The sequence below is a fragment of the Cupressus sempervirens genome, chromosome 4 (assembly GCF_028749045.1).
Source record: "Cupressus sempervirens isolate cs-2001-9-10 chromosome 4, ASM2874904v1, whole genome shotgun sequence".
Classification (NCBI taxonomy): Eukaryota; Viridiplantae; Streptophyta; class Pinopsida; order Cupressales; family Cupressaceae; genus Cupressus; species Cupressus sempervirens.
This window is the reverse complement of record NC_143121.1, coordinates 621,611,464-621,741,502: the sequence shown is the minus strand read 5'-3', so window position 1 is coordinate 621,741,502 and position 130,039 is coordinate 621,611,464. Positions and strand designations below refer to the sequence as shown.

The 130,039-nt window shown below is 33.8% G+C and overlaps 1 protein-coding gene across 2 annotated transcripts; it reads left to right on the top strand.

Moving 5' to 3' along the window:
- The first annotated feature begins 15,958 nt into the window (after positions 1-15,958).
- On the top strand, positions 15,959-128,502 carry LOC149562755 (protein DETOXIFICATION 42-like). Of its 2 annotated transcripts, XM_089826170.1 has the most exons (15): positions 15,959-16,108; positions 53,428-53,546; positions 84,950-85,243; positions 85,421-85,542; positions 89,970-90,185; positions 90,340-90,536; positions 95,362-95,497; positions 118,435-118,531; positions 118,721-118,821; positions 122,129-122,292; positions 122,834-122,905; positions 127,291-127,407; positions 127,497-127,592; positions 127,672-127,793; positions 127,954-128,502. In XM_089826170.1, the coding sequence occupies exons 3-15, from the start codon at positions 85,149-85,151 to the stop codon at positions 128,003-128,005; spliced, it is 1,587 nt and encodes a 528-aa protein (XP_089682296.1). In that variant the 5' UTR covers positions 15,959-16,108; positions 53,428-53,546; positions 84,950-85,148; the 3' UTR covers positions 128,006-128,502. The 2 variants fall into 2 exon arrangements, with proteins under 2 accessions (XP_089682296.1, XP_089682294.1); XM_089826168.1 differs by lacking the exons at positions 15,959-16,108; positions 53,428-53,546 and adding an exon at positions 83,645-84,816.
- Positions 128,503-130,039: the final 1,537 nt, after the last annotated feature.

The following is a 130,039-nucleotide window of genomic DNA, read 5'->3' as shown; positions in this document are numbered from 1 at the left end:
TTACTGATTGCACAGTTGACATCATCTAGTGTCAAGATAAAGGAGGAGGGTCAATGTATGACCCTATTATGTTCCTTCTTAGATTCATGAGACCATCTTGTCATGGCTCTTGGAAGTACTTTATTCACTTTCAGAATGGATGATGTGGTGTCTTCACTATTATCTGAGGAGACAAGGAGAAAGTCCTTAGATTTGGCTAAGGAAGCTCTTGTTGTTCATGGTAGATCCAACAACAGAGCGAAGCAAAATGACAAGAAGTCTAGGAAGGGTAGATCCAAATCCCATGGAAAATCAAAGACTCTTAAAAAGTCCAAGGCAAAATGTTGGAACTATGCTAGGACTAGGCACTTCCATAAAGATTGTAAAGAGCCAAAGAAGAAGAAGAAAGCCTTAGATTCAAGTTTAGAAACATCTCAAGAAGATGGCGATGCTTTAATTGCAGCCTTGGAAGCACATGCATCTGATGATGTGTGGTTGATAGATGTGGGTGCTTCTTTCCACATGACCTCTCATCAAAGATGGTTCTCAAAGTATGAAGTTTTTGATGGTGGAAAGGTGTACTTGGGTGATGATTCTCACCTAAAGATAGTTGGATGAGGATGGTTCACTATCAGATTCCCTAATGGATGAGTAAATGGGATCAACGAGGTAATGCACATCCCGAGTTTGGTAGGAAACCTATTATCTGTAAGTATGTTGAATGATGTAGGTGTGCAAGTTAGTTTTTCTAAAGATGGATGTAAGATGATGAGAGGAGCTATGGTGCTTTCTAAGGGTACTAGGAGAGGTACTCTGTTTCAGCTTGATGCATGCATTTCTCAGTGCAATAGTTCTTCTGATTCAAAGAAGAGAGTAGCTATCACTTCATCCCCACCATCTGAACGAGCAATAAAGAAGATTTTGATTATTGGTTCTAATGGCAGTGCAGCATGTGTACCTAAGGGTGCAAACACATTGGAAGGAAAGCTTCCTATAGAAAAGACAATGTTGTGGCATATGAGATTTGGCCACATTGGAGAGAAGGGTCTTAGAACCCTGAAGAACAAGAACATGATTGAGGGGTTAAATAATTTTAATCTCAAATTTGACTTCTGCAAACACTATGTCTATGGTAAACAAAATTGTGTTCAATTTTACTCTACTTCTCACAAATCTTCTGATGTTTTGGATCTTATTCATTCTAATGCATTTGGTCCTGTAAAAGTTCCTTCAATCTCCAAGTCTGTATTTTTTGTATCTTTTATAAATGATTATAGTAGAAGGACATGGATTTATTTCCTAAAAAGTAAGACACAATTCTTTAGTCAGTTCAAGGAATTTAAAGCCCTTGTAGAGAATCAGACTAGTAAGAAGATTGAGTGTATGAGAACTAACAATGGTGGTGATTTTTGCTCAGTAGAGTTTGAATAGTTATGTAAAGAACAAGGTATTAAGAGGCATAAGGAAACTCCTTATACCCCACAACAAAACAGAGTTGTAGAAAGAATGAATAGTACATTGATGGAGAAGGCTACGAGTATGCTTAGTGGAGTTGTTCTTGAACAAAGGTTTTGGGCTAAAGTTGTGGCCACTACTTGCTATCTGGTTAATAGGTCTCCTACATCAGCCCTTGTTGGCAAGACACCCATGGAGGTGTGGTCTGGTAAGAAACCTTCAATTAGACATCTTCGTGTTTTTGGTTGTGAAGCTTATGCATACTTTCCAAAGGAGAAAAGATCTAAGTTGGAAAACAAAGTTTTCAAATGTATTTTCATCGGATACAGTGGTGTGAAAGGATTCAAGCTTTGGGATTCTATGACTAGTAAGGTGTTGTATAGCAAAAATGTTATATTTAGAGAGCTAACATCTTCTCTTGTTGTGCTACAACTAGATGAAAAAGATAAGAAATAAGATATTGTCTAGTTCCCTCCTACCCCTAAGAAGATTGAACAGAAAGAGCATGTTGGGTCTAATGATGAGGAGAGCTCTAGTAGCTCTGCTAGTTTAGAAGAAGAGGAAGAACAACCTCAACCTCAGCCCTTTAGGAGATCCATGAGAGTAAGAAAGCAACTAGAAAGGTTTGGCTATTCTATGTTAGATTCCATTTGTGCCTTTGCTTTGATTACTAACACTGATGAGCCTAGATCTATGAAAGAGGCTTTGGATATGGAAGACGTAGGTTCCTCGATTGAGGCCATGGATGATGAGATGGATTCATTGGATTAAAAGAAACTTGGGACCTTGTACCTTTCCCTAAAGGACAAAAACTTGTTGGTAGCAAATAGGTGTTCAAGAAGAAATTATGTGCAGATGGCAGTGTTGAAAGGTACAAAGCTAGATTGGTTGCGAAGGAGTACTCACAGGTAGAGGGAATAGATTATAGTAAAATATTGTATCCTATTGCAAAGTTGACATCCATTAGATTTATGTTATCTCTTGTTGCATCATATGATTTAGAGATAGAAAAAATGGATGTGAAGATAACTTTCCTTCATGGTGATTTAGAGGAAGAGATTTATATGTCATAGCCTGAGCACTACATTGTTAAAGGTAAAGAATCTTTGGTTTGTAGATTAAAGAAGTCTCTGTATGGTTTAAAACAATCTCCTAGGATGTGGTACCTTAAGTTTGATGCCTTTGTGTTGTCAATTGGATTTGTAAAATCAAAATTAGATCATTATGTTTATTTCAAAGTTTAAAATGATCGTCTTCTTATTGTTACATTATATGTTGATGATATGTTGTTGTTTGGGAAGGGTAAGGGTATGATTTCTAATTTTAAATCTCAGTTGTCAGCACAATTTGAGATGAAATATCTTGGGGCAGTAAGGTACATCTTGGGTATGGAAATTAGTAGAGATAGGTCTAACAAAAAACTTTGGTTGAGTCAGAGTAAGTATATGAAGTCTGTGTTGGAAAGGTTCAACATGGTAGATTGTAGACCATTGTGTATTCTTGTTTCTATGGGAACAAAGTTATCTGTAGATGATTGTCCAAAATCTCCTAGTGAGGTGGAGGACATGAGTAGAGTACCTTGTGCTAGTGTAGTTGGCATTCTTATGTATGTTATGGTCTGTACTAGACTAGACATTTCCCAAGTAGTGGGAGTTTTGAGCCTATTTATGGCTAATCCTAGATGGGTACATTGGGATGCAATTAAGCGAGTATTTAGATATTTGATGGGTACATCAGATTACTCCATTTGTTATCATGGTAACTCTTCTCGAGCTTCGCATTCAGTTTGTATTTGTGGGTTTTTGGATTCAAATTGGGCAGGTGATATTGACAGTAGGAGATCCACCAGTGCTTATGTGTTCACTATGTTTGGTGGTGCCATCAATTGGATGAGTAAGTGATAACTTGTGGTTGCTTTGTGCACTACAAAAGATGAGTACATTGTTGCTACTCATGTTTGTAAGGAATCCATTTGGTTTAGGAGAATGTGTTCTAATATTCACATTGATGCAAGATAGATTACTATTTGTTGCGATAGTCAAAGTGCTATTTTCCTTGCAAAGAAACCAACTTTCCATGCCAGAACGAAGCACATTGATGTGCAGTTTCACTTTGTGAGAGATATGGTGGAAGATGGAAAGGTAAATTTGGAGAAGGTAGATACTATAAAGAATGTTGTAGATGCATTGATGAAACTAGTAGGCACAGAGAATTTCATATGGTGTTTGGAGTCTATGGGCCTTTCAGCCTATAGCGATTAGTTCATGTTATGTTCTTGTTGCTCTTACAAGGTGTTTGACAAGTGGGAGAATGTTAGGAATAAGGTGTCTCAACCTTGGATAATTCCTATTCTTTTTTTCTTTTTTTTGTAAATGTATTTTTTGCAAATAATGTAATTAAGTTTGAGTGTAAATGTCTAGTTGGCATGTTGATGTGTCACTCCACTTGCATGTGTCGGCATCTTGAATTGTGTGTAAGGAAATCATGACTTGAAATGATTATGACGAATTGTTATGACAGATTCCTATGATGGATTCCTATGATGTGTAAGAGCTATCTTTGGAAAAGAATGGAAAGCACATTATATAAGCACCTTTACAGCTGTAGATAAGATAGTGTAATGTGGAAAGTGAGTAGTGCATTGTTGGTTCCTATTGGATAAGTCTTCCATGTCCTAAAAGAGCTTGCACTATAAGTGTGTTGTAATCTTTGAGTTGAAGATAATACATTGTGTAGGTTTTGGAGGGGTGGGGTTGTTTTACCGAAAGGTTTTTTCCAATCGACATATCTTTGTGTTTATTTGTTATTATTTATCTAACTATTTTCTATTATCTAATTTCTATATTATTGTTTACATAATATTAAATCTAAAATTGTAAGGATTTAATAGGAATTTGCACAATACTTTCCTTAAGAGATTAGTGTAGGAAGTTGTTTCCGCACCTAAGTTTCCTTACAAGGTCCACATAAGGGACTATTACAAAATGGATCTAGCCCTCGCATATAAATTTTTTGGATTGCACATATCCAAAAATTTCTAGAATAAAGGTACTCCTAACATCCTAGACCCACTATAAAACAAAGATAAGATATTTCATAGGCTTGTGTTGAATGCCATGGTTAATAGAGATGAGAATGATGATCTTCAATACCGTGCCCAACATATAATAAAGTTGACAAAGGATTGGTTTTATAAAAATTTCGCACTGGATTCCTTGCCAAGGGTACCATCTCTGAAGATGCCAACACAACACGAGAAAGGAAAAGGAGTTAAGGTTACGACTCCAACTTGGATGACAACTTATCCTCAGAGGCTTGACATTGTGTACTGACAAGATGAAGATGTGGCCTATTTCTAGAGGAAAGTGAAGATTAAGAGAAAGAAAAGGAAAGCTATAACTATGGAGGAGGAAGAGCAATCACCAAATCCTCAAGCACAAGAAGAGGCCACCCCAGAACAAATAGTTCCCAAGAGAAAATAAATGATGAAAGTGATAACCTAAAAAAAGGGGGAAGGTTGAAGAAGAAGAATAGAAATACCAATGCCTCACCCTCTATCCCCAAAACTATCCTAGAAGTCCCAAAGGAAGAGGAAGAGGATCCAGTTGACTACATTCATCTGAATAGAAGAACTTGATATGTAAAGGCAACAAAAGATGAAAAGATAAGAAGCCAAACCCAGACTCCTCTTACTAATTAGGAACAACCAATCTAGATAAATAATCTATGAATTAGGAGAAAGAGGGATGGACAAAGGACACAACCAGGGATGATTCCAATATGTTTGATATTGAAATTTTTGATTTTATGCCCATAGGGACATATTTAGAGGAACACTAAATAAGGGACATGTCACACGAGGAGCCAAAAGGTGATGACTTGAATAATATTGCTTCATCCCAAGAATAATAGATGGTCATTCCCCCTCAACCTCTTGGAAGGCCTGAGTTACTGCCTCCAAAGTAGGATATGGAAATGATACCTCCACCAATTTTTGAATATCAAAATTAAGGGTAAGATAAGGGAGATGTGAATATAAAGAAAGTAGAGCATGAAGTGCAACATGGGAAACCTCCTTTAGTGATGGTACCACCTCCATATCCTCCAAAGAAAATAGACACCACATGAGTGGAAGAATAATAGAGGGTGGAGAAGATTCCAGAGAGGAGCATAGAGAGAGGGAAAATACTAACCTTTGTGACCACCTTGTCACCTCAATAACTAGGATCTTGATAGGGTACAACTTCAAAGTGGTTTTCTTGAGAAGTCTAATCTAGAAAGAGGACTTATATCACTAATAGGGTTGAAGGAGCATCGACCAATAGTCAAGATCTCCAAGCACCAACTCTACCTTAGGAGGGGTCTCACCACTTAGCCTTTGTGACAAGGGACAAGAAAGGCATTTAGTCACATAGATTGCTATCCCTCCATCAAAAATAGATGCTTCAATCAAAACTCCTAAATATTATCACATGCAAGATATCGTACTGGAAAAGAGTACTAAGGATGGTGGGAAAGTATTGACCACCTTGAATCTATGACAAGTATTTTATCAATTAGACAAGGGTGAGGGGAAAATCCAAATTTTGATGAAACAAAATGAAGCATTATGGGAGTTCATCAAAGAGGTAGCATGTCCCATTGACCCTACTAACTTTGAGATCACTCTAAAGGATAACCTCGAGAAATAAGCTCTAGCCCAACCATAGAGAGATTCATTTTTGGATGGTTGTTATAGACAGAGGCATATTTTTTAGGCTAAGGGGGTAGATATTATTGAATCTTATATGCATTTGTTACAGGGCATACATGATAATATGAGAAAGTTAGGGGATGTAATAAACCAAGATTTTGGATTGTTTGATGAAGTCTTGACATGGTCAAATGATCTAGTGGCACTTTAGAAAATAAGAAGGAAAAGGCACAGCTATTTTATTACCATTTTCACAGGTGAAGAATTGGACAAATTTGACAACTAAATCAAGAAGATACAAGAAGGAAACAAGATCTTGCTTTTCATGTTTGAGGACATCCAAGATATAAAGGAGAAATCCCATGCTAAGATATTGGAAGTTGTTAAGTACTATAGCAAGGCAAGCTTGGTGATTTTTTATGATGACTCCAAGTCAAACTGATGCTATGCAGAGGCAATAGTAAAATAATATTGGGCTTCTTTTGAATAAGTATCCTCCAAAAATGATATAAGGAGAATTTTCAAAGCTGAGGAGACACTTGGTTTGGATTTTCATAAAGGCATAAGGGATAAATATGAAGCATTAGATTTTTTGGATCCTCTAGAATTCATCATTGTGATAGAGAAATTTAAGGCAACAAATCCAAACATTGTTTTGGTAGGACAACAAGAAAACCCAGACACTGGAAATTGAAGATTTTGACTTGGGGAAAGTTTTTCTAGTTTTGGTCTAGGTACCTTTGCATGTGCACACCTTTGCACGTGCACACCTTCAAAGTTTTAAAGTGTTGGAATTTTTTAAGTGTACCCATTTTCACCTCTACAACTCCACACATCCGAATGTCTGCAACTCCACAAGTGCGATGATTCTTAGCAATTTTTAGCTACAATGCTAGTTAACTACCAAATTAGAATTCTCATGCTCTAATTTTGTGTTTTTTGAATTGGTCAACAATTAACTAGTGGGGAGACATGGAGAAGGTTTCTCAGATCATAGTTCTAGAAAGCTCTAAAGCTCTAGTCTCTTGTTAGAGATGTCTCCCCTCCTATCTTATTCTTCTATTTACAATTTTGAGTCATGTAAAGGTCCATGCACCATTAAATAATATAAAATGAAATTACAAGCCTACTTAACACCATGTTAGAAGTCAATTTGTACATAAATAACTTTATTTTAATAGTTTAGGCATATTTTTGCATAGGAAAAACCCTAGCTCTGAAAATCACATGATGGAGAGGGTTCCCTATAAATAAAATGATGTAACATGTATTAAGGGATGATATTCTATGTGATAAAATTATGCTATTTGTTGGGACTCAAAACTGCAAGCACATTTTGAGTGTCATTCTAATTTTTTTGCTAAAATAAGCTCCTATTAGTGCTTTTCATGGTTATGTGTCAGGTCACCCTTTTGAGCCATAGGACATGTTTCAAGTGTTTATTTCTTTTCATTTAGTATATCAATGCACCTCAAGTTGTTAGTTTGAAGTTTCAAATCATGTGGTGAGGTGTTGCTTTAAGCACTTGTCAAAATGTGCAAAATTGCCCAAGTATCAAACAATGTTCAAGAGGCTAGTTTGCATTTAAATATCTTGTACTTGGTAAATCTTCATGACTCATCACTTTGGGAGTGCTTAGTATGCATATGAGAGAATGTATGTTCCAGATTTTGAGTCATTTTGATATGTTTTGATAGGATTTTGAATTCTTCAAAGTTGGTTGTTTATTGTTGTCATGATGATGCACATTGTTCAAAAATTTGGGAAGCCTTGTTTAACAAGGAATATTTCATGAACCGTTAAGTAATTTGAAAAAATGGTCATAACATTGCATTATAGTTATAAATGACACCCTATGTCTACAATTTTAGGGTCTGATGAATCCGTTTGATGAGTTTCCCAAGTTGATTCCATTTGCAAAAACTTAAAACTACCCAGTTGCCTTATATTATAACGGTTTTTAAGTAGCCCTTTTTGACCAATCACAACTTTGACCCAATCTAACCTAATGAAGAGATTATTTTCGTATTGTATTCTAGGGACTATGGAGATATTATGTTTTAGATTTGAGCCTTTGATGAATCTGTATGACTACTTTTCAAATGCGATTCAAAATGTGATTTCTTAAGTTTTGATGGTAGTCAAATGTGCAGATTGATTAGGAGGCATGTTTGGGATGTCATAATTTTGAAATGATGATAGATGTAGCCAAACCAATTTCACCCCTGGATTCTATACTAAAAATACTCCATGAGTGCCAATCCACAAGTTTTGACCAATCCATTTGCACACTTTCCTAAGTCCATTCCGTTTTCAAAAATCTCTATTTTATCAATGTATCAAGTTATGTAATTCCCAGAGGTCAACTTTGCACACTTGCCAATCAAACCCAGTTTATCGTCATAAGTTCAAATCACAAACCCATGCTCTCCATGTGAAAGTGAGTAAATGCCCCAAATTTCACTTCCTTAAGTGATCATTTACCTGTTCTGGAAGCTAAATCCAATTACCTTTTGTTGTATTCTAACGTGTCATTTGTAGGATAAATTAAGAAGGGAAACTTTGACGATCGATATCTTTTGACCCCGATGTTGTCATTAGATAAGATTTTTCAAGATGAAGATATGTGGACCAAAGAGCATTAATGCAAGATTTCAAGGCCCGGTTGCTTGATTTAGTCAGTTATTTAAAGCAATTCTCAAAAAGGGGTAAAAATGAATGCTTAAAGTTTAATCGGTGATTAAACTTGTTTGCAAACAGTGAAGTGAACATGATGGATCAATTTGAGGGCTCAGGTTTTTAAGTTTGAATTTTTTTTAGCCGGACCCATTTTGGGGGCCGATTGATTGCATCATATTGGCAAGATGCCATGGAATTTGAGGGTGTCTTTAAGTGTATTAATCATGTTGTTCATTGAAGTATTATGAATTAAAGGTGATATTAATAATGGTGGCTTATATAAAGCAGAAAGGATGATAAATGAAGAGACATGACACTTGCAAGAGGAAGGTGTGTAATCTCATTTTCGGGTTGACATAAACTTGAGAAGGCATTGCCTTTGTACTACAACCACTCTAAATTGTAAAGACCAAATGGTTGTGCTTTCAAGGCAAGGATTGTAATTTATTTTAAGAATGTGAGGTCTTATATGTCAAAAAGGGGTAAATTACAAATTTGAGAGAGCAACATAAAACATGTGATCCATGACTATAAAGAACTTCACTTAGTTATATGTCGATGCTAAACAGATGAGAACTTATATTTGGGGCAGATTTAAATGTCAAGCAAAAGCGCAAAAAATAAATGGATCATACATTATTCTCAGCATAGCTTTACCAAATTTAAAGAGTTTGTTGGAGATGATGTGTTGACTTCAAATATGCACGCTTGGTCCAATACGAGTTGAAAAAATGTTGTGTGTAGGGAAGCGGATTGATCATATATGAGTGTTGAATGAACTCAGTTGTCAGTTTGCAGGTGCACAGAGAGAAACAATTTAAGATGAATTGAAAGTGTCACAGTTGTGATAGTAGAACTTCCTGTTGGCTCATGTTGAAGGGCACCATTTCTTTAGAGAATGTGTAATGAAATACATAGAGGGACTAGAAGAGTGGGTCGTGAGCAGGTAGTAAGGAAAATGATATTGCATTTATCTCACATTCGTAGCTCTGTGGGTTGCCACAGTATTTTAATATGTCAAATGTCAAAAAGCATTTTCTTTATGACATAAAGATGACCGATTGCAGAATAGGGCCCGCAGGGGTAATAGAGTGGAAGTTTGACTTGTCATTGACTGATTATGTATCTTGACCCATTGTACGGACAATTCAGTGGTGAAAAAATGATGTGGCAACCAACCCCAGCTAATACAAAATGACACATGGTACAATCCCCAACGTAGGACAAGTTGGGCGACCATGTGATAGGCAAGGTGGCAATGCCAATGAATCGCAGAGCAACATGTGGCACCCAGAGACAGAGATAGTGACATCTATGAATGACACATGACAAAATCTTGTGATCCGGCAAGCATATGGTGACATCATCATGATGAAGCAAGATCGTGACAAGTTGGGTGACCAAGATAGGTGGCAAGCATTCGCTTCATCACAATAGAAGGTCGTTAGAGATGCCCGTGGCTAAACAACAGAAAATATGCACCAAATGTGACAGTTTCTGAAATTAATTAATTAATTTATAAATCATAGAACTACTGCTATGTGATTTTTAAATTAATTAATAAATTTGAGAAACTGTCACATATGGTGCATATTTTTTGCCAGATAGACGTCGTCGTCAGAGATGAGAAGTTGCAAAATGACAACACATATAGTGGCAGGACCTGATGGAGTGATCGGATTGAAGCATACAGGGGTCAACATCTCATTTCATTGTGAAATGTGTGTCATAGTACAGTGATGAAGTGAGATGACAACAAATGTCACGATAGGTCGAGTGTCTAGCGAATAGGTTGGTGATGTGGTGCCTAGATGATAAGCAAGGTGGCAATGTCGATGAATCACGGAGCAACATGTGGCATCTAGAGACAGAGACGGTGACATCAATGAATGACACATGGCAAAATCTTGTGATCCCACAAGCATATGGTGACATCATCATGGTGAAGCGAGATTGTGACATGTGGGGGGGTGCTTAATGGAGTCAGATGATGTGGTGAGATGACAAGGATCTGAGAGAGAATCAGACGATGCCAAATGGTGATGTCGTGGTGGGCTACAGGGATCTGAGAGAGATTCAAAAGATGCCACATGGTGATGATGTGGCGGGCTACTCAGAGATGATAATTGGGCAGTGACAAGGCACTAACAAAGATTAAGTGGACCAATCAGGTGTTGCCATGAAGCAGTCAAATAGTTTGACCATGTGCCAAGATTGGAGGAAATTCTTCAAAAAAAAAACAATTTGAGGATTAAAGTCCTAAGTTTGAGGGCACATTCAAGGAGATTTTTTTAAATGAATTTTAAAATTAAGGGGCCTTGCACAGTTTTTTTAACCATGACATTTTATTATAAAATTCGTACTTTATAATCAAATCAAATTTTTGAAGAAAAGGTCTACACATTTAGATTTATACAAAGCCTGGTTTTCAAAATAGGCTTTTTGACCTTATCCTTCACCAAAACTATGAGTATCATATATTGTTGGAGAGCTCTCAAAGCGAACTTTCCAATTTTGTAGTCCAAACACGTGAATGTGTCCATGATAAAAAGTTATTCAATGTTTTATCTAAGTAGGTCTTTTTCAACTGTCTTTCCTTCGTGGTTGTTTGTTGCTCCATCATGACAGTTAGAGATCTTTTCTTGGAAATTTGTGATCTGGGTAGGGGCCAAACTTGGTGAAGTTTCTTCCAATTATGTTATTTTGTCATCTCTTTCATTTGGTGGAACTTTTAGTACTGGTTTTAGTAACAAATCTTATCTTTTCTCCAAGAGGATTTTTTATCATTTTGATGAGATATTTTCCAATTTGTTGCAACAATGATGAAGATCAGATTTGGTTTTTAGTTGAGGAAAGAGGAGAGAAGCTTTGCGTTCAAGGAAGATGAAGAATGAATATGAAAAGTGGCATAATCATATCAGATCCAACCTAACTTCATTCTTCTACATATTGTTTTATTTTTCCATTTTGTAGGGTGGGTTCCAATCAATGGAGCAAGGCTCTAGCTATGATTCCACCTTTTCTTCAACATTTTCTCTCTATTTGAATAATAATAATGAAGTTACAATGATAGCTTTGATCTATTTTGTATGTTTTATCGGTTATTTCATGATCTTGAATGTATTTGTCTCAACGAAATGAATACAAAATAACAAATAGACATAGTTTCATTCTGATTCTTGTATCTTGTCTCTGATGTTTGCAATCTTTTGTGATATATGGATAGAGAACATAGATCTCATTTGTAACTTGTTTAGGGTTGTATGTCTTAGAATATTTTGCTATTGTTTCAAAGAATCAAGTAAATGCTTGATGTATCTTGACAAGGTTGGAGATTTCATGGAAGGATTCTAATAAGCATGAGATTCATTGTGAAGAATGATTTTTTATTTAAAAAGTTAGTAGATAGATCACAAATATCTGGATGCATACTGTAGTTTGTGTGATACCCAACGGATTAGATATTGATCTCAGTTGGAGAATGCATATTTTTTATTTCATATTTGCGTTCTTGTTGAATTCAATCAAATATCAAAATCATTTTCCCTTTTATGTTGAAGAGTTGAAAGGATAACCCCCACTTAGTTTGTGAATGCATAGGTCATGTTATTAGCTATTGCATACCATTGTCATTGCATGTTTGAAGAAGATTCAAGGGTTAATCTTCTTTATCTAGATTTAGATATGTATTTTTGCACTAGTCATATGGATGAATCTAAGGTCTACTCACCTAGGTTTTACAAAGCCTGGAGTGTAGAAGGAGTATAGCCTTATAGTTGGCCCAAGTTCTAATCAGAGTGCATCCATCATAGGATTTAGCTACCCTTAGATGCATTTTGTTTCTAGCTTCCTGGTAGTAAAAAATCACTAATAGCTTCAACATTTTTTGAATATAAGAATTAGTATAATTAAATTATCATGAGAGAGAGAGAGAGAGAGGACCTCCCCCAAAAGGTAGAAAAATGTTGCCAATTTTTTTTTTACTCATGAATACAAATCACATGTAATTATACTAGAATTTTGTATTTTCATGTAAAAACATAATGTTAATGTGGTTGGTGAATTATTTTCCATCACTATTAAATCAGGAGTCAACTTCCTCTCCCTTACTTCCACATACTTCATTCATCTGCATACTTCTCCCTTACTTTTCAATAATGTATTCATCTATACCTCTCCTTCCCTCATTACATATTTAGTTGTCTCTATCTATCTACGTATCTCTATATATCATCTCTCTCTCTCTCCCCTTCACTCTTGACTTATCAACAGAGAGGAAGAGAGGGAAAAAGATGAGGCCCCAAAAGGGAGGGAGGGAGAGACTTGGAAAGAGGTGAGAGAGTGTGGGAAGGTAAATATCAATAGAGAGGGACATAGAATAGGAGAAAGAGAGGGAAGAGGTTAACAATATATGTGATAATGAGGCCTAGAGGGTGACATATAAAGGTGCGTAGAGAGAGTGGAAAAACTAAATTAAAGAGGAACTGAAGAAGAGGTTGATACATAGAAGAAGAGGAGTGTAAAGGGAGAGAAAATATAGAGCATGGAGGAAGAGAGGGAGGGGGTAGGTATAAAGAGAAACGGTTGGAGGGAGATATATGTAGATAAATAAAGAGAGGTAGGAAATGAGGGAGACATGTTATGGGTATAAGAAGAGATAGAAGGAAGGGAAATAAAGGTAGGAAGGGAGTGAAGGGAGGTATGTGGAGATTAAGAGTGAGACGTAAAGAGAAAGCAGAGAGTAAAGGGTTAGATAGAGAGGTATAAAAATACATATAGATCTTGGTCTAAAGAGGAGAGAGTGAGATAGATGGAGGTAGAGGGAGGGGAGAGAGGTAGAGACATGGAGCTTAAGAGAGAGTGGGGAGGGGGTCTAGGTAATTAATTTTAATAGTAATGAGAGATATAAAGCTTGGGGGAGAGAGAAGCGATGTAGAGATGGGAAAAAGAAGCACGATATAAAAGTAGATAGGTCTAGAGCTTGAAATGGAAAAGAGTGTGACATAAAGAGATAGCAAGAAAATTCTAATAAGAGTTAGTTGGTTATAAAATTTGAGTAAGTTTGAGAAATTATAATCTATCACCTAAAATCTAGAATCTACATTATGACTTCTAGCTATCTAAAACCATTCTCAGTGTCTTGCCAATATACATATAAAATCTAAAAATTAGCATTCAAAATCTTAAACACAAAACACATACTTATTATTCTTATTAAGTATAACATGTACAAATTTATTCACATAAAATATTTAAGTTTTTTTTAATTCATATAACATGTACATGTTTCAAGGCTTGTACTTAGGCTCGGATGACAAGCCTAAGGCTTGAGAGGTTCATTTGTATCATTTTGACATAATTTTATCTTCTATTACTATTGGTCAACTTTCTTATCATCAAGTTTATACATTATATGTCCTTCATGTTTCCTAACCATATAATTTTTTAAATATTTGAACTTTGTTAACATATGTATTTTTAATTTCTTTTTCTAATATTTTCATAGTTATCAAAGACATATGTGATGCATGTTTAAAACAACTTTTAACATACTTTTTCAAATTTGAAATAAGTTATCCAATATTATTTTACTCTCTATTCTTTTCACATTGAAAAAATGTGTTTTCTTTTTCAAGCTATGTAACACTCACATTTGATGATCTGATTCTCAAGATTCATCCAATTTGAAAAAGTAGTAAAAAGTAACATTATAAAAAATTACAAAAAGAATACAACTTCTAGAATTTAGGCTAAATGTATTTCTATTAATGGGATTTTCAAAATACTCAATGCAAGTATTGGGGAATGCACATCAGACATCGCATTAAGTTTCGTTGAAAAAATAGAAAAATAATTATGCATGCTAAGCATTTGACCATCTTAATTTTATTCTCTTTTTTTTTTTTTGAAAAAAAGTAGTAGTTTAGAAATTACATTTACAATATTGTAATTCTTGTTCTTTTGACAACTTAAATTTGTAGTGCTTGAGTCTCAAATTAGTCCTTCAAATTTGAGTTTAGTTGATGTCATAAAAAAATGACCATGATTGGACCAAATGTCACTTGATATGTTGTAGACATGTTTACTGTAAGACACACTTGAAAGAAATTGTTTGAGAAGTTATTCAAAAATAATTTGATCTATTTTAGTCAACCCCTAGACTAAATTCAATTCAATAGTAATGAACAAATATCAAAGACAAGTAAGAATGTAGTATGCCTAAGATCATAATGCAAGCTGACAATGTAAATAAGATGATTTATAATGATTTCACTTATAAGATTTCTTGAACTTGTATATTGCATATGACTAAGGAGTCTTCTTAAATAATAGACAACATAACAAGCAACACTAAGTTGGTTCACTATAATTAGTAAACAAATAAAAGCTATTCACTTATATAGAAATGAGAAATAGATTCTAAATTTATAACTCTAAATCAAAATAATAACTTGAAATTTTCAAAATAAAAACCATTTCTAAAAATTAAATGATAGATAGAATTTAATATGAGTCAATTTAATCAAAAGTATTGTGCATGTAAATTTCCTTTTATTTATTGAATAAAGAGAATGCAATCCAAGAATCTTCAAAAAGAAAGGAAAATGACATGCATATCCCAGTTTCATTTTCATGATTAAAAATAAGTGGACAACCATACAAAGATAATTTAAGCTAGCAATGTCACCCTTCCACCAATAAACAATTGGCCTACCACCTTAACCCACTACTCCACTTTGATGGTTCATGTATTGTAAGGAATTCCACTATCAGCCGCCACTAAAGGAGCATGATAGAATAATGTCAAGAGATAAGAATGTCTTTCTAAGCCCACAATGATTATTCTATTCTATTGCTCAACTTGACTAAATACCATTGAGTTAATGTGCTCAAAAGAAGAAGGTTTATCTTCATAGAAAAATGTGTGAGTGGAAGAGGATTCAAACTTTTAGTGACTATGCCATAGAATAATATGTTAATACTCTTTTTCTCTTTTGTTAGAATTAAAAAGAAGAAGAATGAAAGTGGGCATGTCAATTTGTGGAGAATACATGAAAGATTTTGATCACATTAAAGTCTCATCAATCTTGAGATACGTTGTCTTTTATGGAGTAGAAGCATGTAAATAAACGCCCTCATTTTCTATTGGGTGTGTGCTACATAAGTGCTATTATTATTATATATGATGGCATTCTTCACTCTTTTTATGCTTAATAGAGGAATTGGTGCAGGAGGAGGAGAAGTAATTGTTTACAGATGGTGAAGGAAGTGAGGATTCATGAAGATTTTGGGGGTGATTTGGTATGTACCTAATGCATTTCTATTTGTCCTCATAGTTTGTTTGGTTAAATGATTAAGTTATTTGTGTGATTGTATACTGATGTTCAATTTAGATTTTTAATTTTGATAAAACAATGGGAATTTGATATAACGTTTATAAGACAAAGAAAAATGTGGTTTGTAATTTCTTTTTAATACGAAAAATTTAAAATGATCATAAGGAGTACAACTTACAATTTCTTTTCAATGTTAAAATTTTTACTATAGTCATGATTTGTCTACTTTGTATCAAATAATTTGAAAACATTCACCTCATAATGAATAAATGTTTGGCTCTTTTTTTTTAATAGAAAAGTAAAATATAAGTATAGAATTTTATGCACAAGTGTTTGAGACACTCACTCTATATGAGCTGAGACAAAAATCTCTTCAACTTCCCAATATGAGGAGTGACTATCTCAACCCTTTAACTAAAAGTTTAACCCTAGTATGAACAAGACTCAACTAAGTATGTTAAAACAAATTGGTTAGATAACTTGCACTTTTTGCACTAACATATCTTACATTTCAAGTTGATAGTTTATGTGATACTAGAACAAGTTTTCATGAGAAGAGCAATTATACTCCTATTTTTAGGTAGTCAAGATGGGTTAGATTATCAAGATTTATAACTATGATATAGTTACATTCACACAAAATAAAATGTAGAATATTAATGTATACATATATGAGATCGTCAACTTTCAAAAGATGACAAAACACCACAACTATAAGATTTAAAGAATCCCATCACAAAACCTTTTTATATCTCACAAAACGTGTTTTCTTATGTTATTAATTATTTTAACATGATAATATTTGTGCATTCTAAAACAATAATAAACTAATCACTTACTACATGAAAATCTTCCTATTGATAACTATTTTTATTATTATTTATGATGGATTGCTTATATTTTTGAGTTGTGTAGAAAATATTAACATAGGTCTAATATGGAAAAAATAAAAATGACACGTGTTTCTTTTTAATGCTATTATTTATTGGCTAAATATTGCAAATACAATATACAAATGTGTCATTTACTTATAATGACCCAATAACACCCATCTATAAAGATTTTTCCTCAAGTGTATGACCTCTACATAAAATGTGTGAGATTAATAACACACATATTTATGATAAAGATGTGTGCTCACTTTTTATTTGAGGATTAAAGTAGTTTGAAACATAAGAGATAATATAACCTAAAATTAGGCATTTTCTATGGTGTTGATTATATATTAGAAAAAATTAATAAATAATTCATCCATATAGGTATAAACCAAGGCTTAATTGTACCACTAGTTGTTGATTGATCATTGTCCAACTATTGGTGCTCTAGTTTATCATATATCTTTAAGTATAATTGTATAGAGAGATATCGTATATACTTATTCTATTTGTACTAAAAAATATATTTAAAAATGCTTATTACTTGTACTTGCCAATATAGTATGGCTAATGAAAATAGATATTTTATTATAATAGTTAGAAATTTTGTTCAAATAAGGATGAACATGTATGTGTAAATAGTCATTATAAGAAAATTAGAAAAACTAAAAATTCTAATGGATATTAGTAAGAGGATGGGATAAAAATAAAGAAGATATTTTTTCGATCTTTACAAAATATCTATCATTTCAATTATGATGAACTTAGGTAAATGAGTTGAATTTAGCTACACTCTTAAATTTGATATTGGAATGCATGTATACGTAGAATCTAGAAAGGAGAGTAATTTGAGCTGGATGGAGATATAGTATTTAGAATATGAGATAGATTTAGGATGAATATGTTATGAGACAAATTTGGAATCATATGAAGGTTCAAATCAAACTATGAATTATAAGACAAATCTTAAATTAAAAGATGACAACTTTGACTTTCTTGGTGGTCCAAACATTAGACAAATTAAATTTGTTATGCTTATATATAGAACTTATCTTGATGTTCTTGTACCTACAAATATAAACATGTTGATGTTGAAAGGTGTCATTAGAACTTGTTATGACAATTCAAAGTCCTTGAGACTCCCTCAATTGTAATCAAGTCCCATTATATGCTATTTCGGAAGTGTTGTAAACACATAAGCAATGCATTTAGTAAACATTTGAACATAACAATGATGTAATAAAGTGTATTAATGACTAGAATATTATACCAAGTTTAAGAATTAGGGATTTGATATTCCTAATGCAAGAAATTTGTGTCATGATAATGCAAAGACATAGTTATCTCAAAAGACTTTAGTTATTTGTTGCATTTCAATGCATGAAAGAGACTTATGGTTTAAATGATTCTAGATGATTAAATATATGCGTAAATAATCTAAAAATGATGTATTGAATTAAACAAGTTTAGACACACAATTTAAACATTTAAATATATGAATTGGCGACTACTAATAATATACTAAATCAATCTAAAATCATGTTAATATTTAAATTTAAACTAAAATAATCAGAATTACTTAAATAATTTGAATTTTTAAAGTATTTAAAAAACCTAAAATCAAATATATGCATATAATAAAAATGTGTTGTCAACAAATGAGTAGAACCTCTTGCTCTTCATTTTCAAGGTATTTTAAAAAAATTCTAAAAGTAGAATTATATATATTTTTAAATCACATCAAATTTATCACTTTTAAAGGGTAGAATTTATTATTATTTTTAAATCACATCAGTTGTGGCCACACTATAGGTATCTTTGTCAAAATCATAAAGATTGTTTGGAAAGAGAAGTGCCAAAAATTAAAGCAAGATTGATATATGAGAAAATATATTGTCAACAAATGAGTAGAATCCATTGCCCTTCGTTTTCAAGGTATTTAAAAAAACATCTAAAAGCATAATTATATATTTTTTAAATCACATCAAAATTATCACTTTTAAAGGGTAGAAATATATTTTTTAAATCACATCAGTCATGGCCACACTATAGGTATCTTTGTCAAAATCATAAAGATTGTTTCAAGAGAGAACTATCAAAAATTAAAGCAAGATTGGTATATGAGAGTTGTCAATAACTAATATATCTCTCATGCCTACATAATTGTTGTCATATTTCACTGTTACCCATTACATCACTAAGACTCTGTACATGGTCAAAAAAAGTTACATTATAATGATTATAAGTTAAGAATACTTTGGACCAATACAAGTTTAGGTATATATTAACTAATGTATTCAAGTGGCAAAAGTAAGTTTGTGTAATTTGAATTTAATGATTTTGAATGAATTCGTTTAAAAAGGAGATGACAATATTTAGAGATGGTTTAGATAGGCCTATAAAAAAGGCTTCATAAGTATTATTGATTGTTAAGTTATTGGATAACCTAGTTTATTTGAAAAGTCTAGATGTACTAGAACAAGAAAAGTAAAGTGTATACATATCTCACCTTACTTTATATAAAACTAAATATATATATTAAAAAAAATTGATTGCTACGTTATTGGATAACCTAGTTTATTGGGAAGTCTAGATGTACTAGCACGAGCAAAGTAAAGTGCATACATATCTCACTTTACTTTATAGAAAACTAAATATATAAATAAAAATGGATATTGTATTCATAAGGTAGATGGATTACTTAAAAATAAGTTTTTCTTTTAATGATTTTAAAGTTAGGGAAAAAATGTTCACAAAGACATCAAACTTAACTAATTATATAATAGATTGAATAGTATTAAATAATGATACAATAGGTTGAAATTTTAATTATGTTTTATGTAAGATCATTGAGAAATTTAAATATTTACATATGGATTGGTATTGTAGTCTTAATTGCTGACATTCTATTAAATTATGTATTTATATTTTAATTATATATTTTTGAAATGATAAATGAATATATTTAAAATAATTTTCTAAAGTAAAAATTACAAAATTACTAAAAAAATAATATCTTCTCCAATTTATTATATTAATAAGTATTTATTGAGAGTTGTTTGACCAAAAAATTATGAAAGATTTTTTTTCAAACGTTTCATTTTTTTAACAAAGTTGAATGATTACAATAAAAAGAAGATATTTTATGGAGCTACAGTACTTGTCTTTTGCAAAAAGGGGAGAAGAGAATTTTGGTATGGTTAAAACATAGTAATCAAACAAGAAAAAACATTGAGGACAATAACTATAAGATTATTGTATGTCAACTTATTCTTTGGAGTGGTTGATTGTTGTTTTTAGGATAAGATAAATTGGAGCGAGTATGAGAGTAAGGAGGGTTCACAAGTTTCAGGAATAGGGATAACTTTAAGGAACCCCCCCTTCCCAAAATTTATAAAATTGTGGTGAATCACATGTCATTTGGGTGAAAAAAAATTTAATAGTGTTGGTGAATTATGCGTCAATGGATGGATATTTGGTGGCGAATTTTTTAATAGTTTAGACAATTTTTATAAAATAATGGCGATTATAATTTTTGTTTTTAATAGAATTATTAATATTGATGGCGAATTATGTTTTGAAATATGGATATTGGTTGGCGAATATTTTAATAACCGATACCTTTTTTATAAAAAAAAATGGCGAAATTATTTTCCAAATAATTGAATTAATTTATTTGTTATGGCGAATGGTTTTCAGAAAGTTATAGTTGGTATGGCTATTTTCAAAAGATGGGAAATAAGTAGCCTAACCTAACATACCAACTTACATAAATTATTGGCAAGTGGCAAGTGGCAAGTGGCAAGTGGCAAGTGGCAAGTGATGGTTTAAAGACGTAGTTGTTTGACCGTACATTATGGAAACATAATCTTTGCCACTACCACTGTAATTATGTTAAATGTATTATTTGAGAACTCAGACCATCTAATGATCCAAGATCAATGGCTGAGGTTTAATTTTGGCCAACATTTCTTGAAGGAAGAAGAATTGTCGAGGTAGTCACCGGAATGTTGACACGTATCAAGGTAAGTTGTCTGCAGAGTACAGTGTACTCTGTCACCAAATTTATTAGGCTCCCCAATTTGTTGAATGGACTCCTATGTAGGTTGAGATTGTACATGCTCCTTTGATGATGTACCTTCCTTACTTTGACCAACATTGTTGCGTCTACCCCCGCCAATGTATGAAGATATATTTTTGCATTTCGTTGGCCTCTCTCGAACATCTCCACCTTCATTAGTCCTACTCCTCTTCCTATTTAAATTTGACTATGACATCTCCATCAAATTAAGGCTGCAATAAAATACTATGGACTCGTAGTCGTAGTCGTTCTGGTTCTCTACTGATCGCAATACTATGAAGAAGGCTCCTTCTTTCGGCATGTTTCAATAATGAAACTCATATATCTTAAATAGACAACTACAAATAAACCATTTTCATTTTGGTGAATGGGCCGACCGTTACATATGATAAGAACTAATATTTGGCGAACCCCGTGTAATTTCAAGTAATCGAGTGGGCGAATAGGGCAAGAATTTAGGACCCCATTGTGTGTGATGCATGGTGAATTGGGTCCTAGGACAAATAAAAATTTCACATAGAAAAATGGGAATTTGGCAAATGATGATCGTCGAAAGAGACACTCAATTAATTCCATGGCGAATAAGAGTAAACATTAAAGAGAAATATGGGTGAAGAACCTGACTACCAAACTGAAATTACGTAATAATAGTGGCGAACGTTCCAACCACTATATGAGTATTTTATAAAATCTGGGTGAACCAGTCAACTAGTGTACAGTGTTTCTTTTCGCTAATTTCTATAGCCCGATCGGGACATATTCGCCAATTGGCGAATAATCGCCACTAAAAAAATCCCTGTTCAGGAAATTATTTTCAAATCAATTTGTTATGGGCATCTTTTATTCTATTTAGATCTTATATAAAACATTGATATTTTTATGATTAATAATTAATGAAAGGGTTGAGATTGTGTTTGTGGTGCTACAATCACGCTTATGGATACTCAATGTTATAAATTCGTGGTAACTTCATATTTACTCCATTTTCATGAAACACTCCATCTACCATTTTATTTGGCATTCCCATGTCACTACCCATCATGGTGTTGGAATCTTCTTAAACATATGTAGGAACTAAAATAAAGAAGATGTGATCACAAAGCTTGTTAAGAAAGTCATTCTACAAAAGTTGATGGCGTTGCTTCACATGGACAATGAGCCAAGAATGAAAAGATGTGTTAATCATATCATTAAAATTCTCTTGCCTCTGGAAAACTATGATTCTTGTGCCCAATTCATTATTAACTTGTAATTAATCCAACCCCTTCTAATTACTAGTCTTATGGGTCTTCTATGATCTCTATGTTCTTTACTAGCATTGTAGGCTTGATCTGCAAGGTTTTTTATGTAGGTCTTATAATGAATAATATATAAATATGGGTTTACAAAGTGATGTTCATTGTATTTGCATTTTTTTATTGAGCTCAACATAGCATGAGCATATGTAACAAAAATTACGAGTAATACATTCTATGAAACTATTACAATTGTCAATCATAGGATCTAGTGTAAATGTTTTCGGTATCCCTACTCTATAGAACATACAATAAGATGGTCTCTTATGAGCACACAACTTATCAAACATAACAATGATATAGAGAAGCTAGAGGAGTGGTATCCACACAATGAATAATTTCATTCCTCACTTAACATACGATGACTTAAAAATTACACACTAATCCTTGATTCCAAAGCTAAAAGTGTTAAATAGTCAAAGTTGACTTATTTTTTCAAGCTTAATTTCGTTCTTAGTGTGTGATGTTTAAGAGTGGCCACTTAAAAATATGTTGTTATACCTTTTTTTATGCAACAACTCAAACATTTGGAAGAAAATCTACAAGGAGACGTGACCTCTGCTAAGGACAACATTAGTAAAAAAATCTCAAGAGGAAGTCTTAAAGAAAATAATAGACAAGTATATAAAGTGTTCTATTGCTCACCCAAAATTAAAAGGAAAAAAGAAAGAGCCCAAGTGAAAACATCTTAGAGAAAGGCTTGACATTTACAAATTTTGTTTACTTTGGCCCAACCCAACCAATATTATAAGGGATCACATGATAAAGCTAGAGGATTAGATCACACAATTAGCACAAACTTACAATCCTCTACAAGTCACGGGCATGTAAATTAGAGAAATAATAGATATTATCAAAAGCCAACTCCTACAAATACACATCTATATGGAGAAAATCAAAGGATGAATCAAGTATCTACAGGAGACAATAAACATTCTCTTGACAAGTATTGTAGGAGAAGCCAAAGTAGCAAACAAACACATATATATCTCTAATAGTCTATTAAAGGAAGAGACAACATTGAACTATACTCAAGAGAAACTCTTGAACATATAATAATAAAAGATATTGGGAGAAAATACTAAGTCAACTCAAGGTGACTTAAGGATGCCTCCTCCCCAACTAAACATCATGTCTTCATGACTTAATATAATTTTTAAATTTCTCACATAATGACTCTAACAACTCTATCATGTCCCAGTCAATTATCTTTAAAATGTGTGGGTTTTTTAAATACTGATGGGACATCTTTATTAGCAACCCCTAGTTCTTTGTTGGGTTCCACCATGCATGTTGGTGTTGGATTATATTGTGTACAAGGTAGGATGATTTTTGCTATATATCAATCTTGACTATATCCCTCTACCTCACCTATGTTTGTGGGCAATTCATGAGAATTTTTTGTTGTCCTTAATACTACTAGTAAAAAGGTTTGTTTTGGTGAGGTGCTTATTGGGAACTCTCCTTAGAGACCCTCTCTTATCTCAGAGCTCTTGGGTTCGAGTCTAATCAAACTTAATAAATAATAATAATTAATCAAAACACATAATAATAATTACTCTTGGCTTTGGTCTCTTAGTGATTAAAAAAAGTTAAAGATATATAATTTTTAATATTATTTGATTAATATATCTATAATGAATTTATAAAATTCTAAAAATTATCATATAGACATAATTTTATGAAATTTTTATTTAAATTATTTACTAAAAAGGTCATGTTATGAGAGAGAGAGAGAGAGAGAGAGAGAGAGAGAGAGAGAGAGAGAGAGAGAGAGAGGAATGTCTATAGATAGATATGGAGGGGAGAGAGGAAGATAAAGATAAAGATGAATATAGAGTGAGAGGATGGTAGGGAAAAAATAGAGAGGTAGAGATAGATCATGAGGTAAAGATAGAAATAGATCTAGGGAGATACAAAGGGAGACACAGAGATGAGGATACAAAAAGAGATAAAGATGGTGAGGTATAATGATAGGAAGATATCTATTTATGGAGAGGGGTTGAGAGAGATACTAACAAAGGGACATATGCTTAGTTGGCCCTCAATATCTATTTAATGTACCAATTGCACACTAAGATGTGATTGCTAGTAGTTAAAGAGTTATTAACTAAGACTTGCACTCCATATTCTAAGGGGTTAAAATAATTTTACTTAGAATATGGTTAACAAGTAAGCTAAAATAATACATAGAAGTCAGTAAATATTTGTATAAATTTTAATAATATTAAATTTTATAATAAATAATTTGTTAAACAATTATATTAGAAAATTTTATATTAACAATTTAAAATCTATTGATTGACAACACAAAAAACATTTATATTAAATTACATAAAAAATTTAAATATCTATCAATATTAGAAAATAAATTTAAAGTACAAATATAATATGTATAAAAAAATTGAAAAAAAAAATTGGCAAAACATTATATTTATATTAATAATAACTAGTTCAAAAAAGCTCCCAAAGAAAAGAACCAGAAAAGAAACACTCCAGTCATTGCCTGATACAAAAAAGGATGCAGAAGAAGAAATACTACATCAAGAGAGAATATTTATCAACACTAATGAATCTTGTCCTAGAAATTCCCAAATCAAGAATAAAGTGATTACAAAGAGCCCAAAACTCATATGAATACAATTCATTGTTTGGTGCCAAAGACAAGACCAAGAGCCCAGCCAAAAAATTGTAATAAAGATTATTGTAACCTATTTTTGCCCCCCGCCAAAAATTTGAATTCAAATAATTGAGCCCACGCAACGGTCTTTAACCATATTTTAAATTATTTTAATGCCATGGAGATACAAAAAATAAACGAGTAAAAACCTTATTGTATCCCATATATTCCCTAAGTTTATTTCCACTGGCCCACAACTTTTTGCACCGTCAGATCTTTCGTGATCTACGGTGGGTGCTTTCCCACATCCTCAAAATGCACTACCTTTACATAATGTGGGGAAGCCCCTTTGTGACGTGTGGCAGGTGAGGCAAATGTTCTTGTGTGGGCCGCAGAAAGGAAGAAATGTTAGTCCAGCTGGCATTTTGATTGGTGCTCGCTTTCCTACATTCTGTCTTTTGTTAGACTTCCTAACAATGCAGGAAAGTACCCTAGTGACACATGTCCTAACGATGTCACAGAGGATATTCACGTAGGTTCAAAGGGTACGAGTTATGTGCACCATCTGATGCAATGAGATTGAGGGTTGGCGCTTCCCTTCATTATGAATATGCAAGGAGATTAAGGAATGTGGGCAAGTGCCTTTTTGTTGCATGTCCTTGTGGGGTCAGGTTATTATGAAGCCACAGGGTGATGCCAAGGTGGTGCCAGGTCATGCTGAAGTGTATGCTGAATGGTTCATGGGGTAAAAATTTTAAGGGATAGGCGTAATATAAGGAGGATCTTTCACGATTGTTGATCTTACGGAGATCAATGACCGGTGCTTTCCCGCAATATGAAGATGTGAGGCAATTAAACAATGTGGGGAAGCACTTGAAGGACACATGTCCCAGCGGGCCCGGCTAAGGAAATTAACAGAAAGGTAGCACAGTTAAGGCTGGCAGTTATGTGACCTCCATGGTAAGGGTTTTGAGGAGGTGGTGCGGTTAGTTGGTTTGGTGGTCAAACTTGGGAAGGCCTTGCAGGGTGGCAAAATGAAATGAGACTATTGGCCCATGTGGCCCATTTTGGTTGTAAGACTCAGTTGACCTGCTGACTTTGCTGACTAATGAGCCAGAAATGAAGGAAATTGAGTTTTCTTGCACAATTTGATCCTCATGATCAATTCCAACTACTCTCGAATGAATACTGAACCTAGTAAACAGCAGGAGAACACTCCACCACCCCAGTTTATCCATATTCTTGGTCAGAATGGTTTAATGGTACCATTTCTGTCAGGGCCCTATTTCAACAAAATATCAGATTTCATTGTATCTGAATCTTTCTCCAGATCAAATTTTCTCCAAATCTTTATCAAGACTTAATGGCAATGGTTGTGGAGTAACTTCAGTTAGAGAACATCTCAGTTATGCCTAAGCTATAAAGGCAATTTTTGTAGATTTTGTCTTCATTGGTCGACCCTTCTCTGTTTTCTCTGATATTGCTCTGCAATTTCATTGTAAATCCCCTTTGCCTCTAAATTGTATGACATTCTTATCTCCTTTAGCCATTAATGTGAAGTGCAAGAACTATTTGCCTCTCATTGGTGTATTGTAGATATCTGCAATCTTGCATGACTGTATCTCTTTTGGCCTATGAATGGTATATAAGTGAATCCTCTCTTTCCTTGTGTTGTTCATTTGGGTTTCTGATCTGCATGTGATTGTTAGATTAAAGCAATTCTGGACGTGTATATCTTTTGGTGTCATGATGGTTCAATAGTGCATGTATGGGCAGAGATTGGTTTGAACACTCTATTTTTGGTGCATCACTCCCCTTAGGTTAGAATAGGTAGATTTGCTTTTATGCATTCCTTCTCCCTTTTCCTCTCCAAGAGTAGTTAGGTGCACCCTGATAGTAAAGGAAGTCGGCCTTCTCTAGAGACTCAACCTCACAATTCAAGTCCCATAGCTTGGAGGTTTTTTCCATGTTTCACAAGGTTGTCCTTAGGTAAAAACTTTGGACAAGGGTGTAAACTTTTGTGACAACAATTACCATCACTGATCTACATCCACAACTCCATTTGAGACCATGATATTAGAAAGCCATCTGATGTAACTCCAATCCAAGACCCTTACCTACATACAATATCTCAAAAGAACAAGTGAGATCCATAAGAGAAAAAATATGTGAAATCATAGAGAAGTCGTGATGTACTATCAAATAAAATATGAGAATTCGTGATGTACTATCAAATAAAATATGAGAAGGAATTAACCTTATTCTAAACATATTCTTTTGTCATAATATTAACCAAGTTGGGGGCTAACATTTAATAAATATTTATACAATATTACTTTATTAATTCACTAATAATCTTTTGAGTATGGTTTTTCATTTGATTTTACTTAGAATATGGTTAACAAGTAAGCTAAAATAATACATAGAAGTTAGTAAATATTTGTATACATTTTAATTATAGTAAATTTTATAATAAATAATATGTTAAACAATTATATTAGGAAAATTTATATAAACAATTTAAAATCTATTGATTGACAACACAAAAAACATTTATATTAAATTACATAAAAATTTTAAATATCTATCAATATTAGAAAATAAATTTAAAGTACAAATATAATATGTATAAAAAAAATTTAAAAAAATTTGCGAAACATTATATTTATATTAATAATAACTAGTTCAAAAAAGCTCCCAAAGAAAAGAACCAAAAAAGAAAACCTCCAGTCATTGCATAATACAAAAAAGGATGCAGAAGAAGAAATATTGCATCAAGAGAGAGTATCTATCAACACTAATGAATCTTGTCCTAGAAATTCCCAAATCAAGAATAAAGTGAGTACAAAGAGCCCAAAACTCATATGAATACAATTCATTGTTTGGTGCTAGAGACAAGACCAAGAGCCCAACCAAAAAATTGTAATAAAGATTACCATCACTAATCTACATCCAAAACTCCATTTGAGACCATGATATTAGAAAGCCATATGATGTAAGTCCAATCCAAGACCCCTACCTACATACAATATCTCAAAAGAACAAGTGAGATCCATAAGAGAAAAAAATATGTGAAATAAAATATAAGAAGGAATTAACCTTATTCTAAACATATTCTTTTGTCATAATATTAACCAAGTTGGAGCTAACATTTAATAAATATTTATACAATATTACTTTATTAATTCACTAATAATCATTTGAGTATGGTTTTTCATTTGATTTTACTTAGAATATGGTTAACAAGTAAGCTAAAATAATACATAGTAAATATTTGTTTACATTTTAATTATAGTAAATTTTATAATAAATAATATGTTAAACAATTATATTAGGAAAATTTATATAAACAATTTAAAATCTATTGATTGATAACAAAAAAAAAAAAATATTAAATTACACAACAATTTTAAATATCTATCAATATTAGAAAATAAATTTAAAGTACAAATATAATATGTATAAAAAAAAATTTTAAAAAATTGGTGAAACATTATATTTATATTAATAATAACTGGTTCAAAAAAGCTCCCGGAGAAAAGAACCAGAAAAGAAAAACTCCAGTCATTGCATGATACAAAAAAGGATGCAGAAGAAGAAATACTGCATCAAGAGAGAGTATCTATCAACACTAATGAATCTTGTCCTAGAAATTCCCAAATCGAGAATAAAGTGCCCAAAACTCATATGAATACAATTCATTGTTTGGTGCCAGAGACAAGACCAAGAGCCCAGCCAAAAAATTGTAATAAAGATTACCATCACTGATCTGCATCCAAAACTCCATTTGAGACATGATATTAGAAAGCCATCTGATGTAAGTCCAATCCAAGACCCTTACCTACATACAATATCTCAAAAGAACAAGTGAGATCCATGAGAGAAAAAATATGCAAAATCATAGAGAAGTCGTGATTTACTATCATATAAAATATGAGAAGGAATTAACCTTATTCTAAACATATTCTTTTTTCATAATATTAACCAAGTTGGAGTTAATATTTATACAATATTACTTTATTAATTCACTAATAATCTTTTGAGTATGGTTTTTCATTTGATGGGTAAAAAAATAAAAGGGTATACTTAAATAGACCTTAGCAAAATCAAGAAGACATTTTAAACCCTAGCAAATTTGTCACTAACCAATGAAAAAATGTAAATTAGTGAGTAGAAATTCATTTTAAAAATAAAACTTTTCAAACTTTAGAATTTGAAATTTTTTTCTATCACAAATTAATTAATAGACAAGAGATAAGAGATAACACCATTATAGAAGGTTGAAGTATGATTTACATTTGCTCCTAACAAATATTTAATAAGTTTACAAGAGAAAAATGTCTACCTTACTTTTTAAAATATTTAATTTTAATTAAGATATAATGTGTTGTTGGCATTCAATTTGTCATATTTAATGTTTAAGAACTTGATTCTTAAACCTTAAGCCTTATCATACATTATCTTATTCGACCCTCAAATGGTTGAGAACTTGAGGCTTAACTTTTTGCAATCATTCATATGGCATTGGAAACTTGATCATATGCATAGATCTTTCATTCATAAAAACATTCCTTGTGATCTTTTCATCTTACTTTAAATTTACTTTTTATCTTTTTTAAATCTTTTTTTTTCATAAATTAAATATCATTCATTCTTATAGATCAAATGGTTTCAATTGAGCAATAATGATTTGGTGTCAAAGATAAGTCCTTGACTATTTATTCACAATGAAGGATCAAATGAAGTGTAATACATTATACCATAGATTTAGGACCTCAATCACAATCCATCAACAAATACTTCCAATTTAGTAGACACACATCTTGCATATTTGTGTGGTATTATGCAACATTTTTTTTTATATCAATAATGAAATAGAAAATATTTTCCTCTCAAACATGAGTGCACATATTTTATAATTATAAACTACATCATAATAAACTATACCACAAAATCATATCCAACAATAGAACATACTTTTTGTAGGTGATTGATGGTAGTGTGGTGGTTACCAACATTCTTTTTGTAAAGGCCGACCCCCTTGTTTTGGTCGCTTTATATTTCAAAAACAATAGAACATACTATAAGTTCAAATGAAATCAAGACAACTAACAGTCAATGATCAATCTCTCATTTCAATTGTAAATTATATTATATAAAAAAATATCTTTAACAACCACCTAGAAAACCAAACTAAAATATTCAACCTTCCAATATAATAGCATTCACAATCTTTATTCAAACCCATTTATTATTTATTATTCTAAATGAATTTATTACAAACCTTTAATCAATTTCAAATTATTCATTCGCCATATATTTTAATGACTGTTACTTGTTTTGAAATTTGACATCATCCATTCATTAATTTTTTAAAGATATACCTTTCATTGCTAGATCTTAGTCATATATTCCCAACAACCTATTTTCATTGTCTTCCATTTCATGATGCGTCAATTAAGATCTTAGTAATGTACCCAATGCATTACTTTTCTTTTAATTTTTTCTCTTAATTTTTTTGGTTAAAATGATTAAGTAATTTGTGTGATTGCATATTGAAGTTATGTTTGATTATATATGTTAGTTTTGATAAAGTAATGGGAATCAATATATTAGAGATTTTTTTTTAAAAAAAGAAATATTTCCTTTCCAATATTGAGATTTTTACTTTAGTCACGATTTGTTTAGTTTGTATTAAGTAATTTTAAAACACATGTAAAGTCCTGCTCAGGAACCCGAGAGAAATAAACGTAACATGTTACAATATTTACTGAACTTTTTTTAAGTTTAAACAATATCAAAGTAACAATGTGGAAGCAATATACACAAACACATCAAATACACATAATCAATTACAAATACATGTTCCATTCCTTAAGGGTTCCTTCACGCTGAGTCACATTAAAAAGTTTATATTAATTAGTTTAAATCTCAAGTACAATGTTCACAATCATAAAGGAGTGACAAGTACATCATCTCATAAGAAAATGTACAAAAATAATTGATACAATGAAATACATCTAATGAATATCATTCACTACACATGTCGCAGGGTATGTAAGAATAGATACAAGTACACCAAGATACTTAACATATATACATCAACTGAATAGAAGTCTCCAAGATAGGAATAACAGTGATAATGGTACAACTTCCACAATGAACATCTAACAATTGTGAATCTGAGGGGGACCCAAATGGTAAGAAGACAGTACCTCTCAACTATGTGGTCACCTAGTCAGGCTTCCACTCCCATCGCACAGGGAAGATAATGAATGATTCACATATAGATAATCAAACTATAAAACAATCCTAGACAAGGAATCCTAATAGCCAAAACTACCTCAAGGGTATACAACTACTAAAGAAGAAAAGATAATCAAAATCTAAATACACTCAACCAATCCAACACCTCTTAACAATTCAAAAAATTGGATACTGAGTACAAAATAAGTATCAAAACCAAAGAGATAAATTTAATAAAAGATACACACTTCAAGTCAAAAGCCACATGTCAAAAGTACAATACCCAATGAAACACCAACTACCATCAGTGAAAGTAAATCATCAACAATAAATACATATGACAAATAAAACACCACTAGAGGCAATACTAGGGAAATCCATCACTTGGTCAAACTACTTGAGTTACCCTGGGCTGGTCTCTCACAAGACCCCAAGCCCTCAAGCGTTGAGTTACCCTAGACTATTCACTCTAGACCCCAGACCCTCAATGTGACACACACAAAACCAAAATACCCTCTCATGAAGAAAAGGAAAACTAGTCATCCCTCTCACTAGGTGTCTTCCCATTCCCATCCTTAGCTTATACAAGTGCTCAAGGTATGGGTGAGGCAAACATCTCTAATTTATCTTTTTACTGTATCTCAAGGAAAGGGCTAGGAAAGATGTATTAGTTAATATGTTATCACTTGTTACACAACTCACAATAGGTCACCCTGGTACTGACCACATTTGGCCCCAACCCCTATTGCAATCTACTCCCAAAGACATGCACCTAGTTGACCTCTCTTAAGCATAAAAATCACAATTGTATCCCATACCACAACACCCATAAAGATCAAACTTGGTTCCTTAATATGCAACATGAAAATAAGTTGGTTCTCCCAATCCAAGTAATATAAATGCTCAACCAAGTAAATATCATAAATGTAAATTTTCAATATGAATCACAAGGCACAACATGGCATCTAGTCATATAAGCATAATAAAAGAAAACACAAAAGCCTCTAGTATACGTCCTAGTTGGCCAACTAAACAACTCATAGGAAAAACCATCATGAAAAAGAAAACCTATGAGTTCAAGTAAAACACCAAGAAAAAAAAGCAAAGATATTTAAACCATATGATTAAAAATCATATGTTTCGAAAATCTAGTTTGGCCGATATAACATATTTTAAGCATCGTATAAGACATGTTTTCAAGATCACATAGTCCCCCTAGGACTAAATATCTTGATTACATTTTCAAACACATGCCCCAGTTATAAATCTAATAATGTTCATATATATATATATATATATATATATATATATATATATATATATATATATATATATATATATATATATATATATATATTTAAAACACATGATTAAAAATCATTTGTTCTAGAAATCTAGTTTGGCCAATAAAACATATTTTAAGCATCATATATAAGACATGTTTTCAAGATCACATAGTCCCCCTAGGACTAAATATCTTGATTCTATTTTCAGACACATTGGACCCTAGTTATAAATCTAATAATGTTCTTACACACACACACGCACACACACACACACACACACACATATATATATATATATATATATATATATATATATATATATATATATATATATATATATATATTCAAAATCATATTAGAATTTTAATAATAACTAAATATGATTATCTCAAGTATAAAACATCCCAATTAAAAGGAAACATGCCAAATTTTAATATAAACTAAGCCAAAGTTAGACAACCATGATATAACTATAGTATAAACTAATTATAATTACTAACTAACTATATACTAAAACATATCTAATAATTTAAAACATTTAATAACTATATTAAAAATACTACATATTAAAAACTTAATATTTATAAAATATTTTAATTAAATTTACAAACAAATATATATACATACATACATAATGAACTCCAAGTGGGGTTCACTCGGCTCTCGTGGCCTTCCCCTAAAGGGAATGCGACTGCCTTGCAACTGCGCGTTGCTTGGCAATGCCAAGGAAAGGTAAGGGGGGGCATGGGGTCATGTCTCGACCTCCCAAAAAAATTGTATTATATTTTTTTTAAATAATTTTTTTATGGTATGTAAAATGTGAAAAAACACTTATTCTTATTATTATTTTTACTAGATTTATACCAGCACTCAGATAGATGAACTTTTTCCAACCATCATTTTTTTTTAAAAACCTAACTTGAGAAGAAAATTAAACAAATTGTAGAGTCAATCTAAGTAAAATTTCCACCAAACCCTAGCCCATCTAATTTATTTTTATCACTAAATCTTTTCTTCAATAGAAAATCAAATAGGGGTCTGATTTCATTTGAACAGATTCGAGCTGATAAAATAGAATGACAGTCAAGTTTCAAGCATCCGGAAGGCATGAAGCATACATATCTTTTCAAATAAAATACGCTACTACGGGTTTCAAATCTTGCCTTATGTTGATGCTAACAATCTGGAAACCTAGTTAAACCCTTGCTAAATTGAAACACTTCAAAGCTTCTAAAATTCCTTTTGCTAAAAATCTCAAAAAATTTCTCCCCAAAATCTGTGTCAAATAATGGCTTGAAAACCCTCTAATATAGAGCCCTAACTCCCTTTAGGGTTTCTATCTATAAAGCCCTAAAATATAAATATTTTATTTAATAAATCTTTTTATGCACATTTAACTCACATTTTAATTAAATATATTGTTTATTTTGTTTTTCTACTTTATTATTTAATGTGAGCACGTTAAAGCATTTATTTCTTATTTTAACCAATAAAAATAATTAGACTTCATTATTTAAATGCAACTCTAAGTTTAATCAATATTAATTAAATATTCGCATTAAAACAATATGTAATAGTTAAATTCTTTTTTTTTTTTTTTTTTCTAAACTAGAACTTTAAATATAATCTTTTCAATTAGCCATTTATTCAAACAATTCTAACGAATTAAATATCATCCTATTTTAACTATTTTTATCTTTTAGTCAAATAACATTTAATTATTTAGATATTGATGATTAATCCAAAAATTATAATTATGCATTCTACCAAATAAATCACAAAGTCGAACCACATGAAATGCATAAGGTAAACCAACCAAAGTGAAAATCAAACAACATACACACACACAAAGACTCATGGGTTTAAAGAGGGGTGGACAGTTAGATATGAGTCTTCCTTGCAAGACAAGTGTTTAAGCTATGGCTAGGATTGGACCAGATCATTATCTTCTCATTCTTACCATTGATTTTTTTTTGTAATAAGGCACGCTTATCTTGGCATTTCAAGGAATTTGATGCCCAGTACTTGCAACCTGCATAAAAGATGATCATGTGTGTGTGTGTGTGTGTGTGTAGAAAACTAAGTAGGCAATGGCAGGGAGTGGCACATCATGTATATCCCGACTAGCAGGTGACTATGACTTCTTCCCTTAACCATATCAAACACATCAAACAAAAGAGTAAAGTAGACACGCACACCATACACATGCAAGTATGGGGTAAGTACTATAATGAATCACAAATACAAATCATCACATATTTAAACATAATAATTCATTGTCAATATTATAAAATGGTAATCATTTAAAGATACATCTTAAAATATCATCATGAAAGAAATTGCATTTACTAACTAAGATTAATTAAGGTATCATTAACACACATCATAATCATCAAATATAACTCATGAAATATAATCAACTAAGTAATCATCACTAATATGTACATAACCCAAGTCATGAAATAATACCATGTATCTGTAAATCAAATATCCTTGAAACTATCACATGCATTAAATGGGCCTTAAAGCATTTGGCAATCAAAATAGAAAAGAAAACTACAAGTGGGCATTACAACATGCACCTCATAATAAGTAATTATGTGAGCATTATATTAAATATTTAAAATACAATATACTTGTGTAGGACTGTATGGACAAATGTTTGAGACACTTGACATTTAGTCTAAATGAGGTGAGATAAAAGTCTCTCTGACTTCTCATAGGGTGAGGAGAGGCTATCTCAAACCTATAGTTAAGCTTAAACCTAGTGTAAATAGGACTTGACTAAATATGTTCAAAATAAACTAGTTACATAAAACTCTTTTTTACACTAACATATATTATACTTCAAGTTGATAGTTTATTTGATGCTAACAAGTTTTCATGAAAATGTATAGTTATATCCATATCTCTCGGTAGTTTTTTATTAAGTAAAACAAGTTTTAACGGGTGCCTAAAACCAAATAGTAAAAAAAATAAAACAGACTTAAAGTCCAGAGCATGAAGCAGAACAACAAAAAGTAACAGGTCATAGAAGGCCACTAGAACCATTCATAAGGAAAGACAGCCTCATAAGGAGCAGGCAAGCCTAGAAAACCAAAAAACCAAAGGAAAAATAGAAAAGCCAAGAGAACCAATCAGAGCACCATATCTTTAACCAACTCTGCAGCCTTCAGCTCTAGCTTTTTGATGATCTCTTCCACATCAGTCATCAGTTGAATGTCATCTGGAGAGTCCTCCACATCCCTCTTCCTCTTGTTCAATTTTATTTTATTTCTCGAGCTCTCAACCAAGGGGTTGACATCCTCTTTCATTACCATGTTTTCCTCATTATCTATGTCATCTTTCACTCCTATGCTAACCTCCATCATAGTGTGCAACTATTTGATATTATCATTTAGGCCTTTGATAATATTAAGGCTCTAGTTAGCAAAGTTGTAGAGAGATATCTCCATCCTATCCATTCTTTTTTCATCTCAGTTACCCTAGTATCTAGATTGCTAATTTTTTCAGTCTCATCTTCCCCTTCATTTTCAGACCCCGCAACCTATTCTTCATCTCTTCCATTTCATGGAAAATCCACTTTATAGACTAGAAGTTATCCACCATGTTGTTGCAGACATTGCTGAGGAGATTCATCCCCACCTCCCTAGCACTGTTGTTGAGAATCACCATTGTTGAATCAATAAGTTCCTCCAAATGAGTTCTACCATCATTTCCCTCTAAGACCTTGGGCTGGATAGTTTCTCTCACAATGCCCATTTTCGCAATCTGAGTTTTAAAGTTCCTCCAGATCATTTTCATGCCCTTAGAGCTGAAAGTACAGGTAATTTCTCTGTGCCATAATCCTCATTTCTCTCCTCTTGGGCATTGAGAGGGGTCTCCTATCCCTTGCCAAAATCCTTAGCAATGTCCATATCAATTCCCCTTCTCCTCTTGGTAGGGCTTTCCACCTTCCTACGAACCAGGACCTTGCTAGTTCCCTCCTCTTTCACATTATTCTCCTCCTTTGTATCCATCCCCTCATCCTCTTCATTATAGTCCTCAACAGAATTAACCTTGAACTTTATACTTTTACCCATCGAGCCTTTTCCCAATCTTTTTTTTGTTTTTTGTCCAAATCCTTTATAATCTTGGTCACCTCCTCTTCACCATCTAAATGAAGCCCAACACTTTCCTCAATGTCAGAAGGGAAATAGGAGCTTTTCGTTTCCTCTGAGGACTCCACTTTATGGGCTATGGATCTGCCATGGATTGAGTCATAAAGTGCTCATAAATCAATAACAACATGTCATCATGGAAATTTGGATTAGCATACAATTTCTTCTTATATCCCATGATATTCTTATTAAGAGAGAAGAGGTAGTAGGGGATGGAGATTTTAGTGCCATACCTGAAGTGGTTAAGGATGACAAAGTGATGGATACAGACTCTATCATACCTAGTGTCTAGTGTAATGTAAGAGATAATTGCCCTAAGAACGAACCTCCATAGTTTTTTAATTGAAGCTAGTTCATAGTACGCTCCTGTCTTCACCAATTTTTTCATCTCCTTGGCATTCTTGGCAAAGTATTTAACAACATTGAGGGAAACTTTCTTATCCTTAAAGAATTTGATGCACTCATAAGGGGATTTAGTGACCTCCACAATAACACCTTAATTAGCTTGGAAATCAATATTGTCAATCTTAACTTTCCCTTCTTTCCAAGACATGATCATAAGTTCAGTAACCTTAGGATTCTAACCATGCAATTTCTCAATGAAATTTGAAATGCTACCTTCCCTCAGCTTCTCCCAAACCTTTGACCTCCTTTTCCATTTTGTCACTTCATCCTTCAGCTCTTTGCGATGCCTTTCACCCACCATATTGTTGCTTAGAGTAGAACAAATTCTCTACAAACTCTAAGAGCGAAGAACAAAACTCTGATAAATCTCACTGAAACAAAACTTTCCTTTGCCTTTGGCAATGAAATAGTAATTAAGATTACCAATCACCCAAAAAGCGTGCCAAAAAGCCTCCCAATTAAGATTACTCATGTTCGGCCCGTACTTAGCTTTCATTAATATAAATGTGAAACTGATAGCATTACCTTTCATAATTAATCTTAATACTTCCCATCCTCCCTTGGATTCTCTCAATCTTAATCATGCTTTTAGCTGCCACCAGAATCTCATCACCATTAATCCACCTGTATGATGTGTCCCTTTTGACAGCCTTATTAGCCATCCAGTCAGTGACTAAATTTGCCTCTCTATATTCATGTGACATGTAGACCCTCTTGAAAGTAAGTAGGTTTTGTTTGGTTTCATTCACCAAATCCTTAATAGATCAGGATGGAGGATGTTCATCTCTAAGGCATTTTATGATGTTATTAGAGTCCCCCTCAAGCCAAAGGTATTTAACACCAATATATTTTTCCATATTAGTAGTTTGAAGGGCAGCACACGCCTCACCAAAGTGATTAGTTTGGTGCCCCAGAGGGAAGGTAATTGCTAGGCCATAACCATAGCTATTTCTAATCACCCCACCACTACCCGCTTCTCTCAGATTACCTTATGCTACCCCATCAAAATTTTCTTTGTGTCAACCCACTGGGGGAAAAGATCATTGGCATTACATTCTACTTTTATGTGTCATTACTACTTCTGGTGTCTCCTACAAATGGGTTAGATTCTTTGCAAAAAAGGTAGTTTTCCAAAAGGGCATTTAGAATTTTACCTGACACTATCTTGATAGGAAGGTTGGCATCTCTAAAAATTTGATTATTGTGTTCTTTCCATATTCCCCAACCAAAGTGGGGCAGAGCCTATTTACTCATGGCTTGAAGACCAGAACCCTTCCAAGAATTGTCCCATTGCCTAAAGAATTCAGTAGTTGAGGTAGGGGCACACCAGTCCAAACCAAAACCTTGACCAAAAATAGACCGCACCTCTCTTGTGAAAGAGAAATGAATAAACAAGTGGCCTACAGACTTTGCCTATTTTTTTCATAGAGCACATCTATTAGGAATGTAGAAACCCCTTTTGCTAAGATTGTTAATAGTTAGAACCTTGTTCTAGAGGAAAAGCCAAAAGAAGATGTTGATTTTAGGAATAAGGCTAGAGTACCAAACCTTCTACCACACAGATTTGGAATCCTGCTTCATCTGAGCTTGGTACCCAAAAGCCACCGAGTAAATGTCACTAGAAGTATTCCCCTACACTAACTGGTCCTTGTCATCATTCAAAATCACTGAGTGTAGGATAGTCATAAGAGGTTTAAGATCCCCAGAGATTAAAGAAAGGTCTCTCCATTCTTGGCCTAATCTGTGGTCACTGACTTTTCTACCAAACTTCTAAATGCAAGTATTAGCCCATCAGTCTAAAGCAGTAAAATTGAGATTTATATCTCTCGATAGTTAAGATGGGTTAAGTGATCAAGATTTATTACTATGATATAGCTATGTCCACGCAAAATAAAATGTAGAATATTAATGTGTACATGAACATGGGATAGCTCACCAACATTGAAAAGATGACAAAACGCCACATATTATAAGATTTAACCAATCCCACCACATGATTTTTTTTTCTATTTCAAAAGAATGTCTTCCAATATGATTAATTATTTTATTGAAACATAATTTGTGTACCTTCTAAAAAATAATACACTGATCACATGCTACATGAAAATCCTCCTTAGATTGATAACTATTTTTGTTATTATTTATGATGAATTTATTATATTTTTGAGTTGCTTGTGGATGTCATATGAGAAAATAAATGATTGGCATGGTTGCCTTTTTAATGCTATAAATCCTTGGCAGAATATTTCAGATGCAATAGACAAATGTACCACTTATCTCTAATGGTCCAATAATATCCCTCAATCAAGGATTTTCCTGAAGTGTGGGACTAAATACACATATTTATAATAAAGATGTGTGCTTGTACTCATTATTTAAGGATTAAAATAGCTTAAAACATGAGAGATGAGATACGATTATACCACTTTCTATTTAAAAATTATAATAATTTAAAATATGAGATACAATTAAGTACCAATAATTTCTAGTTATTGTCCAACTATTGGTACTCTATGAATTAGAGAAAATGGTCAAATAAGGTGCATGCACATAGTGATTATAAGAAGATTGGAATTTTTTTTTTGTAAAACTAAAGAAGGGATTCATTGATCTTTGAAAAATATCTAGGATAAAAAAACTTCTTTTTACAACCTCAATAATAATGAACTTAGATAAATGAGTTGAATCTAGATGTACTCTTAAATTTGAATTATAAATCAATATAAGATTATTTAAATAAATGTGTTACTAGAATATAGAAAGGATTCTAACTTGAGATTGATGAATATTTAATACTTTGAATATTAGATAGATTTAGGATGACTATGTTGCAAGCAATATTATCTATGAAATTTGGAATTAAATGAAGGATCAAATCAAGGTTATAAAAGTAACCATAAATTATGGAAAACTTAACCTTAAATGAGAACTATGATTTTATTGGGTGGTCCTAACCCTAGATAAATCAAATTTAACATGTCTATATATAGATGTTGTCTACATCTTCTTATACCTACAAAAAAAAAATATGGTGATGTTGAGAAGCATCATTGACACTTGGTATGATAATTGAAAGTCCTTGAGACTCTTTCTCAGTTGCAATCAAGCTTCAAAATATACCATTTTGAAATTATTGTAGATAAATTAGGCAATGGATTTAGTAGACATTTGAACAACTAACAATGACATAGTACAAGTTAAACACAATAATGTAATGAATGAAGTGTGATGATGACTAGAATAGTATACCAAGTGTAAGAGTTAGAGTTTTGATATTTCTAGTACAAGAAACAAATGTCATGGTGATGATGAAAATACATAATTATTTCAAAAGTTTTAATGATATTGTGTATTTCAATGAACAAGGGGTTGTAGTCCAAGTGATTCTAGATGATTTGGTATGTGGACGAAATGATCTAAACATAGTGTATTAAATTATATAAATTATAGGCACACAGTTTAAACTTTAAAACATATGAATTGGTAAGTAATAGTAATAACAAACTGAATCAACTTGAAATAATGCCATAATTTAAAATTAAACTATAAAAAAAATTCCACAGATAATATTACTCTAAAAATTATACTTTACAAATTAATATTACTCTAAAAATTATACTTTACAAATTAATATTACTCTAAAAATTATACTTTACAAATTAATTTTACCTTTTTCTGAGGGAAAAAATCTATTTCTTTACGTATGAGAAAATCTAATTCCAACAAAATTTTCTACTAAGAGTATACTTCAAATATCTAAAATTAACAAAATTTTATACTAAAATCAGCAAAATAATATATATACTAAAAAAGAGATATTTTGCATAAGATTGGGATAATAAGTTTTACACCATGGTGGAAAGATTGGAGGTGGTAACTGAATAACAATTTCAATGGTAAAGGCCTCGTCAAGGCTATCAATGGCTTTCACACTACTTGCCTATGGTAGAGGTTTTTAACCACCATTGGTATTTTTAGTGTTCTCATTCTACATGGAGATTGTGGTTTACTACTATTTTGTCTAGCATTATAGAACTTAAAATTACACATCTTATTTGGTGTATTCTTTTTCAAGTCTTACCAATTGGTTCTCATTTTCACCATTTGGGCATCCCAGATCATCGTTATCTATTTTTTCACCAACCTCAGTCCTTTCTTCATCTCTTTTTGTTTTGTTGACGAGCTTAGAATTATTGGGTTTCAACACATGATTTTTGGAAGATTGGCTCATAATGGGGGTTCGGGCCCAAAGTGGTCAGTCCAGGATAACCCATTATGGAATTGTAATCTAGTGATAATAAATTCTGACATGGGTTAAAAATATTAATCAAGATAATTTGGATACATTTCCTATGTCCACGAGAGATCATGTGTGGACCATGCATCTATGGAGAAGGCCAATTGTTGATGTTGTTTCTTGTGTGGCATGGAGTTATCCAAGATTGACTTTCTTTTCCTCATGAAAGGAAGATTAATTTGTTGGAAATTTGGATAAGGTAGACATTTGATGGTGTCATTTATGGAAACATATCTTTAGTATGAAGAAGACAAATCTTGAAGATTAAGTTATGACATTCATACTTAGAAATTTTTCAAAGTGTCATACAGAAAAGATATAGTTTTGGTTGGAGAGCTTCACAAAAGTCATATTGTCATGTGTGCACTTAAGGAAAGGTAGTATAGGCTATGATGATGACATATGCCAGAGCGCAATTCAATACGAACATTACAGATAGAGTTATGAGTGAATTACCAATTACAAAAATATATAGGCAAAACTGAGCATAGCAGAGAAATGGGTATTTTGGGTTAAGAAATTATTTTGTTTACAAAATAATTACTTCACTAATTGGATATGAAATCCTAGATGTTAACCCTAAGTCAGAAAAAGATATTAATGCATTTTGTAAAGTGTAATAAAGCATGAAGGCTGATAGGGCAATGATATTGCAATTGTAATGGTATAAATGAAAGATTGGAAATGTGAAGTCAATGTGAATAAGTGAGTGATATAGATGTGATGTGTGATATGTGAATTTTGATGTATTATCGGAGGAGTGTGAACTGTGATAAAGTTTTTTATAGAGCAACAAAGGCAATATTAGATATTGAAGATGTTAGCATCAATGTAAAAGAGGTATTTGTATCTATCTCTCTATAATAAAGAACTTCATTATATATTGCATGTTTGGGAAGTGGGATCATCTTGCATACATTTTGTATTTGTATACATTAAATCCTAATAGAGTTGAGGCTTCTAACAAGGCCTATTCCCTCTAACAAGGTCTAAGACACTATATAGGTGTAATATACTCCTAACAGAGTCAATATCTTTAACCAGATACTTTTGATTAGTGGATCATTTTGAGGGTACCATCCCCACAAAGTTTTCCCTTGGCCATGGATTCCCTAGTTAACAAAATATGGTTTTATGAGTTCTCTTATTGCATGGTTATTTTTATTGTTTAGCATAATTAGTTTACTTTCATATGCAAGTTATAAGGTTATTAATTATATCCATTTTTGGGCTAAGGGTTGTAAAATACTAATTCACTCCACCCTCTCAGTATTTCTTATTTCTAACAATTGGTATCAAAGCTTAGTTACTCAAAAGAGGCTTAATAGCTTGAGTAAGATCTTTATGGATATGGAACAATTACAAAAGAACCTAAAAGAAGCTCTTGAGTAGATTGATATTCTCACTGAAGAAAGAGATAACTTGAAAGAGAGATGTGAATATGCAAAAGACAACATTGGGTAGCTAAAAAACAAGATTGATCGTCTCAAATCCAGGAAAGAGCCTAAAGATCAAATTAAGGATGGTGATGAAGCTTCAAGATTAAAGAAAGAAAATGAGATCCTAAAGCATGAACTAAAGATTACTAATCTAAAATTGAGCTTGAAGAAAGATGATAGCAAAATTGAGTCAGATCCAAAATTTGAGAATGTGGATCTAAGATCCAATTGTACAAAATTTACATCAGAACTTGAATCAACCAAGTTACAGTATGCAGAACTTGAAAAGTGCAATGCTATTGTGAAAGGAGAGCTAACTTGGACTAAGAAATAATTAGAGAAGTTATATTCTAGTGGTGAAAAGATTGATGAACAAATATATTTTCAAAGACCTTATGATAAAAGTGGTCTTAGATATTTTATTGGAGAAAAGTCAGCTAAGAAATCTGAAGTTAGAAAGGAACCTAGTCATGTAATTCATCAGCCTATGCAAGGGAAAGAATATCTGAACAAGTTTGAGTCAAATGCACCCAAGGAGATTGAACGAGTTGATCAAACCAAACAAACTGATGAACCTAAGAAAATTGAGACACCTAAAGAAGTGAGACAACAATTCAAAGGTAGATGTTATGCATGTAATGAAATTGGTCATATGAAAAGGGAATGCACATGAAAGCCATTTTAACATGTTACTGAATTTTATTGTTATAATTGTCATGGTTTTGGTCATAGAGTAGTTAATTGTAAGAAACCTAAGTTTGATAATAGTAATAGCAATAGTAGAATGTTTAGAGGTACTAACCCTTAAGGGTTTACAAGCCTTTAGATCTCATTTTTGGGTTGACTTGGTCAAAATAAAAAACCACATCCCAAATTATGAAATTTCATATTTGTCCCAAAAGGTTATCAGAATCTAGAGTTTATTTGGTGGTTGTTAAGGTAAGTTGGGATAAAGATCCCAATTACTCAATTAGGAGGGCTAATCGTTTTAGGTCTTCTATTAGGCTCGATTGCATAAAATAGAGTTGTGGGTCTTTTCCTATGCTTTTAAGTGGGTCAAACCGAATAGTGTGATTCATGGAAAGGATAGAGGGAAATCACTCACATATTGCATGATTTGTTGAGAAGATTATAAGTTTCAAGCAAATGGAGTTTCCCAAGTATATCTTAGGGGAGAAGGGTTTGGAGTAAGGGTTTGGAACCCAAGTGAATGTCAGATTACTCTAATTGGAGAAAGGACTCTAAGGAAAACCAAAAGGGCTAAGAGCCTTAATTGCTAATCTCAAAGGTTTGCATGCCCCGTTGGAAAACCAAAAGGAAAAATTGATCAATAATGTGGACAATGAATTCAACACCTCATCTAGCCTAAGTTCTAGATCGAGAAATAGAACAAGAGGTAGTCCGAGGAAGAAAAAATGAGAATGTGACTAAGGATAAGCCTAGTTAAAATTGATTTCACCGATTCTTTTCAAAGGAAAGTGAAATCCTTTTGATGCATTTGATTTAGGGTGGTGTTGATCAATCTGGTTTTGTTTTCTTGTGTTAATTTGATCTAGTTTTTGTCGTAGTTGTTCGTTTTGTTTATCAACTATTTTTTTTGGTCTTTTGGTTGTGTTACCTTTCCTTTAGGTAACTGTTGTATCAACATAAATGGTTGGATATACATTTTTAAACAGATTCCAAAGGGTCCTAGGGCCCTTCAAAATATGTTTAAATATCATTAATCAAAAACAAAAGAAGGTCAAACACAGGCAAAAAATAAAAAATAAAAATGAAACTTAAAAAATAAGGAAAGGTAAAACTAAGGAAGTAATATATATGCATGTACATACATACATACATACATACATATATATACACGTGCACATATATCTATGTATTTGTGTGTTCCTTTCTTCTAGTTTTCTTCTCTCTTCCTTTTATTTATTTTTGTTTAGCATTACTTGCAATTTTTTCACTTTCTTAGTTTTACTCTTCTTTTGCATTTTTTTGTTTCTTTAAATATTTGTTTGTTTTGTGTTTTTGTTTTGTCTTCCTTGTTCTTACCCTCTTTATTTTTCATATTCTTGTGCCTATTTTTTCATTCTATTTTATTTTTTATTTTCTTGTTTGTTTCTTACTATTTGACCTTTTTTAACTTTGAATTCCTCTTCTAGTTCATTATTGTATTCGTTAGCAATTTTTATGTTTCTTATTTTTTTTCAATTTCTTTCTTTTATATTCATTTTGTATCATGCATACTTTGAATCACATATCACCTCTCCTCCTCTTTACTCTTTTTAAGTCGAGGTCTAATATGCAATATGTCATCTTATGTCTCCTAGCTTTCTACCATCCTAATGACGAATCATAGAGTGTGATCCTAAACAACGATATACACAAACTATTACACAATCTAATTCAAAATTCAACATCGACTCATAAATCATAATTGGCATATTCTAAAGATTAAAAAATAAAATTAAAGAAGAATTCTTGGCATTATTATGGGCTAATCAATTGATCAATTAAACTAAATAAAAGAGTTTCACCGAGACTATTACCTAAATTTAGAACTATAACATAAAAAAGCTTTAAATGAATATGTACTTTAAAAAAAATATTTTTAAAAAAATTAATTTGATCATAATAGAGATTTAATACCTAGAATCTAAAACCATCTCTAGAACAAATAGACTATGAAGAATTTGCTTTATGAAATTTAAAATCAGATAAAAAGGCTTGTATAAGACTACAAGGATTAACCTAGACGTTGTTAGGTGGCCCTAATCCTAACAAGTTAATTTTTCTATACCTAAAAAATCATTGTCTACTTATGACTTATATCAACAAAGAAATCTTTAGGATTTACAATATATGGAGAGACTCTCTTTCAAAGGGTTTGTCCAATAGAGCACAAAGTCAATTAGATGCCAAAGAATTAGTCACTTTGAATATTTTACCAAAGTTGGTAGAATCTATTGCATTCATACTTAACCAGTTTCTCCTGCTTCTAGATCTTCATTTTATCAGCTTTATTTGGTGTTGAGGGTGGCAACTAACTTTAAAGGCCACCACAAATACTTATCAAAGGTAGAGATTTATTTTTGGGTTTCAAAATTGACCCCAAGATAGCATAATCATCTTGAAAAGGATTACATTTCATTATTCACTATCATTATTATTATTATTATTCTGAAGATGATAATTACATGCAAACTTGTGTCCTATTCCATCTTATATTCGAAGCAATAAACCACATAAGTTGAAGTCCATGTCGTAAGAACCACAAGGCAAAATAGAACAAAATATAAGAGAGATGATATAACGTGAGGTGCAGATTATGTAATTTTTAGATTATTACATATATGAGTTGAATTATCTACAATTTAATAGGGTTGTCTCTCTACATGGAGAGATTTCAACATGGAATTCAAATGATCCAGTCACTTAATCATGCCCTCTTTCACATAAAAACAAGTGTAACTTGGCAATTATTATGTAGTATATATTTGACAATAATATTTCGTTTGATAATTAAATTGTTACTCTATTTAAAAATTTTCATATTATTTTATTAATAAATTTTGAATATTCTAAATTTTTAAGTTTAAAATTTTAAAATTTAAGTATAATATGATGATTTTTCTTAGATTTCATATATATGAATAAGTTTTATATGTAAATATAATCTAGGAGATAATAGATTGTTTTTTTTCATAAATTGTGTTTATTTTTAATTATTATTTCAAAAATTAATAATAAAAACTTATTAAATAATAGCATTTATAATTGCTATTATTATGATGTGAAAATTAAGTTGGGTTATTATTGACAAGAAAAGGATATACCTTGTTCTTTATTTTTATTTTATGTTCAATTTTAATTGTGTTGTAAGTATTGTTGGACTAATCATCAACTCTTCCTTTCAGGATTTCTGACATCATTTTTAAGAGTCTCTTGTGTCTTCTATAAGGGTTTGTTTGGTTGCAGGAGTAGGAATTATGAATAGGACTTTCTAATTAGAGATTTGTTAATCTAGAATTTGTTATTCTTGGTTTGTTTGGTTCGCTTGAAATTTCATGGAGAATATGTTTATCCCATGTTTGGTTGTACATTAGGAAGTATGTTTATCTTGTGCAAGTACATTGGACCCTAGCATTCAGAATACAAACCTTTGTTTGAATCAACCCTTTCCATGTTGAAGCGACCAATGCACTAGAGTGTATTCCACAGAAGAAAACTATTGCGCAGGGTTAGGAGAAAGTAGTGCATCATTCAATTAGGGTAGTAATCTCCTCAATGATCAAAATGGTCCATAATTGCAATTAAAATAGGCCCTCCATGTTCAATCTGATACTATTTCAATCTGCAAAAATACACAAACACCTTGCAGTCATTGTCCTCATGCACATCCATCTACACGATACCTAGATCATGGCACATCCATCTCAACCTTAGGCATTGCAAGATAGAAAAAGTTGGCATCCTCTTAATTGGATTGCCCCTATATTATTCTCAAATGACACCTGCATTAAATTAAAAAAAATTGCCCATTCTTTGTGCCAAAACAACATGATCCAAAAAACATTCAAGCAATCTATGCCAAGATTTAGCAAGTACATCATGCCCCTACATGCAAAATGTAAACCTCCATGTGAATTGACCTCTCAAACTAACTCGAGCAAAATTTGACAATCTATGGTTCATGCAAGCAAGTAATGATAAAAAAACTCACCAAAATTAAAACTGAGTGCCAATATCCTTTGCACGGACCCAAAAAGAATATCAATTGTTAAAAAGTAAAATTGGAATAGCAACTACAATTCCAATTCCACCTATTTAGGTGGAATATCAAATTCTCATTTTGGGGCCAAAATGGGAATACAGATTCCTACTCCCAATATTTGAAATTTAAGGAATTTACATATCTATTCTAGTTCAGTTCTCGCAGCCAAAGGAGCCCTAAGTCTCATGGTTGTCTCAAGCATTAACATATCAATTTTTGGGTACAATGACAACCACCACTCTAACATATACATTATATTGGTGTTCAATTTGTCATATATTATTTTTAATTTGATTCTTAAAACTTAAAATTTATTAGCCATTGTCCCATCGTAGTCACAAATGGCCAAGATTAACCTCTTCATAATCATTCATATGACATGGGTCAGTTGACCATAAGTATTGATCTAACACTTAGATAAAACTTTAATGTACATTTTCATCATACTTCAATATTACTTTTTGCCTTTTATTGAAGCAACCATAACTTAATCACCATTTAATATCTTGTGCACGAAATGCTTTGAACAGAGCACTAATGATTTTGTGTTTAAAAAAATGAGTCCTTATTCATTTATTCATAGTAAAGGATCAAATGCAATAGATCACATTAGGTCAAAGCATTAGAACCTTAATCACATTGCATTAAAAAAAGTTAAAGTTCAATTTATTATATAGAAATCTTGCATATTTATGTGTTATTCCTTGCCATCCCCTTATCCATAGTAGGGATTAGCTATTATCAAGGAACGTGTATAAAGGATTTTCTTGTCTACATAAAGTCTTTAAAGTTACTCTTCTACATCAATGGGTTTTAAAGACATCTAATAACATAGATATGCATGATTTGTAATTAGTGATATCAAATATCAAAATTAAGCCATAAAGACTAAATTACATTAGGATTATTAGCCCACACGATCATATCCAACAACAAAATAGACTCTCTAAACATATCTATAGAAATTAAGATAATAATCATTTATTAATAAATATCTTATGTCAATTGCTAATTACATAATATAAATGATCATCTTTAATCAACCACCTAAAAATTAAAACCCAAACTAAATTATTGAACTTTCAAATATAAAACATTTCACAATATCAACTCTTTATTCAAACATATATATTGTTTATTATTTATTATTTTATATGAATTCGATAAAAACTTCAATCAATTTCAAATTTTGTATTTATCCTACATTTTAATGACTTTTACTTGTCTTGAAATTTGACATCACTCATTCCTAAAAATCAAAGAAAATCAAATAAACACTTAGTGAAATAATCATATAGATTATTCTTAATTTGATTGGTGAAATAATAATGATTTTTATTTAAATACTAGTTTATTGATAAATTGTATAACATTTTTAAATTTCATCAAACTATAATAATTAAAATTAAAAACTATTCATGTAAATATGATTATAAGAAACAATAAGTTGAAATTTTTATAATTGATGTATTTATCTGTTAATCGTATTTTAAAGAATAATTGTATAAAATGTGTTAAAAATCAGTAATTCTATAGTAACATATAATAGCTTTATAGAGAACTCATTACAAAAGAGCAGATATAAAAAAATTGGAGATTTCTAAAACAAGATATATAGAGAGAGAGACATTAAAGAAGAATGACAATCTCTATAAGTGAAATAAATGCCTATGAACACAAACAATGAAACTAAAGCCCAAATCTCTTGTTTGGACTTGAAATATATGTAATTTGTTAAGCCCTACAAAGATCTACATCAAAGATAACTCTTAGATAATGATAAATACTATAAGAAAGCATTCAACCTTGTGCAAAATATCCTGGTGAAATGTTGGTCACATCTAAATTCCTTGGAGGACTTCAAAGTGTCATATGACTTTCAAGAGGCTAACATTGATATTGATAAATATGAAAATGTAGCAATTTGATAAATGCTTTAAGAAAGCATTTGACCGAAAGATTGAAAATATTGTAGTGAAATGTGAGTCACTTTTAAATTCCTTAGAGGATTTCAAGGTCTCATATATTTTTCAAGAGGCTAACATTTATGTTGAAAATATGAAAATGTGGCAATTCAAAAATGTCATACATGTACTTCATTAAAAACTTGGAATAAGTGTGTAATTTTGTGGAATCAAAAGCCATAGTATTATTGCATGCCTAAACATGAAAGGTATAAATTATGATCATATATAAGGCATTTGATTTGGCTTGTTTGAGGTCAAAAGTAATTGGTACAAAAGAGATGTTATATGGACGATTACAATCATGCTAAGTAAAGATATTAATGTATCTCCTATTATTTCATATGTCATTTCTAGTGGGAGACAAATATAAGATATATAGTGTACCTGTTAGAGGGAAGAAGAAGAAGAAATGTGTGTTTATAGGTCAATTATAGACTTTAGGCTAAGGAGAATCTTCCAAATATGGTCAAAAAGAAATCCTTCATGATAATTACATGGTGCTAGGTAGTGCTGCATTTTTTTAAAACTCTCAAATACAAAATAAAAATCCAATATTTCTTTAATCATTGCTTCCATTTTACTTGATTTTGGTGAGTTTAAGGAAGCCATTGGGACTATGATAAACAAATTAGTTTTCCTACACTAGAGGGGATACTTTAATATGATTCTAGATGCAACCATTCTTGGCCTAAGTCTTATGTTCAATTTAGAACATAGTTAGTGATTCATATATTATATTTTGGTCTATGTGCACCCTTTATGATCCCTAAAATTGACAATATTGAGAAAGAATACAAGCATAAGGCTAGATGGGGTGTAGAGTTCCTCAAGGTCATTATTTGTGTGTAAAAGGCTTTGAAGGTGGGTTCATCTTTTGCCTTTAGATTCAACAAATTGGGCTCTAGTATAAATAAGGAGGATATAATTATGGTTTTGAACATATAAATTTATAAATTTATAAAGATTAAATCTTTGATTATGTTTTCTCTAGTATGCTCTACAAAATAATAATCTATAAATTACTATTATAATATATATTATTCAAATACATTTAATCTTCAGAAGATTTCATCATAAGTTTTCTCATTGATATAAAAACAATTAGATACCTTTTGAGGATTGGTTAACTTGATCATATTTATTTATCAAAATAATTTCAAAGAAGATGATATCTTCTCAACTTTATTTGTAATTAAAGGTGTCGATGTGTGTGTGTGTGTGTGTGTGTATATATATATATATATATATGAGTAAGGGTCAGAGTTGAAACTAATTATATATATATATATATATATATATATATATATATATATATATATATATGAGTAAGGGTCAGAGTTGAAACTAATTATTATTATTTGTTTGAATTTTTTTTTTCATTGTTCAAATCTCACAACTTACCATTTTGCTATAGGTTGTTGCCAACATACATGTTTTTGTGATGAGTAATAGGCCACAACCAAGATTTAATTATTATTATTTGAGTAGACTCAAACCCAAGATCTCTCAAATAAGAGACTCACAATTTCCCATTGTGTTACAGACTCTTGCCTCACCATACAAATTATTTATTAAAATAAAAAAGAGATATTAAATTAAAATTGTTTAGGCTAACTTTTTTAAAGGTTAAAATGTACTCTTATTTTTAACTTCAAGTAATAAGGTATATCCTATCTACACATTTAATAGAACCTTCGAGTAAGTGTACAAGATAAAAGAGTATATCTTATATTTTACTTTCTTGTTTTATATTACTTCTAATTGTGTTGTAAATGCAATGTGGTGATGTTCAATTTGTTATATTTTATATTGATTCAATTCTTAAACACTTAAATTTATTAGCCATTACCTTATCCTCATATCAAACATCTAAGAGTAACCTCTTTAAACTCATTGATTAGACTTAGACTTTGCTACAAGCATACTTGGTGATTTTCTCGTCCTAATTGAAAACCATATTTGGATTTTTTGATTGAGTCACTTTAATAATTCAACCACTATCAATTAGTTGGCACATCAATTACTTTGAATTGAAAATAACATTTGGTATTTGACGATAGTCCCAAGGTCATTTTCTTCATAGTGAAGGATCAAATCGAGAGGAATCATTAGATCATTGAAACATATTAAATCAAAGCATTATAATCCCAATCCCATTGCATCAACAAATACTATAAATTATTCTATTATATATGCATCATAAATACTTGTGTAGTATTTCTTTCTTCTCAATGTTTATCAATAATAGAGTCTAATTATTATCATGAAAGTTAGAAAGGATTTTCTTATCTATGAAAGATCCTTAAGATTATTATTCAACACTATAAAGTTTAGAAGACGTATAAAAGCAAAAATGTATATATTTTATATTTTAATAACATGAAAGTCAAAATTGTCACCCAGATTTGTACTACATTACAATAGGTAAACTTTCTAATTTCATTTTTTCCCTTTACTTTTCACTTGTACTTGTTTTGAAATTTCGACATCATCCATTTATTTTTCAAAGCATGTTTTCTTCAAATGCTCTTTTCATTAATTCTTAATTTGAATATCCATCTTATGTGCCTTTCATTACCAATCTTTTTTATTGAATAAAGCGAAAAGAATAATATACATAAATGTCAATCAATTGTTCCAATAGTCATATGAACAGAAAGATCAACAACTAACCGACTTCAAAGAGCTACAACCAAACAAAAAATATTACTCAACCTATTTTCATTGGCTTCCATTAACTGATACATCAATGAAGAATTAATCCATGGTGGAGTTGTGAAGGCTTCAAACTTCACAATATTCTCTCCTTTGAAAAATGTGTGAACGTTGTTGTTGGCACTTTAGCCACCATTACGTTTGAAATGACGAAAAAATGCAATGGATAACTTTCCTTGCTTTGCCTTTTATTGCATGATTTTACTATGTTTTATCCTCCGTATGTTCTTTTTATTTATTTATTGAAGAAAGCTCCGTATATTCTTCTTGCATTGGATTACAGCATAAAACACTCAAAAAGGCATTGCCTAACCATAATTTTAACATAGAACAAGCTTGATAATCCTCCTTAAGTATAAATGTTAATTTTTTTAGCTTTGCGAAGATTTGTGCTCATATTTATTTTGTCTTGAATTAATAGTCTTGGAGTTCACAATGTTTGTTGATTTTTTTAATTACATTTTAGTTTGAAATATTAAAAAACGTAGAAATGTTATTACATGTTAATAGATTTAAAGAACATCATAATTTTTATGAGTGTTCTTAATAGTTCAAAAGTAAGTTTTCTCACAATTTCATAAGATATAATATGAATTCAATTATACTATTTATATCACACCATTGTACTGGAGAATAATATAATAGGAAGTACGGTACCAACACTTCTTTTTTATTGAAGAAGATTTGAACTCACTAGCATGTGCCTACAACATGAGCTTAACCATTAGACCAAATGTCTTTTGATGCTATAAATGCTTAAGATTACTTGAAAAATATATTTCCATTTGATGGCGTAAACTTCCAAAATGATCCAATAAAAACATAATTCATAATATATTGATGATAAACTAACAATTGGATATATATGTGTGTGTGTGTGTGTGGTCATTTTATTTGTAAAAAGGGTGATATGTAAATTAATATTTAGGAGAGAAATCAAAGATTATATTACCTTTGTCTAATTGAATAAGTGACTTGTTTGAACAAACTATTTTTTGTTGTTGTGTTGGATTATGATAAGTGCGACATATATATAAAAAGGTGGAATATAAATAAATATTTATAAGAGTTGTATATTATTTTTTTGAATTGAAGAAGTTGCTCATTTGTGCTAACGTTTTTTTGTTTAGGATCATGATAAGTGCAATTGAGAAGAAGTTAATGTAGCACAAGTTTGGTGAATCAAACTAAAGGCTCAACCATCAAAGTGGAAATACAAAAGTTTCATATAGTTCTTTTTTTAAGGGAGGTAAGCACTTCTTTTGTGGACACAAACTTTGTTAATTTCAAGTGTGAGTCTATAGAGGTTATTCATTTCTAAATATGATGTCGAGGAAGAGCTAAATATTCTTGCATAGGTTATACCAATTTTTTTTGTTTTGTATCCAAATTTTGTGTTTTGTATGGGTTACCAATTGAGGATATTGTTTCTCTTTTCACACATGCATCATAAAAAATTCCTAATAGATGAACGAGTGTATATTTTAAAGGTATGAAAAAAATGACAAATTCAACTATCTAAATTTGGCATTGCTAAAAGCTACTTCTATGACTAGTATGAGATTAGATTTATGATGCATATATGCAATTGAAAGGAATATAATTTTTATAGTAATAATTGTTTAACCTATAGGTAGAAAGAATGTTTTTGGATTTATATGTGTGGTATTGTCCAACTAGGGAGATCAAAATCTTCATTTTATTTAGCTTGTTGAATACTTTTTGATGCACAAGGTGCTAACATATGGTGATGGGATCTCTTTTGATGAGAATTATAAACTTTATCCCAGGAAATATTAAATCCTACAAATTTGAGGTCCAATATTGTATCGTAAGGTTATTAAGTATTCACATTAAAATGAGGTCAAAACTTAAACCCAAACTTCAGAAAATGTGATGGTGGTTGGATATATTAGATCTAAAGTTGAATCAATAGATGCAAAAAATCATATTCATCTAAATAGATTGAAGGTGAACAATAAACATCTAGATAGGCTAGCATCAAACTTATTGATGATAAGTTTGTTATAATCCATCTTCTTCTAAGTAATGACACAAATAAATAATATTAGATCGAGTAAACACAAGTATATGTGTTAGATGATAGGGAACATGAGACCAATCATTTCTATATGGTACCAATTATTGAAATTTTATTTCAAATTCAAGGATATATTTGTTCTTGGGAAAAATTAAACCTTAAAAAGTGGAAATAGGTTTACTTTTCATATAAATATTGAGTTTTCTAAAATGTTGTTATATAATGTCATGGTTAGAACAAAGAAAAGATATGAAAAATGCATAAATAATAGTATTGTATATTCACTATTGTGAAGTATTAGTTTAATTAATACATGGAGGCTATATTGGGAAGTATCGTATTGAGATTAGGAAATGAGAGGACATTTACACCCAATTTCCGAAAAGGTTCTTTAGAGGTCAAGTAGATGAATCTAAGAAATGTAACAACTTTTATTTGTGAAAATAAGACTAGTTTGCATATTAGACATTGTTGTGTGTATCTATATAGAAGGTTATCAACTAAGTCTTCTACAATACTGTGGATATGGTGTGCTTGTCATGTGGCCAAAGTTTTGCTAATTTAAAAAACATATTGTAGCAATTGTCAGATCTTGACTCAAGGTCACAATGGATCTTCACCTAAGTAATATTTTACAACTACACAAATGTGTATGTAATTCCTATAATTGCATAAAATGTGTCTAGTCACAAAAAAATGAGTGTTATCAAACATTAGGTTGTAAATGCCCTTATGCATTCCAAATAAACCTTGGTAGGAACTATTTGTGGATTCAATGTTTGAGTTGTTGCGCATGTAGGAAGGTAAGTAAATCAATATTTATAGGTAGTGGTTTTATTTTTATTAGTGAGCAAAAACTTTTTAAGCTACTAAGCACTCCAAAATTCAAACCCGTGAGATCAATGACTTGGCATAGACACAAAGCCTATGATCACAATAGCCCAATGAGGTTTAAACCTTGGTAGCAACCTCATTCATGAAGTGTTTTGATGTTGCTTTAAATGGTTCACCCCAATTAATGATAAATCGTTGAATATGACATACTTATTTCCTTTTTAGAAGATGAATAATACATTGAATATATCAATTGTTTCCAAGGATATCTTATAGTTGCAAGGGTTGTTAGAAATAATATTTTTAGATCAAATCATTAACTTCTTTAGACACTTTTATTGAATTATATAGAAGACATTAAGCACATATCTCAAAGTATAATTATGTGTCACCTATAGAAAAATAAGAAAAACATAATCTATCAATTAAAATATTAGAAAATTACTCAAATATTTGGTAGGAGATAAATCTATGGAGTGGGACTCTTAAGTCGGTATAAATTAAATTTGCATACAACTTTGTGGACATATATACTAAGAAGATGTCATTTCAAATGCTATATGAAACCTCTCCAAAATCAATCATAAAGGTGAAAGATGAAAGACTTGTGAGTGTAAAAGATGGGGACTTCACATTAACTATAAAGAAGGTTTATGCTCAAGTCAAGGATTTCTCCAGCAATAGTTTTTTTTTTCTAGTTTTTTTTTTTTTTTTTTTATAAAGAAAATGTGTAGATGCATGCTAAAAAGGAAGAATTAATTGAAGGGAAAATTGATCATGAGACATTAGATGAACAAGTGATTCCTTATAGGAAACTATAGTAAGATAAAGACCAAAAAAATCGATGTTTTTTATATCTTGAATGATTTTTTAAAATGGGTGAATTGTGTAAAGCTCTAAATACCCCCTTAATGTTCCTTATTTATTTTATATGACACATCATTTGAGTTAAATGGCATACAACTTGAGGAGATGCTATATTAGAGGAAACATATTTCAAAAAGATATTATAATTAGGTATTATATGTATGCCAAGTCTTAAGTGTACTTGGATCATTTAATATTTGTAAACGTAATAAGCAATTTATAAACTTACAAAATATTTCCTACTTGGAATGAATCTTGAGATTTAACTCTTTGCAATGTATATTGTAAGTTATGATGGCTATAAAATTTCAATTATTAGAGGATTTCTTATATTAATTAGTTACATCTTTGATGAGATATTTTTAACCATATGGAAGAGGTATGTAGAAATTACTATTAAACCCACATGGAGAACTTGGGAGTTACTTATAACCTTCTTGATATTGGAGGTGCAATGGTTAGCTGATTTACATTCTATCATGTGATTAGAACTTACTTTTGAAGGAATAAACATGGATGGAGAGCTTGGATTAGCTAGACCAATGCTTGGCTCATGGTTTTGAGCCCATAGTTTGGTAAACTATTAATTTCTTAGTTCTCCTTGGGTTGCATATTGAAGGATTGGGATGAAGAATATGAGGTCAATTTCATGAAATATTATTATATTGAAATTCATATAATTGAAGTGTGTTGATTCCAAAGCACTAAAACTCAAATAATGTATTGTGGCATATTTTGACGAGTAATAAAATTTTCCACACACTTTGGAGGTTAGTATTTTCTCTTACAAAGATTTTCCAAAAGTATATATTTTGCTCTCACTATTTCCTCTTGTATAAAATTATTTTGTTACGACTCTGATGGAATATCTATTAGATTATATATTCCACCACTATAACTGAGAATTGGGGGGGGGGGGGGGGGGGGGGTGAAGTCAGTTATCGAACTATTATCACAATTATCAACCTTATTAAATCTTAACCATATGAGCAATATAATCAAAAACCACAACAAGATACTCATACACAATAACACCATATATGTTAACTAGGGAAACCCTTGATCAGAGGGAAAACCCTAGTGGGGATGGTACCCACAAGATTATGTACTAATATAAATAGATCTTGTTAGAGGGTGGACCCTGTTAGGAGTCTATGAATATATTCAGTACATATCAATCCCTATTAGGATACTTTAAATCAATGTTAGGAGATTCCAACCCTATTAGGAGTTGTAGAAGGTAGATGAATCCACTGTCCAAACAACTTCAGAGGCAAGACCAATGAACTCGCTATCCAAATGATCTTTGCATTATTCCTTGCAGAATAATAGAATTGAATTGTACTACTCCTTCCTCTTTCTATGTTATGTCAATTGGAGTTCTGCTTCTTCTGATCTTGATATCAAACCACGAACTTCACATCCAATTGTCCCTTGGATTGCTTATTCGCATATACCAAATACTCTACTCTTGTTCACACTTCCTTGATCATTTTGCATTCCATACACACTTTACAATTTTTAAAAAAAAATACTTTCCTTTATACCACGTCCTCAAAAAATTCCTTAAGTCAGCCTTGAGGCTTTCCCAATTAATTATAAGAGGACCACAATAAGATGATTAATTATTTCATAATTACAATAGGATTGTCGGCTCACAGTCTACACAACTTCTCACATGTGCGACTTTAGGACTTGCGCACTTACTGACATCATCATTAGATTGCCCTCTATCATTGTATAACTTTGCATATCTAGATTATATCTCTGTTAGAAGATATAATACAATCATCAGAAACTATTTCTTAGGTACTTTGTTTCTGCATTGCTCTCTATAAATCACTTATAATTGTCCTATATCTTCGACTTACATCATGCAAACTTAACCTCATCATCAGGACACAATGTGGAACATGTCCTTAACTTCACATCACCTGATCATCAAAACTTTGTTCGCATAAGCATGATTTATATCTGCTATTATGCCAGTCTTTACATAATTATTACTATGTTGACATCAATGACAAACATAGCCATGAATGCAACATGTCAATATTACCACATGCTCTTCAATGCTTAGGATACTCCCCCAAAGGAATACCATCAACGTTCATGCTAACAACATCATGTATGTAGTTTATTTGCATCATTATCCTCTTTGAATTACATATGAATGAGTTGTATACATCCATTATTTGGCATTAGATTCTTCCAAACTCATCAGATTGGTGAAATGAATAAGTTATTACTAACCTTTTCTTGAGTAGGGGCTATGTAGTGTGTTATTTTTAAGAACAAAGATGCTAAGCATCTAAAACATAGGCTGAAAAAATAAAACATTACCAAAATTGATTATTGAGAGAGAACGATTGAGGATCTTATTGTTGATGGAGATTTGTAGGTTGTGAGCACTAGTTACACAATGTTTTAATATGAAATATGAAAATTAAGTAGTGATTGGTTGAAAGAAGAGAATCTTTGTTACGCTTTTCCTTTCAAATTTGATCTCTCAAATGTATTAAGATAAATCATCATTGAGACGGTCTATAAGTTAGGAGAATTATACCAAGCAAAAGCTTTGCAAGCTAGAGTCTTGCATGATGCAATATATAGATGGAAGTAGAAGTGTGTGTGCGTGTGCGTGTGTCGAGAGCAAAAAGAAAAGAAAAAGATATATAGAGAAAATTTGAAAAAAATTAAAATAGTGTATATATTTATGTAAAAATATTTAATTTAAGAACTGAATTTAATAGTTATTATTTATCATTTAAATGTAAATTTATTATTAAAATAGAAAATTAGTGAATCTTCAATTATTTTATAATCAAATTTTACCAAAGGTAAAATTTATTGAAACCTAAATAATAATCTTAAAAAAAAACAAATATTTTATATTTAGTTGGTAATTCAAAATTTACCTTATCCACCCAACAACGTCTATTAAAAGATACCATGATTATGAATACTACTATTTTATTTTTTTAAAAGCAAAAAAATAGAATATTTACTATTAGAACAATAATTAATGGAACCTATTAAAATTAAGTTGATGTAGAAAAGATTCTCACACCTTCAAGCATAACATTTAATGGAAAAAATATGAAGATTCAACACATGTAGCCTTTGTCAAATGTCACAGCTTCATTTATAATTAAATTGCCTTGAGAAAATGAAAAGATTGTTCGTGAAAATGGACACAACCAATAGAATAGTAGAAAATTAAATTCAAAAGTTTCATTTAAGAAGAAATTTACTTAAAGAACAAATTTTTAAAATTGCACAACTACCAAAACAAAGATTAATACAAAATAGTTGATCAAAAACTATAGTCTCTGCATATAAATAGGTGGTACTAATAAAGTCTCCTATTAATAAACTTTTTATAGGAGTTGTATCCATTAAGAATAAGCAAAGACCCATTAAGAATAATATTATGATAAATCAATTAATAAATGTTGATGTGAAAGTGGAAGAGATAATATATGAGACCTAAAACATCAAAAATGAGTTCCTCCAGATGCCTCAGCGGAGACCTCAACGCCTCGTGGTCGTCGTCCTTGGCGACACTCATCTGGCTACCACTTGCACACCCCGCGCTCCTAGGCTTCCCGTCGTCGCTCTCCCAGTGGTGGTGATGGTGGATGGAGGCATTGCTCAACTTCCCCACCTCGTGGTGGTACTGGTTGGTCCCCGGCTCCTCCTCCTGGTTCTCATCGTGCGCACTCAGGGAAGTGGCCTCGCCTAGACCTGGTGATTTCTCCTCTTCGGCCAAAGGTTAAAGATGCAGAGGTTGCCACTGTTGTTGCTGCTGGTGACAATGGCTAGACTGTTCCCAGCCCGCCCCCCGATCCTAAAGATGATTGGAGTTTTCAAGATAAAGATGATCCACCACCCTCGGCTGGCACTGCTTTGGCAGCCTGAGGTTATCTTATATGTTTTTTTTGATGAATAGTTTTTTATTCCGGCTGTAGCTGTGTTTTTAGTCTGGCTTCGGCCAACCGTTTGAACTCTTTCACAGGGTGATCTTGTATCCCCCGGCCTCTTTTTTGTGAATTGTAAACTGAGTATATTTTATTAATAGAAAAGGTCACTATTCATCAAAAAAAAAACATCAAAAATACCCATTGAATGCTATCCTCACGAAAAAGGTAAGTTAATTGACCCCAAAGAAAAAACTAAATCTAATGGGAGATCCTTAGTCTTTTAAATAATATAAGTTTTGACCTTAGGTGCTATGAACAAACCATCCATTGTAAAGAATAGAAAGAGACGGTAATAAAATAGGAATCTAATGATAATTAGGTCTGAAAGCATTATTGATCAAATCTAGAGCTTCCTTCTACATGGCTCTCCACATATAATGATTTTTTTTGAATTATGATACTTTTAAATTAAAAAATTAATCAAGAGTCTTATTGATGATGAATAATCATAGTCACAATTGAAAATGGTTGGACCGAATCCACTTCTTATGTTTTGAAGAATGAATGATGTGGATGTGTAGATAATTCCAATAAGCATATAGAAATTGATGAATGATGTGGATGGGTAGATAAATTAAGAATATAGAAAGATGGATTTTAGAGGTGAATAATGGAAAGAAGAATATTAGAAGCATTAGTGAGCATGAAAGAATGCACACGCCAAAGTGTGCATGGCACGCGTTATGGCCCCCACACACTAACAAAAGTAAAGATTCGGCCATCCCCGCAATAAGGAAAAAATTTCCTTTTCGTTTGTCCATCACAACAAAGAGCATTTTGAGATCCAAAAATAAGAGAGCAAGGCCATTTTAAGTCATGGATAGAAAGTATGGAAGAACAATAGTTTGTTATCTCAATGAAAAGTGCATGGCCTTGTAAAGGCTATAGTTTTAATAATAATAACAAGAAATAACTAATTAAACTTTATATTAAAAAAAATTCGTGGTTGTTAAAGTGGGTATTGGGAAAGTTGGTGGTCCACCTCCAAGGGTGCCCACAGGATAAACTCTCCACCTGAAATGCTATAGGGTCTTTTCATAAAGAAATGTGTGTGCAAGCATATAAGGAAGAGGTATATATTGTGTTTTGCTTTTAGTGGGTATTGTGATAAGTATTATTATTATTAGAAAGTTTACCTGTTTTGAATAAAGTTGATGAAGTGGAACTAGAACTTGTCAATATAGTGAGTATTATAATAATATTAGCAATATAGTGTGATTCAATTTTCATCTTGTTTTCTATGTCAATGTTAATAGTATAAATTTCAATTCAATATATTTAATTTCAAGAGAACATGAAATTGAAGAGTTGATGTGTTAGTATATAATTACATTTAATTACAATAGTTTTCATCTTTGTTAATTATGTGAAGTGTAATTAATTTTCTAATCGTAGTTGTATATGTAAATATAGGGATATATGTATAGATAAATACTTGTATTTAATAGTTATATTATTTAGGTAGTGATATAGATGTTGCAGATGTAGGAATAAGTTTTTAATTAAGAATATTTTATCTAAAGAAGGGAGTATGTTAATTAGAGTGTCAAGTTCATAGATTTGTTTTAATGTATTGTTTTGATTTCCTACTAAAATTTTCATTTATTATTTTGAGCTATGTGCTTACAATGTCAATTCAACTTTTGAATCTAGAGTTGGCAAATGTTAATGAGTGATTTATACCTAAAGAATATGGTAATTGAGATACTAAAACTATAGGATAGTTAGAGTATATTATAAATTTGAGGTTCAATGATCTAATCCTTTAAGTATAAAGTATGTGTCATTGTAGTGTTAAATCTTTGAGGAAATAGGTTCTCAAGGATCTAATAATTTGGGTAATAGGTGGGCCCCAACAATATCATCTATAATACTAGTGTATATCTTCTATATTAAATATTTGGCTTGTTAATTACAAAATTATGTGAAGGAATTTTTATTCATGTTATATCCTACTAGGCACACTAGAGTGGAAGCTTTGACATAGTAGCCAAAATGAATCTAATATTATTTCAATTGCATAGAGGATTTGAATGCTTGACATTGTATTTGAAGAAATCAACCAAAATAGTATAAATATATCTAAGCTTGTGTATGATAATAGCCATAATAATTATCAAGTGGTGGTGGTGGTGGTGGGCAATTTAATACATGAGTGATATCTTGGGAACTCAAATTTAAGCTTGAAATTTTTTTCCTAACATAGAAGAAATGGCTCTTTCAATTTAGTTTTAGTTTCGTTTATTGAGATAAGACCTCTAATCGTGGGTATACAAGTTCACATGCATAACAAGTGAGTGAAAGAGTGAAAGAGGCGAGTTGTAGCTTGGATATTTTGAACCTAAAGTTGGGAACATTGTTTCTCAAGAAGAGAAACATGCCCTTTTCTTTCTTTAGGCTTAATGACTAGTGACAGAATAAAGTATGGTCTATACAAAAAGATGCCTACATATACATGCAAAGAGAATATATCAACCCTTAAAGTATATGTGATGAAAACTTGTTTGGGAATATGTCATTGATTTTTCTTTAGTATCTACTCACCTTATCATTGTAATTAATTACATAATATAATTTTTTTTATAAAAAAAATCTTACTATTATAAGTAAATTTTACATTAATATTATATCATCAGAAAGCATGTTATGCAAGACAACACGTATTGATTAGGAGACTAAAATAGAGGAAAAGTTGTAACTCTAGAAATCTAACATGTGCATTACTAGGCAGCGAAACTAAAACAATCCATAAACATATAAATAGAGAAAATAATATAATAACACCCAAGATAATGTTGAGATAAACCTAAGTGGAGGAAACTTCGAAGACTTCTATCCACTAGAATGAACTTTATCACCAAACATAATAAAAGGTTCAACTGCCAACAATTTAAGTATGTTTGAAAACTCCAAGCTATGGAAGTTTATAACTATGAGTAGTTTCACCCACCCAAGGTTTGGATAATCCTTGTGTGCTTAGAATTAGAAGATACAACCACTAGCTAATTTAGGATACATATTCTCAAGTGTGCAAACTTTATTTTTAGCACTAGACTTACCACTTTATGACAAGCATGTAATTATACCGAATCTTCTGTAGGAGATAATAAATCATCATTCATGATTCTCATGCCAATATTCTCATTCCTCACCTCTTGACATACTCTTCCATGTTAATATGGAACCATAACATGTACCTTATCCATTTTTGTCCCAAATTATATTAATTAGAAGGTCATTCAAACACTCTGTAACCTATAAATTATCTTCAAAATCTTTTAAAGTTTACCAAAAAATATGTCTTTGTTGAGTTCCTCGACCTCGTAATTACCATTGTCAATCATGGTCAACTTTAGTAACCTATAAATTATCTTCAAAATCTTTTAAAGTTTACCAAAAAATATGTCTTTGTTGAGTTCCTCGACCTCGTAATTACCATTGTCAATCATGGTCAACTTTAGCATAATCTTGATCACCTTTAGGGTCTAAGATGAATATTAAATGCAATCTTATATATGTCACATGGTACAAAGATATGACTAAACATACCCTAGTTAAACCTCCTCCATCTATTTTACCACGAGCATAAAATATTGATAAACCAAGGTACAACTCTAGAGGTAGGTTATGCACTCTAGACGTAGAAAATTAGAGAAATGACATCACTTGCCTCATAATATGCATCCAATTGTCTATCATTACAAACCACTAATCTAATCTAAAGGACATCAAGATATATCATAATTTTCTTAGGCTATCGTGTTGATTTATTGTTGTCAACAAATGAGCATAAAAAATGTCTATTTCTACTTGATTTCCATTTGGAGATTCGAGCCTATCAAGAAAATAATTTAACTTTCCTAATCACTTGCATTACTATCACTATTTTAGATACCTAAAACTGACCACGTCCTAATGGCACATAGAAAAACACCACTTTTGATACCATACTAATCATGTTGTAACCACGCTTACATCCCTTTCAATGCTACTTAATTAAATTAATTAATATTTTCTCACTTGATCAAGAATATATTTTTAGCATTCCCTCCATTATAGAATTAATTAAATAATTATATTTATTATTTATTTAATCAAACTGGTTTCCTTTATCTTTCTAAGAATCAGTCAAATTATTTCATTGTATGTTCAATCAGAATAACATTTGAACTCATATCCTAATCCCTACTTAGAATTCAAATTTGAAAATTAAAACAAATCATCAACACCTATCTCATCTATAAATCGAATCAATTAGATTCTAGCAATTTATTTGTAGCTACCATCTACCCATATCCAAATAAGCTTTAAATCTTGTGTTAGTATTAACCACGAACATAAATAACAATTACGTGCAATTATAACCAATATCAAAAAAGAATAAATCCCACAGAAGTTAACACAAGACACCAAGATTTAATGTGGTTCCCCCAATCCTTGGGCTATGTCCACCAAACAATGAGTTCAATATTTTTATTATCCAATAACTATAACCTGACTACAATCCGTAATCCCTTACAACTCAATATTGCCACAAGAAGCAATTATCACATCGCACCTTATGAAATCCCTAACTCTAAGCCATTTTATACAAGTATTTTTGCCACTTTAGGGTTAAAATTAGTTACATGTCAGCCCATAAAATATTGATAAATAGCCCTAAACCCCACTGAGGAATTATGGAGTATGTACAGTAATTCCCTGATTAGTCACCATAAACTAACATCTTGGACATCTACTTAATCCAAAAAATCTTATACTTTCATTTACCAACTAATAAAATTTATATTCTCCTCCTTCCTAGATTCAAATTTAAAATTCCATATATTTCACATTTCAATTAAATTTAAGTCCTCTATATTACTCCTCCCCTTGTTTATAATCAACCCTCTCCCTTAACTAGTGAAAGAATAAGAACTAATTGGAGAAAGTATATATCGCAACATATGGACTCCATAGAGAAATTCAACATCCAATCACATCAAGAGAACTTCAACTCACCCTAGTTTTCCTTGGTGTTAGTTTACATTTGGATTCGTGTAAATAATTTCTCTCAAGTGAATCTAGAGATGAAATTTGAAGTTGGATTGGTTTTATTTCTTTATTTCCTTGAACTTTTCATTTTCTAAATTACTATCTATTTATTGACAATCATCTTGATGTAGAAATATCCTTGGGCACCTAGCAATCTTGCATCAACAAAAAATATTTCCTTTATGTTCCTATTCTTATTAGCAAGTTTCTATATTTTGTGTTGTGATCATCTTAGTTGGCTCATTATTCCATTTGATCCTCATGATGTATTCTTTCAAATATGGTAAATCTATGTCAAGGTTCACATTCAAATAGGTTCATTACTGATGAGGTTATCTTAAGATTTGTTTGTTCTTTTTTGTTCTTTTGGGCAATTTAGAACTTTTCTCATCTTATGAATTCATTTCATGATCAATGAAGCTTGATGTCACATATCTCAATGTTATTGGATCTTGTGTGGACTTATGTCTTGAATTGAAAAGGTTTACATGGTTTATGTAATAAGATATATGTGATTTGGGTCCAAATATATGTTGTAATATGTATCCTACTTTATTGGCAAATGCAATCTATCTAGATGACTTATGGCTTACGATCTTGTATATAATAGAAATAGAATTTCCTTAGTAAATGGAACTAGTGGGGACTTGAATTGGAGAAGAAAAATTAATAGCTTTCCATTGTAATTAGTCACGTGTGTTAAATTAATCTAAGCTGCATATTGCATGTTGCATGCATACTAGATGTAAATCCTTGGTTCTTTGTGTAATCACCTAAAAATGGTCATCTAGACTATTAGCCCCTTCTCAGCATTTTGTCTAAATTATTTAATCATTTGCCTAGGCCAAATTTTGACTAAAAATCAATTTATTTGATTTTAACCTATAGTTTGAATATAATATCCCAAGTCCATATTTGATTAAAAGAACATGTCCCCTTTTAATTAAATAAAAGATCCCATTCTTCTAGCCCACTCAATGTGCACATATAAAGTCTTTTTCCTATTTAAAAATTAAAAGAAAAGACTTTATCTTACATGAAAAGTCAACTCCCTCTCATTGGTTGACATGATCTTGCACATGGATCATGTTAAAAGTCAACCCCCACCCTTGATCCCTCATTTCTTGATCTTGATCTCAACCGTCTATACCCCTTTAAAAGAGAGAGCTCTATCCCTCTCTAAGGATCCTGAATTTGAGCTATTGTTATGTTGTAGGTTTATTTATAGGTTTTCTTGGAGCATCTTGTGGATAATTTATTGTTGCTTGTCTCATTATTTGCATATTCATGTCAGCATAGATTCATTTGCAAGTAGCTTATTTTTCCTTTTCAATAGCATAGATCACTTAGCTTAATTAGCATGCTTGTAATACTTTCATAGTCTTAGTTTAGTTGGTTTCTTGTATTCCATTCTAGCATAGTTTCATCCTTGCATTGCATACTCAAGAGTTTTTTTGGCACTAGCACTCTTTCTCTTGTCTAAAGAAAAATTTCATGGTTTACTAGCAAGGGTTGTATCTCTAAGGCTCAGCTAAGAGATCTTTCTATGCTTATGCACATACCTTTTCACTCCATGACTAGGGATCTCTAAACTGAAATTCAAGCTTTGCAACTCATGGTATACCTTGAATAGAAGGGGTTAGAGGAGTGCACTTTCTTAGTGTACACTTTGGTAATGAGGATATTGGTTTAGCTTATTTATAGCTGCCTTTTATTTTTTTAGATTCTTAGTTCCACTATTTTAACTCTAGTTACATATTTTGGACCATCTCCATTGTGGAAACTCCTACCATGACTATGTCAAGTTGTATTTGTTGAAGTTGATTAAAGCTCAACCCCACAGCTCCCAATAATCACTACATGCAAACACTTATCACAAAAAGAGAGGAGTGAAGGCTATGGAGGCTTGAATTCAGAGATCCACAGAAGATGAGACATTCTTAAGGCGAAAACCTAGGTTGCATGATAATAATTAATAAAAAAAATATATTTTTATATGCCTAAAGTTTAGCTCAAATAGAATAGAGATAATTAGAAAATATCTAATTACTCCTACACCCCCCCCAAGATAAACTTAGGGAGTAGCTAAAAACCTAGAAACTAGTATTGAAAGTAGATTTGGGTCTCGACAACAAAGCTCGATGAGGTACCCAAGCACAACCAAATCTCTGTAAAGAGGAGAAATAGAGAAAAACACATGGGAAAAATCCTACTCCAAAAGAAATGGAAAAAAATGCTAAAATGAGTAGTGAAGCATTGAAGAAGCCTCCAAACTAGAGAATGTCCTAGAAGACATGAATAAAAGATGATCATGGAGAACACCAACACCATCGAAGCATGTAGAGGCTGCAAAGCTTTGTCAAAAAGTAACTGCTAATCTAAAGAACCTCCACTGTAGTGGAACCTGACCAAGTAGAGAAGACTATAATATGCATGCGTTCTCTTAGAAGACACTACTCGAATCAAGAGGCAAACAAGGCAAACAACTAAACTCAAAGATACAAATGGCATAAAAAATGAAGCCTAAAGAGTTGATCAATCGAACATGGAAGGTTTCAACCTAAGTAGGAACAAAAAGAAGAGTGTCCTATATGGTAAATGATTCATCTCAACGAAATGCATAGGTACCCATCCATGCATCCTCCTAGTACATAGGAACAAATACTGAATACACAGCTCACTCCATCGAACCAAGAAAGAATACAAACAAATAGAAGAACCCCCCTAATGCAAACAAGGGTGAGGTGATATACAACTGGAAAAGTGGGCCAAAAGAATTGCATGTCAAGGAACCATGATCAAAATGCACAAAAGAATACATATGTGTGTACTGAGGTGATCAATCTTAGAGACACGATCAAAATGTACAAAAGAATACATATGTGTGTATTGAGGTGATTAATCTCAGACACGTCATGAGGCTAATGTCATAGAGGGAAACCTCACTGACAAAGGAAGATGACAAACAAAGTCAAAATATCAACCCCCCATGGCACTTTAATCAGAATAGTGCATGTATAATACAACACAAGATATGGTGAATCCAAAGAATACAATAATCTACATGAGTGTCCTTAGTTGACACTACTCGAATCAAAATGAAAAATAAGATAAAACAACTTAAATGAAAATATAGATGGAATATGATACTTTATCTTAGTGTGTTTGTAAGAATGCATATAATAGATGTCCAAATAGAGCAGAATAGACATAAGGATGACATAATAGATAGTGAAAACCATGAAAAATCATCTAAAGTAATGAAATTGATCCCCAAACTTGAAACAACCAAGATATCCACCAGAATGAAAAAATACAAAAAAATTGAATAGAATATTCTTGGTGCAAAATCTAGAAATATAACTAGTATCACTAGAAAGATTATAGAAAGACCTTTCCAATGATATAAAGGTTTTTTAAAAATGGAGTTTGGAGATTGATTTCGTTGCTTTAGATGATTTGACATGGGTTGTACTATCTATTGTATTAGCCTTATGTCTCTTCTAGTCTATTTAGACATCTATTTTATGCATTCTTGGAAATGCATTGAAATAGAGTGTCATATTCTGTCTGTATTTTTGTTTCAATTATTTTTCCTTGTTTTGCCTTATGATTCAAGCAATTATTGTATTCTTGGGATTCATCATATCTTGTGCCTTATTTTACATGCACTACTCTAATTAAAGTGACATGGGGGGTTGATGTTTTGCCCGTGTCTGTCTTCTTACTTTGTTAGTGAGTTTTCCCTCCATGACATTAGCCTTGTGATGTTTCTAAGATTGATCACCTCAATACACACATATCTATTCTTTTGTGCATCTTGATTATGGTTCTTTGACATGCAATTCTTTTGGCCCACTTTTCTAGTTGCCTCCCACCTCACCCTTGTTTGCATTAGGGGGGTTCTTCTGTTTGTTCTTATGCTTCCTTGGTTAGATGGAGTGAGCTATATATTCAATATTTGTTCCTATGTACTAGGTAGATGTAGTGGTTGGGTACCTACGCATTTCGATGAGATGGATCATTTACCATATAAACACTCTTCTTTTCCTTCCTACTTTGGTTGCAACCTTCCATGTTTGATTGATCAACTCAACAAGCTTTGGTTTTTTTGGCACTCTAGTGGATATCTTGGTTGTTTCAAGTCTGGGGATCAATTTTGTTGATTCAAATGATTTGTCATGGGTTGTACTATATTTTGTAACAACCTTATTTCTCTTTTGGTCTTTGTACATTCATTCACTTTTTATTAATAACAAATTCTCTTTTTGCTTAGCAAGAATGTCTCATCTATGGATCTAGAAATTCCAACTTCCGTAGCTCTTTCTTCTCTTTTTGTGATAGGTGTTTTTATGTAGGTAATTCTTGGGAACTATGGTGAGTTTTATTATCCCGTGTTAACTAATTAAAGTTCCTAACCTTGTGAAGTCCTAGATATATTGGTTGTAAGGTCACGTAGAGTACAGATCTAATTTGCAATTATAGAGTGATTTCACAAGAGAATCATAGAAAGATTAATTGGCATGATTGTAGAGCTTAAAGTTGTCGGGATATTCCAGAGGTGAACATATTGCTAGAGGAGAGGAAATTGAAGAACTATAGTAAAATCACCATAGTTGAGGAAGTTGCACTAAAGGATTCAAAGGATACCACCTAAAAGGACGAGGCCTAGAAGAATAGAACAAATGATGGAGGAATTCAAAAATGAGATGAGGACTAAGATTCATAATTCTCTAACTATATTAAGAGTAATACTATGATGGAATATTAATATTAGGAAGTTTTTGTTGAATTTGAGATCCATGCATAAGAGGAAATATTAGTAAGGACTATGACACAAATAATAGAATGGATGTTTCTTGTTTCTTGGGCTCATTCCATATTGAGGATTTAATAGATTAGATTGGTGAATTAGAATATTATTTTGAGCTTGAGGATAATAAGGATTCATAAAGGGTTAGGTTAGCTCAGACCAAGTTGAAAGGTCATGATGCCTTATGGTGGAAAAATTTACAAAAGGATAGAGAAGATAATGGTGAATTTAAGATAACTAGAGGAGGTTTATGGTTTCTAGACTTAAGGCCAAATTCAAATAATAGGATTATGAATTGAGGTTGTTTAAAAAGTTGTTGAAATTGAAGAAAATCAATTTGTGCATGTAGGATTACACTAAGGAAATCTACAAGATGACAATCAGACTTGGACATAAAGGGTCATATAAGGAAAAGGTGGTAGGTACATTGATGGATTGAGATTTAATATCTAGGATGAATTGGGTATGTTGAGGATCAATAAAATTCAAGATACTTATTAGTATGTCATGAATGTAGAAGATAAGTTAAAAAGGAGTTAAATAAACCCTAGAGGAAGGGACAAGGAAGTTTGTAATACACAAAAAGAGAAACAAGTAGTCAAATAAGAGTTTAATCATAGGATTCTTATGACAGGAAATGACAACAAGGATTTCAATGGTAATTGTTTCAAATATGGGGAAATGGGACATAGAGATTTTCAATAAGGCTTCTAACAAGGCCATTGATAAATCTTGTAGCACATGTGGAACATGCTTTTGATGAACATGAAGAAGGTATGGTTACATATGAAATGGGAGAATCTCTTATTATTGGGAAAAGTATGTTCAGTAAGAAAGAAGTTGATTCTATATAAAGGAGGAGTTTATTTAAGATATTTATAAACCAAGATGCATTGTTGTGTGGTTACTATGGATAATAGTAGTACTGATAACCTTGTATCAGAGGTGAGAGTACAAAATCTTGGCTTGAGAAGACTTAAACACCCTTGTCCTTATGGAATAAGTTGGCTTTGGGATGATCATATGGTGAAGGTAAAAGAACATTGTTGTTTAAGTCCAATATTGGGCCTCACAAGGATGAGGTATTATGTGATGTAGCTAACATGAGTGCTTGTTAGGTTTTTTTAAAAGACCTTAGCAATATGATAGAAGTGTTATTCATGATTATAGAAGGAATGTTGTTCCTATTATAAAGGATGGGAGGAATTTCACTTTAATTCCATTAGAGGAAGAAGAAAGAAGTGCAAAGAACCCAAGAATGATAAAGAATTCTACCTTAGAGAATCATACTACTATAGATGATAAGATGGAGAATGATGTGATGTGGGTAGGTGAGAGTGTATCTAAGGTTTGTAGTTGAATAAGTCAGAGAAATTATTGGTGATTGATAACAACAATATGGTGTTATGGCAACACAAGTAGACAACGATTGGTGATCAATTGAAAACTAGTGAATAAGGCAAATTGCACGAGTTTGGTGATAGAAATAAGGGTAGTAGCAGAGTATTACTTGATAAGGAAATGTATATTATTGGGTTTGTGAAGTTTGGATATAACATTAGTAGGAGTTTCCATTTATAAATTGTGATTATTACAAACAAGGATGATAATTGGATTAATAATGGACATGGGATTTACGTTATGAATCTTGCAAGATGTTTAAGAATGATATCCCTTTGATGTCCAAATCCCCTAGTCTCAACAACACTTTTGTGAACTATGTTAATAATGAAATTTTAGAGTCTTGTTATTATTGATATCACCAATTCAAGGAGACATAAATCCTTAAGCCTTCCGATAAGTGGAATAAAAAAAAGTACCATCATAGGAATCACTAAAGTTTTGAATCAATGATACATTTTTTTTCTCTTTTTGACTTAACCTCCTCAATTATACAACTCATTGTAAAAATATGATAATGCGCGATGATTCCTCTTGAAACTTTCTTAATTGATTAGTTCTCATATTTTAGCTTCAATCCATCTAGAAATATGGATGTTCAAGTAGTATAAATATTTGTTCAAAGTAATGTATGATATTTATAATGATATTTTTGTATGTATATTTCTATTGTAAATGGGTGATATAATTTTTCTATGATATTGAGAATCCACTAGATATAATATATTTAAATAAGTTAACTAGGGGAGATGACCCAATAGTTGAGCACCCTAACTTTGTGCTTCTCAAAATCCTACATGAAAATTTTAAAATGCTCCCAATGCTTTTACAACAACATACTTAACATGTCCCATACTTACAACTGAGGCTTCATTGCCACATCACCAAGTATGATACCACAATAGAAAGCTTTTCCAATGCGTCCAACCTACCATTTTAAGGCTAGAAAGATGATTTCATTAAAAATTCTCCAAAAATTGTGAGACATACCTATGCACTGAGTCATGTTTTATCGGTGTGTTAATATTTCATCACGTGATTTGATAATTTTTAGAATCAAGGGATAAATATCATTCAATTGTGGGCAATCATCATCGATACTTTAAAGTCACAACTATAAGTGTAATAGTTTCAAAAGTATTAGGCATTAAAGTAACAAGTGCCATCACAACTATTAGAATGTTCTTCACTATTGTGTCCACTCCCTTAGTAAATGACTAAAATTCTAGATAGTGGTTGTCTAAGTAGCCCTATAGTTGAAGACTAATTATTTTTCAAGGATGGACACTAAATTGATTTGATCTAATCATATTGAGATTTCACAATGAAGTAGAAAACAAAAAAGTGCAAACATTTAAAGAGTGCAATTTATCTTTACTTGTTTATTGCTAAATTTATTTACCTTTTAACGAGTTATAATTTATAAGGTCTACAACTAGAGTGAAATCTCAAATAAATTTGATAGGTTATTTATTTAGTAATACTCAATATGGAGTTAATGAAATTTTATATTAATTAAATTGAGATAAAAATAATTCTTCAAGTAAAGTGTCTTTAAAAAATTCTTACTATATAGAATTGTATGTATCATACTTAGAATTACTATTTAAGAGTGTCCTTATAAACTAAACAAAATTTTCAAAGTTTTCGATGTCCCCTTTAGATCATAAATAGTCATGTAGGAGCATCAAATGGATTTAGTAATCTTGTATTAACCAACAATTTTCTTCTTCTTTTATTTTCCAAGTGTTTTACATGGTTTCAAGCTAAAGTAGAACTATAATTTGTCATTATTATTTTAACTAGATAAGAAGTGAAAGGCCCTTGGTCCTTAAAAATAAGACAATAGATAATTCCTCATCAACGAATATGTGTGATAAACCATCCCTTAGGGCACTAAGTTAGAAATATTGATAATGATCATATAATAGATATATTACAATGGAGTATTATAATGATATAATATTTGGATACTCTTTAAATGATACTATGAATATTTAATTAATTTAAAATTTTGAGTTAACCTTAGCAAGGATATTTTAATGTTGCAAAATTTAGCATCTATCTTGTGAATATTTAAAGAATATTATTTACACAAATAACATGTATCTTTTAATCCTTATATATCAAGAATATATGTTATTAGTGCTTTTAATAGTTTTTGTTGGGATATGTTAAAATCTAATATAAGCATTATAAATATGACTATAAACACCCTTGCAGTAGTCATAAGGGTATTTAATAAGGAAGAGAAATGCTATAAAAAGTAAAATAGCTATGCTAACTATTCTAAATTGGTAACGGTGTAATAAGGGGGAGAAATTAAAATCTACTGTCAACAAATATAGCATTAATTTCTCCTAGATATAATAACTAGTGGAAATACTATGATGAATTAAATAATTTCATATCAGAAGAAAGTGTATTGAAATATCCCAAAGCATTATTAAAAACCTATGTAGGATTAAAAAAATTATGAAACATTAGTATAGCTCATTTTAATGATTAAATTACATTATAACATGCCCTATATAATATGCTTATATATTGAATTTTCCCCCCTTGTAATACCCTTGCAAGTAAGTATTAGATTTTTGTTGAATTTTCACAATTAGTTTTTAGAGGATATTTTGAGTTTCATCAAATTTTTGTTTATTTTTTTGATTTTTTCATCAATGTTGTTTTTAATCATCGTAATGTTGCTCTTTTAATGTTGCTTTCTTTTTACGAGTAGTTTGTGCAAAATCTGATGGATCTCTCTCCTTGGATCACCAATGATCTCCAACAAGTTGAAGTTAACACATGTGCCTATGCATTCATGAAAAGATATTTCAAAAACAAATCCAAGATGAGTTATACCAAAGACTCAAACAACATAGTTACATGGTAAAATGCTCTGAACAACCCTTCAACACTTGTATTTCTTCACAAAGCCACCTTTGTTACGTCAATTTGACTAGTTTGGTTTTATTAAGTATTGAGGGGTTTAAGATTATTGTTTAATTATTTTGGTCTAAAATAATATCTTATATGATAATTATAATCTATTATAATGTAAAACAAAATGGATCTAATGGGCCTAACAAAAGAAAAATGAAAACCAAGGAAAACCCCCCGTCAAAAAAAAAAAAAAAAAACTATTTTTCTTGTAGGTTACATACATCACAAGGCAAAATAGAGTGCATAAATTAAGTTTACCTTATTCATAATATAAAATCTAATCTTAAGTTGACCTTATTTACCATTAAAATGACCTTAAGTTGACCTTATTCATAGACATTTATTACTACTGAAAAGTAATTTCCCCCTTTCAATATGACTAAAATGACTATTATAAGTTGGTAAGGGTATTATAAGGGGGATAAATTCAATAAAAAATCAAAAGATCCACCTATTGAAAGTGTATGAGGGAGAAGTGAAAAACCTAGGTGGAAGGGGGAGTATCAACACTAAAAAGGTTGTATATGTTGAGGATATTTAGAAAATTGTTTTAAGAAGATTTTTGTTTAATGAGGGCTTGACATTAGATATAAAAGAATAAACATTGATGAAAACTCAAAATCCAAACAAACTGAAAATTTGAAATCAACATTATGTGATAGGAGTCCATGATTATCTATCTCCATCATCATTATATGGGTGCTATGTTAGGAGTGGATACTACCTCCATTTGTATAGTTCTTTATTTTAGATATATCACTCATATAATGATAATGAAAGAAGGCATTTGCTGGTTTTATTACATATTACAAAGACATGTGTTTGAAACACTTATTGGAAATCAAAACCTAATTGAAGATAGCTAAATTCTCTCTATCACATAATGTTGATTTCAATTTTCAATTTGTTTGGCTCTTGAACTTTTCAATGTGTTTTCAGTTTCTCAAAGTGATAATTTTATTTTAGTTTGAGAGGTTTTCATTTTTCCAAGTTTTCAAGTCAAGAGTTGACCCTATACCAGTAGATGCAAAAATAAAGCAAACTGGTCTAATTTGTTTGGTCTAACAACTGATAACATAAACTACTACTATTCTTTTAAAGCAATTTATGTTGTTCTCAGTGTTGGGGGCCCCTCTATCGAGTTTTTATTTTTCTTGGTTGTTTCTCATTTAATGTTGCTTTCTTATTTAAAAAAAATTGAAAACACATACCACCATTGTAATGTTGCTCTTTAATTCTACTTTCTTATTTTCAAACTATTACACTAGAAAATAAAAAATTTAAAAACACACACCATCATATTTATAATACTTATATCAGATTTTAACATGTCTCAATAGAAACTACTAAAAAAGGAGATTTGATTGCTTTAAAGCTTGTTTAAGGCTAAAGAATCACTCCAAACCAATCTTAGCAACTTAGAAAGTACATTGACCCTACTAACAGGTCTCCAAAGGCCATGAAAATTTCATGATGGGGTCTTAAATTAGAGCCATTTTAAGTTACAAACCCTGATATGTCTAATGCACAGGCTTTACAAGTTTGAATTTTATATAGCTACTCAAAATTGCATTACAACTCGTACCAATACACCCAAATCAAGAAAACAATGAAATCTAGCTAATTACAATGAGAAGTTCAAAGATTTAATCCATTTGGCACATGATAACTTAGTTAATCATTCAAAAATGGATAAGTAGGTAGTTACTATGACTGAAAAAACTCATCTTCACTAATTACTATACAACTAAGGAAGAGTCATGTTATAGAAGATCAATTTTCAAAGAATAAAGTTGGGTGAACTAGTAGATGGAAAATGCCTAAAACAAGAAAATAATGAAATCTAACTAATTACAATGAGAAGTTTAGAGATTAAATCCATTTTGCTAGGATTAAGGAAACAAAATTAGCAATTACATGCAAATATAACCAATATTAGAAAAAAAAAAAAAAAAAAAACCTAGACAAAGAGAACAAAAGGCACACATATTTAACATAGTTCACCCAATCCCTAGGCTATGTCCACCAAACAATGAGTCCAATATTCTTATTTTCCAATAATTACAACCTAATTACAATCTATAATCCCTTACATCTCAATACTATCGCAAGAAGCTACAAGCTCATCATACATTATGAAATCCCTGACCCTAAGCCATTTTATACAAGCTTTTTGCCACTTACAGATTAGGGCTAGAATAAGTTGACCAATAGAAAAATATAACTTTTGATACCTTTTATAATAGTAAATTCATTTTTGGCTTCGAGGCCACTACCCTTGACCTCGCCTTTTATCACAATAGGGAGCACACCTGGGGCCACTAACCCCATGATCCCACAAGGGGCATGACCCCCAAACCTCTATAGTAAAATCTGGGGGGAAACTACATCGAATGAAGTGGGGGAAAAATTAACCTCTGAGTCTTATTAGGCTCCACTTAAAAAAAAATTTAGCACATGAGAAATCAATTAATCATTCAAAAATGGATAAGTAGGTGGTTTCTATGATTGTAAAAACTCATCTTCACTAATTGTTGTACAACTAGGGAAGAGGAACAACACCAATGACCAAAACTAGGCAAGGTTGCTAGCTATAATAAATGTTTAAAGTTAACTTGAGCTTTTTTTATCATATAATTATCTTGTATGTCATGTCTAATATTCTTAACACTGGCTAACAATTTTCTACTTCAACGCTCATACCTTGGACAATGTTATCCGACCAACATAACAACATATACAACAAGAAGTGAATCTTGCATTGAGTTTGAAGTGGAAGGACCATACAAGGTAATAAAAAACTAGGAGAGGGATATTCCAAGATGTATAACACATAGGTAGAAAAGAAATTAATGTCCCTAATTCCAAACAAAGATCCTAGAGGAGTACCATAAGAAGAAACTGAGGGTGAACTTGCCCTACAACGAGCCTTACATACTAGGGAGTAGGAGTAAAGGTGTCATTGATTGTAAGGTCTTGTTAATCAATCACAAGTACTAAACCAAGTAGAAGAAAACTTGATTGAAACCACTATAAGAAGAATAAAAAACTTGGTAATTTTAGAGGCACTTAGGAAGGGATGATAAATTTTTGTAGAATCTCACTTATAGGTTTGAGTCTCAACTTAGAATAGGGCATGCAAAATGATGTTTGAGTTTATACCTCCACAAAACCTAGGGTAAAGATAGTAGAATGAGTTATTTGAGATACTTATGACAGGTTTGAGTTTTTTAGACTAGGATACTTCAATTAGGATGTTAAATTACAATCTAAACCAAAAAATACTAGTAAACTCTTATATCTTTCTATCAAATCCCCAACCTGAAAAAATAATTATTCTTAACAAAAATTCAACCAATTTTTTTACAATTTCAACCTAGCCACAAGATAGAGAGTTGATTATTTATGGATGTTATAGTTGGCCAGTGTCTGTCCATCTTCAGCTTGCTTTCCTACAAAGATAAGCCTTTGCTGATATGGAGGAATGCCTTGCTTATCCTGTATCTTGGCCTTGATGTTGTCAATGGCGTCAAAGCTTCTGACTTCCAAGGTGATGATCTTTCCTATCAATGTTTTGACAAAAAAATGCAGACCTCTCCTAAGAAAAAATATATTGGAGTGTACATATAATTTTAAGGCTCTACCTCATAAATATGAAAAACCTCTCACTTATATTATAAGTGTGCAAGCATGCTATGACCCCTCACATGCACCATTGATTCCCTCTCCATGCGGTAGACCACATGAGCTACAGAGGTGCAAAATATCGTTCCCTTTTGTTAAACATCACCCTTGTGGAAATAATGCAAAGTATAGGGCACTTGAATAAGGAAGCCTGACCAAACAGGATGCCTATTAGATTGAGTTGATCAGGTCTCTCAGTGTCTCTCTATGGCATCCCCATGAAATACTTGTAATCTCTATTGATCTCTCTCATCACCTAATTGACCTATGGTCTAACCATCAATTGTCACACTAGAAGATGTGAGATCCAATATTTGCTAGTGAACATGATTAACTAATAATGTTCTCTTTATGCTCTCTATCATCGTGATCCATATTATGACTTGAAATGTTGATAAAAACATTTACACACTCAAATCCAAAAATTTCAAATCGCAACTAACTTCATGGATTGTGAACATCTCTTGTCATTAATAATAATTTTTTTCCTAGAAAAAAGATGATGTAATCTTACGAACCACACCAAAATAGGAATTACTTTTTTTGCTCATGAAAGTTGTCCAAGACTTGTCCTAGAACTTCATTGGTCTCAAAAACTAGATAACCATCCATCCAACAAAAGTATGGAAATGCCCATGTGGTCCCGCAATGAATTATACTTGATCTCATTAATACTTTGTTGATTGGTCCTTGTGATTCCACCTATTTTCCTACCTTGTTTTAGTTTTCATTTATGTTTTTTTTAGATAATCACGACCTTTCTAACAATAATCATTTGAAAAGTCACACCATTTCATAATTACAATCCTTTCAAAAAGTCAGAATACTTATAATTACAATCCTTTCAAAAAGTCACAAGACTTCATAATTACCTCGTCAACTATCATTTTCTAATTAATATATTCTTGGGTTCTTGAAGGTTATTCAATGGTGGTTAGGTTAATCATGTTTTCTTAGAGGACTTTATTTTAGCTTTCTTTCCTTTTGACAATTGTGTGCTGTTTGGTTGGTGTTATAGTTGGTTGTAATGATGTTTGTTGCATTTTTGGCCTCCTGACCACCTATTGATAACTAATAACAATTGAGAGAAAAAAAAAAAGTTTTCATAGCGCTAACATTCACTATCACTAATCTAACTAGAATGTTAAGAGAGTGCATAGAAATATTAACCAATATAAATTTTATAACATTTAAAAACACCATTCAAGAGAAAAGATCCATAACCTCTCCTTATCTTAGTTTGTTTACAAGAGAGGTTCCTTCCTCTTTTAATTCAAACCTTGACAAGAAGAACCAACTTCTAAAAAAATGTTAGAGGTTGCTTTGTAGGGTGCACCCTGTCTCACTCCCACAAAGTTTATTAACTGCTCTTATTTAAGCGCGAACCTCTTAGGGATCAATAATAATCATTTTGGAAACTTTATAGCTATTTATCATCCTCAAGAAATTTGTTAATGAAACTCTCATAGTTCCTTTAGCTTTTCTTGGCAACTTTCATCCCTAAATTCTCTAGACCCATCACATCCACAATCACTTGTTGAGTAATAGTAATATCCAAACTATCCACTTTAACCCTTCCACTAGATCAAGAATTGTTTCTATATTTAATAAACTTCAATAAAAATGTGAAGTATATTTACCAAAGAGTTGTTGCATTATGCATGCCTAGTCAAGAGTAATTCCTTATGCTACATTTTATATTTGTGTTCACCACTAAATACTTGCATGTTATCGTAATAGGCTATATAAAGCTAGGCTAATTGGAGCATTCACAGGGGACACAATCTATTGAGGTGTTCACTAAGTTATTTAATATTTTATTTACTAGCATGATTTAATGTTGAAATCAATCAAAGTTGTGACTCTATCATAACTCAAGTATGCATCAATATGTTGGGACAAAGCATGGGGTGAGATGATGATTTGTACTACATTTCAAGGGAGAAAGTGTAGTATTGGCCTACATGGTGAGAAGTATTAAATTTCTTGAAAATAAGGTAGATTTACATAGTAAAAATGTTTTGAAAAATGAGGCAGTTAAAGATAAATATTTTTTGCACCTATAATCAAACTAGTCTATGCTATAGCCAAATCCCAACTAGTGTTTAATTAGATCACGAAAAATTTGACTATGACTTGTTGTCTCTAATCAAAATTATGATATGTAAGGTGAATATTCTTAATATGCAATTATGCGTCTAGTATGAGGGAATATCTAGTGCTAAGGCCTAGTGTGATTCCATACAAATAAATAAATGCATATAAATATACAAATTAGCCTAAACTAAATCCAAATCTAGAACCACACAAATCATTGACAATAGTACAAAATATCTTAAAATATCTCATTGTCTTGCAAGATGTATTCAATGAAATTATACTTGTATGATCTAATCCATTGCATAAAATAATATACAATTTAATTACTTAGCTTGAAAGATAGAAAAATATTTAACTTTATTATTTAATATGTTCCATGAAATAATAGTTCTATATATTACTGTATTTAATTAACACTACTTCTGACAACAATTAATTTTACAACATTATTTATAAAACTAGAAAACAAATTATAATTATTAAAATATTTCACGAAATATTCCATGACATTTGTTTTTAATAAATAAATAAAAAGTAATAAAAAAACTTCCCAAACATAAGTTTGATAATAACATTTGATAGGCAAAGGATACTATAAGTTAACATTTACTCCATTTTCAAATAAATTAGCACACCTAAGATGTACGTATTATTCAAATGGGATATTAAATTGTGTATAGAATAGGTCTTCTTTATTTTGGCTCACCTGAACCTTATATAGATAGGCTAATTAATACCTATATAATTGGAGATGGAATGTTGCTTAGCGACTTCATTCTCCTTGACGACTTCTCTAGTACGGCAGCCTCTGTTTTATTTAAGGTGTTATTTTTATTATTTTGATTAAATAGTATGATTCTTTTAAAATTTTAGAGGGAAAAAATATTGTTCTCGTTAATTTGGAAATTAATCTTATTTTATGTATATATGCATGAATAATTTAAATTTTAAAAACTTATTAGATGATTAGTATTTCTTGTTTTAAATGAATTGAATTAGTTTTTTTTAAAGATATAAATGTTTCTAGAATCTTTCATTTTAATTCAATCCTCTTTTCTTACTTCACTAAACTAATTGGAAAAAATACTTTTATTTTTTTGAGTTTTGATTTTTTAGTTCCTATAAGTATGTATGGTTGTTTATTTAAGATTGGTGATACCCAACCTGTGTGATTATTTATTCCTAGTTTAAAGACTTTTATGCTAACACTTCTAACACTTTGCACTATGGGTTGTATTATGTTTTTGATAGAGATAAAAGTAGGGTTGCTCTCTTTTGTTTGATCGTGCGATTAATACACTATTAATATGCGAACTCTCTCTTTTATAAATTAAAAAAGAACATAGTAAAACCTCTCAATTTTACATCAAAGATCTTGTTTTTAGACACAAGACTTAGAATATTGGTACATCACCATTTAATCAATTATCTTTCAAATAAAATATGATATAAAAATTCAACACTTACATTAGTACATATTGCATTTATATTTATAATCTCAACATCTTGTATACTTATTTTATGCATCTTCCAATCTTTCTCATCATAATAGGGATTTACTAATTATCAACGAAGCTATTACGCTCTAGTATGCTCTTCATTTGAATGCTAGCTCAAAGTTCTTGCCTAGAGATTATATTTTTTGAAAATGTGTAAAATTATAAAAGTTTGAGAAGAAAATGAAACAATATATAAGTAAAGTGTATACAAAATGTTTGCATAGCAAAAGAGAAAGGGGGGGCACACATTTGATCACTCATAGGGGAAGACAAGTCATGAAATTGCTACATCGTTTCATCCAACTCGGTACGAAACATATGCATCCTCGTTAAGGAGAGGGACAAAAGAAAGAAAGAAATAAATAAATAAATAAAGAGAGGAACCAAACCAACTACACTTTTCAGATATCACTTGATTTTGGTAGAGTTAGCCGATGTACTAAATAAATAAATAAATAAATTTATTAAATTACTTATATATTATATGCTATAAATAAAGACACAAAAATTAAAAGTAAAATTTTGTTTAAAGTAAAAAATTAATAACTGAAATATATTTAGAAAAGATAAAAAATGCAAAGATAAGAAATATTTGTTTTTAAATTTATGATTACAAAACTAAGCATTTATGTTGATTAAAATTCAAATATTAATTTTGAAAATACTATAAAATATAATTTAATTATCAAGTCATAAATTTTATATAATAAAACCTAATATAGTACTATTATCTACTTTTATTTGGACATGTCACAAGACAATTGAAAATACTTTTATATAAAAATAAAATATAATAAGTAGAGAGAACATTATTATTAATGCACATAAATGTGCAACTTTTCATATTTAAAACAAGAATTTTATTACATGTTCAGAAAAATTCTATTTTTGACATGTTGAAAAATTCATGTTTTTAAGCTTACCAATATTAGGATTGACTAGTCAAGTTGAGGAAAATAGGATATATATATAATAATTCTTTAATTAGTTGCACGATGTGGGCTCTTTAAGAACCTTTCAACTTCATCGGTATACCAAAGGCCCACTAATGGTATAACATTATTAATTTTTCATAAAAATAAATTACTTTGAATTATTTAGTTGTTATAATATAAAACTTTTTCAATTACATTTATCACTTATACCAAGTTCTTATGCTACTTGGTTGTACCAAAAGATTGACATGTCAATGCTTGATACAACCACTAGATTTGTAGAATTCACATAGGAAATTGAGCCATGTAGAACATCGTGTTGCACAACACAAAGAAACAAAGGGAACACACCTTGCAACAATAGAGGTGTAATCATCAATATATAAAAGAAGATTTAAAAAAGAAGGATCCATTTTTGTGAGCATATGGTAGAACTATTATGCTTAATACTTTCTTTAAGCTAGTTTTTGATAAAGGTAAATTGTCGAGTTCCTCATTTCTCTATGCTCATTTGTTAATTCTCTATTAATGCGTGTCTAATGTGCACACCCTCTTACCTAGTTTTATCAAAAACACCCTCTTTTAATTGCCCGTGAGAAATAACAATCTAAGAATTGTATTAACAACAAAAGTAATCCATCATCAAAAGACAAATGCAACCATAGATTACAAAATTAACATTATAATAACAAGCAAAGAAACTAGTTAAAAAAGAATACATGTTATTAGGATATATTAGAATTTTGAAAAAACGAATTATAGAAAAAAATGCATGTTATAAAGGAAAATCTAAGACTAATCATCAGTAAATGAAAAAAAACATCACAAAAGATGAATATTTCCTTAAAGACTCATTCAACTTCTGTCAAACAACAACTACAGTATTAACTGATTTATTCAACTTCTAAATTGTCAAAAAATTAACTAGCATTAGACAATAGACTTATTGTTTTAAGAGCAAGTACTAAAGCGGCAGAGAGATTCATTCCAAACTGCTAGGAACAAATTTGCACCGTTGGATACATCACTTTTGTTCTTGTGTACTTTACAAGCACTCAATGAAGTCAAGGAAGCGTTTTGGCGCGGAAGGAACAGGAGGAAGAGTTGGTGGTCTTCGAAACAGAGGGCCCCATTACAGTTAATCCTCCCCAGGCAAAAGCATCTGTCTCTCCTTCCTCGCGACATAACTTCCCTAATAAATTTTCAGAATGGCATTATTCTATTGAACATGTAATACAAACAGAATATGGTTTGTTTTGCTCAAAAGTCTTTACAGTTGAACACGAAATTGCACAGGTTACACGAATGCCAATGAATGTTTTCGCCCAAAACGACTTTCCTTGTTTCCTTTTTCTTTCTTTCCCGCACTTCTTCGCCTGTTATTAGGCCGCGAATTTGATAACTTTCACAAATTCCTCACTCTTCTAACGCCCCTGAATTGAATCCTCACAAGTTTTTCCTGTGGGTGTGCCCACATGGAATGACATAGTGTTTAGCCAATCTTTTCCATATCTATGTTTATAGGAGTTTTTGAAGAGTTTCATGTAAGTTTGCTTCATTTCCATTCCTGCACATGGTCACAGAGGACTGGCGTGTTGTAGGAATACAAGTGTACTTATACAATTGCTCCACAAGGCTGAGAAATTGGGATTTCAGATTTTCTTGTTGTTTGTATTAAAAAGCCTTAAATGTCATGTCAAGAAGATTCTTCGCCAATCTTGTTTTAAGAATGCTTCCTATACTAAACAAGCATATTTACAGGGTCTATGTATGATTTCTCACACGCTCAATTTAATATTCCATGTTCAGAAGCTAGTACCTCAAGCATAGATGTATGATTTGAAAGTTACCTCAATCAAACATATGGCCAAATATAGCCACGTATCCTGTATAGATGTATGATATGATAGTTACTCACAATCAACCATGCATTTGTTTAGGCATCATAGGCAGGTTCGCCCGATTGCATAGAGTTGTGTGGGGGCGTGTGCTACAGTACCCACATACAGGAGCATGCACATGTGTATGTGTTTGCTTGGATTCAGGTTGTGTGTGTGGTGTGTGAGACATACAGGAACGCGTTTATATGCATCCCTGTGTGCGTTATAGCTGTGTTGGGGAGAAAGTGCAACGAGGTCAACGGAGAATCCTGCAGGCAATTAGGGGCCTATATAACTATGACGGGAAAATGTCTTGTTACAAGTATAGCGCATTGTAGACGGTCTCTGGGAACTTGGGGAGTGAGTAGAAATGGATATGTGCCTTTGGGATTCACCTATACTTTGAAAGCTATTCGTTGTTTCATTCATGGAGTCCCAAATTTGCAGGCCTTTGTTTCGTACTATTGAATGATGGGCTTTATGTGTAGCAGGGAACTTACTGTTAAAGGTTGATCCGATGATACTGTATATGACTGCTAAATCATATGTTTTTAATTCACCTTGAACCGAAAACACATGACACAATTAATGCCAATGCTGACTGGGGCTTGTTTTGTTTGTTGATGATATTGCTGCTGCAGGTCGAGTCATTTAATCTCGCTTATTGCTTCCTGCTGTGAAACACGGACTCGTATTATCTATGAACTTGCTTTCCATCAGACAGACAGGTTTCTTTTGGGTTCTCAATGGTCAATCTGAACGTTACAAAGGCGTGGTGATGTACAAACAACATAAGCCAGTATATTCTTTTATTCATCTTTGACATTTGTTCCTGTAAAAATGGCTTTCGAATTGAATTCAGAGAAGGTGAATCTATATCCATCATTACATAAGAACCGCTGGAACCCCCTCAGAGTTTTCTTTCAAGATTGGAGGTAAGTAATTTCGGAGACACTATATTTCTATCCATGTTTTGAGAAGTTCCCTTTGGCGTCTGCATTCCATTTGTAAAACATCCTTACAGATACAAGATTGTATTGCGACTTTAAATTCTAGCCAGTTCTATATTTATGATATTGGAGACTTGCTCTAATAGATACTCTGTTTTTCAGGAGTGTTTTGAAACCGGATAATCTTGGCCGGGAAATTGCACAAATTGCATTTCCAGCAGCATTGGCATTAACAGCTGATCCTCTTGCTTCCCTCATAGACACAGCTTTCATTGGAAGGATAGGTAAAATTCGAAATTCTATGCTGGAATTTAATCTTTCCGCTTATAATACACTGGTTAACCCTACATCAGGGGAATTTTTAAAATTCGTTGTACAATGGCTTATCTTGCATTTCTTTTGTCTATTGAAGATACTTTCAGCACCGATTATGATCACCCCATCAATTTGCAAAATAGCCGCTTTCCCCTACCGTACAATTTAAACATCGTTCTTTTTTGCATCTTCCAAGTTCAAATGGTATTGTCATTGGAAGAAAGCTAAAAACAGTTTGATCTTAATCAAAACTCAAATGGGCTCCCACTTTTCTGTAAATGGTCCTTCTGTCTCTGCATTTTCTCAGCAAATAACTTCGCATTTTAAGTCTTTGTTTTACGGAACTTGATGCTAAAAAAATGGTCAGGCACCATTGGAGGACCTCTTGAGAGAGGATAACATTCACCAGGTACTTTAATGTCAACGTAAAGCAGTTTGGCTGACTTTGAGTTGAAAGTTTGGCTGTCAGGTATAGAAGTTACTATTCCATGGGTTGCTTATTATCTTGCGAAGATATTTATCTATTACTTAGTCAGTAAAATAGATGTACAATCATCAAAAGAAATGGAAGCAGAATTGTTGAGTTTCCGTTTCAGATGTAGAATCTGAATTAGTTTGGCGTATCACAGGGTAGCTTTACTGGAAATAAGGCAATCGAATTGTTGATAATCAGTTGAAATGACATGTTTGTGAAGTTCCTTTCTCCCGGAAGTCCAAGTCTCACTCATTATGTTTTTGGTAATAACATCCTTCATGAGGAGATTGCTTAAGGTATTGCTGAAGTAAATAAAAAAACACACATGTTAGAAGAAAACGAGAGAAATGTGTACTGTACAACGCAAAACATGTACAATTACAAGTAAAAACAGATGGCATCATCTTTATTCTTATATATTATAGTATCAAGTCAACTGTGGATGTTCAAAGAGGAGTTTATGCGAAGGGTTTAGTTATGTGCATTCTCGATTGAAAAAATGTTCACCACTTCTACTTATTGTGAAGTTTTTTCACATAAAAGCTGGTATCTCATTTATTTGTTCGTGGTAATAAAACCCTACCGAAAAGGATTACTTAAGGCATTGCCAATGTAAATAGAAAAACAAAAAAAATTTAGAAGAGAAAGAAAGAAATTTGTAGTGCACAAAGCAAAATGATGTACACTCCTACATGAATAAAAAAACATCATCATATCTATTAAAATTTAGTTTATCTAAAGATATTCAAAGAAGATTTTTTGCTCTGGAATTGGTTATGTCCACTCTCAATTAGAAACGTGGCAGCTTCTAGAGAACATGTATTTCATTTGTCACACTTTCCTGTGGTATTTGTAGAAGCACAAAAGCTAGTAAAACATCCTCACACATAAATCCTATTAAATGTCCAGGTGATCATTGATCTTAATCAGGGAAACCCTTATATTTCAAGTCTATGTATATCTATCCTTGTTATTTTGACACCTCGATCATAATGAACCTGTGGCTTTTACAAACATTTTCTTCTCAAGGGTAGAGAGGTCAAAGACATTCATATGTTTATAGGAAATGTGGTTTAAGAAATAAATTTCTCACTGATAAAATGCCAAAGTTCATATGATGCTTATGTGTAAAGATGGATCATGAAATGCTAATTCTGTTAAAAAAGCAATTCTATGGACCTAATTATAATGAACTATTCATTGAAAGAAATTTTTTCGATGTATAGATAGCAAAATCTATGCATTCATGTATCCTAGGTAATGCAATCTTCCATCTCAATCGATATTGATGCTTACTAAATTATATTTTTTGCCAAGCAAATTCTGAAAATGCGTGATCATGGTTGGATATTTGAGGGGGATACTGACTTGGGATTGCATCTAGGAGATGTATAAAGTAGTTGCAAGTGTTAAAATGTTTAGGTAACTCCAAGAAAGAATTACAGACATGATTCATAGACATTAACTAAACGAAAATATCATTAATTGTCAGTAACTATCAATATAGGCTAATGGGAGCGGTTGATGCTGAAGAAGCTTAATAACTTGGAACAGTACCAAGATGGTAGCCTGCAGGCCATCTGATATTTTCATTCAAATTAACATGTTCAACATCGGTATATGCTGGCAAATCATATAAAGAAGACAATAAATAGGGGACTGTACAAGAATAGATTTGTAAAATTAATAGAAGTGCCTCTCAAAGAATGTTCTTTAGGGAACAACTTGGGTTAACGTTGGGGAAAACCTTGTTGATAGCAGAATATTTCCTCTTGAACCAAGTTGGGTAAATGGAACATTCTCTTGACATCCATTGCCATAGAACTCATGATAGTACTAGAAAAGGTGGTAATACATCTGTTCTTGGAACTTTGTTGATGGTCAACTGTAGCAGATCTAGACAGTACGTGTCTGTTTTCAAGAAGTGCTGTTTGATGGACACTGCCATGCATCTGCACCTGTCAACAAAGGCAGAATCTTTTGGGTGCTCCCCGTACCCATTCTTGCTATAGGATGGAATAAGACTATTTAAGTTCTTGTCACTAGAGAACTTTAAACCAAGCATGCCTTAGAGTGGTAGAAGTTTAAGTAATCATTCAATTCATTCAGTGCTGATAATTTGAATGAGGAGCTTTAACAAGTAAAAATAACCCTTATTCCTATTTTTTCTGTTATGGATTGAATATTGTGCAAGTCAAATATAAGAGGAAATCTTCATTAGGAAGTTCACACTACAAGCTCCACTTGAAAGACCCTAATTACAACATATTATCCAGCATATGAACTTGTTATTATCCTCCACATGTCCCCTAAGATTGTTTGGCATACCATCTCCTGAAAGAGGGCTGTCTTCAATACTTTCAGGGCTTGTTTTTTAGTTCCAGTTATTTTTATGAGATTTCTGGTTGACTAGCTGTTAAGGTATCCTCTCTGATAACTTCCTATCATATTGTTTAGGGGATTTAAGAAGGGCTTTTTCAAAGCTACACACTTGCAAATTAGATTGCTGTGATGGTAATCAGGCCGGGTTTCTAGAATGGTATTGTATTTATCCATTTTAAAATTATTTATTTGGATTATTTTCTTAGCCTTTCCTCCCTCATCATCGGTACCCTGTTCACCCCATTTGCAAATCAGGGTACAGCTTAGACATGTATAAATAACTACAAGACTATCATGATTGAGAACATATTTACCAACATTTTAACAATCTTTAAATATACAATATTTTGAGAAGTTTGAGTGTTGTGATTTTAAAATATGGGGAGATTAAGGTTCTTGAGATCTTTCCATTCCATTCATCACAGTTTTAGTCTTTGATTTATTGTTGAGGAGGTTCACTAACAATCTTCTGAGATCCATTGCTGGTTTGTAGAATTTAATTTTTAGTTTGACGTAGTACCCAAGAATCTATTTTTTCCAAAGGTTACATGCTATTGGTTTTTCAAATCTGTTCAATTGCTACTATTATGAGGCTCTATGAGACATTTGTGACTTGTGATGGACTCATCAGAAGTTCTATTGGAGGTAAACAAAAATACGTGCTTGCAAAGACACGCTTTGGGATCTGCATAGATGAGCTTGATAGCTTTCTCATAACACTCATATTAAAGATGGCTGAACCTTATATTATGACCTGATTACTTAACTGCTTTCCGGACAATTATGTTGTTTTATTTTATTCATTTGCCTGAGGTTGTTTAGAATGACAAAAGCTTGATTACTCAAACCATCCAAATGGTGCTAAATGCATAATTCTGAGTGCCATATGTCCCACCTAAAGAGATTCCCTAAGAATGTTGTATGCTGAATGATCCACTGAATGATAAGCCTGGGAAACTTTTTCATCTGTTAAAGAGAGAAGACCTTAATCAAGCTTTGAGCAATATGTAATTAGAGACTCAAGACTGTTTCAAATTGTAGTGAAATATAAGCTCTTGTGAAGTTGCAAATGATGTGTCCTGTTCATTGAGATTAAAATATGGAGAATATGTACATCCATAATGCTTCCATTATATCTGAATTTATCTGTGTGTATTGCCTCTGAGTTGAAGTGGTACAATATGAAAACTGTAAGAGTATTGGTTCAACATGTCTGAGAAAATTGGAATTTCTATTGCTTAATGCTATTTTGTTTGCCCAAACAGAAATTACATGGTGATGTTTTTTGAAATTTGAAAATTGCTAGGTTCCATTAGGTATGCGATTTGAACCTTGTAAACAGTGATCTGGCACTTGAAAATTGAATGGCTATAGATTGGTCCAAGGTGGTCATAAGCTTCTTAAGCTTTCTACATTGAAAGAGGCTTCAGAAATAAAGTTCAATCAGGAGTAGAAAAGGGCAGCTATCATTTGCATTGTTTCTTTTGTTTTTGAAGACAGTTTGGAATTATATGTAACTTCTGATCTGCTTGATTTCAGGACCCGTGGAGCTTGCTGCTGTGGGTGTTTCTATTGCAATTTTCAATCAAGTTTCAAAAGTATTCAATTTTCCCCTTGTAAGTGTCACAACATCTTTAGTGGCTGAAGAAGATGCTACTATTGAGATGTTTTCACTGGAGTCCCCACCGGACATTGAAAAGCCTATAAAGGAATCTTTAACTGCCGATGAGAAAGAAGTACAAATTTCTACTAATTGTAAGTATTTCTAATGTTAGCTTAAGTTACGTATTAGGTGCAATGACTAAATTTATGTATTTCTGTTGGCATATTTAAAGATTTTGAATTGTGTTTAAAACTAGTGGATCAAATGTTTTCAAATTGATTCCTTGTCTATTCTTGACCATCTCAGATAGCTTGGAATTAAAAGGAAACACCTCAAAGGTGAATTTGATCTTGGGTTCAACAGAAACTGATTCAAGTATTGAAAAAAGAATTCTCCCATCAGTTTCCTCAGCATTGGTGATTGGTGGAGCTCTTGGCATTTTACAGGCTCTTTTTCTGATTATCGGAGCTAATGCCATCTTGAAAATTATGGGTGTAAGCGCAGTAAGTATGCTAGAGATAACTACCTTTTGACTGCATGCTTAATTATGTGACATTGTTTGATCATATCTTGCTTAACCATGTTTTCTTTTGTTTGTATAATTTTTAATTCAAATTAGACTTTCAATTTGGTGAATGGCTCTGTAAGAAAGTGAGAAGGGCAGACATGCAAAATAATCAAACAATTAATGTACTACTTGTTATCAATTAGAAAAAGTGGCTTCACCTCCACAAAATTTACATCAGGAAACAAAAATGGGATCTATACTAGATTTGTATAAAGTCTAGGCTGTCTTTATGCTGCCAATACTGCATTCTACAAATTATTTATGGTAATTGAATAGTAGTGTATATACATCACCCACAGTAATGAATCTTGCACGTTAGATTCTCATTGTATGAGAGTTACAAATCAAGGGATTCTTGTTGGCTCTAATGTATTGGTTTTGATAAGTTTAAGAGTTGGAAAAATAAGGATTTAAGTCCATTTAATGCTTCTTAATCAAATTCCTTTTTTTGTGGTCCAAGGCTGTGACTTGGGATTAAGAACATATGACAGTCACAAAGGCATTTTTGGTTTTCTGGTATTAATCAATTTGTTGAAGTCTTAGTTGAAGTCAATTGACAAATACGAGGTATTGATTTAATTTGCAACTATCCTATGACAGCAGCTGGACAACCTTTACGCAAGAATAGGAAGTTGGCAACTGCTGATAGCACAACTGCATATTGAGTACATTTGGATTTGGGACCTTATGTAGTGGTAATTTTTTGCAGCTACATTTGGGAAATAACATCTATAAGAAGAATGAGCTGCATTATGCTTGAGATTTGAATCAAATTTTTGGGCAGCTAGTTTAGTAGGATAACTTGAAATGGAAGCAAGACCAGTCAAAGTGGAAAAAATCAAATTCTAAACATGGAAATTAATTGTCAAGGGTATATTCTATTGGCAAATTGATATTTTATATCAGATGCCTTCTCTAAACATAAAAATTGAAGTCGTTGAGGAGGGAACTAATATAACCGTATTTCATTCTAGAAAAAAATGAGTAAACTAATGACAACCAGGTCAAATTGCCTTCAAGGGAAAATATATATTTTTCAAATACATCCATCCCTAAAAATAAACCATAATTGGAGAAAACCAGGCAGAACATCTGGAACTGAGGAAAACAGGTTGTGGAGGAGCAACAAAACTTTATGAGGCAGTTAAGACTTATCTTTCTCAGGAGGACACAGATTGGAACTAACAAGTTCTTATAAACTTGTTAGTTAGTTCTTATAAACTAATACCGTTGAAATAAGTATCCGAAAAGAAGACAAGGAAAAAAGGTCATGAATGATAAAAGAGGTATTAAAGGGAGAAATTTAAGAGTTATCTCATAACAATGATCACTGAATATATGAAAATCGAGGCTCATAGAAATTTTCTATTTAAAATTTAGTTGCTCACATGACTCTTTGTTACAATATTTGTGAAGGAAGAAGCGTCAAGAACACATAGTTTAAGGAAGTTCTATTTTTTTTCTAAGTTTATCATATCATCAAGTGATAACCAGACAGAAACATTTTCTCATTTTAATGTTTGTTTGCAAGATATATCGAGGTTGACTGTCAACTTGGTAAAATATTTGAAAATTCAAATAGTTGATCACAGCAGTGTAGTTTTTATAATAAAGAAGCTGCTAAGAAGAATGTGATAAGATTAGATGGTATCCCTGTGGTATTCCTTAGTTTAAAATAGATATCAATGGGGCTTTAAGTGGAAATCTGGCGCTGAATGGGCTAGAAGCGTGTTTTAAGACACATACAACAATCTTATTGATTGTTTTTGATGGGGTCTTGTTGAAAATACTAACAATGTGACTGATGCACTAGCCGTTTTGTGAGAGCTTTAGTTGTGTTCTATATAGTCTCTGAAAGGTAATCTTTAAAATTGACTTTCAAATCTTGGCTGCTTCCCTTATCTCTGGTAAGTATTGGAGAATCTGTAAGGTAAAAGAGGTGATTGTTGATATTCTCTACCTTGCATAAGACAGTTTTCTGGAATTTTGATTGTGTTTGAATTTTTAACATCAACATTTCGGATCACACACACTGATCCATCATCAAACACAATCAAAATTCCAGAAACCTGTCTTATGCATTTCTAATGGATTGTGGAAATCCGATGACATTAATTTGCTACCTTTTAAAGAAATTTCAGGAGTGTCACATATGATTTACATCCTCATGAAGCTAACAAGGCAGCATACTTGATAGATAAGAAAGATGCCACTCTCATTGACGGTCAAGGATGGGTTGGCAAATTGAAGGACGTTCCCCATCCTCAGGTTAGAGCGGGCCTACTGCCAATTATGTTTGATGGTAGGAATAACAAAAATCTTTGTAAGGACGACCCTTTCTTTCTAATGACTTACTGGTTATTCCTAGTTTGGGCTTTTTGGATGTTTGGCTCATGACATTTTAGGATCCTATAGTTGTGCTTTTTTTCTATTGCTAACTTGAGGCATGAGAAAACCCATCCATTCATTGCTATTGTTGCTTCTAGCCTTGTCTGATTGGGAGATCGCTGCACTGAATACCTACAGATGGAAAAAAAGCAGTTGGGCAAAGATTGCCATTGAATCTCCTCTATCATCCTTGCCAGTTTCCACAGTTATTGTTCTTGGTCCTCTTGGACACCCAGGTTTGTTTCAGATTGGTATCCGGCTCAGTCTCATTTGGTTTTGTTCTTGTTGGGCTTTTGGAACTACACATCTTTCTGGGGTAGATTCAGCTGCATTAGCTCCACCAACCTTTTCTGCATTCGAATAGTGGGAAAGGTTACTGCCTGAGATTCAAAGGTATCTAAGTCTGTTTAAGCCAAGCCCTGAGGCTTCTGCTAGGTACCCAGCTAAATTCCTTGTTGCTAAAACTGGTAAAAAGCTCAAACTCAATATCAATGATTGATTTCATGTTTAGATAGCAATCCATCATTCCTTTCCTTTAACTAGCAGCAAGGTCTCAAAAGCATGGAAGTTCTTGGCTTGTTTAACGATCCTGGAAGTTCTGTTGTTCTGAAAGCTTCAACCCCAAACCAATGCTTACCATCCTATATCTTCTGGTCCCACAGATACCTTGGGAATATGTGACTGATGTTAAGAATGCTATTATGGATTACTATTACTTGGTTTAAGTAAGCCTGGATAGCAGGGAAATTATGGGCAACTTGGTTGAATGTCAAGAATTTCATTGATGAGTAAATCAAAATGGTCGTTGAGGTCCTCTCTATCCTAATAGAGTACATTGTTTCTGCCATGTGTAAATCTCATTCTCTCCTGGACCTTCCTCTGGTCCCTGCCAGTATGGCCTGAGGAATTTTTTTGTCTGAAGAAAGAATGAAGAAACTCAAAGGAATGGTCTCTTAATAGCAAGAACAAATTAGAGCTCTACCTTTGCAGCCCATGGGAAATATCCGAATAAGAGATCATCTATCTATGAGTTTGAGAATAATAAATATATCGCCGACTTTGATAACTGCAGACTGGATGTTGCTACTTCTGTGGCACCGAGTTATTGTCGTGAATATAGCCATGGTCCTCATGCAGTGGAAACTTGTCACAACCTATGCTTGTGCTTGGTCACAAATCCTTTTACAGAATAAGGTTTGCATTTGCAATGGAGGCCATTGACTGCTGGCTTAAGTTGGGGAAAAGCTTATAATGGGCATTAGAGAACATTTGCATGCAACATGAAGTTTGTTTTGTTTCATTTGATCAGCTGGATCTATCGCTTTATGATTTTCGTGTTCTATGTTGTGGTGCAGTTCAATTTCACAAGGTGGTTTGTGTCACATAATTAATGTTTAGATATGGATTTCTTAGATAGTTTTGGTAGCAACAGTTCTGTGATAAACAACAGAAATGGACTGTCCAATGATTACGGTTTACTAGTTTATTTCTTGGTTTTGTTGATGATAGTTTCAGGACAAGAAGTCTCTCAATTCATGCCACTTGGGCATTCTTGAAATCTTGATTATGATTTGACAACCTTTTGAATGCCACTTGACTGAATGTTGATTGTGTATGTTAATGTTTCTTTGCTTTGTTAAAGAAAATTAGTTGCCACACAGAAACTAAGATTGACACATAATCCAAATGAGTCTTGCAGGCCCATGATTGCCATTGATCACCACTTGACAATCGCTGCCATACTAACTGCTTATGGCCTAAACAAGTCCAACTGTGAAATCTTCAAGTCTGATGTAGTTTATCTGCAAGTAAGAAGTTTTTGATGTAAGGATAAATTCCAATGAAAGTTTCCATAAGGATTTTGCTTTAATTGCAAATTGAAGGAGAATGTATATCATAAATTAATATTTTCATCTTTGGCATTTAAAATGTCATGTCCCTGGTTGAAAGTATCAGTTTGTCGATTTTGCAGCAGTGAATAAAGTGTTGTTCAACACTATTTATTAACAAATAGTAATATGAAATAAATTAAGTTTGAAATATATATACATACAAATATATCAATGTATTATGTGGATTGCAATGGCTGTTGAATCTCTGGGAAGTATCTCTGAATCAATAATCACATTTCTTACAGTTGCATATGAGATGGTTGTATGAAACTAATTTTTGAAATAGGAAGAAAGAAATCTGAGGGATCAAACTCACATATTGAGATCAGCCAAAACTGTCAATTTCTTTGCTCTAAATAACATCACAACATGTGTTTGTGAGGACCAAAAGAAAAATGCAATGGTTATATTTCTGTGAATAATTTTTAGGAGCATGCTAAACATAATAAAGGCCAGCTGAATAATTCTTTGAATTTACAGGAATCACCGATGCAATCTCCTGCTGTGAAGTATCTGAAATTGCGTGCACTTGGTGCTCCAGCAGTTGTTATATCACTTGCAACACAGGGTGTTTTTCGAGGGTTTAAGGACACAATGACTCCTTTGTATGCAACAGGTAATCGGAATTCTAAGAACTTTTTAATGATCTTCTTTGAGACCTTGTCTGTAATCATTTATAGAAAACAAATTAATTTATGCTTTTTCATTCTATTTATAATTAGCATTGTCAATACAATAGTTTCTTGAACATGACTACTCTGTTATGTACTCTTGTCTAATAATGACATTCAAATTGATTAGAAAAATATGCAAAGGGCAACTTCTACATTTGTATGCAAAATTGATTTATATATTTGTCATGTCCCTGATTTAAGAACCCTAATAATATTGTCTTCTAAAATAAAGATTTAATAATAAGTAATAATAATAAAATATAAGAATGAATAAATAAGTGATATCATAATATAAATAAATAAATAATATTATTTAATAACAATATTATAAATTTGTTATTATTTAAACTAAATATAAATAATATTATTTATACACTTAAATAATAATATAACCAATTAATAATACATTCTTAATCAATGAGTATGAGCTCATAATGCAACGGTTGTTGTGAGCCCTTGTAATAGGGAGGTTCAATGTTCGAACCACGGGAAGTACAATCAAGTGAGACGGTCTATGCTGGGCGCGAGTCGGAAGGAATTGTTGTTCAACATATAGTTCATGGTTCGAATCTCACAGGAATTGCACTCGGTGTATGTTGGGGACGAGATTCAGGAGGAGTTGTCTTTCAACATAATGTTCACGGGAGTCGGAAGGAATCGCTGACAATAGTGCTCTGTGCTTGTGAATGAAGATGAAGATAATGCTGTTCTTCACGGTCCAGCTGTCAGACGCTCGCTGGGCTTGGAGTGCTCGCGGATCTTGAGCCAGACCCATGTTGGGTGTGTGTCTCTTGCGCCCTAGGGCTTGGTGCCCCTGCTGAGCTTCCTTGCTCCCGGGCCTATGGTGTTGGTTTCAAGGGGATGAAGTCCCCCTGGATTTGTGGCCTCATTGGTTCATAGCTCCAGTCAAAAATGATTGTTACCAATCAAAAAAAAAAACTATTGTTAATCAATATAATACTTGACAACATATAATAAATAATACATAAACTAATGACAACGCTAAATGAAATTAAAAATAAATAATCATATATTATTATATAACTTGAAAATTTGAAATACATATTATTGCAAATAAACTATTCCAGGCCACGACTAAAGTTGTGATTCTCCTCTCACACCCTTGACGTTATATATTTGGAGACAATCATCGATCAGGAAGCCAATCGATTTAAGGAGTTTGATCCAATCAGCAGACAGAAAATGGTGTTTAGAGATGAATGATTTAATGAAATATTTTAATAACATCCATGAGGCCAAAGCAGCCTATGGACCCCCTAGAAAAAGAAAGCACTCCAGGATAGGGTGCCAGAACATTAGGCCCTTTATAACTGCTTTTTTAAATCTGCTCTCCGACAGTGAATTTCGATCACAAAGTTTTCTGTTCTATCTAGGTGTGTTTCTCCAAAAAGAGTACCTAAATTGCCTGCTTTTAAAATCTCCTCATAGCTGGAGCAGATGTTGTGTGCTGGGCACTCCATGGTAAAATGTCACTCTGTCTCTACCACTCCCATGCTGCAAAATAAACATATTCTCTCCTTCCATTCTTCCTTGTATCATTCACCCATTTTTGCACCTCAGATTATGGGAATTTGTCCTAAGTTGCGCTATGAGCATTTTAACTTTCCATTTGATATTTGCTCCTATTATGCTTTGTCATCATGATCTCCTATGGGATTAAATTCTTTGATATAATAGTCTTTTTAGCACCTATTATGTTTTGACCATACAAGACTTCTGAATGTTATCTGGACATTCATGCATATTAACATCCCATTTGTTCATCCATCTGCAAAGGATCCCGATGCAGAGAACTGAGTATGTGTGGAGTGGAATTAGAGTATCATTGAGGGTGTCCACAGTTGGATATGAATCTGTGGGATTTAAGGATTACCTCCATTCTATGGCAAGCATTATTTTCGATTACTCAAATGGGAGTGCTGTCTATTTCATATTTATTAGCAGAGATCATTATGATGCATTTTTGACATTTGAAATTGGGGCGAATCAAAAGGTAACCTTCCTGGGTGGATGATGTTTTAGAAGTTTGGATGTCCTGATCCGTAGAGTCATATCTATCCTTTGGCTTTGAGAAGAGTCTCTCCCTCATCGCAGGCATGTGCAGGCTCAGAAATTATCACATCTTCTTCCTTCATAGAAACGAGCAATGATTTTCACTTCTGAAAGTCTTTCTCTGGGTATTACTCCATGCTGGTGTAAGATGATGTTTCTTGGAACTGGTTCACATGTCTATACAAAAGGAATGCCGGAGGTCGCTGTTGGACTGATCAGGATTGTAAACTGCTATGCATGATCAAGAAATCGTTTGGGATGATGTAATGCATAGAGAACGAACAGATATATAACAACCATTATTATGTTCAGTAACCTTTGGTCTGAATATGTGTATGTGGCAGATGGAATAGGAGAAATGATAAATATAAGTACTAATGCTTGAATCATCTAAGATAGATATAAAGGAGGAGATTGGCAAGACTGAATAATGCAAAAGTATTAAAAACAATCTATCTAGCAGAGATCATGTAAGTAGCACAAATTTATATAAAAACAATAGCAAAAATCACCATCGATTAGAAGGTGGTCATACAGTGATCCAAATCAACATTGGGAAAACAAAAGGAATTGTTTTCTTGTAGTAATCAGATTGGTATGCATCAGAAGCAGAACTTATTACACTTTGCAGATTATATTTGTAATTAGATAAAATTGCCATGCTATTAGAACTTCCACATCGGGGCGAAGACGCACAAGTATAAAAAATACTTGCCAACGAGGTAGATAATCATCGAAGATGCAGGATTCTATCCAAGAGAATTACATAAGAATCAAATCCAGAATTCTACTATTAAATCTAGAAATCCAATGAGATTCAGAAGTAAATCAACCAGTTTACAATAGCATATAAGAAGAGTAGTGACACCTTTATTTTTATAAAAAATGGTAACTCGTAATCAAGGATGCCCAAATATTGGGAGCATAAGCTTTCAGAAATTACAAGTAATAAACTGTATGGTAGTTTTACATTTTGTCCAAGCATGTGGCTGAACATCAAGATAAGACTAATTAGGGTAAATCCCAAATGGGGACATTACAATATTATTTATCGTAACCTGCTTTATTGTAAGATGACAATACACTTTATATTGTTACAAATTGTCAGGCTTTAATCATTTTGGAGATTCTCTTTTTTGCTCCGTGATTTTGGAGGGGTTTGCCGCCTTGGCCAAGGACAATGTTGTTTACAGTTCCCATTTTGATACCAGATTAGTTCTTCAATTTGTGTATTCTTGTAGGTATTCTTTGATGTCAAATTTTAATAATCCTATGTTACTTGGGATGCATCCTGAGGGTTTTTCTTCATGTCCCCATTTCGGGGATACCTTGAGATGGCTCCAATTTCTCATAATTTTCCCCTAGCCATTTTGAAAATGTTCCTAAGACGGGGGAACATTGAGCGGATGGCTGACCTCCTCTTATGTATGGAAACTCAACTATTGAAAAAAAGTCTAGAATTTAAAAATGATTCTCTTATTCTTTATGTTTGTGCATCCTCTCACCACACTTAGCCCTAAATCAACAAAAAGAGGCCTTCCTATTTCATTCTTGCACATTTTTACAGCCAAACGAGATTCATAGGTGACTTGGAGGAAAAAATCATCTTGAATAGGTTTTGAAGGTGCAGCTAGAGATCGGCATTAGTGAGTAGTGAGGAGTGAGATAGCAAGATAAGTGGAAGAGATGAGTGCTTGTTTTATTTTTTTTCTTTCCTATTGTATAAGCATCAACACCACTTTAGCAACCATGGAGAGTGCAGGCAGAGCTGATTGTGTTGACATTGGCATAGGCTTAGACTTTGTGTACCCACCATATGCAATCTATGAACTTTTACCTTTTGCATCTTTCTTTATATCTGGTTACACTTTAATCCAATGTCTTGTAAGGCCCAAGAAGTAATGAGAATATACTTTAGTGTAGCTCCCTCTAAAATCTGTTTTGCAAATGTGATGCACCGCTCTACTCTCACTTGAATTTTCATTTTTATCTTTGTCTAGGGTTGTTGCAAATTGGAGATATTTTTTTCGGAATTAAAAAGGCCCTTTTGCATGAAGCTTTAAAATGGTAGAAAGGCACTCAAATTGATTTTGCGCCTGTTCCCTACTAGGCCTCTCTGCTACTAGAATTGCTAACAACGCCACGTCTACTTTGACCATTACATCTGAGCCCACTAGATCTAAGTGAACTCCGGGTGTCCTCAAACCCTTAGCTACTTCTGACTGTGTGGGTACCTACATCGCTCTCTCCTATGTCTCTACCTCATCATCGGGTATAACTGCGGTTGTATGTGTCTCAAATGCTATTTCTGGTAGAGCTATGACTGTAGATGGCAAAGTCTCTCGATCGACCGAAGGCTTAGCAACCCCCAGGGGTGCTAATGTTGGTCGGGCTGATGGCCGGGGTGCTGGCCACGTTGTTGGTCTAGCTGCTATGGTGACTGGGGTCATAACCATAGGCTGCCTAAACTGTCCAAATCCTGGAATGTGAATGCCTGCTGGCATTAAGTGAGAGTGAGATGTAGCTGCGAGGGGCCTCAAAAATAATAGTGGTGGTGCTGTGATGACCTCGACATCCTTATCATCCTCTTGTCCTCCACCTCCTCCGAGTCGTCAGTGTCTTCAGAGGATGTGTCCTGCCTCCCACTGTCAGTGTTCCCTTGCTCTGAGCCCTCTACCTCCTGTCCCAGCCTCTTCTGTCCGATGACCTTCTGCTCTCCTAGAGTATCAAGGTGCTTCCAATGCATGATCAGAGGCTCCCTTGGTTCTATCAGACCTGGCTTGATCTCCAGTCTATCAATAGGTATTATTCGTGCTGTGGCGTCGAGAAATAGACTGATGGCGTAGTGTGGCATATAGAATGTTTGGTGTTGCAGTGTTATGAACTCATCCATGCGCTCAGCTAATAGAGATGCTGATGCAGGAGCATCTTGCATGGAAAATTATTGGAAAAAAAAAAAAAAAAAATCTGGAGTAGAGAGAGTGACGAAAATTAGAGGAGAAATAATAAATAAATAAAAAGGGAAAAAGGAGAAAAAGAAAAAAGGAGGAATTTCTATTTTCGAGGTGCATAGGTGGCATAAAATAAAAAATGAGAAATTAGTTGTAATTCCATTAATCAAGGTGTGTAGGTGGCATCTTAGAAGCTTGTGGAAAGTTTCTTAAATCTTGCATTTAATATTTGTTGTGATCCATAAAGGAAATGTAATTTTCTAATTGGGCCACATGGTGGTGCTTAGTTGTAATTCTAGAAGGTTATGGAAGTTGTAGAAGGTTGTGGAGGAATTCTAGAAGGTTGTGGATAAGTCATGCATGGGGTGGTAAGTGCTTATTTAAGCAAGGCATATGAGCATTTCTAATCAAGCTCGAGGAGTAGAAGCTCAAGAAGGAGAAGCTCGAGAAGTAGAAGCTTTGGAAGGAGAGCTTGGAGAAGCTCAAGGAGAAGCTTGAGAAGAAGGTGAAAGCTCGAGAAGGAGTAGCTTGGAAAGGTGAAAGTTGTGGAAGGTGAAGCTTGGAAAGCTTGGAAGGCTTCAAGGTGTGAAAGAGAAGGAGGAAGTGAAAAGTGAGTTTTCCTGAGTCTGTGGGCAGAGCGCCGAATGTGAGGCAGTTTACAGCAGGATTGTGATGGACTTGTGAGTGTAGACAGAGCGCTGAATGTGAGGCAGTTTACACTTGGATCTTGGATAAAGTTGGAGAAGAGCTAGTGACTGCGGTTTAGAAACAAGGAGGTTGCTTGGTGGCTTGCGAGCACAAGTTGAGATCTTGGAGGTTTCTACCAGAGTGTGGATTTGGACTAGCTTAGGTTTGGATTGGATCTTGAGAGATCTTGCCGAAATGTTAATGTAATTGGTATTGGATTTTCAAATATAATAAAAGTGTTCTTTGGGAAGCATTTTATTTTCTTGGTCTTCATATTGTTGCATTCTTGGTTGTGAGTTGGTAAGGGTGGTGTGGCCCTTCATTAGTGGTATCAGAGCGGACCTTTGTTAGAGGTATCAGAGCCGTACCTACATTAGTGGTATCAGAGCCGTACCTTCATCAGGCCCAGTCATATACTTTGCCATTCATGATGTTGTTCATCATGCTCACCTATAGAAATGAGATATTCGATGCCCTACTCGATCCAGTGTTTCTACTTTTTACCAGGTCCATGAGGCCACGCTAATGTCCTTCCTGTATATTGGATTTCTTCAATTCTCTTCCCTTTGAAGTATCCATTAGGGCTTTGTTTTTTGCCTGAGGCCATTTACTGCATACCAATTCTACCAATTATGCCTTCACCTCTCGACTTAGTTTCTTGGGCCTATTGCCAATTTTCCTCCCTCCCTGTGCATGACTTGGTATGCTGAACACCCTCGTGAAATTAGCTGCTCTAAAAGATATCACGAGGTCTTGTCGCAGATACGGAAATCGATTGTAGGTTTCTAGCATGGTGTGGAGAAAACCATCGAAGTCGTGAATGCAGAACACTGGCATCCGCAATGCCCATTCCACCTACGCCCTCTGTATGCTTTCCTTTGCATAATGGTTATTCAGGGTCTCCTAGCACCACTTCCTACACTCCAACCCGTTCAAACCCTTGAAAGTCACATTCTGAGGTGTGAGGTGCATAGTTGCAGCCGGCTGTACTTGTGCCCTTGCCTTCTTGCTTGTACCTCTTGCAATACGCACTCCTGATGGTAGAGCCTGTATGTTCCTTTTCATTGTGCTACTAGCTGAATCTTCTTCTAATTTTTCCTTCCAAGCCCTCTTCCTTGCACTCTCCATGACTGTCCTTTCTTTTGTTTGCGCAAAACGGTTTGCAGGAGCAGTTGGAGCGGTTTCCCAACTATCGTACAATGAATGCACTTCTTCCTTCTTGCCTGAGATATATGTGGTGGTTGCACAGTGTATTCTTACTCAGGGCGTCCGTATGATGTCTTGATTCCTCCTTCTGTACGCATAGTGCCTTTTATCATGCCTTTTCGGTGTTTTTACAATTGTTTTCGGTTGTGGCTGTACAACAGTCTGTATGGTGTATGGCCCGACTCTATTCTTCCTGTCCATACGATAGACTCCACTAGCTTGTGTTTTGTAACAACCGTACGATAATTTGACTTCCTTCAATCGGGCAACTGTATGGTATCTTCTATGCCTTGTCCACGTGTGTAGTGCCACCACCGTACAGTATCCTTAGGACATACCTGTACATTTGCCAAGTCCTTGGTAGTCCGTACAGTAATTGCTCATGCTGGTGGTGATTTTTCCCTTCCCAAGAGGTCGTACGACCCATACAACAAACACCTCTTGCCTAAATGGTGGTTTGGTTTTGGGTAATATGCCGTACGGTGAAATTTGGGTGCAAAGAAAACAAAGTTCCAAGACCTTTTTCACTCAATGCCAATGCTAATGATAACGCTTGTACAACTTTTATTTGTTGTTCTCTTCCTTGTGGTTGTATGGTTATGTGGCTCGATACTATACGATTATGCTCTATCTATGCCCTAGCTATATGATATCTTCTTTCTTCCACAGTCATCTTTTAGTCTATGGTAATCCTGTTATGCCTTCCGTACGGTCCACTTTTCTCCTGTTGTTATGTGCCATCATATGGGTATCACTATCGTACGTTCTAGCCTTTTTCTACTATCCTTTGTTGTATACAGGGCCATACTACCGTATGGTCATTTTCTTCTACATCTAGTTGTGTGTTTTGACCTTACGGTGACTTCCTTTTTATATAGACCGTACTGTGCCTTTGACTTGGTCTTATTCTTGCTCTACTAATGTATATTCGATGACTTTTAATGCTCATCCTCTCTTTTTCTTTTACATATACTGCCTTGTCTTATTTTCATTTGTACACATTTATTATCTATATTTTATTATTATTCTTATATATATATATATATATATATATATATATATATATATATATATATATATATATATATATATATATATATATATATATATATATATATTACTAATTATTATAATTTTATACTGCCTCTAAGTTGTTCGTTGGGGGGGTCGCCTTTTCTCCCAAGGCCTTATTTCTTTCATGGTAGATTTTTAATTTCGACCCATTGACTGCATCCGTCACCTCCTTCCCGTCTAGCATCCATAGTTTTATTGCTCTGTTATCTCCCACTTCCCGAATCTTGAATGGCCAGACCCACTTCACCTTAAATTTGTTAGGTCTGATTTCGTTGTGCCTATTATATTTTAAGACTAATTGGCCTGTTTGGAATTTGTTTAGTTTCAAGTGCTTGTCTTGCCACACCTTGCGTCTGCACTGTGAAATTTTGATGGCCCGTTGTGCTTGTAATTGTTGTTTGTCAAGTTTATTTAGGTTGTACAACCTTTCCTTGAGACTTTCCATATCTCCCAACTTGTTTTTGATTGCTATTCGCAAACTTGGTACCACGGACTTTGTTGGTACTACAGCCTCCCGACGATACATTAGGTAGAACAGAGTGTGTCCCGTGGTAACTTTGTAAGAGGTACGGTATGCCCATAATGTCGATGGCAGCTTTTCTTCCCAATCTTCGCCTTCAACTGTGCAAGACTTGTAGATTATTGCAACCAAGATTTTGTTTGTGGCTTCCATTTGTTCGTTTGGTCTAGGATAGTATGAGCTCGATAGAGAATGGTATATTTTGAATTCCATGGTGAGTAGCCAGATGACATGGTTGACAAAATGCCCCCCACGGTCGCTTGTCAGCTATATTGGGATCTTGTACCTCGTAATGATCTGCTCATAGATAAGTTTGGTCGTGCTCATTGTAGAATTGTTTGGTAGGGCTTGCACCTCTACCCACTTGGTAAGATATTTTGTTGCTACAACAACGTACTTGCATCTCCAGGTTTTGCTCACCTTGAGGGGTTTGAAAAGGTCCAGCCCCCAACGTTCAAAGTTCTTGGGCATGTGAAGGGTTCAAGGCATGAAATCCCTCTTCAATGGCTTTCTGACCTTATGACATGTATCACATGCAATGACCCACTCCCTGGCGTCGTTGTGCATGGTTGGCCACCATAATCCCGCCAGAAGCATCTTCTGTGCAATTGTATCCAGCCCCATATGTCCTCTTGAGGGTACTTCACGTGCTTCCTTCAATACCTTCGGTATTTCTTCCTCTAGAACACATCATTGTAAAATCTGGTCCGGTTCTATCTTATATAGCAACCCATTGATCAATTGGAATGTTTGACTTCTCAACACCAATTTCCTCTTCTCGCTTGGCATCATTTCCCTAGGAAATTGCCCCGTTGAAAGATACTCCCCAATATTTGCGTACCAGGATGGTAGTACGACAATTTGAAATAGTTGTGCATTAAGAAAATCATTGTTGACTCTCTCCGAGGGTTCTCCCAATTTGAGCTTGGATAGATGATTCGCACTGACGTGACTTTTCCCAGGCTGCACCATGATTTTAAATGTAAATTCCTGCAAAAATAGTAGCCATCTACTTATTCGTTCTTGGATGATTGGTTTGTTCACAAGGTATAGCAAGGCTTGATGATCTACGTAGAACACAAATGGAGTTGCCAGAAGGTAGTGTCTAAACTTCTGTACGACGTACACCATTCTGAGAGCCTTCCGCTCTGTTATGCTATAATTTTTTTCTGCCTTAGGCAATAGTCTATTTGCGAAGTACACTAGGTGGTCCAACCGGTGATCACTTGTCTGTGCCAACGTTGCTCCAATTGTGTAGTTTAGTGTGTCGACATGTACATGGAACTCCTTGTCCCAGTTTGGATAAGCCAAGATAGGTGCTGTGGCTAGTCATGGCTTTAATCCCTCAAAGGATTCATCTTGCTTTGTTTACCATTTGTAGGGTTCTCCCTTGCAGATTAGTCTATCTAGCGGGTAAGATATTTTGGCAAAGTTCTTAATAAACCTTTGATAGTACCCTATGTGTCCGAGGAATGATTTTATTTTACTCACATTTGTCGAAGGTGACATTTCTAGAATTCCCCGGACTTTGTCAGGATCTGTCTTTAATCTTGCTTTGCATACGATGTGCCCCAATTGTTTCCATTGAGGTACCATAAATCTGCACTTCTTTGGATTCAGTGCTAGTCGTGCTTGTCTACATCTTCCCTGAGTGCGGTCGGATGCTTGTCCTCCGCACTGAAGATTGACCAATTGTCCAAGAATGCTTTGAAGTTTTCGATGAACATCTTGTTGAAGATGTGCAGGATAATTCTTTGAAACGTTGTCAAGGCATTGCACAGACCAAATGACATTCTGTTGTAGGCGTATACTCCATCTTCTACTATGAAGGTTGTTTTGAGCTTATCTTCTTTTGTGAAGGATATCTGGTTGTAACCAAAAAATCCATCCATGAATGAATATATTTCATGCCCCGCAACTTCTTCCAAAATACTATCAGTGAACGGTATAGGAAATGGATCCTTAATTGTTACTACATTCAAGCAATCGAAAGTCTACACATATCCTTATTTGAGTGGTATCCTTTTTCAGGGATATCGCAATTGGGGATACCCACTCACTCGTCTGTACCCTAAAAATAATGCCTGCTTCAAGCATCTGGTTAATCTCATTTGTGACTTGTACAACATAGTTTTTGTTCATTCGGTATGGTTGCTTCTGTACGAGTACTGCTCCTATCAATGGGATGCGGTGGACGCACAATTTTGGCGGTACTCCTTTCAGGTCTTTATACGTCCACACAGAAACATCCTTATATTCCATAAATATTTTAAACATTGCTGCTTTCAGAACTGGAGTCCAGTCATCTCCCACAAATATGTTCTTCAGATTAGCCTCATCCCCTAAGTTCACCGTCTTCACCATAGGTTCTTCATATTTAATAGGCTTATCTTCACTAAATGTATGTGTAGGTGTTTCATCTAGCTGTGCCTCTCCTTCTTTCACTTCTCTGTATTTTGTCGGAAATTTGTTCTTTTCCTCTTCCTCACTTCCTTCCTCGACCCTTAACATGTGATAGCTTGGAAAGAGCTCAAAATCCTCCATTTTTCAATGGAGTAGACCGTTCACTGAATCCAAGTCGTCATCGTTGGATCCTCCTTCTAGTCTCAGGATTCCTTCCTTGTTGGGTTCCATTCGCTTCTTCCCTTCTTCATCCCCTTCTTCGCCTTCGGAGTTTGATGTCGCTACCTCTTCTCCCACGATTTGGGTGCTTAGGTCGATTACAAACCTACGACCTCCTTTTTCCATAGATAGAGTGTTCTTTTTCTAGTCGTGCTTTACTTTCGCCTACACTAGCGAGCCCCTTTTGAGAATGACATCGTACCCTTTCCTTTTCAATGAAATGACCGCAAAGTCCAGTAAGAACGGTTGTGTCCCAACTATTACAGGTTGTGCCGTTAGAGTCTCAAGTGGTTTGATCCTGTGTTGATCGGTGGTGAGTAGTTGGAATGTAGGCAGCCATAGAGTAGGTTACCCCAACTTCTTCCATATTTCTTTAGGCAACACGTTTACGCCTGACCCTCCGTCTATGGTGGTGTTTGGAGGGTAGTTTCAAGAATACCCATCTTGACTACTGTAGGGTGTCTTCTCGTGTTCAGTGCAAGTAGCATTGGGTCTGTTGCGGTTGTTCTGCTTCCACCTTGTGTGTCCTTCCCTAACTCTTCTACCGCCTTCGGAGATGGTGTTATGTTCAAGATTGTAGTCCTTAATTGAGGCATTGCAAGAAGAAGGTCGTTTAGCTTCATGGGAACCTAGCTTGCATTGCTTATCGTATGATACTTTGTTTTGCCTAATTCCTCCTTGAGGTGCCAATAGTGTCCTTTGTTTGCAGTTTTTCAGCCTCCATCTCTTTTTCTATTTCTACTCGTGCGTGTTGCATCCTTTTCTTTTCCTCTTCTAGATCTGGATATGTTATTGCTTATGCAAGAGTGATTGCTAGTGTTTCCTCATCGCATGTTTCTATGGTTAACAGGTTTACTCTAGGTTTAGGGTATTTTGAATCCTCATGGTCTCTAGGACCACACCATCTGCACAATAGTTGCGATGTTCCCTTCGTAGTACAGTTTCTGGCAAAGTGGCCCAGAGGTTGCATGCATGACATTGTATCATTGTCTCTCCACTCGGATCGTACTGTATCCAGCTACAACGCTCGTTATTGTTATTATTATTGTTGCTGCCGCTACGTCCGTGTGGGTTACTGTTTTGGTACTCTCTTGAGGTTGTTGCGTCATTGTTTGTATTCGTTCCTGCTCCCAAGGTGGACACTTCTTGTGTTAGTAATACTTGTTGGTGTCCCTTCGTTTTCATATTGAACGGGCATTCCTTAGTGGAATATCCCATAGTTTGACAGATATTGCAAAATTGGTCTTAGGATAGGAGCCCTTTGTGTGGCCCTCCTCCTTGCAATCAGTACACCATAGTTCCCCTTCTCTCGCTTGGCCAGGATTCTTTTTCATGTTTTTAAACTCTTTCATCATATGTCCTTCTATAGTGCCCAAACCTTTTTACTTGATTCCTCGTCTCTGCTGCTTTCGGAGGATGAATCTTCTGAGTCTGACGATCTGTCTTTCTTCTTTTTGTCCATTTTTCGTTCACTTTCTAAGTCCATGGCACGGTTATATGCATCATCGTATGATGTTGGAGGTACAATTTTCATCTTTTTCCCCAATGTTGGTTGTAACCCTTCGACGAACCACCTTTTCTTCAATCCGTCTGCTTGTTGGCTTTCCATTTTTCCTACCAGCTCCTTCAGTGTCCCCGCGTATACGCAGACTGTTTCATTCTTGCCCTATTTGGTATTGTATATTTCTGTTACTATCTCATTATCATCCCAAAGTAGTCGGAACTCTGCTACGAATTCTTTCTTGACGTCCAACCATGTAGTTAACTTCTTTGGATCGGTGTTTGAAAACCAATTGATTGCTACACCTTGCAGGGTAGCCAAAAATTGTCGGACCCAATCATCCTGATTCGTTGCATCGTTCACAGTCTAGATTGTTTCACATGTTTTACAATGTCTGACTGGATCGGCAGTCCTATCACCATTAAATTTCGGCAATTTTTCCTTTGGTTATGCCATTGTTAATTTCTTCTGTATTTGTGGTACTTGTTGTGTGTAATGTCCCCATTTTAGCAGTTGACCAAGTGTGTGTGCGTTAGCCTTGTTCTACATGGTCCCGAGGGCTAACAAAGGGTTTAATGGGATCTTGGAGTGTTTTGGCCTAGTTATTTCCAGTTTGGGCCAAAACGAAGTTGATTTACTCAGTTTTAGGCATACTTACTATTTTTAGTAAGTTGGCAGGACACAGTGCAGGTCAATTTTGGTGATTGGATTCGATACTCCTCGGTGAGAGCTTTCCGATGAGCTATCACTCGCATTATTCGGAGTCCGATTGCTAATACATTTTAATGCCTGAAGTTTTATTAAAGTAACGTCTAATTTAATTGTAAAATATTAAAGTGTTACTTTAATATTTATTTTATGGTGATGTGTACCCAAGGGAGACATAAGGGGTATTTTAATATATGTTTTATATTACACATCTTTTATCCCACATTGCCCATATGAGTTGAGTGGACCCGTGGGAATAGAATAAAAGGAAGCATTTGTGGCTTCATTAGACAGGTTGAATATGAGAAGAAATTGGTGTGTGAGTTGCAGCTTTGTTCTTGGCATTTGAGGACGTCTATCCTCTCTTGTAACATTCTAGACGTCATTCCCTTGGGGTTTGGCCTTTGGAATTCTTTCTTATTGGCTTCATTATCAGGCAGTTTAGTTGCATTTCCGGCTACAGGCAGATTTGATATTTTGCTCATATCTTCTTCACTACTTGTTCGACGCTTATGCCGCTTGGAGGGAATGGTATTATGAAGGTAGTGGATTGATTGGAGGACAAAGTATTGTAGTAGCAAGTTCGTAAGCATGGGCTGGAGTATTATGACAATATTTCTGAAGTAATTAGTGAGTTGATAAATCTGCCATGTATTTGGTTTTATGAATTCTGAAAATAACATTTTATTAGCAGCAGTTCATTTCCACTTTGCATATTATTGTAGTTTCTTTCTTGTTTATGTTGTATGATACCAATTCCATGCACGAAACACAACAAACAAATAAACGTTTGATTTTCGGAGTTATACGGGGTTTTAAGAAGTTGAATGCAAACTGTTTGACATAATTCCTTTCAGCAATTTGGTTTAGTTTTTGGGACATCCAAGGGTGCCCATTACAGTGGTATCAGAGCTATAAGTCCTGCCATCCTGTGGAGGTCTTATAGGGAATTTGGAACAGCCGGATAGAGGGAAAAAGTGCTTGACGAAATGTCAAAACACTAAAATCAGAAATAAATAAAAAAACACAAGCTAAGCATTTATGTTTGAGCATGCGACAGGGGTCTTATAATTTTCGCGATACCAGAGCAAGACAAAATAGGATTTCAGACTTGCAAAGCAAACAGTCTAGTACATCCGTGCAGGGGGACATTGAATCCAACCATACAGACACAGAGGAGATATTCTGTGATCAGGACAATAATATGGGTGATCGAGATGACAGGAATACAGGATTAGGCGGAGGCAGAAATGCTGGTCCAGATCAGGAGGAGGTACTGTTCCGACAGTTACTGGATACATTAGAGCAGGGGCAGCGTATGTAGCAGGAGCAGAATAGGCGAATGGACATGATGTTGCAGCTCATGGCTAGACAGATGGGTGTCAATATTAATCTAGGTGATGCCAACAACAGAAACAATAACAATGAGGGAAACAATAACAACGGGGGAAACAATAACCATGAAGGCCAAGGCAACAACAATGGTCCTGAGAATAACATTAATGGTAATAATGGACACGGCAACAATAGGAATGAGGCTGATAACTTTAGACACGTTGCACGCCCAACACGGACTGCGAGCTCGAGACCTCTTCTACCCACTTTCCCACCCAGAGATCCGGTTCAACCAGTAAACGAACTGCAGATTACCGAGTTATAGGATCAGTTCAGGAGGGACTGGGAGGCTAGTCGACCAGAGTTTCAGGCGGATATTTCTCTTAGAGATTATATGGACTTGAGGATGAGACACATGCCTAAAGCAGGAGGGAGGAATCAAAACTTTGAGCTGAGGAAGAAAGTTGGAAAACTTTCTTTACCTTATTATGATGCTTCAGGGAAGATGACTGCACGAGCTTGGGTGTAGAAGGTAGATACATACTTGCAGCTAAATCCTATGCCTGAGGAGGAGGCTATCAAGTATGTGGCTATGCACTTGGATGGCGTTGCACATGAATGGTGGCATCATGGCATGGTGACTTTGGGGCATAATCAGATTACATCCTATGAGGAATTCATCGAAACATTGATTGAGAGATTTGACACTAAGGATCCCGAGTTACATTTCAAGGAGCTAGCACAGTTAAAACAGTCAGGTTCTGTGGATGCTTACATTGCCGAGTTTCAGCGCTTGTCTGTACTTGTTACTGATATCTCTCCTAGGAGATTGGTGGTGTTATTTTGTGATGGTCTTGCTGATCCATTACGAGGTTGGGTGAAAGGACATGATCCACTCACGTTAGCTGAAGCAACTAAAAAGGCACGAGATTTAGCCCCTTCGGTATACAAAGGAAAAAACCATTCAACAGATTCTTCCTACCGCAAGGACAAAGACAAAAGATCGTTTCAGAAAGAGTATAGCAAACCCAAAGAAGGATCAAAAGGACTAGACAATGAAACCTTGAATGAACTTCGAAAGAAAAAGCTGTGCTTCCATTGTAGAGAGCCTTGGGACTTATCTCATAAATGTTCTCTCAAGGCTAAGGCAAATCAAATGGAGTATTTTTCAGCAGAAGAGTCAGAGTCAAAAGGGGAGGATCAACACTCCGATTCAGATGAGGGTAACACTATAGAGGAGAGCAACATTCCTAAGGATGATAGATCGTTGGCACGCTTGACAGGGGCCCAAAAGGCAATCACATTTAAGGTCAGGGGTACTATCCAGGGGCAGAAAGTGATATCTCTTATTGACACTGGGGCTACACATAACTTCATAGATGCACAGTTGGTAGCCAGGAGAGGGTTACAGACAGAGGAGCATGATGGGTTTAGAGTCATGGTGGCTAACGGTGATAAGTTATTATGCACTCGGAAGATATCTAATCTTCGCATCAGGTTTGGAGATGGCTACGAGTTGGAGGATGAGTTCTATGTTGTGGACAAAGGAGATTATGATGTCATCCTCGGCATGACATGGATGGCTTCACTAGTTGAGTTCACACTCAATCTAGTGAAATTGGAGATGAGATTCCAGCATGAGGGCAGAACTGTGGTACTTAGAGGGCTTTCAGATGGAGGTTGCAGAGTAGTGTCTTTGAGGAGAATGCAGAGACTTTTTCGTCATGATGACATAGAGTGGGCGGCAGAGTGCCACATTATGCCAACTTCACCAGAGCCACAAGAAAAGAGTCATCCACTAGATGTCCAGAAGATACTTGATAGACACGCTAAAGTATTTAGCGATATTCCTCATGGGGTTCCTCCTGACAGAGGGATGGAACATGTTATTGAGCTCGAGGAGGGAGCCAAACCAGTTATGATTACCCCCTATCATCATCCTAAGAAACACAAGGATGAGATAGAGAAGGCGATTAAGGATTTGTTGGAGATGGGGCATATCAGGCCCAGTAAGAGCCCCTTTGCTTCAGTAGTAGTATTGGTAAAGAAGAAGGATGGGACGATGCGCATGTGCATTGATTACAGGGCACTGAATAAGAAAACAATTAAAAACAGGTATCCCATTCCTAGGATTGATGAGCTCATTGATGAGTTGCATGGGGCATGCTTCTTCACCAAAATTGATTTGCGATCCGGATAGCATCAGATCAGGATGAGAGCAAAGGACATTGAGAAAACAGCCTTCTGATGTCACTATGGCCACTTTGAGTTCATGGTTATGCCATTTGGTCTAACCAATGCACCTGCTACATTTCAAAGTTGTATGAACCAGGTATTCAGGAAGTAGCTGAGGAGATTTGTCTTGATCTTCTTTGATGACATCTTGGTCTTCAGTAAGACCTGGGAGGAGCACTTACATCATCTGGAGGAGGTGTTATCTATTCTGGAGAGAGAGTCATTGTATGCCAAGGAATCTAAATGTGAGTTTGGCATGACTGAGCTCCTTTACCTGGGGCATATCATTAGTGCAGATGGCGTTCGGGTTGATCCCGAAAAGATTAGAGCTATTGTAGAGTGGCCTACTCCGACAAACCTTACACAACTTAAGGGATTCTTTGGTTTATGTGGTTTTTATAGGAGGTTTGTTAAGGGATTCTCACAGATTGCTACACCCTTGACAGATCTTACCAGGAAAGGAGCCTTCGTGTGGACAGGGGCAGCACAGAGGTGTTTTGAGCATTTCAAGCAGGTAATGTCTTCATGTCCAGTTCTAGCTCTACTGGATTTCACGAAGTCTTTTGAGCTTCATTGTGATGCATCAGGTGATGGGATTGGAGCAGTATTGATGCAGGAGAAGCATCCCATTGCATTCGAGAGTAGGAAGCTCCGAGGAGTTGAGAAAAGTTATTCTGTCTATGACCGGAAGATGTTGGCCATAATGCATGCATTGGCCAAATTTCGATCATATTTGGTAGGTGGACGTTTTGTGATCAAGGCTGATCACAACAGTATTAAATACTTCATGAGCCAGCGTGATCTTAATGACCGGCAACAAAAATGGGTGACTAAATTGCAAGCTTATGACTTTGACATAGAGTTTGTCAAAGGTAAGAAAAATGTGGTGGCTGATGCCTTATCTCGGAGACCTCACTTATGTGCTCTGGTAGAGATTTCAGGAGATTGGAGAGATCGGATTATAGCAGAGTATGTCGGAGATGCTTGGGCTTCTGGATTGATTTCAGGTACCATACAGGATGATCGCTATGAGGTGATAGATGGATTGATCAGAGTTCAAGATAGGGTTTATTTGATTCCGTCATCACATTTGAGAGAAGCGATACTGAAGGCATTTCATGATGCACCCACAGCTGGACATCCGGGGGTCTTCAAGACCTACAGGCAGATCCGAGAGCGGTTTTCATGGAAAGGGCTCAAGGATGATGTTTAGAGGTATGTCAGGGAGTGTGTGGTTTGTCAACAGAATAAGGGAGAGCACACATTTCCTGCAGGTTTATTACAGCCCTTGCCCATTCCTGATAGGAAATGGGAAAGTATTTCGATGGACTTCATCAGTGGTTTACCACGAGTGCAGGGAAGGGATTGCATCTATGTAGTGGTGGACCGCTTGACGAAGTTTGCTCACTTCTTTGCTATTCCGTCCACTTACACAGCAGCACAGGTGGCAGATCTTTTCTTTAAAGAGATATTCAGGTTACATGGGCTGCCCAGATTCATTGTCAGCGACCGGGATAGTAAGTTTATGAGTGTTTTTTGGCAAGAGTTGTTTAGGTTGTGTGGTACAGATCTTACACCTAGCACTAGTTATCATCCGCAAACAGAGATTGTGAATAAATGGGCGGAAGGATATTTGAGGAACTATGTAACTACACAAAAAAAGGCTTGGATCAGATGGTTGCATATGGGAGAGTATTGTTATAACACCACTTATCATATGTCCATCAAGATGACTCCTTTCATGGCACTCTATGGTTATGAAGCACCTAACTTCATGGATTTAGTTTTGGGGGATAGTAGAGTGCCCAAAGCCAAAAACTTATTGCAGGATAGTCAGGACATCCTGAAAGTGCTCAAAGAGAATATATAATAGGCCTAGAATCAACAGAAATTGTATGCTGATTAGCACCGAATAGAGCGTAGCTTCGAGGTAGGGGATATGGTTTACTTGAGGCTACAACCATATAGACAGTCATCGCTCAAGAAGAGCGGAGCTGAAAAGTTGAAACCTAGATTTTATGGTCCCTACAGGGTGATTCGCAAAGTGGGCAAAGTCGCCTATGAGCTTGAGCTTCCAGAGGGCAATCGAGTGCACAATGTGTTTCATGTGTCTAGGCTTAAGAAAGCCATTGGTCAGAGTGTAGTGCCTTCTGCAGATTTATCCCCTTTGGATGAGGAGGGGAAGCTTGTGTTAGTACCTGAGGCTATTCTGGATACCAGAGAGAGGAAGCTTAGAAACAGGATAGTGAAGGAGTATTTGGTCAGATGGAAAGACCTGTCGGAGGAAGATTCTACATGGGCGAGTGAGCAAGTTATTCAGCAGGCTGGACTGAGATTGCTTGAGGACAAGCAATTTCAAGGGGGGCGGACTGTAATGTCCCCATTTTAGCAGTTGACCAAGTGTGTGTGCGTTAGCTTTGTTCTACATGGTCCCGAGGGCTAACGAAGGGTTTAATGGGATCTTGGAGTGTTTTGGCCTAGTCATTTCCAGTTTGGGCCAAAACGAAGTTGATTTACTCAGTTTCAGGCATACTATCTTTAGTAAGTTGGCAGGACACAGTGTAGGTCAATTTTGGTGATTGGATTCGATACTCCTCGGTGAGAGCTTTCCGATGAGCTATCACTCACATTATTCGGAGTCCGATTGCTAATACATTTTAATGCCTGAAGTTTTATTAAAGTAACGTCTAATTTAATTGTAAAATATTAAAGTGTTACTTTAATATTTATTTTATTATGATGTGTACCCAAGGGAGACATAAGGGGTATTTTAATATATGTTTTATATTACACATCTTTTATCCCACATTGCCCATATGAGTTGAGCGGACCCGTGGGAATAGAATAAAAGGAAGCATTTGTGGCTTCATTAGACAGGTTGAATATGAGAAGAAATTAGTGTGTGAGTTGCAGCTTTGTTCTTGGCATTTGAGGACGTCTATCCTCTCTTGTAACATTCTAGACGTCATTCCCTTGGGGTTTGGCCTTTGGAATTCTTTCTTATTGGCTTCATTATCAGACAGTTTAGTTCCATTTCCAGCTACAGGCAGATTTGATATTTTGCTCATATCTTCTTCACTACTTGTCCGACGCTTATGCCGCTTGGAGGGAATGGTATTATGAAGGTAGTGGACTGATTGGAGGACAAAGTATTGTAGCAGCAAGTTCGTAAGCATGGGCTGGAGTATTATGACAATATTTCTGAAGTAATTAGTGAGTTGATAAATCTGCCATGTATTTGGTTTTATGAATTCTGAAAATAACATTTTATTAGCAGCAGTTCATTTCCACTTTGCATATTATTGTAGTTTCTTTCTTGTTTATGTTGTATGATACCAATTCCATGCACGAAACACAACAAACAAATAAATGCTTGATTTCCGGAGTTATAAGGGGTTTTAAGAAGTTGAATGCAAAGTGTTTGACATAATTCCTTTCAGCAATTTGGTTTAGTTTTTGGGACATCCAGGGGTGCCCATTACATTGTGCACCCGCACTGTTCTGAGCACCGATGTTGTTCTCAGCACCCGCGTTGTTCTGCACAACTACTACAAACAACCGCATTACTCTATGGTGTGATGAGGTTTTCTACAAGCAAAGTTGTTCGATTCTCAACTTGTATCCATTCATCTGGTGTATCATGAATGAAGAGTTCACTCCACGCTCGTGCCCCTTCGGCACTTTGAGTTGTGTGGGTTCCTTCCCTTCTGTCCGGATTCTCTACCCTCGGTGCAGACAAGTTTAGGAACTCCTCCCTTGTCTCTTCTACCAAATTCAATCTTTGTTGTGTTCCCTCAATCAAGTCCTCAACACTCCTCGGTCTACTAGGTGAATGCACTCCCTCGGTCTGTGCTCCTTTACCACTTCGATGCCCATTGGGAGCTGTTGAAATTTCTGCCTTCGCTCCGGCTGTTGTGTGATGATTAATGCTTTTGGTGCTGTGCATATCTCATCCTTGTCTTTTATTTTATTCCTATCCTTATTGAGCAAATTCGGCATTAATATTCATAACACCTCTTTGTACTAGGTTCGACTGGCAACGATGCCAAATGTTTATTGTACAAGGTAAACAGATGTTTATCGCATTAAGAGACTAGAATGTAACAGAGAACAAGATACTTTATTCATATAAGCCGATATGCAATTCCCATTACAATGATTATTATTGATACCCCCTCCAAGTCCAACATAGGATGATGTACATATACCTTCCGAAGGGGTGACTCAACCGTCACGCAACCTTTCGGACTAACTAATCCCGTCGGCTTTAATTAAGCTTTTGCTGACAACACACACCTTGATGAATCTCCAAATAAGGTTGAAACTTCACATCTTTCTTTCATCTCAGTACACTACGCTTACCACCACTACTCATTTTTTTCTGAAACAATTATGCAAGTACAAATTGAAAATGGGAAAAAAAAACCATACATTTCTTCTTCAAACTTTGAAGAAAAGAAACAAATGGAAGAATTACTCACCTCTTCCCCTTGTCTTGCTATTTCACTCTTCATTGCTCACAACACTGATTTCTCTAGCTGCTTTTTCAAACTTTGTTCAAAATAATCCTTTTTCCTCCAGCTTGGCTATAATTTTTTTAAAAATTAAAGAATATTTTTTACATTTTGGACTTAAAAAGAAAGTTGAATATCTGTGGCGACGATCATTTGTCCTTAGGATGATCAAGAGACATCTAAGATGTTCTCAGCCGTCACAAGGATTTTTGGCCATTCCATCAGCATCTCGCATCTTGGGAACATTCTTGGGATAGCTAGGATAAATTTTGAAAAATATGGAATGGATTGGGGATATTTGTGAGGCATCCCTGAAATGTCCCCAGGGGATGGTAAAAGAAACTCAAAGATGTGATCCTGGGTAACATACAAAATAACTAACTAAATAAAGATGGATCCATTTAAAAAAATATGCCAATAGGCGTCAATGCCACAGAGAGTGGCAGACCCATGCCTTGCAAGCAAAGGGTTGATTGGATTTTTCTTCTTAGCTATCCTTCATCATTCTGTGGGAACTCAGAAATATTCCCCAACCCTAATGAATACATCTGGAGAGAACAACATTAACACTTGTTTCCTGTGAAAATGTTCTTAAATCTTTTATGTAAAAAGGCTTGGGAAGTAGCACAGAGCTATTTAATAACATTAATGCATAGATACCTCCTTTTTCGAGTACACTTTGATATTGAAATGCTTTCACTTGAGCACACCCTCATTATGGTTCAAAACTGAAGTTGAACTTATAGTGGGTTTTTTTTACATATTTTCATTGTTAGCAGTGGAAATGAATAATATATGTTTTTGCTGAAGTCTGACATGATTCTTAATTTGAAGTTATGCCTCTTGGATATTTATCTTAATTAGAGATAGATTTGCAATGAACAATACTTGCTGAAGTGATCGCAATATTGGAATATGGCAAATGAAGCTGGGAAGATGTCAAATTTATTATTAAAAAATGGATGCTATCAGCCTATCATCTGATTCATGATGAATATTCTAAAAACATATTGAGAAAATAATCTATAAATGTCAAAATATGAAAGCATATTTAAAAAGATTATGCCAATATTTGTTAATGCCATAGGGAGCAGAATCTCAGTTGTATTTAGAATTCAAAACTGAAAATGAGGTGACTGAACAATATCAATCAATAACTATGAAATCATGGTTTTATATTAACACAAAGAATTTCAGAGGTCCCTAAGGAGAGATGCTTGTGATACTATGTTTTCAAAACAGAAATATAAACAATACCAGAATCAAAGATTAAGAAGGTTGTCTATCATATGTGCTGGTCTGCAAAATCCATATTAACTGCTAATGTCTAGTTAGGAAGTCAGAAAGTAATTTTATGTCCTTGTGCTTTATTTCTCTGTTTCCATCATTTGTTTATTTGATTTGTATTTGAATTCTCTATTTTATGTTCTGATGCACAGATCCATATTTTCAGTTGCAGGTGATATATCTAACATTGTTTTGGATCCAATTCTTATATTTCTTCTTTCACTTGGAGTTACCGGTGCGGCTATTGCTCATGTTGTATCTCAGTGAGTGAAACGTTTGTCTGTGCTCAAATTTGATTAAGAATTAATGCAGAAATAAATGTCATTGAAATTTCATCATAGACCATTACTATCATCTGTTAAAAAAACATTCTAGGATCTTGTGTGCATAATAAGTTTGTGTTGATTGTAAACTAACGGATTTGTTATTAATAATTATCCTCTGAACTGTAGGTATCTTATTGCTTTTATTCTTTTATGGAGTTTGAACAAGCGAGTTGTGCTTTTGCCACCTAAAATCTCTGACCTGCAATTTGATCGGTTTTTAAAAAATGGTAAGATGCTATTTGATTGTGACCTTCAGTACAGTTGATCTTGTTCAATTTACACTTCTTCATTAGAACTTTAGTAACATGCTGTACAAGCGAGTTGTGCTTTTGCCACCTAAAATCTCTGACCTGCAATTTGGTCGGTTTTAAAAAAATGGTAAGATGCTATTTGATTGTGACCTTGAGTACAGTTGATCTTGTTCAATTTACACTTCTTCATTAAAACTTTAGCAACATGCTGTTTTCGTGATTGTTGATTATATTATAAACTTAAAAGATATTCCCATTCATCTGTTTTTGCCTTTTTGGATATTTTTAATCGGAGTCGGCTGCTTTAAAGAGTTTTAAAAGAAGACAAGTGTGCATTCCAACATTCAGAACTTCAGAAATTATTATGCTAGATCTAAATCTAACACTTTTGAGAGTTACCAAGGCAGTCCTGTAGCCACCTATAAAGTTAGTCTATAGTGGCAAAGATTGTTCTCTGGAATAAATGAGATAAAAAAAGAGAAGATTTCAAAAAATTGTGATTTAATCATATCAAAGAAATCAGGAAAAGATATGTTTAGTTGTAGAGTTTTTGAAACAAATGATTTGTAGCTTATGATTTGATGAACAACGTATGCCTATGAGAATATTTTTGAGATTTATGCTTTTATCTTAGTTCATTATTATGTTCTAGCTGTAAAGATAATATAACTCCTTAGATCTGAAGTGACTATTTTGTACATAGTACAATAATCAAAATGGATTGCACTATATATGGCTTGAATTTGAGTCCATGTTTCAAGTATAATATCCTATGTTCCACTGTGTTTCAGGGACACGGATGGGAATGGGGGTATGATGTTATACGTTTTGAGGTGGCAGTCAAAGGGCCATTCAAAATATACATGAGAGAGAGAGAGAGAGAGAGAGATGTCAATAATTGATAAAGTCAATATCAATATATGAATAATTATGATAGCAGTGGTATAACAGCATAATAAGCTTCAATAAAATAGTGTAGCAGCAGTATAGATGTTAAAAGTAAAACAACAATAAAATTAATCCTCAGATCCATAATAGGGGTTTGGAATCAGAGACCCTAATGGGTTTGAGGGGCAGCAATGATAAGCTGCAAAAGGTGTTAGATGTGAGAAAATGAAAAAAATGAATTTACAAGGTTTTGATGTTATAGTACTTTGTGAGGGATGCTTGGCTGTCTTTCAGATGACCCCAGCCGTCTTGTGGACCACTTGGTGTCCTCATGCAGTTTAGTGACGTTTCGGCCATTATCTGGGAAGTTTGATCCAGGGGGGATGGCAAGGGGATGTCCTCAAACTATCCCTCTGTCCTCAAAATGACAGTGCGAATGGGGGTGCAGATTCCTTCATTGAGTGATGATTGAAATGCAGTCTGCAAGTCGTCTTCTGTGTCTTAGGACATTACTGCTATAATTGATTGCAGCTTCTGATATTGGTCACAAGGCCATATGCAATTTCCATTCTTTTACATTCACACGAAGCTATGCAAAAACTCATAGCTCATGGAACCACCATATGTCGAATTGTTTTGGGCAATTTAAACAATTTAGTCACTATTTTATATTCCTCACTAAGGTGATACCGAGAGTTAATGATCTAGCTACTTTGTATTCAAAGATTTGAAATTTATTACTAGATTCAAACCCTATCTCGTGCTTTCACTGCCAACTTGTAAACCTCATAATATTGGCCTTGCTAATTAAAAATCCTTGATAACCACTTTTTGATGGGAAGCTCCGACTAAGATAAAATTCATGTTCAGAAGATACAATCACACACATCCTTGTGCTGTTCCATGCAAATAGTTCTTGAATGGTCACTAGCTATGATGGATTGAAAGTCAATACTCATTGCAGGTTTGCAGTACAGTGAAATCTAGTCGAGTTAGTTGATTCTTGATTCTTGGAGTTTTCTGTGGATAAAATTCAAAGTTGAAATCTGGTTTGTAATACCTGCCAGAGTAATATCTAAACATCAATGAACTGTACATCTTAAAATTCCAACACTTCTTTTTCTTATCGGTAATTGCTTTTGACTGGAATTATGAGACAGTAATGCCACAAATCTGGAGGACCTCATCCCTTACAACCAACACCCCAGACCTGTGAGCACAGAAGCCCAGGAGGGACACCCAGCCTGAGGGGCGCAAAAGACACACCCAACATGGGTCTGGCACAAGGTCCTCAAGCACTCCTAGCCCAGCAAGGGTCTGACAGGTGGATCGACATTAACACCATTATCTTCATCTTCATCTTCATCTACGACTATATGGCACAATGCACTTCCTGGTCAGCGATTCCTTCTGACTCCTCTGACTGTTATGCTGAATGACGAATCGTTCCGACTCACGTCCTCATCTTACTCCAGTTAACACAGAGTGCTATTTCTGTGAGATTCAAACCATGTACTTATTCTGAATAATGATTCCTTCCAACTCCCATGCCCAACATAAACCCTCTAGCTTGAGTGCAATTCCTATGATTCGAACATTGAACCTCCCTATCACAAGGGCTCACGGCTACCGCTGCATTATGAGCTCATGCTTAAAATTCCAACACTTTTAAATATAAAATTTATATAACATTTTTCTATTAAGAAATCCTCAAAACAAGTTTTAAGAGAGATGCGATGGCACTTCCTCATCAACTTAGCTCTCTGCACTTGTAGTTGAAACTTGAAACTCCTTTTAAAATAAACACAAGCTCATTGGCACTTGATGCCTGATCATACAACGATGGTAGAATCATATAAAACATTATAGTTACATCCACATATTACCACCAGCCCACTCAAGTGAGATACATTACCATCCTTCCCTTTTTCTATATTTGATGGATACAGGATCTGCAAGAACTTCATGCTTTCTTTTTGAAAATGAATTTATATGTATAAGAGTTTCTCTTTCTTGGCAGTTAATTATTTGTTACAATCACATTAGTATAGTTCCTTACTTGCACTAACAATGGAAGACATGTTTTATGGCAAGATATATTTTTAGCTTGATTTAACATAATCATTAGTCTTGTGTTGGAACAATATCTTTTAAGGCCACTTGCCATCAAGTATTGAAGGTTTTATTCCTTAAAATGAATTCTTACAACCCAATTTATATTGCATATGGTGCTCGAGGGCCTGAGGCATATTCTACCATCTCTGACAATACATATAGTTTCATATTTGGCTTCCTTAAATGTACAATGACTGTGGTGGCATCTATTGCTTTGCAAGGATTTGTTATTTTAGCTTTCAAATATCACTTCTTGACGCTATGCCTTATTTCTGCACAGGTCTTCTACTCCTTGGAAGAGTTACTGCTGCAACATTTTGTTTGACTTTGGCAGCCTCCATGGCTGCACGGCAAGGACCAGTTTCAATGGCAGCATTTCAGATTTGCATGCAGATTTGGATGGCAACTTCTCTTCTTGCAGATGCATTAGCTCTTGCTGGACAGGTCTGATTAATCAAATTAGCCATGTGATTATGACAATAACTAATCACCCATCAAGTGGAGATAAGATGTTTCTAAGAATCGTATGGGGATGAACAATTTTAACTTTTAATAGTAGTTTCTCAAATCATGGAAGTGATCATCTTGGTCTTTCAAACTGGAAGTGATAAACCCCTTTCCTGTACAAGCAAGGACCCAATGAAGTGTGCCAAATTGCTTAGTAGTGAATTACTGAGTCCTTTTCATTCAGATCCTTGATCACAGTGTATGAAATGTCCGACTCCGCCAAGAAACTAATCAAGTTATAAACTTTTGAGTATATTCTATAGAGTTCACTTATGCTTCTGCATGTTAGTTCTTCTTGGAATGCTTGACATTGTGTTGGACGCTGAGTCTTTTATCAACATTTGACATCACAAATGCTAATAGAGGCACCTTTCCAATGTTGTTTTGAATGATATAAAGGGTTTGTACTCAAGAATGATTCCATAATTAAATAATAGGCATTTTTATGTACTAATTATTTTCTTGTTTATTTTCTCAGGCTATCCTGGCAAGTGCTTTTGCAAAAGGTGACTTTGAGAAAGCAAGGAGCACTGCTGCAAGGACATTGCAGGTAGATTCATATTCTTGTCAATTATAACTATGCCCCTCCCTCTTAGAGCACTGCAATTCTAGTTAATCATATATCTCTGTTAAGTTACATGATATCTTTTTGTTCCTTTTATGGTTTGTAAAATATTTTGCTATATATTTTTAGCAAGTAGTTCACCATGCTGTCAAGAATTGGTTTCTTTGATGGTTCCAATAATCTGTTTTGGCACCTTAGGGGCTTCTTTATTGTTGAATGTTGCTTTCATTGACACCATGCTCAACATTTTGACTTTGACAGTCCTATCTGTGTAATGGCATGGTCTACAGAACCTAATATTTTCTGGTATAGTAGAATGCACAATTTCTCATATTGATGCACATTTCCTGCTGATTCTGGCACCAAACAATTTGTCATCTTTTATTCATATTTTTCATTAGTTTCAGCAATTATAAATTCCATATGCATTCTAACACTTAGTGATTCACTGTTCTGTTTAGAACTAGTTGATCAGTTTTGCAGTTTGAAATCTATATTTCTATATTTTGTATGCAATTTCAGGGGCACCAACATTGCCATTCAGCCAACCAAAGTAAAAATACGCTTATGGAAAAAACTGTGCATTTAATATTTGCATCTCATGGACCCTGAAAATCTTATGTTCGTTAGTCATCTAGCCTTTAAATTTTTTTGAATGGTTTTTCAATTCTATATTAAATTTGGCCATTACAACATAAATTAGTAAAGATCCTAAAGGCTTCATGAAGAACCTCATCCTATCAACCAAAGATCCCAGAGACTTTTTTCTCAACTCAGGGTTCTGTAAAATGGAGCTTACTAGTGGGATCGTGTTCCCTTCCTAGTATCTCAGTTCTTCTAGTTCTTAGATTTGTCACTTCCTTGAGCATCAGTTTTTATTCATTCCTCTTGCCATAGCTAGTCTTCCTGGGTTTGATCTAGTTCTAGAGTCCTCGTTTTTCATTCTAAATATTGATTGGCCTATTTATTTTCGTGTAGTATTAGATATATTCAGTTCATTTTCAACTTTTGTATTCCATCTTGTTCATCTTTTTTTTTAACTTCAAGTATCTCTGTCTATAACTTTTTTCTTTCTAATATATTGTTATATAATCCATGTTATTCTATTTAAGCGTAACTAGCTATTTGTTTAATTTAAAGTTATTCTCTTGATATTCACATTTTACCTAGAATATCTTATATATTAGTCACAAGTTTTTAGTAAATGTCTATCTTCGTATATTAACTTTCAATATTGTTCTTATAATGATTTCATCACTTTTAAATAAATTATTTTAATAAAATGATAATATTAATTTCTCCGCTTAAGTGATGGCAAACTGCCCAAACAACAGCAGTTGCAGAGTACTTCTGTCCTCAGGGTGACGGAAACTTAGTAACCCCAACAATACTATGTTAGTATAACAAAAACTTCAGAAAAAAACAGAGCAATAGACATACAACTATATGAGGCAGCGGAACAGTTCAATAAATCAGATACTAATTTTGTATTCTGTACTAAAAAAAGAAATGATTGCAACATTGAATACAGTCTTATTGCAATGTCACATTACAGCCCTTTTTCTGATTTCTATGACTGAGAAACCAGTGTTTGTTTTTTGGACAACACCAACTCGTACTCCAATGCATCGAACCCCACACTTCCTCTGTCAATCTGGTCAACTTATCTGTGCAGAAATCAGCACACCTTATCTTCCTTCATCTAGGGTTGATGCTTCTCCAATTGGGCTGCCATCCCCAACTTATGCCCTTTCTTTTCCTTCCCCCACAACTGCTCTGCTGGGTTTCTCATCTCTCTATTTTTTTTCCAACCCCTAAATGTCGCCAGCAGAGACTCAAGATGAGAAACTGTTTAACTGCCGCCAACATGAGTTTAGCAAAGAAAGAAAATAGAAGTGAACCAGAAAAATATAAAGAAGGGCAATGCCCCTACTTCAGGCTTCCTGGATGACGTGTTTGCAAGTGTAGCTTGGAAAAGGAATTGGGTAGTAGGACTATCCTTTCTAGCTGCCATCTACTTGCAGCATACCACCTTATGCTTGGGCTCAACGACTTGATCGATTTACTTCTTTCGTTTCTTCCAGCATATGAGCAGACTAGAGACATTTTGAGACAGTGAGATGATTTCAGGTTTTTCGTTCACTTGTGGATCCAAGTCTACCTTGCATCGAACTTCTCCAAAAGTCCATGTGCATTTTCTGCAGCCTCTCATTCATATACCTTCCCCATTCTTTGCACTTTTTCTAAGAGTTTGTTCCATCATCAATATGAACACAATTTGAGACAGCACCCATGGTGCTACAAATATTTCTTGTCTCCACAATTGCACTACGATGTTTGGCTCCTTCGTATCTTTTCATTACAACAATTGCACGTTTGTTTCAAGCAACTTTAGCTGTATCAAAGGATTGCAAAAATTGGAACATTATCTTTCCCTCCTTTACTGCAACGCTTGTTCATTTCTTGTCAGTACTAGTCATTCTTCCTCAACTATTCCAATTTTAAGTAACAAATCATCGCCCATATTGAACAATCACATGCAATATTATGTTAAGCACTCATGGAAGCCACAAGTCATTCTCTTAAAGTTAGAAGGGTAAAAGCCATTCTGAATGAAATTGTTAACAAAATAGCACAAAACATAGCATCATGATAACTTGAAATCAGATAAGCTTAGCTAAATTTAAGAGTTAAGAAATTCAGCACCATAATGTGATTGAATAATCACACATAATAATATGCTAAGCACTCACAGAAGCCACAAATCATTTTCAGTTAAGTTATATTTCAGCCCTGAAGGCTAAAGGTCCTACCAAGTATCAAAAGTTTCAGAGTAATGCTAAAGAGATACTCCTTTTAACAAATATGCTCAAGGCTTAATTAATAAAAATTGTGAGTGGATTCCGGGCATTTTAGATCTGCGCAGACCAACAATTCATCCTCATTCTATAGGTGATGTCTATTTGAAAAGTTTAAGCTATTTAGTGGTGGATGATGTACCAAGACGTTCCAGAAGACATTTATTTCTTGTTTGTACTCCAAATCCAAGCTATTCTACTAATCCGCCATTGCAATTTGTAAGCATCTCTGGAGCAGTTGTTACAGCACTTTAAAGGGTTGTTTATTTCGAGCAATCATTTATTTTTTGTCTGCATGCCAACTTGCTTGCAAGTATGGTTTTGCGAGAAGCCAGATTACTTGAAAATTAACAGCTCTGATATCTATGTGGAGATCTGATGGATTTTGAGACTTAAGTTACTTTTCTCTGATATTTTCCTTTCATTACACCTGCTTGCCATGTGGATGAGTTCTTACAGGCATGGCCCCAAGGTTAGCTTTATGTCTTAAGTTTTAAGCTTTCCCATCTGCTAGTTCTTGGATGAACATATGTTCGGTGTGATTGCCAGTTATTTCAGGTTCATAAGGTTTGGAGAGCAGGCGCTCTGGAATTTCTGATCCGCCAACATGTCTCATCCATTTTCTTAGTTGGAGTTGGCCTCACTTACTCTTAAGCCACTTCCCTTCAAAGTTCCTTTGAAGATCCATTTATTAATATGGGGCTTTGAATGGAAAGCATTAACGGGTTTTGATTCTCAAAACCTTGGTCCCTTAAGTCATCGAAGCTTGTGTGATTAGGAAATTACTCTAGGGGATAGTCAATCAATGATAAACTTAAATTTTGTCCCTAAGAAGCCTGATGATCAATGGTGGGAATGCTTCAAACCAGCCTTGAATTTTTTCAGGGAAAATAATTCATTTTCCAAAGGTCAAGTTCTCTTCAAAGTTTAAGCTTTACAACATGGTATTTAAATATTGTACAGCAAGTCTACATTGAGAATCATTCACATTTATTTTAGCATTTTATTCCTAGGTATGCCCAAGACTTTTGTAATACTCTAGATGACTGGGCTATAGGAGAACGTTTTTAGAAGCTTTCTTTCATCTTGGAGCTATAAGATTTATATCAATTAGGCTTTTCTCTCTGTCTTCTATTTTCTGCATATATTTACATAAGCATTGAGCTATTCAGAATACAGATTTCTTATTTGTCTACAGGTCCAAATGTTATTGCAAATTATCTTGCATTGCAATCCAGCCCCAAACTTTGTGGAGATCAGTGATGTCCTTACAAATTATTCTTCCTGTGATATGTGAAGCATTTTTTATGTAATTCTATTTATCCAGAGGCTTGCAATATGTGTATTAGTCTATTAGATAGGGTTGTGTGTGCACGCGCGTAGATCAGGTGTTTATATATAACTGTATGCCTTCACTCTACGATGTATTCAACTTTAGCAGAACCCATTAAGATTGTAGTTATGTATATAGACTAATCTGTATAACAATTTGCAAAATTTGTTATGTTACAGATGGGGATGGTTCTTGGAATTTTCCTGGCAGTGGTCCTTGGAGGGAGCTTGCATATTTTATCAAAATTGTTCACTAATGATATAGATGTCTTAAAAATGATCTATATTGGGATTCCTGTGAGTATTTCTTTTCAAATTGGGATTAGTTATTGTTTAATGGTGTGAATCTGTATATATGTATTGATGCCATTATTCTATGTATACAGTTTGTTGCAGCAACTCAACCACTCAACTCTATGGCATTTGTTTTTGATGGCATTAATTTTGGAGCTTCTGACTTTGCTTATGCAGCATATACAATGGTGATATTTCTGGTCAAATGATCAAGGTTCTCTTAGAGTGCATCTTCTATCTTTGGTTTCTTACTTTTAATTGTTGCAGGTTTCTGTATCAATATTTACAATTCTATGCTTATTGGTATTGTCTCCACTTTGGGGCTTTGTTGGCATATGGGTTGGGTTGACAATCTTGATGACGTTGCGGATGTCAGCCGGTTTCTGGAGGTAGGACCTTTATTTTCTGTTGTTTTAGCTAAGGATCACCATCATTACTGTTATTTAAAGCAGGTAGCATGGTTGACTCATATACCAACTAGAGAATGTCAAACATCTTCATAAATACAATGCTAGGTATTGAACCTTCGACATTCCATCCATTTTGCAGGATAGGAACTGCAACTGGACCTTGGAAGTTTCTCAAAAATTGGGAAAATTGAAAGCTGAAGTAAAATCGATGAAAACTTTTGATTGCTTAGCCAGATGATCTTCACTCATTTGTGCTGCCTTGCTGACATAATAAGGAAGGACTTGAAGATTTAATGTCGATTGAGTCTGAAGACTTGAGGCCCACTTATACGAAGGATTTACTTAATGATATTTGGAGTCTCTATCAAGCAGATTCTCAAGAATCTCGTATCCTTCAATATGTACAGTACTAATATTTGTGTCTATGCCACCTTTTTAATTCATGTGTAGCTACAAACAAAAGGGTGTCATAGAACCATGGAGGTTTTCAATCATTGTCTGTTTCAAAATACCAGATATAAGGGTACGTAGATAAGAATAAACTGATAAAGACAAATTTTGTATATTTTGGCTATTGCCAGAAGTGTATGCAAAATCATGGAGTTGGAGCAGTTATCTATGATATATATGGTCACGTCCTCCTGATTTTGATATGAATAAAAAAGATTGAGCATTTTTCCGAGCCTCACATTTTTCTCTGAAATTATGTCATTTTAAACCTGAGTTGATAATGGAAATTCACTATGTAATGCATTCTTAAAATTCAAAGTAACCAGTTCAGTCTACTAGTGGCACTTGTTCTGTATAGTTAGGAAAAGAGGGTGATCATGTTATGCATTCTTTTAAAGATTATAACAGCTGCAGTAGTTAAAAGTTCAACATTATACGGATCCAAACCATTTTTCAGTCTTCCTGACAATCTCAGAAAGAAGCAATATTGTGATTCCAAGCTTTAAACAGAGAAAAAGTAGGCTCTCTCTTAATCAACCATTTGGTCACATGAAACTAATAGTAGGAGAGAACTACAAATCTCATAACCACTGAATTAAATAAGCAGGAGTTCTCTTTTACAGATTTACTCTAATCCATTACACTAATTAGTCCACTCGATCATGTTGCAATCTCTGGGGGGAATGTTGCATGCTTATTAGCGAATTCTCAGACTTATTTTAATTTACTTACTTGCAATGGAGTGAGTAGATATTTTTTATTTATTCTAGGAACATCCAATAATAAGAAGTGACCAGTGTTTCTATGGAATTCTGGGACAGGAGAGTATGGTGATATGAGGATGGAAAAAGTTCGGGGATGGCAGGTGTAGGTGTTGGATGGCTATTTAAGTATCTAAACAAAGTAAAAGCAGCATTTTAAAAAAAATATATAATACAATGAGCTGAATTTGCAATGATAATTCTCTTACATTTTTTAGAGGATCTTAGCATTTCCCCGCAAAGTGTTTTTATTTTTATTTGTCATGCACCAAACGGGTCAGGCGTTTTCCAATTCTAAAAGAACGGTCCACTCCCACCAAGTTCCTATCTCCCCTGGACATCAAGGATGACCCCTGGACCTCCAGGGACACATTCCCACAGAAACATTGGTAGTGACTGAGATTTCTGCTGGAAGGTGTTTCTATATGTTTCGAATCTCTACCTAGATCCGTCCAACAAAATTGAGATTAAACTCATGGACAAGCATACCCCCTCCGACATTCACTTTGTATACAGCACCAGAGGGTTAGGCTTAAAATAAATGGAACCCAGGAAATTGTAATGGGGATTAGAGCACTGAATTCAGACTACAAGCCCAGTTATCAATAGGGTTTATGTTTGTTAATGAAGAGGCACTGATAAATAAATGGTGTTTAATATGAACGTCAAGGAATCCCTGAAATGTGTTATATCAAGTTTGTAGCTGTCTTCAGCGCTGCAATTGTCCAGCCTTGATACACTTGGGGGCTGAACTTGGCCTGAATTGAAATCATGGGACCTTGGCTTGAATTCAAGCCAAGAGAATCTTGATTTTGAGTAAATGTGTTAAATAAGGAGAGTCACAACAATATTCATCCTCTGAATATGCTCTTTGGTTATGCTTTTCTTTAGAAGAAAAATAGGCTTCTGAAGTTTGGAGAAGGGGAAGAGACCCAGTTGCAGCCGGGGAATGATCGATATGGATACCCCCCAATTACCGCTTTTAAAAAGCTCCCAAAAATGATAACACATGCA

Excerpts from the sequence above, each read along its gene's own strand:
- LOC149562755 (XM_089826170.1), top strand. The coding sequence starts at position 85,149 with ATGGCTTTCGAATTGAATTCAGAGAAGGTGAATCTATATCCATCATTA. Across the intron at positions 122,293-122,833 it reads CATTAGCTCTTGCTGGACAG|GCTATCCTGGCAAGTGCTTT; the intron begins GTCTGATTAATC and ends TTATTTTCTCAG. Across the intron at positions 127,593-127,671 it reads CTTATGCAGCATATACAATG|GTTTCTGTATCAATATTTAC; the intron begins GTGATATTTCTG and ends TAATTGTTGCAG.